Source organism: Manis javanica, chromosome 17 (assembly GCF_040802235.1).
Source record: "Manis javanica isolate MJ-LG chromosome 17, MJ_LKY, whole genome shotgun sequence".
Classification (NCBI taxonomy): Eukaryota; Metazoa; Chordata; class Mammalia; order Pholidota; family Manidae; genus Manis; species Manis javanica.
The window spans coordinates 19,347,679-19,490,213 of NC_133172.1; the positions used below are offsets into that span (position 1 = coordinate 19,347,679).

Consider the following 142,535-nt stretch of genomic DNA (forward strand, 5'->3'; position numbering starts at 1 on the left):
TTTTACATTTTAATTATTAAATACTGAATATAACTGTGTACTTATTAAACTATATGGCTCATGAATTTTTCTATATTTGCTATTCACAAAAAGAATAAGAAATTATGAATGATATTTAGACATGGCAGGAACTGATATGAAAAATCTTTACACTAAATATGTTTTTAATATTTAAAATAACATACATGTACATCTATGATTGTGAATATATATACATATATATGATTTCTAAGCTCAAACACCAAATACCATCACTTTTAATTAATGCACTAGAGGTGCTAGGTAACTCAATAAGTCAAAAAAATAAAAGGCATCGGTATTGGAAAAGAGACCAAAAATGTTGCTTCCCACAAATACAATTTTCTACACAGAAATTCTAAAGAACTACCACCAAATTATTATAATCAAAATTTAATACTATTGGTGCATTTAACAGTTCACTTGAAAGAAAGCCATGTCTGCAAATCACAAAGAAATTTCATAAGAAAAGGATTACAATTATCTATCTCATCCTGTTAAGAAACGTAACAAATCTATGCATATCCTTTGTAGAGTATGTACTGTGTATCAGTCATCAGGATAAATATCAGAAGTTCAAAGTAAAAGGATGATCATGGTACTCATTCCTTGTGGAACTGTGTTTAAAACAGAATTGGTTAGCAAATTAACAGTGTTGGAGTTGAGAAATCAGAATTTGCTAGAGGGAGAGTAATCCCAGTTTACTGTGTTGCTGGCATAATTATAATAGCACCTCCTTGTACCCTCAGGTATGTCCAGATTTGGAAGATAAATTATATAGTCCTCATAATTATGGGAGCACCCTATTAGTCATATGTAAGTGGGATTTATATGCTAAATATATAACCTTAATTTAGAGGTTTCAAAAAAGATATCATTTAGGAAGTGGCATAATGCCTGGCTTGACCTGAGTTACAATTCAGATTCATTCAAGAGAAATTAGAATAGAGATGTGTATCGCACAGGCGCAACAATATAACAATACTCAGACAAAGTGGAGAACATACATTGGATAATAGTGGGAAAAAAAATCTGAATAACTGAAGCCCAGAGTACAAAGACTATGCAAGAGATGAAGATGGAAGTTTTAACGGGTGAGGTTGGGTCAGTAAGGGAGAGCCAGACGGTTGATGGCCCTGCAAGCCAGGTTAAGGAGGCCCAGGAAGCCATTAAAGACACTGCACGTATTTGTGAAGGTCGTGAGCAGAAGAGCAGAAATGTGACTGTATATTGGACTGACTTCAAAATCCATGCTCTTCCTTGTATGTATGCCTGGAATTTGGGGGGAAACTAACATTTATGGAGTGTATAGAGGAAGAGAGGAGAAAGATCAGAAGGGAATGATGCCATGCAAACTGAGGGCTGAAAAGCTTTAAAAGGTAAAATGTTCAACAGCATCATGTATGCTTGCTAGTATATATACATATATATGATTGCTATATCTATATGGTTTGGATATAGCATATGGTAAATGGACATGAAATTACTATTTGTGCTAGTTAGGAGTGAAAATAAAATCAAAATTATGGATGAGTCATGCATCTCTCAATTCTTTGCATCTATAATTACTTTTCAAGTAATTTTCCATTCATCTTTCTTAAAAGTTCAGAAAAGAGATAAGCAATGAAATAATACTGTTGCTGTTTGCTAATGAAAATTTTGTATAATTTTCATTATACAAAATTGTGTGAGAACAGTAAGCAAACAGCAACAGTATTACTCCTCATTTACCATACTCTTTCTAAAATTAGAGGTTCACAAACCTTTTTGACTTCTGCGATGTTTGTTATTTCAGGAAGATTTTTCAGAGGTACTTGATGACCATCTACCTGAATTATCAGGTGGTCTTGATTTATTTGTTTTTCTCCCTCTTCAATGTAAACAATTAGAATTGAAGTGTCATTTGGTGAGATACCAAATTTTTTCAATGCCTCTGAAATCTAAGTTAAAAAAGAACGCAATAAACAAGTAGTTTCTATATCTGAAACGTCTCCCCATCTGCCTTCTTCTCTGGTCAGGCTCTTATATTTCATATTCTAGTGGTCTCTCTGCCTGCAGCTTTTCCCTTCGAGAATCCCTTCCTAACACCCAGCAGCTGTGCCCAGGGGCGCTGTCTGCTCAGAGCTGCTCTTCCTGCTTATACTGTCAGGCCCAGACTTCTCGGCACCACACACAGACACCCTCCCTCTGGCACCAAGCGACCCTCTGGCCAAGCATGCCTGCTTTCTGACCATTTGAGGAACCCATCATTTCATACTTTTTTGCCTGGTCTCACATTTGTCCTCTGCCTGGAGTGCCACATCCTTCAAGGTCCAGTTCAAATGTCACTCCCCACTGTGCTCTCTTCCTTACAGAATGAATTGCTTCTTTGCTGTTCCCACAAATTGAGTTACTGTTCCCATTTTTTCAAGTGAATTTCTGTCTTCATCATCTGCCTTCCTCAGGAACATCCTTTCTGCTGCCCATAGAACTGGAACTGGGACAGGGACAAACCCAATGGTTATTTACTGAATGGCCAAGTTTCTTGAATTATTTGAAGTGATCTCAAAGAAACAATAATTACTTGGTAATTTGTACCCCAGGTAGTGGGGAATTCTATTACCATGCATTTTATAAACTTCACAGACATCTGTATTTTAAACCATGCCACAGGCTTTCTAATTTTCCTCTTGATGATATTAGTACCTTGTTGTATCATGAATAGCAGCAGTAGCACTAAAACTTTGACAGTGAAATTTCAGATTTTCTTTTAAATGTGCCACAGGTAGAATGTCTTCAGTTCAGTAACTTTGATTACTAACAGTATCTCAAACCACAAACTCTTCCTATGCATGAGGCCTGTAAGAGAGCATGTGTTACCCTGCTGACCTACCTCCTCTATGTAGCTGATGAAAAGTGGAAGCCTTTCCCACCCAACACACTTCCTCTATTATAAAAGAGCAAGCACCCAAAAAAAGTCTGTGGGAAGGAAAACTCTAGGTAGCAGACCCTCTCAGACTAATGGGTTCACATGAAAGATCTCTCAGCCATGCTGCTCTAGGCCAGCTGACAAATTTTCATGTTTTCTCTTATGCAGGAGGAACTGGCACATGTCAGTTGGCCACATGTCCCTAGGCTCTGTCTTACTCTCCTGCCCTGCCCCTCCCACCGACACTGTCATTACTTGAAGCTTCCACTTGTCCTATGGCTGCCAGTTGTGGCAAGTTCTTGAACGTGTGTTAGGGTTCTCCAGAGAAACAAAACCAACAGCATATGTATAGATATATAGGTACAGATATATAGATATGTAAGAGGAGATTTATTATGGTAGTGGATTCATGTGATAATAGAAGCTGAGAAGTCCTTTGATAGGCTGGCCACAAGCTGGAGAACCAGAAAAGCTGGGGATTCAGTCTGAGTCCAGAGGCCTGAGAACCCGAGGCCACTGGTGTGATCCCCAGAGTCAGGCCGGAGACCCTGGAGCTCCGATGCTGGGGAACAGGAGAAGATGGATGTTCCCGCTCGAAAATAGAGAACTTGCCCTTCCTACACCTTTTTTTCTTCAGGTCCTCAATTGATTGGGTGATGGATGATGCTCACTCACACTGGAGGGCAGCTCTTACTCAGTCTTCTGGAAATACTCTCATAGACAATCCCAGAAATAATGTTTTACCAGCCTTCTGGGCATGCCTTAGCCCAGTTAAGTTGACACAAAATTAACCATCACGTATAGATAGCTCTTCAGTATGAAACAGGTTTCAGTATCTTCATTCTGTACTTTCTCAAATGCAAACTATCACAATTTGATAATTTATCCAGTTTGTCAGGAGGTCCAAACCCTACAGAATCATGAATTCAGTCAGATACTTCAAGTTTGACACATGCAAGCACTTTTCCTGTTACACTCTTGAAAGGACTCCACAGTGTCACTATCTAGTTTGATATTAAACTGCCTCAAGAAATTCAGAATGTGGCAACAATTAACATCTTGAAAATTCATCTTAAGCAGTAAGCCTTCATGCTGTGACTATACTTTGATCAGAGGCTTTATATAACTAGTGTTATACAGATGACTGATGATGGAGAGAGCTTGGTCACCCTTGGAGGATGTCTCACTGTTAGTAAGAGTAATAATTTTGAAGTTTGTTTCTTCCTGCAGTAATTCAAAAATACATCCCTGGAAACATTAGCTAAAATAACAATTATCTGCCAAGTTATCCTGCCTCTTTGACTAGACCTGAAGTGAAGACCAAGGTCAAAGTTCACAGTGCCCTTGAAAGCTATCAGATTGGCAGAGATAGACCAGTAGGAAACTGGTTTCATTCCCCAGATCCCCACTGGGGCTGCAGCCAAACACAAGGCACATGTGTTCCCCTTTGAGATGTTGGTCCTTGGAAACATACATTTCCTTTGCACACTATGGTGTGAAGTCTGGAATAGTGCTTTGCAATATGCATTTTGTAAAAGGTTTATTGAGATGTAGTTTGCCTATGGTAAAATTCACCTCCCTGTGGGTTAGGGTACAGTTGTTTTGACAAATGTGTACAATCATGTCACTACCACAACTGAGATATACAGCATTTTCATCACCCCTCAACATTGCTGGCACTTGTTTTGGTCATTCTCTACCTCCTAAACCCAAACCCTGGAAAACATTGATCTAACTTCCTTAAAGTTCACCTTTTCCAAGAATGTGGTCTTTTATGTCTGGCTCTCTCATTTAACAGGATGTTTTTGAAATTCACCTTATGTTGCGCCACAGCAATTTTTAAAAACTTGATTATGTAAAATTTCAAACAACTCATAGCCGACCTTATTCCCCCATCCCACTCCCCAACCATTACGTTATTGCAAATCCCAGATTTATCTTTTCATCTATAAGCATTTATATGTATGTCTAAAAATTATAGACTTTCTTGTTTTTTTTTGTTAAGGATAATAGTGTTATCCCACTTATTTCAGCTAAAACTTTTTGGCAAGACTGCTTCACAGACAATGCGTACGTCCTCTCGCAGCGCATTAGAGGCACATAACGTCTGGGGCTCTGGGGCTTGGGTTTTGAGCGCATCACAGGAGCAGCAGCCACTCTGGTTCCGGAGCCCTTCGGAAAGATCTTAAGGGGGCGGGGCCGACTCGTCGATGCAGACGGTACGCGTGCGCAGAGATGCACACCATCTGGGCTGCCGTAGTTCGCCTTTCCACGTGGGCTCTCCGTCATGGCGGCTGTTCGGAAAACGGTGTTGCTTGGTTTTCGAGACGCGGAGGTGCCTGGTCATCCCAAGGGGCCTGGCGCCTGGGTTGCGAGCAAGCTGGGCGGCCTTCCGGTAGGTGGGGCGCCGGAGCTGGGGTCAGCGGGTGCTGGTGAGGGCGTAGGCAGGCCCCGGGATAGAGTGGGTGTCTGAACGCCTACCCTACCCTCAGGATGCTTTGCCCGCCGTAGCAGAACCGAGCCCAGTGTGTGAACGTTGTAGGCAGCCGCTTGCCCTGGTCGTGCAGGTGTACTGTCCGCTGGAAGGCTCCCCATTTCATCGGCTACTGCACGTGTTCGCCTGCCCCTACCCGCGGTGCCGCAGCGGCGGGGCGCGTAGGTAAACAGGGAATTTCTGGGGCTGTCGTGATTTTAGGCTGAGTGGGGGCCCCCGAGCGGGACTAGCCAGCATGCTGGCAGTCGCGGGTGGAGCCCTTACAGCCGTTTATCTTCATCGTGAAGCTGGAAGGTGTTCCGCTCCCAGTGCCTGCAGACGCGAGAGGAGGCGGCGCGGGACTCTCAGGTAAAGCGGTTTAACTAGCATATTATGATTTGCTGTAATTCGAGGGTATTTTCCAGAAGGTCGTTTAAGACAAACATTAAGCCGTGTTCTTTAAAGTACGTTGGAGTGGTTTTTGTTCTGAGCCATAAAATGCCGTTAACTTAAGGTTTTGTTAGTTGTTTACTTTAACATACACCGAAGGTCTCCGGACACACAGATAACCGATTTTTCTATTTGTGAAATAGTATGGTTGTATACATATACTGTTGACTCCCTGAGCTTTGCTCTCTCTGTCCATCTGCAGACCGGCCGACTCTTGCTTGGTGGTGTGTCTCTTTCCACTTCTCAGTGCGTTTTTCTTTAGCGGACCTCATTAGTAGACCCCTGATCTTATCAGGACCCTTAGCTGCTAAGGAGTCTGGGAAATGTAGTTCTTTCCTGTCCACTTCTGCAATACATGAAGCACAACTGAAAGAGTTTGGAACAGATGGTTGGAGAAACCACCATACTCTATCTGCCACACTGCCCCCCAAAAGAAAGACAATATTTGTAACCCCCAACATACTTTTGAGTAAATGGGGTCCAGGAAGTTGAATCAGAGTGTACCAGAGGGAAAGGAGCTGGTGTGAAGACTCCCTCAGGAAGGTGAAGGGATGAGTGGCTCAAGCCAAGGGAGTAGGTGAGATAACCTAAGTTGTGCTTGGACCTCATTCCCTCGATGTTCCTCCAGAAACAGGAAAATGGTCTTGCAGCTGAGGACTGGTGTGAAGGTGCAGATGACTGGGGAAGTGACAGTGAGGAGGCACCTCCACAGCTTACCTTGGATTTTGGAAATGATGCCAGCAGTGCCAAAGACAGAGACTGGACTGCCCAGCTCCAAGACCTCCACCTGCAGGATACTGTTCTGGGTGCTGCTCCTCCTGTGTCTCCTGGGAAGGGGGTGGCCTTGCCTTCTGTGGTGCCCCAGTTCCTACCCTACTATATCTCTGTCGTAGATGAGGATGATTATGGGGACTTTGTCAGTCTAGATCATGCTCATAGTCTTCTGAGGGACTATCAACAAAGAGAAGGAATTGATATGGAACAGCTGCTTTCCCAAAGGTGAGAATGTGTGCTGCTGAGGTTGGGAGGTGACTTGATCAGTAAGCTGCCACAGTAGGCACCCTTTGACTTTACCCTAGTACCTGGAGAAACTTTTTCAGACAGAACTTGTGTTGGACTCTCTGCTTCACTCCTCTTAGATGAAAAAGGGAGACAGACACAACGAGATCTAATCAGCCACCCTTGAGTTCGCTTGGAGACACTTTGCTCTATTTATAAGTGTTCTTAAGAAAATGAACAAACAAGTTAGGGATGCCAAGTATTTACAGAAGAAGACATATTCACTCTCTCCTTAATTTTCTTTTCTGTTTGTAAATGTATAGCTGACACAGGTAAGTTAGCATAATGTCATTTGTTGATTGATTTTTGGCTGTGGCTTAAGAACTGACCTGGGATCCCAGAGCCTCCCCTCTCACCTATGTAATGGGAGTGGTGTTGCTCTCTCTGTTCTCTGTGTGATCAGATGGTTTGAGAGTCAAGTGAGAAAACAGGTCTTGAAATGCTTTATAAACCAAAGCCCTCTAAAGAAGAATGTCATTTTTGCAATTACAGTAGAATTACAACAGGACATTTGGAGAAATCACCTGGTTCTTCACTGGAACTTCACTGTAAGCTTTTTCAGAATACTCTTGGAGTGCATGAAGACAGTGTTGATCCATAATGGATAAAGAAATAGAGAGAGTCAATGGGCATAATGATTTTTTAAATTACATATAATTATCCCAGAGTTGAAAATAACTAGGGAGTAGGGCTTGGGAAAAAGCAGGCAGAGGATTACTTTAATGTGTTACAAGGTACTAAGTTTATGATATTTAAGTTGTATGCATATATTACTTTAGTAAAAATTTTTTGATTATCTTCTTTACTTTTCTAAATACTGTAATTTTCTGGGTATAGATACTCTAAAGTGTTTTTTGCTTTTCTTTTTAGTCTTCCTAGTGATGTTGATGAAAAGTATGAGAAGACCATAACCAAAAGTGGAGATAAGGTATTTTACAAATTCATGAAGAGAATTGGTGTTTGTCAGGAGCAGATTTTGAGGTAAAGGCACATTTCTTGTGTTGTTTTTCTTTTTTTTTCTTTTGGTATCATTAATCTGCAATTACTTGAGTGACATGGTTGCTAGAATCCCACCATCATCAAGTCCCCACCACATAGCCCATTACAGTCACTGTCCATCAGTGTAGTAAGATGCTATAGAATCAATCACTGCTTATCTTCTCAGTGTTGTACAGCCCTCCCTGTGCCCCCCACCCCCTACATTATGCTTTTCTTGATTATAAAAGTAATATGTTAGTTTGGAAAACACAAGAAAGTACATATAATGAGAAAACCAAAACCCTCAATATTCCCCAAACCCAGAGGCTAAGATTTTAGAATCTTAGGTTCCCTTTTTTTCCCCTATGAATTTGGGTGCACGTATGTAGGTATGTGTATTTGTATATTAAAAAAAATAGTTTGGATAATAGACAATAATTTTTCTCTTTTTCAGAAAACATTGGTTTTAAGGGTTTTCCTATAATTAAAAATTTTTCGAAATTTTTTTCTGCTTTTTTGTAAAGTTAAATTATAAGTAGGTAATAGATTTTAAATAAATTTTAGGTAAACTTTTAATAGGTAATAAGGCTCAAAAATATAAAAGTATATATATGCATATGTGTATAAATACAGTGAAATAATTCCTTTCCCACATCCTTAATCTACTCAGGTAACCACGGTTGTTAGTTTTCTATGTGTGCTTACAAAGTTTCTTTATGTATGTATAAGGAAATACAAGCATATATTACTTTCCTTTTTTTTTTTACACAAAAGGAAGCATTCTAGATATATTCTGCATCCCACTTTTTTTTAACTCTTGTCTAGGAGTACTGTAGCTTTATAGTACTGTAGTCCCTTGTCTGTTTTCCTTGTTCATGGATATTCAATATTTCCAAACCTTTGGTATTACAAATTATGCTAACGAGTAGTCCTGCACCTATGTTATTTTGCATGTGTGCAAGTTTATCTGTAGGATACATTCCCTGGACTGGCATAGTCAAGCAAAAGGGTATATGCGGTTGTAATTTTCATTGATAGTCCCAAAGTGACTCCTATAGGACTTTATTTCCTACTGACAATATAAAAGTGCCTGTTTTCCCATAGCATTACCGATAGCTTGAGCTTCATGCTTGTGAATTTCTGTCAATTCAAGGTGAAAAGGGGCATCTTGGTATACTTATATTTTGCTTCACTCCTCTTAGATGAAAAAGGAACATTTTCTTCTGTGTTTTCGAAATGTTTCTGTCCATATCCTTTACCCTTTTTCCATAAGGTCTTGGTCCTTTTGATTTTTAGGAACTCTATATTAGGGAGATTAGTCCTTTATTGTGATAAATTTTCTTGATTTGTTTTTTGACTTTGCTTATGAGTGTATCATTGGGTGTTTAATTGTTCCCATCTAGTTTGTTTCAGTTTTGTATAGTTTTTGTGCTGCCTTTCACATCCCCTTCATAAATCTTAGAATTTTTATGATGTCCCCATGATCTAGTTCTAGAAGTAAAATTCAGGATCAAAGGTTTGAAGGTCAAAGGTTCTTCTTATATATCATTTGACTAGTTTTTTACTACTTAGTACAAAGTCAGATTTTACCCTTGATTCCTAATCTTATTGATGAAAATGCAATTTATTTGTTTCTCCTTTTTTAATTAGGTATAGCAAGTAGAGATCTCGTAAGACACATGCCCTCATAAAAACATACCCATATTATGATACCTTCAATAGAATTTTCAGGTTACACAAGTATTTTAAGTGCGTGCCATCTCAGTAGTGGCAGTGACACTCAGCTGGAGACTGTCCTCTGGGAAGAACTACTTCACCAGTAACACTGCCCACAGTGAGCCCCTGCTACTGAAGGGCTGAGTTAGGGTGAACTGGGGTAGAAGAGGGCCAAGTACCACTGTCTTTGGTGCTGGCCACAAAAATACCCAGTTTGGTCAGGAGGCAGACAACACAAGTACACTAAAATCCTAGGAATTGTGAGTAATAATTGTGACTCTAGAAAGAAGCAAACAGGAGGAGAATCTGTCCTTCTGATGTGGGGCATAGTGGAACTTACTGTTGACCGAAGAGCTGGGTGTGGTAAGGGAATTAGGAATTACCTCTCAGGAGCAAACTTTCTAGGCTCCATAATGAGTTAGAACAATAATAGGGAAGTCAAGGGCAATTTCCTCCCCAACCTCTTTCCCTTTGGTAACCACTGGTCAATTCTTGGCTTCTGTGAGTCTGCTGCTGTTTTGTTCCTTCCGTTTTTGCTTTGTCATACTCCACAGATGAGTGAAATCATTTGGTACTTGTCTTTCTCCACCTGGCTTATTTCACTGAGCATAACACCCTCTAGCTCCATCCATGTCATTGCAAATGGTACAATTTGTTTTCTTCTTATGGCTGAATAATATTCCATTGTGTATATGTACCACATCTTCTTTATCCGTTCATCTACTGATGGACACTTAGGTTGCTTCCATTTCATGGCTATTGTAAACACTGCTGCAGTAAACATAGGCATGCATATGTCTTTTTGAATCTGGGATCCTGTATTCTTAGGGTAAATTCCTAGAAGTAGAATTACTGGGTAAAATAGAATTTCTATTTTGAGTTTTTTGAGGAACCTCCATACTGCTTTGCACAATGGTTGAACTAATTTACATTCCCACCAGCAGTGTAGGAGGGTTCCCCTTTCTCTGCATCCTCACCAGCATCTGTTGTTGTTTGTCTTTTGGATATTGGCCATCCTAACTCGTGTGAGGTGATAACTGATTGTGGTTTTAATTTGCATTTCTCTGATGATTAGCAATGTGGAGCATCTTTTCATGTGCATGTTGGCCACCTGAATTTCTTCTTTGGAGAAGTACCTGTTCAGATCCTCTACCCATTTTTTAATTGGGTCATTTCCTTTTGATGTGTTGATGCCTCTGAGCTCTTTATATATTTTGGATGTTAACCTCTTGTCGGATATGTCGTTTGCAAATATATTCTTCCATACTGTAGGATGCCTTTTTGTTTTACTGATGCTGTCCTTTGCTGGACAAAAGCTTTTTAGCTTGATGTAGTTCCATTTGTTCATTTTTGCTTTTGTTTCCCTTCCCCAAGGTAATGTGTTCAGGGAAAAGTTGCTCATGTTTATATTCAAGAGATTTTTGCATGTGTTTTCTTCAGACAGTTTTATGGTTTCATGACATACATTCAGGTATTTGATCCATTTTGAGTTTACTTTTGTGTATGGGGTTAGACAATAATCTGGTTTCATTCTCTTACACATAGCTGTCCACTTTAGCCAGCACTGTTTATTGATGAAGCTGTCATTTCCCCATTGTATGTCCATGGCTCCTTTATCGTATATTAATTGACCAAATATGCTTTTGTTTATATCTTGGCTCTCTAGTCTGTTCCATTGGTTTGTGGGTATGTTCTTGTGCCAGTAGCAAATTGTCTTACTGTGGCTTTGTAGTAGAGCTTGAAGTCGGGAAACCTAATCCCCCCAGCTTTATTCTTCCTTCTCAGGATTGCTTTGGCTATTCTGGGTCTTTCATGGTTCCATATGAATTATAGAACTATGTGCTCTAGTTCATAGAAGAATGCTGTTGGTATTTTGATAGGTATTCCATTGAATCTGTAGAGTGCTTTAGTCAGAATGTATTAATTCTCCTATCCATGAGCAGGAGATTGTTTCGATTTATTGGTATCTTCTTTAATTTCTCTCATGAGTGTCTTGTAGTTTTCAGGATGTAAGTCTTTCACTCCCTTGGTTAGGTTTATTCCTAGGTATTTTATTCTTTTTGATGATTTTTTTTATTCCCTATCTTAAAGGAAAAGCTTTCAGCTTCTTGCTGTCAAGTGTGATGTTGGCTATAGGTTTCTCATATATGCCCTTTATTATGTTGAGGTACCTGCCCTCTATACCCATTTTGTGGAGAGTTTTTATCATGAATTGGATGTTGAATTTTGTCAAGTGCTTTTTCAGCATCTGTGGAGATGATGTGTAGTTTTTGTCCTTTTTGTTGATGTGGTGGATGATGTTGATGGATTTTTGAATATTGTACCATCTTGCTTCCCTGGAATAAATCCTACTTAATCATGATGGATGATCTTTTTGATATATTTTTGAATTCAGTTTGTTAATAATTTGTTGAGTATTTTTGCATCTATGTTCATAGGGATATTGGTCTGTAATTTTGTGTGTGTGGTGTCTGCCTGATTTTGGTACTAGAGTGATGCCTCAAAATGAGTTTGGAAGTATTCCTTCTCCTTTTTGGAAAACTTTAAGGAGGATGGGTATTAGGTCTTCACTAAATGTTTGATCAAAGGGGTTTTGTTCTTAGGTAGTTTTTTTAATTACCAGTTCAATTTCTTTGGTGTAATTGGTCTGTTCAGATTTTCTGTTTCTTCCTGGGTCAGCCTTTGAAGGGTGTATTTTTCTAAGTTCTCCATTTCTTCTAGATTATCCAGTTTGTCAGCATGTAATTTTTCATAGTATTCTCTAATAAGTCTTTGTATTCTGTGGTGTCCATAGTGATTTTACTTTCTCGTGTTTATTTTTGAAGACTCTTTTTCCTTGATAAGTCTGCCTAGGGGTTCATCTATTTTTTTTTAATTCATTTTAATATCATTAATCTACAATTACATGAGGAACATTATGGTTACTAGACTCCCACCTTCACCAAGTCCCCCCCCACAAACCCCATTACAGTCACTGTCCATCAGCATAGTAAGATGCTGTAGACTCACTACTTGTCTTCTCTGTGTTGCACATCCCTCCCTATACCCCACCCCCCACATTATACATGCTAATCATAAGGCCCCCTTTCTTTTTCCCTGCTCTTATCCCTCCCTTCCCACCCCTCCTGCCCAGTCCCTTTCCCTTTGACCACTGAATTTCTTCTTTGGAGAACTGTCTGTTCAGCTCCTCTGCCCATTTTTTAATTGGATTATTTGCTTTTTGTTTGTTGAGGTGCGTGAGCTCTTTATATATTTTGGATATCAACCCCTTTATCGGATCTGTCATTTATGAATATATTCTCCCATTACTGTAGGGTACATTTTTGTTTTATTGATGGTGTCCTTTGCTGTACAGAAGCTTTTCAGCTTGATATAGTCCCACTTGTTCATTTTTGCTTTTGTTTCCCTTGCCTGGGGAGATATGTTCATGAAGAAGTCACTCATGTTTATGTCCAAGAGATTTTTGCCTATGATTTTTTCTAAGAGTTTTATGGTTTCATGACTTACATTCAGGTCTTTGATCCATTTTGAATTTACTTTTGTGTATGCGGTTAGACAGTGATCCAGTTTCATGCTCTTACGTGTAGCTGTCCAGTTTTGCCAGCACCATCTGTTGAAGAGACTGTCATTTCCCCATTGTATGTCCATGGCTCCTTTATCGTATATTAATTGACCGCATATGTTTGGGTTAATGTCTGGAGTCTCTAATCTGTTCCACTGGTCTGTGGCTCTGTTTTTGTGCCAGTACCAAACTATCTTGATTAGTGTGGCTTTCTAGTAGAGCTTGACGTTGGGGAGCGAGATCCCTCCCACTTTATTCTTCTTTCTCAGGATTGCTTTGGCTATTCAGGGTCTTTGGTGTTTCCATATGAATTTTTGAACTATTTGTTCTAGTTCATTGAAGAATGTTGCTGGTAATTTGATAGGGATTACACCAAATCTGTATATTGCTTTGGGCAGGATGGCCATTTTGATGCTATTAATTCTTCCTAACCAAGAGCATGGGATGAGTTTCCATTTGTTAGTGTCCTCTTTAATTTCTCTTAAGAGTGTCTTACAGTTTTCAGGGTGTAGGTCTTTCACTTCCTTCGTAAGGTTTATTCCTAGGTATTTTATTCTTTTTGATGCAATTGTGAATGAAATTGATTTCCTGATTTCTCTTTCTATTAGTTCATTGTTAGTGTATAGGAAAGCCACAGATTTCTGTGTGTTAATTTTGTATCCTGCAACTTTGCTGTATTCCGATATCAGTTCTAGTAGTTTCGGAGTGGAGTCTTTAGGGATTTTTATGTGCAATATCATGTCATCCGCAAATAGTGACAGTTTAACTTTTTCTTTACCAATTTGGGTTCCTTGTGTTTCTTTGTTTTGTCTAATTGCCATGGCTACGACCTCCAGTACTATGTTGAATAACAGTGGGGAGAGTGGGCATCCCTGTCTAGTTCCCGATCTCAGAGGAAAAGCTTTCAGCTTTTCACTGTTCGGTGTGGTGTTGGCTGTGGATTTATCATATATGGCCTTTATTATGTTGAGGTATCTGCCCTCTATACCCATTTTGTTGAGAGTTTTTATCATGAATGGATTTTTGTCGAATGCTTTTTCAGCATCTATGGAGATGATCATGTGGTTTTTGTCCTTCTTTTTGTTTATGTGGTGGATGATGTTGATAAGATTTTTGAATGTTGTACCATCCTTGCATCCCTGGGATGAATCCCCCTTGGTCATGGTGTATGATCCTTTGGATGTATTTTTGTATTGGGTTTGCTAATATATTGTTGAGTATTTTTGCATCTACGTTCATCAGGGATATTGGTCTGTAATTTTCTTTTTTGGTGGGGGGTCTTTGCCTGGTTTTGGTATTAGGGTCATGTTGGCTTCATAGAATGAGTTTGGGAGTATTTCCTCCTCTTCTATTTTTTGCAAAACTTTAAGAAGAATGGGTATTATGTCTTCTCTGCATGTCTGATAAAATTCCGAGGTAAATCCATCAGGCCCAGGGTTTTTTTTCTTGGGTAGTTTTTTGATTACCGCTTCAATTTCTTTGCTGGTAATTGGTTTGTTGAGATTTTGTGTTTCTTCCTCGGTCAATCTTGGAAGGTTGTATTTTTCTAGGAAGTTGTCCATTTCTCCTAAGTTTACCAGCTTCTTAGCATATAGGTTTTGATAGTAGTCTCTAATAATTCTTTGTATTTCTGTTGGGTCCGTCATGATGTTTCCTTTCTCATTTCTGATTCTGTTGATGTGTGTTGACTCTCTTTTTCTCTTAATAAGTCTGGCTAGAGGCTTATCTATTTTGTTTATTTTCTCGAAGAACCAGCTCTTGGTTTCACTGATTTTTTTCTATTGTTTTATTCTTCTCAATTTTGTTTATTTCTTCTCTGATCTTTGTTATGTCTCTCCTTCTGCTGACTTTAGGCCTCATTTGTTCTTCTTTTTCCAATTTTGATAATTGTGACCTTAGACTATTCATTTGGGTTTGTTCTTCCTTCTTTAAATATGCCTGGATCACTATATACTTTCCTCTTAAGACTGCTTTCACTGCGTCCCATAGAAGTTGGGGCTTTGTGTTGTTGTTGTCATTTATTTCCATATATTGCTGGATCTCCATTTTAATTTGGTCGTTGATCCATTGACTATTTAGGAGCACGTTGTTAAGCCTCCATGTGTTTGTGAGCCTTTTTGCTTTCTTGGTACAATTTATTTCTAGTTTTATACCTTTGTGTTCTGAAAAGTTGGTTGGTAGAATTTCAATCTTTTTTAATTTACTGAGGCTCTTTTTATTTCCTAGTATGTGGTCCATTCTGGAAAATGTTCCATGTGCACTTGAGAAGAATGTTTATCATGTTCCTTCTGGGTTTAGAGTTCTATAGATGTCTATTAGGTCCATCCGTTCTAGTGTGTTGTTCAGTGCCTCTGTGCCCTTACTTATTTTCTGTCTGGTGGATCTGTCCTTTGGAGTGAATGGTGTGTTGAAGTCTCCTAAAATGAATGCATTGCATTCTATTTCCTCCTTTAGTTCTATTAGTATTTGTTTCACATATGCTGGTGCCTCCTGTGTTGGGTGCATATATATTTATAATGGTTATATCCCCTTGTTGGACTGAGCCCTTTATCATTATGTAATGTCCTTTATCTCTTGTTACTTTCTTTGTTTTGAAATCTATTTTGTCTGAAAGTAGTACTGCGACACTTGCTGTTTTTCCCTATTGTTTGCATGAAATATCTTTTTCCATCCGTTGACTTGGTCTGTGCATGTCTTTGGGTTTGAGGTGAGTCTGTTGTAAGCAGCATATAGATGGGTCTTGTATTTTTATCCATTCAGTGACTCTGTGTTTTTTGATTGGTGCATTCAGTCCATTTACATTTAGGGTAATTACTGATAGGTATGTACTTATTGCCATTTCAGGCTTGAGATTTGTGGTTACCAATGGTTCCAGGTTACTTTCCTTATTATCTAAGATTCTAACTTAACTCAGTATGCTGTTACAAACACAATCTAAAGGTTCTTTTCTATTTTTCCTCCTTTTTCTTCCTCCTCCATACTTTATATACTAGGTATCAAATTATGTACTTTTTGTCTATCCCTTGATTGACTTTGGGAATAGTTAATTTAATTTTGTATTTGCTTCGTAATTAGCTGTTCTACTTTCTTTACTGTGGTTTTATTACCTCTGGTGACAGCTATTCAACCTTCCATCTATAGCAGTCCCTCCAAAATAGCCTGTAGAGATGGTTTGTGGGAGGTAAATTCTCTGTTTTTGCTTATCCGGAAATTGCTTAATCCCTCCTTCATATTTAAATCCCTCCTTCATATTTACTTTATCTTGCCAGATAAAGTAATCTTGGTTCTAGGCCCTTCTGCTTCATTGCATTAAATATATCATGCCACTCCCTTCTGGCCTGTAAGGTTTCTGCTGAGAAGTCTGATGTTAGCTTGATGGGCTTTCCTTTGTATGTGATCTTATTTCTGTCTCTGGCTGCTTTTAACAGTCTGTCCTTATCCTTGATCTTTCCCATTTTAATTACTATGTGTCTTGCTGTTGTCTTCTTTGGGTCCCTTGTGTTGGCAGATCTGTGGATCTCCACGGCCTGAGAGACTGTCTCCTTCCCCAGATTAGGGAAGTTTTCAGCAACGACCTCCTCAAAGACACTTTCTATCCCTTTCTCTCTCTTCTTCTTCTGTTATCCCTATAATGCGAATATTGTTCTGCTTGCATTGGTCACACATTTCTCTCAATATTCTTTCATTCTTAGAGATCCTTTTTTTCTCTCTGTGCCTCACCTTCTTTGTATTCCTCTTCTCTAATTTCTATTTCGTTTATTGTCTCCTCCACTGTATCCAGCCTGCTTTTAATACCCTCCATCATGCTGTTCAATGATTGGATCTCCAACCGGAATTCATTCCTGAGTTCTTGGATATCTTTCCGTACCTCCATTAGAATGTTGATGATTTTTATTTTGAACTCCCTTTCAGGAAGAGTCACGAGGTCCATATCATTTAAATTATTCTTGGGAGTTATATTAATTAATATTTTACTCTGGACAAGTTTCCTTTGGCGGTTCATTTTTGTATGTGGCGCCCTCTAGTGTCCAGAAGCTGTACTGTCTTGAGCTGCTCAGCTGGTGAAGCAATATCGGGGGTGGCAGGAAAATGGTACTGGTGCCTGTGGGGAGGAAAGAGCTGTTCCCTGCCTCCCGGCTGCTGTGCCTGTCTCCACTGCCTGAGCCAGTGGGCCAGTCACACAGGTATAAGTTTTTGTCCCAGAGCAGCTGGATATGGATCCCTGCTTTCACAAGCGGCCGGATTCCCAGTCTCCCCAGGAACTCTGCCTGTATTAACTTTCCAACCTGGTAGTCACACGAGTCTTATGAAAGCACCGTGAAATGTAGCTTTGTGCTCCCAGCACAGATCTCCGGAGCTAGGTATTCAGCAGTCCCAAGCCTTCCTCTCCCTCCCTGCTCCATTTCTCTTCCTCCCACTGGTGAGCTGGGGTGGGGGAGGGGCTCGGATCCGGCAGAGCCACAGCTCTGGTACGTTACCCCATTCAGTGAGGTTTCCTCTTTTCTCCAGGTGTGTGCAGTCTGACGCCATCCTCTTTCCTGTTGCTCTCTCAGGATTAGTTGCACCAACTGTATTTTCTAATTGTATCCAGTTTTAGGAGGGAAGCCTCTGTCTCCCCTCTCACGCCGCCATCTTTAATCTTCTGATGGGTTCATCTGTTTCGTTTATTTTCTCAAAGAACCAGCTTTATTGGTTCTTTCTATTGTTTTTTTCTTCTCAATTTTATTTATTTTTGCATGTCCCTCCTTCTGTTTTTGTGCCTCATTTGTTCTTCTTTTTTCTAGTTTTGTTAATTGTGATTTTAGACTGCTCATATGGGATTTTTCCTCTTTCCTGAGGTAGGCCTGTATTGCAATGTACTTCCCTCTTAGCAAGGCCTTCACTGCGTCCCACAGATTTTGCGGTGTTGAATTTTTGTTGTCATTTGTCTCCATGAATTGCTTCATCTCTGTTTTTATTTGGTCACTGATGTATTGATTATTTAGGAGCATGTTGTTAAGCCTCCATGTGTTTGTGGGCTTTTTTGTTTTCTTTGCATAATTTATTTCTAGTTTCATACGTTTGGTCTGAGAAGCTGGTTGGTACAATTTCAGTCTTTTTAGATTTACTGAGGCTGTTCTTGGAGCTTAGTATATGGTCTGTTCTTGAAAATATTCCATATGCACTTGAAAAGAACGTGTATCCTGCTGCTTTTGTGTGGAATGGTCTGTAGATGTCTGTTAGGTCCATCTGTTCAAATGTATTGTTCAGTACCTCTTTCTCCTTGCTTATTTTCTGTCTGATTGATCTGTCCTTTGGTTTGAGTGGTGTGATGAAGTCTCCTAAAATGAATGAATTGCATTGTTTCCCCAATTCTGTTAGTATTTGTTTCACATATGTAGGTGCTCCTGTGTTGGGTGCATAGATATTTATAATGGTTATATCCTCTTGATGGACTGACCCTTTTATTGTTATGTAATGTCCTTCTTTGTCTCTTGTGTGTCTGATACAAGTACTACAACTCCTGCTCTTTTCTCCCTATTAGTTGCATGAAATATCTTTTTCAATCCCTTCACTTTTAGTCTTTGGGTTTGAAGTGTGTCTCTTCTAGGCAGCATATAGATGGGTCCTGTTGTTTTATCCATTCATTGAGTCTGTGTCTTTTGACTGGTGCATTCAGACCATTTACATTTAGGGTGGTTATCGATAGGTATGTACTTATTGCCATTGCAGCCTTTAGATTTGTGGTTACCAAAGTTCAAGGGTAACTTCCTTACTATATAACAGTCTAATTTAACTCACTTAGTATGCTATTACAGACACAATCTGAAGGTTGTTGTTTTTTTCCTCCTCCTCCATTCTTTATATATAAGGTATCATATTCTGTACTCTTTGTCTGTCCCTTCACTGACTTTGGGGGTAGTTGATTTGATTTTGCATCTGCTTAGTAATTAATTGTTTTACTTTCTTTACTGTGATTTTATTTCCTCTGGTGACAGTTATTTAGCCTTAGGAGCACTTCCTTTCCTAGCAGTCCCTCCAAAATTCACTGTAGAGACGGTTTGTAGGAGGTAAATTCCCTCAGATTTTGCTTATCTATAAATTGTTTAATCCCTCCTTCAAATTTAAATGATAATCTTGCTGGGTTGTGTATTCTTGGTTCAAGGCTCATCTCTTTCATTGCATTAAATATATCATGCTGCCCCCTTCTGGCCTTTAATTTTTCTGTTGAGAAGTCTGATGATAGCCTTATGGGTTTTCCTTTGTACGTGATCTTTTTTCTCTCTCTGGCTGCTGTTACCCTCTAATCTTATCCTGCTCTTTGCCATTTTAATTATTCTATGTCTTGGCATTGTCTTCCTTGCGTCCCTTCTATTGGGAGATCTGTGCACCTCCATGGCCTGAGAGACTATCTCCTTCCCCTGATTGGGGTAGTTTTCAGCAGTTATTTCCTCAAAGACACTTTCTATCCCTTTTTGTCTGTTCTTCTCCTGGTACCCCTGTAATGTGAATATTGTTCGTTCTCTCAATATTCTTTCATTCCTAGGAATCCTTTTTCCTCTCTATGCCTCAGCTTCTTTGTATTCCTCTTCTCTAGTTTCTATTTCATTTACTGTCTCCTCTACTTCCATCTAATCTGCTTTTAAATCCTTCCATTGTATGTTTCATTTCAGATACTGAATTCTTCAATGTTTGTATCTCATTCCTGAATTCCTCCCTGAGTTCTTGAATGTTTTTCTGTAGTTCTGTGAGCATGTGTATGATTTTTATTTTGAAATCTCTTTCAGGAAGATTGATGGGCTCAGTTTCACTGCTCCTCTTTCTACCCCCAATACATTATTATTTTTGGTCAAAATAATCAATTGTTTTTAAGGAAAAGCTAAATACATAAAGTGAAGTAAATATAATTATCAGAAGGACTTTATGTTTATTCACCTGTTTACATTTTGGTGCTGCACATATTTCATGTATATTTGTGCTTCCATCTGGTATTTCCCTTCAGTCTGAAGAATATTTAAAATTTTTGGAGTGTTAGAATCACTCAGGTTTTGTCTGTGTAAAAATGTATTAATATTTCTTTAAATGGACATTTTCTTTGGATTTAAAATTTATTTTTTACTTTTTTCACTGAAAAGATTTTGTGCCCTTGTCATCTTGCTTTTATTGTTTCTATTTGAAATTAGCTGTTGTTCTAATTCTCCTGTTGTTTAATATATGCATATTTTTAAGTTACTATATACTTTATTTTGTTTTAATTCATCCTGGTTGGGATTTGCTGAGGTTTCTGGATTTGTGAGTTGATGTCTTTCCATTAATTTTGGATAAATTCTGTCTCCTTCTTCTAGGATGCCAGTTGCTTGCATGTTAGACTGTTTGAAATTTTCCCATGGTTTTAATGCTCCGTTTACTTGTCTCATTTTAGATATTTCCATTTCCCTCAAATTTACAGTGTTTTCATTGTTTTTTCCAGTTTGCTGTTAACTTTTATTGAATGAAGTTCTTTATTTTTAATAGTATTTTTCGTTTCTAGTATTTGTGTTTTGATTGCTTTTAGTTTACATTTCTGTGCTAAATTTCATCTGTTTATGCATCTCCATTTTTTCCACTAGATTATTTTACATGCTTCTTACTGGTATTTTGAAGTCTTTGTGATAATTCTGTCATCTAGACTATGGGTCCTCCTTATCTGTCTTTATGGGTTAAAATTTTCTTTCTTCTTTGCGTATCTAATAACTTTATAAAAATTGTTTACCAGAAATTATATGTTGAGGAAATATGACACTGAAGTTAATATGTACTCCTTAGAAGAGCATTTCCTTTCTGCTGTAAGGCCAAAAGTATGGAAGTCTAAGTCTGTTTAATCTGCAGTTGAGCCGAGTCTGGGCTTTGTTGTAGTTTTTGTTAGATTCAGTTCAACATTGGCTTTAGGGCCTTCATCCAGACTTTGAATCAAGCATTGATAAGACTTGAGATGTCTTGTTGTGTAAAGCTTGCTGCTAGTTTTATTAGGCCTTCACATTTTTCAGCATGGTATCGAATGTTGGAATATGGCTTGTCTGTGGCCCTGGTTCAGGGTTCTTTGTTTCCTTGCCCTAGGTATTCCTGGAGTGGAGAACCCATTTTTTTGACCTGCCTTATATCAGAAGTCACAGAACTGGTCCCAACCTGCAGCTACTGTGGAGGCCAAAGAATATTTGAGTTTCAGCTTATGCCAGCCCTGGTCAGCATGCTCAAAAGTGCCAATTTAGGTAATAAACCTTTTATTAAATTGAGTTTGTAGATTTGGGCACTAATTTGAAATTATTTTAAAATGAAAGACTGTTTTTTTTTCTTTACTTATAAAATACAAACATATTACATAATCCAACCAATCTAAGACAAAGATTGATATCATTTTGATTGATTTAAGATGAAGCTATTTTCTGCCTTAAAAATTATTTTCAGCACATCTTTATATAATCAAAATTAATGTTTTTTTAAAAGTGGCTCTTACATGACTATAATGATGATCCTATAATCATTATGTAGTCTTTGTTTTTAGGATTTTTTAAGGAAAAATTAAACATTTTATAAAGTAATACATGTTATAATGCAGAATTCAGGCAATAAGAAGTAAAGGCCTTCCTAATGTCAATTATTGGAGCTATTTCTATGATGAGTGTATTTTTCTATACTTTCCTCTAAATATATTTTATGTATACATGCACAGATATATATGTGAAACATTTTTTTAGACAAGAATATGCATATTATTTTATAGCCTTTTTTCCTTTTCTCATAATTGGGGAATATTTCCTATACTAATATATTAGAATTTTTTTGCAAACAGCTTTATTAAGATATAGTCGACACGTAATGAACTATGTATATGTTTAAAGTGCATAGTCTGCAAGGTGTTAAAATATATCTGCTTGTGTCCATCACTTTCAGAAGTTTCCTCAAGTCCTTTTGTGCTTCCTAGCTTCTGCCAGTCCCTTATTCTGTCATTACAGATTAGTGTGCGTTTTCTGAAATTTTATAAATAGAAGTATACCCTATATGCTTTTTGTTTGCTTTTTTTCACAATAATTATTGTAAATACGTCCAAGTTTGTGTGTATCAGTAGTTCATGCTTTATTATTGCTGAGTTGTACTCCATTTTATGAGTACATCATAATTTGTTTAATCATTGGACTTTCTGCTGGACATTATATGTTATTTCCATTTGGGGCTATGAACTTAAAAGTTGTCAACACTTGTGTACAAGTTTTAGTGTGGACACAAGCTTTTATTATTCTTCGGTAAATATCTAGGAGTGAAATAATTGGATCATATGGCAGGTTTGTATTTAACTTAAGACACAGCCAAACTGTACTCCAGAGTGTCTGTGCCTTTTGCATTCTGACCAGCAATAGATGAGATTTGCTATCCTTGCCAACACTTGGTATGGTGTTTCCTTTTAATTTCAGCCAGTCTCGTGTGTGCTGATGTCTCATGGTTTTAATTACATTTCTCTAATGACTAATCTTTTTATGGGCTTATTTACCACTGTATGTTTTCTTTGGCGAAGTGTGTGTTCTGATCATTGCTCTTTTTAAAAATTGGGTTTTTTCTTATTACTGAATTTTGGGAGTTTTGTATACATTCTGGATACAAGTCCTTCATCTGATACACAATTTACAGATATTTTCTCAAAGTCTTTGGCTTGTCTTTTTATATTTCTGTCTTTTGGTGTCAGTTTTATTCTTTAGAAACATTAGATTTACAGAAAAATTGAGTGGATAGGATGGGAAGTTCCCTTATACCTCATATCCAGTTTCCTCTTTGTTAACATTTTATATTAGTATGGTACTTATGTTATAATTAATGAAACAATATTAATACATTGTTACTAAAGTCCATAGTTTATTTAGATTTCCTCAGTTTTTACTTAATGTCCAAGATCTCATCCTACATTACATTTAGTCATCATGTGTCTTGCCTATGATGAATTTATTAACTTTCCTCATTTTTGGTGACCTTTGACAATTTTGAAAAGTGCTGATTGTGTACCTTATAGGATGCCCCTCCACTGGAATTTGTCTTAATATTTTTTCTTGTGATTAGAATGAATTATTAGGACAGCTTATTAAGTGGAAGATCACAGAAGTAAGGTGCCTTTCTTCAAGTCACCATCATGTTGAAGGTGTGTGCTGTAAACATGATTTATGACTATTGATACTGACTTTGATGACCTGGCTGAGGTAGTGTTTGTCCACTGTAAAGTTACTTCTTTTTCTTCCCCTTCCAAATTACTTGATTGTCTTTTCATTTTCTAAACAGTCTCCTTTCAAAAAGCAGAAATTAAGCCCTTTAATTTTGAAGACCAGTTCATTTAATTTTTTTCTTGCATGGATCATGCTTTTGATGTTTCATCTAAGAAATATTTGCCTACCTCAAGGGCACAAAGATTTTCTCCCAGGTTTTCTTCCAGTTTTATAGCTCTAAGTTTTACATTTAGATTTATAGCAATTTTGAGTTAATTTATATATGGTGTGGGATATGGATCAAAGTTCATTCTTTTCCATATGAATATCCAGTTGTTTCAGTACTTTATTGATAAGGATATCCTCTGCTGGATTATCTTGTCACCTCTCTTGAAAATTGGTTGTGCATATATGTGTAAACTGATTTCTGTACTCTATCTGTATTTTGTTCCATTAATCTATTTTTCTATCCTGATATCACTGCCATACTTTCTAAATTACCATAGCTTTGTAAGACTTATAACCTGGTAGGTAGTCTTCCAGCTCTACTCTTCCTTTTCAAAGATGTTTGGCCATTCCAGATCCCTTGTGTTTTTATATGTGTTTGAGCATCAGCTTGTCAATTTACTTAAAGGTAAGATTTTCTGGGATTTTTTTAATGTAAGCATCGTTGATACACAGTCTTACATTGGTTGCAAGCATATAGCACAGTGGCTCAACAGTTACCCATATTATTAAATCCTCACCCCGACTAGTACAGTTACTATCTGGCAACATAGGAAGATGTTACAGAATCACTGGCTATGTTCTTCATACTGTACTACTATCCCTGTGACCAGCCTATATTATGATTGAGAATTTTTCTACCCTTTTATCCCCTTCACCTTCTTCACTCACCTCTCTCAACTCCTCCCCCATGGTAACCCCCAGTCACTTCCAGTGTCTATGAGTCTACTGCTATTTTGTTCATTTTATTTTGTTTTTACATTACCCAAGTAAGTGAAATCATAATGGTATTTGTCTTTCTCTACCTGACTTACTTCACTGAGCATAATACCCTGTAGATCTTTCCATGTTGCTGCAAATGTCAAGATTTCTTTTTTTGTGTGCCTGAATGATGTCGCATTGTGCATATGTGCCACATCTTTATCCATTCATCTATTGATGGACACTTAGGTTGCTTTCATATCTTGGCTATTGTTAATAATGCGGCAGTAAACATAGGGGGTGCATATATCTTTTCAAATCAGAGATTTTGTTTTCTTCAGGTAAATTCCTAGAAGTGGAATTGCTGGGTCATATGATATTTCTATTTTTAGTTTTTTGAGGAACCTACATACAGCTTTCCACAGTGGCTGCACCAATTTACATTCCACCCAGTGCATGAGGGTTCCCTTTTCTCCACATCCTTGGCAGCACTTGTTATTTCTTGTATTTTGTATAGTGCACTTTCTGGGATTTTGATCGGGATTGCATTCTCTGGATCAGTTTGAGGAGAACTGATACTTTAACAATGTTGAGTCTTTCAGCTTATGTGCATAATGTATATCTCCACTTATTTAGATTGTCTTTAATTTCTTTCATCAACATCTTGTAGTTTTCAATTTATACAGTGTTGAACATCTTTTTTCAGTTTTGTCCCTATTTAATGCTTTTTCTTGTTACTATAAATGGCATTTAAAAATTTTCAATTTCTGGTGTTTGCTGCTAGCATGTTCAAATGCAATTGATTTTTTAAAACTTTGTGGTAAAATTTACGTAATATAAAATTTGCCATTTAAACGATTTCTTCAAGTATACCATTCAGTGGCATTAAGTATATTTGCAGTTTTGTGTAACCATCACAACTACTTACTTCAAGAACATTTTCATCATCCCAAACAGAAAATCTTTACCCATTAAGAATTAACTACTGCCAGGTCTTTACAGAGAACAAACTTGGTTTTGTAGATGTCTATTGTTCTATAGTCTACATTTAAAAGATCTCTACTCTAACCTTTCTTTCTTTCTTTAGCTAGTTTTTGTTGGATGGCCTTCTAGTTCCTTAGGTACATAGTTAGGTCATCAATTTGATATATTTTCTTTGTTTTTAATATATATGATCACAGTTCTACTTTTCCTCTTAGCAGTGCTGTCACTGCATTTCATAAAGTTGGGTATGTTGTATTTTCATTTTCATTTGTCTCAAGGCATTGTCTAATTTCCCTATGATTTCTTCTTTGACTTGTTGTTTAAAAGCATCATGTTCAATTTCCACATATTTGTGAATTTTCCAGTTTTCCTTCTGTTACTGATTTCTACTTGTATTTTGTTATGATTGGATAAGATACTTGAAACTTACTTTTTTCAAGTTTATTGAAACTTTCTTTGTGGCCTAACATACGGTCTGTCTATCCTAGAGAATGTTCCATGTGCACTTGAAAAGACTGTATATTGCTGTTGTTTAAGTGTTCTGTGCTGTTGTATGTGTCTGTAGTTCTAATTGATTTACAGCATGTCAAACCCTCTGTTTCCTTATTGGTCTTATGTCTGGCTGGTTTATTCAATATTATCTGTGGGGTGTTAAAAGTCAACTATCATTATAGCACTGTCTATTTCTCCCTTCATTTCTGTGCAGTGTGCTTCATATATATGGATCTCTGCAGATAGAAGCATATATGTTTATTATTGTTTTATCTTCTTGCCCTGTTGAACCTTTTAGAAACAAATAATGTCCCTCTTTGTCTGTTCTATTTTTTGACTTGAAGTGTTCTTTGTCTAATGATAACATAGCCACCTCATCTCTTCTTCATTACTGTTTGCTTGGAATATCTTTTACTGCCCTTTTGCTTTCAAATTCTTTGTGTCCCTATATATACAGTGTCTTTAACAGATGATGGATAGATGGATTTGGGGGGCTTTCTTGTTTTTTGTTTTTTAAAATAATCCAGTCTACCAATGCCTTTTTAAAAATGGGAATTTTATCAATTTACTTTTAATGTCAGTACTGATAAAGGTTTTACTTCTGCCATTTAGTTATTTTCTATAGGTCTTATAATATTTTTACTCCTCAATTCCTCCACTATTGCCCTTTTTTTGATAATTGGATGATTTCTTTTTTGTAATACTGTTTAAATTCTCCTTCATTTTATTTACTTTGGGGATTACAATTAACATCTTAAAAATTTTAATAATCTAGTTTGAGTAACACCAACTTTGTTTCATTTGTGTGTACAAACCCTTTGCTTCTATATATATCTCCATTCCCCTTCCTTTATATTTGTTTATAAATATTTATATTTATTCTGTTGTCCCAAAATGATATATTGATATCCTCTATGTTCATTAATTTAGATTTATAATAGTCATTTTATGTATTTGTCTTTTAAATCATACAAAAAAAAAGAGAAAAGTTAAAAACTAAACCAAAAGTACAGTAAAACAAATCTGGCTGGTATGAAGTTACCTTTAGAGGAGTTCCTTATTTTTTCTTGTCTTTGAGTTAATGTCTAGTGCTCTTGAATTTCAACCTGAAGAACTCCTTTCAGCATTTCTTGTAGGGCAAATCTACTGTAGTAAATTCCCATAGCTTTTTAAAAATCTGGCAATGCCTTAATACATATTAATTTTTGAAGGATAATTTTGCCAGATATATAATTCTTAATTTAGTCTTTCTTTCAGGACTTTAAGTATGTCTCCCATTGCTTCCTGGCTTTCATAGTTCCTAAAAAATCAGCTGTTAAATCTTAATAGGATGTCTTATATGTAACCAGTTACTTTTATCTTGCTGTTTTCAAAATAATCTCTTTGTTCTGAGTTTTCACAGTTTGACTATAATGTGTCTGGTGTGGATCTCTTTTGAGTTTTTCCTCCTTGAAGTTTGTTGGGTTTATTGAATGTATAACAGTACATAGCTGCTAAAGGAAACCAGGAAAATCTCTGAAATTTACCAGCCTCTTAATCAAGTTCTCCTGGGGCCAGTGAAATATTTGGCTAGACTCCACAGTTCTGAAAGAGTCATTTCAGATAGTTCTGCCTGCTCAATAGTGCTTTAGCAGAGGGTGAGATGCCTGGAGCTTCTTAGTCATCTTCTTTCACATTATTCCCACAGTTGATTTTCATATATTGCAACGGTTCTATTGACTTTTTTGTTGATTATATCAGGTTTTGAACATAGGTAATCACGTCCTTTGGGAATGAAAACAGTTTTACTTCTTACTTAGCTAGGTGTCTTTTTTTTTTTTTCTTTTGCCTGTTACACTGACTCGAACCGCCAGTAATATGTTGAATATAAAGGTGAGAACAGACATCCTTATTGTATTTCTGACCATAGCAGTAAAGCAGTCTTTAATCATGAAGTTACCCATTAACTGTAGGTTTTTTGTAAATGCTCTCTATCAGGTTGAAGAAGTTCCTGTCTGTGCCTATTTTTTTGCATTCTTTTTAAGAGCTGTGTATTTAGGTATTATCTAAGTCATGTTAGCAAATGACTGCTTAATAGGTCTGTACTGTTTTATCCCGCTATCAGCCACATATGAGAGTGTTGATTTCTCAGCATCTTTGGCAGCACCTGGTACAAAATTCTGTTTATGTTTTGCAAATATATTTTTGAAAATATTACTTTTTAACCTAGGAGTTCTCCTCCTAGGTATAGACCCAAAAGACTTGAAAACATAAGTCTGCACAAACACCTGTACATGACTGCTTGTATCAGCATCATTCATAAAAGCCAAAACTCGAAGTCCATCAACTAATCGATGCATTAACAAAATACATGTCTGTAGAATATTATTCTGCCATAAAAAGAAATGAAGTACTACAAGGTACATGCTACAACATAGTTGTACCTTGAAAACATTATGCTAAGTAAAAGAAACCAGACATAAAAAGTTAAATTGTGATTCTATTTATGTAAAGTGTCCAAAATAAGGGTATCTGTTTAAACAGAAAGTAGTTTAGTGGCTTCCAGGAGCTGGGGGCAGTAGAGACTGGGGAATGACTGCTAATGGGTATGGGCATAGGGTATATTTTTGGGGTGATGGAAATGCTCTGGAAATAGGTAGGGGAGATTATGTATAACTGTGAATATATTAAAAAACGTCAAATTGACAGAGGAAGGCAAATACCATGTGATTTTGCTTATATATGAAATCTAAGAAATAAAGCTAATGAATGAAAAAGCAAGACTGCAATAGACTCATAAACACAGAACAGACTGGTGGTTGCCATAGGAGGGATGGGTAAAATAGATGACGGAGATAAGGAGGTACAAACATCCAATTATAGAATAAATTAGTCATGGGGCTGAAAGTACACCCTATGAAATACAGTTAATATTGGAATATCTTTGTATGTTGACAGATGGCAACAACACTTAGCATTAGGTGGTAAGCATTAGGAATTCATGTAATTGACATATCACTATGTTGTACACCTGAAATCAAAATAATATTGTTTAGCAACTGTATCTCAGTTAAAAAAATGAAAGCAATACATTTCATTTTCATATGAAATGTTTAAGCCAAACTAGAAGTTCATTTTAAAAATTAAATTAAAAAGTAAATAAGAACACTGAACTATACATTTTAAAATGGTGAGTTTTATGGCGTGTGAATTATATTTCAATTAAGAAAATCACCATGTAAGCATCTGTACAAAGCCATAACGCCTTTGGTAATCCTCATAAATACAACAGGAAGAAAATTATGACAGTAAAGCAATAACTATAGCAATTAGGTTTAATGGAGGTAATTAAGCCAACCTAAGTAAATAAATATTCATTCTTTAGAAAAAACTGCTATTTAGTTTTATTTTACCCTTTCATATATTGACCAAATATAGTTGAAAATTTTCCAGTTACATATATTTTTAGGCAGTATTTCTATTAGTGTATTACTGACGTCAATCCTCTGAGCTCTTATTTTTTGAAATCTTCGTATTTTTCTTGCTGATGTGTTTATTCTACATTTTCCTCCTTTGTTGAAAATCCTCCCTGTTGCCTTACTATTTTTGTTTTGTGTTAGGTTTTTACAATTTAAAACTTTATGGGGTTCCTTCGGTCTTTTGTTTTGTTTTGTTTTGTTTTTAATTTTTATTTTGTTATCATTAATCTACAATTACATGAGGAACGTTACCTTTACTAGACTCCCCCCATCACCAAGTCCCCTACACCTACCCCATTACAGTCACTATCCATCAGCATACTAAGATGCTGTAGAATCACTACTTGTCTTCTCTGTGTTGTACAGCCCTTCCTGTGCCACCCAACCTACATTAAATTCCAATAACTTTTTTTTTGGTATCATTAACTACAATTACAAGAAGGACATTATGTTTACTAGGCTCCCCCCTTCACCAAGTCCCCCCCACATACCCCTTTGCAGTCACTGTCCATCAGTGTAGTAAGATGCTGTAAAATTGCTACTTGTCTTCTCTGTGTTGCACAGCCCTCCCCATGCCCCCCAAACACTATACATGCTAATCGTAATGCCCCCTTTCTTTTTCCCCACCCTTATCCCTCCCTGCCCACCCGTCCTCCCCAGTCCCTTTCCCTTTGGTAACTGTTAGTCCATTCTTGGGTTCTGTGATTCTGCTGCTGTTTTGTTCCTTCAGTTTTCCTTTGTTCTTATACTCCACATATGAGTGAAATCATTTGGTACTTGTCTTTCTCCGCCTGGTTTATTTCACTGAGCATAATACGCTCTAGCTCCATCCATGTTGTTGCAAATGGTGGGATCTGTTTTCTTCTTATGGCTGAGTAATATTCCATTCTGTATATGTACCACATCTTCTTTATCCATTCATCTACTGATGGACATTTAGATTGCTTCCATATCCTGGCTATTGTAAATAGTGCAGCAGTAAACATAGGGGTGCATCTGTCTTTTTCAAACTGGGCTGCTGCATTCTTAGGGTAAATTCCTAGAAGTGGAATTCCTGAGTCAAATGGTATTTCTATTATGAGCATTTTGAGGAACCTCCATACTGCTTTCCACAATGGTTGAACAAATTTGCATTCCCATCAGCAGTGTAGGAGGGTTCCCTTTTCTCCACAGCCTTGCCAACATTTGTTGTTGTTTGTCTTTTGGATGGTAGCCATCCTTACTGGTGTGAGGTGATAGCTCATTGTGGTTTTAAAATGCATTTCTCTGATGACAAGCAATGTGGAGCATCTTTCATGTGTCTGTTGGCCATCTGAATTTCTTCTTTAGAGAACTGTCTATTCAGTTCCTCTGCCCATTTTTTAATTGGATTGTTTACTTTTTGTTTGTTGACTTGTGTGAGATCCTTATATATTTTGGATGTCAACCCTTTATCGGATCTGTCATTTATGAATATATTCTCCCATACTGTAGGGTACGTTTTTGTTTTATTGATGGTGTCCTTTGCTGTACAGAAGCTTTTCAGCTTGATATAGTCCCACTTGTTCATTTTTGCTTTTGTTTCCCTTGCCCGGTGAGATATGTTCAAGAAGAGATCACTCATGTTTATGTCTAAGAGATTTTTGCCTATGCTTTTTGTAAGAGTTTTATGGCTTCATGACTTACGTTCAGGTCTTTGATCCATTTCTAATTTACTTTTGTATATGGGGATAGACAGTAATCCAGTTTCATTCTCTTACATGTAGCTGTCCAGATTTGCCAGCACCATCTGTTTGAAGAGACTGTCATTTCCCCATTGTATGTCCATGGCTCCTTTATCGAATATTAATGGACCATATATGTTTGGGTTATGTTTGGAGTCTCTGTTCTGTTCCACTGGTCTGTGGCTCTGTTCTTGTGCCAGTACCAAATTGTCTTGATCACGATGGCTTTGTAGTAGAGCTTGAAGTTGGGGAGTGAGATCACCCCCACTTTATTCTTCCATCTCAGGATTTATTTAGCTATTCAGGGTCTTTGGTGTTTCCATAGAATTTTTTAACTATTTGTTCCAGTTCATTGAAGAATGCTGTTGGTAATTCGATAGGGATTGCATCGAATCTGTATATTGTTTTGGGCAGGATGGCCATTTTGACGATATTAATTCTTCCTAGCCAGGAGCATGGGATGAGTTTCCATTTCTTAGTGACCTCTTTAATTTCTCTTAAGAGTGTCTTATAGTTTTCAGGGTATAGGTCTTTCACTTCCTTGGTTAGGTTTATTCCTAGGTATTTTATTCTTTTTGATGCAACTGTGAATGGAATTGTTTTCCTGATTTCTCTTTCTGCTAGTTCGTTGTTAGTGTGTAGGAATACCACAGATTTCTGTGTGTTAATTTTGTATCCTGCAACTTTGCTGAATTCCGATATTAGTTCTAGTAGTTTTGGAGTGGAGTCTTTAGGGTTTTTTTATATACAATATCATGTCATCTGCAAAAAGTGACAGTTTGACTTCTTCTTTACCAATCTGGATGCCTTGTATTTCTTTGTTTTGTCTAATTGCCGTGGCTAGGACCTCCAGTACAATATTGAATAAAAGCAGGGACAGTGGGTATCCCTGTCTTGTTCCCGATCTCAGAGGAAAAGCTTTCAGCCTCTCGCTGTTCAATATGATGTTAGCTGTGGGTTTATCATATATGGCCTTTATTATGTTGAGGTACTTGCCCTCTATGCCCATTTTGTTGAGAGTTTTTATTGTGAATGGATGTTGAATTTTGTTGAATGCTTTTTCAGTGTCTATGGAGATGATAGCATATCCTTTTATCTGCTAAATAAGCAGTGTGCTCTGAGCACACAAAGTACATAAATACTAAAGATATGTTTTTTGTTGATAACAATGAGTACTTTTATGAAGTACCAGTGTCCTCTCTATTTATTGAATCAAACTTTATTTTTATAAATAAAATTTGTGCAGCTTTTAAAAGCTGCATCCATAGTACTGAAAGGTTCTCCATAGTACTGAAAGGTTCAAAATAAAACACTGTGGCCCTTTTTCTACCCCTTACTGCCTCCTGTTGTTCTCAAGGGAAACACTGACAGCACTTTATTTCTTCTAGGATTAATTTAGAATAAATATATTTATTTCTAAATAACACATACTCTTTTTCAGTGGTCTCTCTTAGACATGTCTGGTGAATCATTAATTGGCATAGGGGGTTCTAGATCTCTTATAGCACCCTTCCCAGTCTTCTCACCTGCTCCTGCCAATAGTCTTACCATTTTCACTTCAGTCTGTAGTTAATACAGCAGCATGGTATGATAAAATGTTCTCTCTTGGAGCTACTAAATATCCATTTCATTCTTAGGCCCAGTTCTCCCACCCTTGTGGAGGTTCTCAGTATTATTTTCCTCACCAATGGAACTCCAGATAATCTACTTGCTCTGTTTTCTGTTCTCTGAACACATCCCGTCCAGTGCCCTTGTTCTCCTCTTCTCGTCTGAACTCTTGGCCTTCCACATCTCTACCACTGATGTCATCCTGGGTCACCCCTGCCTTTTCTGTGATATCCCTTTGGCCCCCCTCCAACTAGGTTCCCGTTTCCTAGAACTCATCCTCTTCTTTCTGAGTTTATTCTTTCAGTTTTTTTTTTTTTTTGAGAGGGCTTCTCTCATATTTATTGATCAAATGGTTGTTAACAACAATAAAATTCTGTATAGGGGAGTCAATGCTCAATGCACAATCATTAATCCACCCTAAGCCTAATTCTCGTCAGTCTCCGATCTTCTGAAGCACAATGAACAAGTTCTTACATGGTGAACAAATTCTTACATAGTGAATAAGTTCTTACATGGTGAATAGTACAAGGGCAGTCATCACAAAAACTTTCAGTTTTGATCACGCATTATGAACTATAAACAGTCAGGTCAAATATGAATATTTGTTTGATTTTTATACTTGATTTATATGTGGATCCCACATTTCTCCCTTTATTATTATTATTATTATTTTTAATAAAATACTGAAGTGGTAGGTAGATGCAAGATAAAGGTAGAAAACATAGTTTAGTGTTGTATATTCTTTCAGTTTTGATAGAGTACTTTCTCCAGTAGTTTCCTAAGGGATCATAAGATATATGTATATACATATATGTAAATTCCATATCGGTCTTAAAATACACTTATTCTCTTTATGTTCAATTCATAATATAGTCAGCTATGTAATCCTAAGCCATTAGTTGTTTTTGGTTTTTTTCAGAATTTTAAAGAATTCTTTTAGCATTCCTGTGTTGGTCTTGAGCACAGTGCCATTCTAACTATCAGACCTTTGTATGTCTAACTAACTATCAGACCTTTGTATGTGAACTCTTGCTTCCAGGTCACTTTTAGAATTTTTACTTTATCCTTTATATTCTGAAATTATATGTGTTGGGCTGGGTACTTGGTGGGTGTTACAGTTTAGGAACTGTGTCCTTTAATTTCTTTAATGATTTTCTTCCATTGTTCTTGTTCTGCTTTTACTAGAACTTCTGTTAGTCCAATGTTTGAATTACTATTTTGACTCTTACTTTCTTATCTCATTTGTTGCCTGATTGCTTTCTGGGATTTTTCCTCAATTTTGTACTTTTTTTTTTTTAATTGTGGGAAAAACATGACATAAAATGTACCATCTTAATCATTTCTAATAGTTCAATTCAGTAATGTTAGGTTTATTCACGTTTTACAACTGATTTCCAGAACTTTTTCCTTTTGTAAAACTGAAACTTATACCCTTTAACAACTCTCCATTTCCCCTCCCAGCAGCCCCTGGCAACCACACTTCTACTTTATGTTTTCTTAGAATTTCTTCCTTTTAAGGCTGAATAATATTCTATTTTATGAATATACCACATTCGTTTGTCAACAGACACTTGGGTTACTTCTACCTCTTGGCTATTGTGAGGGTGCTGCTGTGAATGTGGGTGTAGAAGTATCTCTGAGATCCTGCGTTCAAGCCTTTAGGGTATATAGCCGGAAGTACAATTGCTGGATCATATGGTAATTCTGTTTTTAGTGTTTTGAAGAACCACCATACTGTTTTCTATAGTGACTGTACCATTTTATATTCCCAACAACAATGCACAAGGTTTCCAATTTCTCTACATCTTCTCCAACACTTAGCTTCTGTTTTTTTTATAGTAACCATCCTCGTAAGTGTGAGGTGATATCTCATTGTGGTTTTGGTTGCATTTTCCTAATGATTGGTGAACTTGAGCATCTTTTCACATAAATGGATTATTAGCCATTTACATATCACTTTAGGAGAAATGTCTACTCAAGTCCTTTGTCCATTTTTGATCTGGTTATTTGTTTTTTGTTGTTGAGTTGTGGAAGTTCTTGATGTTCTAGATGTTAATCCCTTATCAGATATGATTTGCAAATATCTTCTACCATTTCATAGATTGCCTTTTTACTGGCAGTTGTGTCCTTTGATGCATGTAGCTTTTTAATTTTGATACAGTCCAGTTTGTCTGTATTTAGTCACCTGTTCTTTTGAGTATCTGGGATATCCTTGCTGTGTACTTATTTTTTTCTATAAAGAAAGCACACCAAAATTGGTGAACTGCACCAATTTGAAGTGTAACAACTTGATGATTTTTATGTATATACACATCTGTAATCACCTCCCAGATAAAGATGCTTCTCTTGTTCCAGAGGCCCGTCAGTAAGTTGCTCCCTGTATAAGGTCATCACTCTCCTTATCTCTGTTACCATATGGATTTTGCTTGTTCTGGAACTTAACATAGATGGGATCATGTAGCGTATCCCAGCTTCTGGTTATCATTGTGTGTTTGTTAATGTTATCTTCTAACCCTTCTCTCTAAAGAGGCTACCCTTGAACCTTCGGTAACCACAAATCTAAAGCCTGCAATGGCAATAAGTACATATCTTTCAATAATCACCCTAAATGTAAATGGACTGAATGCACCAATCAAAAGACACAGAGTAATAGAACAAATAAATAACCAAGACCCATCTGTATGCTGCTTACAAGAGACCCACCTCAAACCCAAAGACATACACAGACTAAAAGTCAAGGGATGGAAAAAGATATTTCATGCAAACAATAGAGAGAGAAAAAGCAAGTGTTGCAGTACTAGTATCAGACAAAATAGACTTCAAAACAAAGAAAGTAACAAGAGATAAAGAAGGACATTACATAATGATAAAGGGCTCAGTCCAACAAGAGGATATAACCATTATAAATATATATGCACCCAATACAGGAGCACCAACATATCTGAAACAAATACTAACAGAATCAAAGGAGGAAATAATGCAATGCATTCATTTTAGGAGACTTCAACACACCACTCACTCCAAAGGATAGATCCACCGTGCAGAAAATAAGTAAGGACACAGAGGCACTGAACTGCACACTAGAACAGATGGACCTGATAGACATCTACAGAGCTCTACACCCAAAAGCAGCAGGATACACATTCTTCTCAAGTGCACATGGAACATTTTCCAGAATGGACCACATACTAGGCCACAAAAAGAGCCTCAGGAAATTAAAAAAGATTGAAATTCTACCAACCAACTTCTCTGACCACAAAGGTATAAAACTAGAAATGAATTGTACAAAGAAAACAAAACAGCTCACAAACACATGGAGGCTTAAGAACATGCTCTTAATAATCAATGGATCAATGACCAAATTAAAATAGAGAGCAAGCAATATATGGAGACAAATGACAACATAGCACAAAGCCCCAGCTTCTCTGAAACACAGCATTCTAAGAGGAATGTATATAGCAATCAAGGCCTATTTAAAGAAGGCAGAACAATCCCAAATGAGTAGTCTAAAGTAACAATTATTGAAATTGGAAAAAGAAGAACAAATGAGGCCCGAAGTCAGCAGAAGGAGGGACATAATAAAGATCAGAGAAGAAATAAATAAAATTGAGATGAATAAAACAATAGAAAAAGCAATAAAACCAAAAGCTGGTCTTTGAGAAAATAAACAAAATAGACCTATTTAAGAGAAAAAGAGAGTGAACACACATCAACAGAATCAGAAATGAGAACGGAAAAATCACAAGGCAGCCCACAGAAATACAAAGAATTATTAGAGAATACTACAAAAAACTATATGCTAACAAGCTGGAAAACCTAGGAAAAATGGACAACTTCCTAGAAAAATACAACCTTCCAAGACTGACCAAGGAAGAAACAGAAAATTAAACAGACCAATCAGCAGCTACTAATCAAAAAAAATACCCTAGAGCAAAACCCCCAGTCAGCTGGCTTTAACCGTGGAATTTTGTCAGACATACAGAGAAGGCATAATACCCATTCTCTTTAAAGTTTTCCAAAAAATAGAAGAGGAGGGAATACTTCCAAACTCATTATATGAAGCCAGCATCACTCTAATACCAAAACTAGGCAAAGACACCACAAAAAAAGAAAATTACAGACCAAAATCCCTGATGAATATAGATGCAAAAATACTCAACAAAATATTAGCAAACCGAATTGAAAAATACATCAAGAGGATCATACACCACGACCAAGTGGGATACATCCCAGGGATGCAAGGATGGTACAACATTTGAAAATCCATCAACATCATCCACTACATCAGAAAAAGAAGCATAAAATCCACATGATCATCTCCATAGATGCTGAAAAAGCATTCGACAAAATTCAACATCCATTCATGATAAAAACTCTCAACAAAATGGGCATAGAGGGCAAGTACCTCAACATAATAAAGGCCATATATGATAAACCCACAGCTAACATCATACTGAACAGCGAGAGGCTGAAAGCTTTTCCTCTGAGATCAGGAACAAGACAGGGATGCCCACTGTCCCTGCTTTTATTCAACATAGTACTGGAGGTCCTAGCCATGGCAATTAGACAAAACAAAGAAATACAAGGCATCCAGATTGGTAAAGAAGAAGTCAAACTGTCACTTTTTGCAGATGACATGATATTGTATATAAAAAACCCTAAAGACTCCACTCCAAAACTACTAGAACTAATATTGGAATTCAGCAAAGTTGCAGGATACAAAATTAACACACAGAAATCTGTGGTATTTCTATACACTAATGATGAACTAGCAGAAAGAGAAATCAGGAAACAATTCCATTCACAGATGCATCAAAAAGAATAAAATACCTAGGAATAAACCTAACCAAGGAAGTGAAAGACCTATACCCTGAAAACTACGGGACACTCTTAAGAGTAATTAAAGAGGACACTAACAAATGGAAACTTATCCCATGCTCTCAGCTAGGAAGAATTCATGTCATCAAAATGGCCATCCTGCCCAAAGCAATATACAGATTTGATGCAATCCCTATCAAATTACCAACAGGATTCTTCAACTAACTGGAACAAATAGTTCTGAAATTCATATGAAACCACCAAAGACCCTGAATAGTCAAAGCAATTCTGAGAATTAAGAATAAACTGGGGGGTATCTCACTTCCCAACTTCAAGCTCTACTACAAAGCCACAGTAATGAAGACAATTAGCTACTGGTACAAGAACAGACCCACAGACCAGTGGAACAGAATAGAAGAGCCCAGATATAAACCCAAACAAATATGGTCAATTAATGTACCATGAAGGAGCCATGGACATACAGTGGGGAAATGACAGCTTCTTCAACAGCTGGTGTTGGCAAAACTGGACAGCTACATGTAAGACAATGAAACTGGATCACTGTCTAACCCCATATACAGAAGTAAACTCAAAATGGATCAAAGACCTGAATGTAAGTCATAAAACCATAAAACTCTTAGAAAAAATATAGGCAAAAATCTCTTGAACATAAATATGAGCAACTTCTTCATGTACATATCTCCCTGGGGAAGGGAAACAAAAGCAAAAATCAACAAGTAGAATTATATTAAACTAAAAAGCTTCTGTACAGCAAAGGGCACCATCGGTATAACAAAAAGACATCCTAAAGTATGGGAGAATATATTCATAAATGACATATCCGATAAGGGGTTGACATCCAAATTATATAAAGAGCTCATGCACCTCAACAAACAAAATGCAAATAAGCCAAGTAAAAAATGGGCAGGGGATCTGAACAGACACTTCCACAAAGAAGAAATTTAGATGGCCAACAGGGACGTGAAAAGATGCTCCACATCCCTAATCATCAGAGAAATGGAAATTATAACCACAAGGAGATTTCACCTCACAGCAGTTAAGATGGCCACCATCCAAAAGACAGACAAGAACAAATGTTGATGAGGATGTGGAGAAAGGGGAACCCTTCCTACACTGCTGCTGGGAATGTAAATTAGTTTAGCCATTGTGGAAAGCAGTATGGAGGTTCCTCAGAAAACTCAAAATAGAAATGCCATTTGACCCAGGAATTCCACTCATAGGAATTTACCCTAAGAATGCAGCATCCCAGTTTGAAAAAGACATATGCACCCCTATGTTTATCACAGCACTATTTACAATAGCCAGGAAGTGGAAGCAACCTAAGTGACTATCAGTAGATGAATGGATAAAGAAGATGTGGTACATATACACAATGGAATATTATTCAGCTAGAAGAAGAAAAGAAATCCTAGCATTTGCAACAACATGGATGGAGCTAGAGGGTATTATGCTCAGTGAAATAAGCCAGATGGAGAAAGACAAGAATCAAATGATTTCACTCATCTGTAGAGTATAGCAACAAAGAAAAAAGTGAAGGAACAAAACAGTAGCAGAATCACAGAACCCAAGAATGGACTAGCAGTTACCAAGGGAGAGGGACTGGGTAGGATGGGTGGAAAAGGAGGGATAAGGGGAAAAGGGGGCATTACAATTAGCACACATAATGTAGCAGGGGGATACATGAAAAAGGCAGTATATACAGAGAAGACAATTACTGATTCTATAGCATCTTACTACACTGATGGACAGTGACTGTAATGGAGTATGTGAGTGGGGGGTTGATAATAGGGAGAGCCTAGTAACCATAATGTTGTTCAAGTAATTGTACACTAATGATATCAAAAAAATAAAAAAATAATAACAAAACCAACAACAAAAATTAAATCGATTAAATTTGTATTTTTAAAAAGATGTTGGTAGATTGGATATTTTTAAAAAGCCAAAAAACAAAACCCCCCAAATCCATCTATCCACCATCTGTTAGAGATACTTTACATATAGGGACAAAGAATTTCAATGCAGAAGGGCAGTAAAAGATATTCCAAGCAAACAGTAATGTAGAAGAGCCGATGTGTCTATGTTATCATTAGACAAAATGCACTTCAAGTCAGAAAATAGTTAGAGACAAAGATGGACATTATTTGTTGATAAAAGGCTCAATAGGGCAATAAGATAAAACAATAATAAACATAAACTTATATGCTTCTATCTGCAGAGATCCATATATATGAAGCACCAACTGCACAGACATTAAGGGAGAAAAAGTGCTACAATGATAACTGACTGTAACACCCCACTGATGATAAATAAATGAGTCATACATAAGACCAATAGGGAAACAGAGGGTTTGACACTGTAAATCAACTAGGACTACAGACACATACAGCACAGAACACTTAAACAGCAGCAGTGTACACATTCTTTTCAAGTGCACATGGAACATCCTCTAGGATATACCGTACGTTAGGCCACAAAGTAAGTTTCAATAATCTTGAAAAAAGTAAGTTTTAAGTATCTTATCCAATCATAACAAAATAGAAGTAGAAATCACTAACAGAAGGGAAACTGGAAAATTCACAGATATGTAGAAAATCAACATGATGCTTTTAAACAAGTCATGAAGAAATCACAGGGAAATGAGACGCCTTGAGACAAATACCCAACTTTATGAGATGCAGTGGCAGCACTGCTAAGAGTAAAAGTAGAACTGTAAATATATATATTAAAAACAAATTATCTAAAATTGCTGAGCAGCAGTGCTTATTGCTCATGTTTCTTGGTGCCATTCTTCATTGCTCCATCCTTTGATAAATTTCTATAGACTCTTAGGATTTGTTTTCTGTATTTTGCCTGAATCTTTTCTTGGAGGCAGTGTTGTTTTAGTATGACATATTTTTAAATGATTTTCAATGCCAGACAGTGTAAACCATTCTAATGAAAACTTGTATTTTCCTGTTTAATCTCCTTTTCATCACCAGTGGTCACTTACTATAGGAAAGAGTGTGACTGTCTTATGACTGAAGGCTAGCTAGTGAGCTGTGTTTTTGCTTTACCTAATTATTTTTTCAGTTTGTAAGATAAAATCATTCCTTGTAGTAATACCAGTTTTTGTGACATTGAGCCACCTTTGCCTGTTCCCCTTTCTTATTTCCCAATTGCTTAATTTCTTCATTTTACAATGAATACTTAAGATGTGCCAGGATGAGTTCTAAGTGTCTTACATGTATTAGCTTATTTAATCTGCCTCACAACATTCTTAGCATCATGATAAATCCAGTCATTATTACAGTGGATTGAAGTCACTTGGTCAAGGTGGTAGAGCTGGGATTGAACCAAGAAGTTTTGCTCCAGGCGTGGGCTCTCTCCACCAAGCAAACATTCAGATATTGAGTGTATTTTCTAACACTTTCTCTTTGCTGAAATCCTGAATTTGTTGTATTTTTCAGGTCTTTCTGTGGAATTTGGGACAATTCTAATTTACACATGTGAGAAGAGTTGCTGGCCTCAGAATCATCAGACTCCCATGGAAGAATTTTGTATTGTACAAGAAGACCCAGATGCATTATTATTTAAGTAGAGCATTATTTTATTTATATAAATTAAAATAAATTTAATGTCCAAATTTGCTTTTACTTCATTTTGACTCACAAGTTATTAACTCTTATTTTTAAGTTTTGCCCTTTTTGCTTTTTGCCACTTGTGCTGGAGCTAAAGTGAGATTAAGAATCCCTGTCTGGTCTACCCTTCCAGGCCTGTCTGTACAGTGGCAGCTTGGGATGTGGCTCCTCTCCACCCAGAGGGCAGCTGTTACCTGCACTGGCAGCCTGGTGGGCATTCTAGGAGGGAGAGCAATTGAAGAGCAAGGAACAGCAGTCAGCCTCTGATTAACCCTGCTGCCTCTGTACTTCTCTCCTTTCTGGTGCTGTCCCTAGGTGCTGATGGATCAAACCACTCAACCTCCTCCAGCTGCTTGAGGCTCCCACCCTGTGACACCAGCTGTTTATACCTGCCCCATGTTCCCACTCCCCAGGACCCTCACCCTCACCCATTCGCACCTTCTGCCCCTACAGCATCAAGGAAAGGGGCCCTCCATTCGGCTATTTGCTTTCCCAATCTCCCCTTTCTCTTTCTTTTCAGTGTTTATGTTATCAACCCCTTCTGTTCTGGTACCTTGACAGCAGTATGAAAACATTCCCACCAACTATGTACAGACCTCTTTGCCTGCATAAATAAACAAACTGGGTATAAACAATTTGATTTGCTGCTCTGGTAAATAATGCATTAGGCCCAGATTATCATACGGTAGGATTCTCCTGGGCGGAATGTGACTGATGAGAACCCCATCTGATTCTGCCCTGCACAGCACCTGATGGAGAGTGGCTGGCAGTGTGCAAACTGAAGGTGCTGGTCAGTGAGGCTTCAAACATGCTGGGTTTTATAGGGGAAGAAGAATTTTCCCTTTACTCTTCTAGGTTCTTAGTGAGAACCCACTGTAATAACAGACAACATAAGAAAAACAAGTTTACAACATGTATACTTCTATATACATGGAAGATAACCAGGGAAACAGTAACTCCCTGAGATGGGCCAAGCCATCACCTTAAATATCTTTTCAGCTAAAGACAAAAGATGGGGGAGGGGAGACAGGGTGTAGGTAGTTATAAGAGGTTATCAGGCAAAGCATGGTAAACAAGGGTAGGGTACGGTTGTTATATATTAAGTAAGAAAGATAGGAGAAAGTAAGTCCAGTGTGGATATATCTAAATGTAAAACTCATTGCTGTGTAAGAGATCTAGAGCTAGAAAGAGAAAGGGCCCTGAGGAATAGGATTAGGCATGAGTGGCACTTTTTCTCACTTCCTGCAATTGTATTCAGTTGGAATTTGTCAAGGTAGGCAAGCATTTTACACTTGATGCACACACACAAATCCACAAAGAATAGCAAAGATCCTCACGTGTTCAGCCCAGTCTAGGCCAAGGAGAACAGCCAAGGTAGGTGGCTTCCATTCACTTTGTCTAGAGGGAAAGGTAAGGTTACGGTCAGCATCCTGCAGCAAGCCTCTTGTGTCAGCTGCTTGTGTGGGGTTATCTGCGGGAAGAGGGTGGGATCAAGGAAGTTAAAGGAGTGAATTATTTCAAGCAAGGTTACCTTCCCTTAGAGGAAAGCAAGGGCTCTTACCGGGCAGATTACCTCACTAGTGCTGACCAAGGAATTCCATAGACTAACAAGTTTAATATTGTACTCCTGGGAGAGGCTGAAACTACAGTCAGGTTAGGTGCCAAGTGTTGGTTTGCTGGTGTGAGGCTTAGCAGAAGTGACTCCATTTTGAGCCTGTTGTTTCTTTTTTAACAAGCACTTGTATCACATAATTGTCCTTTTTCGTGGTTGGGAAAATTTATTCTTCCTGATTTTAAAATTAGCATTTTCTTTGAGGAGCATGAGCATTTTGGATATACAGAAAATTATAAAGAATAAAAATTATCCTCAATTCTACTACAACCGAGATTCACAACATTAACTGTGGTTTTCTTCCTGTTTTTTAATGTATTTTTCGTTTTTACAAAATTTAGTCATACCAATGGTTTTATATTTTTTTCATTTAATATTGTGAGCATTTCCCCCATCAATAGTTGCTCATGAGATAATTGTAGTTGCTGCCGAGTATCCCCCCCCCGCCCCCACTAACCCTGCATTTTTAACATGCATCAAAAATCTAACACCAGTTTTGGCCATTTGTTTTTTTCCATTTTTTGTTGTCATGATAACATGCCTATGGCTATTTTTTTTTTCTTTTTAAAATCAGTGAAGACTGCTGAAGGACAAATTCTTAGATTAGGAATGAGTAAGTCAAATGCCATGCACAATTTTAGTTTTTTTATAATCATATTTTCAAATTACCCTTGTTAAAAAAAAAAAGACAACAGGCTGAAAATGGAGTTATGCTAAGTCCCATATCACCAAACAGACTTTACAGATTCCCAGAAATGGAATCTTAAACCAGTCAATCAGGAATCACTTGATCAGCACTAGTTAGGTAATCTGCCTAATAGATTCCTGCCATTACCTAAAGGAAAGTAACCTTGCAATAACCAACCTACTTTTTTGCCAAGTATAATTTCCTTATTCCCATTCCCTTCTAGCTATGAATGTCTTTCATTTCATACAGCTCCTCCAAGCCCCTTTCTGCTAATTTGAATGCTGCCTGATTCAAATTGACTTTTGGTCAAATAAACTACTTTTTTATTATGCCTGTTGATCCTTTAACCCCTTCTAGAAAAGCTTTTAGAATCCTTACCTGAGGATGCAGGAATGCTTGTCTTCCTTTCTCTTGACAACACAGGGTTACACTTTTACTTTTTCCCAGTTTAATAGGTAAAAATAATTTAAACCTTATTTTGCATGTATTTGATTAAATTTTAATATGCTTATTGATTATATTGTCCACTTTGTGAGTGCTGTTCTTGCCTATATTTTTTGTTTGGGTGACATTTGATTTCTTGTTAATTTGTAAGAGTTGTTTACATACAAGGGCATCGGTTCTCAAACCTGTAAGTAAACCTCGGCTGGGAGTTCACACCCCAGGGTAAAATGTGACTCTTAGGCTTTTAAGCCGTTTGGCGTTTCTGGCTACGATTGTGAAAAACACGACCAGGTTGGATTAACGCCGGTGGTGCATAAAGTCTTGCTCAGAGCCCAACCCTAACAGCGGCCCACCGACGCCGCCTCGCCGGCGCCAACGGGCGGCCGCAGTGCGCAGGAGCGGAAGCTGGGTCGCCCTTCCCCCACCCGCTTCCGGCCGCGGCTCAGTTCTCCCGCCTCCGCCTCCGCCGCGGCTCGTGGTTGTCCCGCCATGGCACTGTCGCGGGGACTGCCCCGGGAGCTGGCTGAGGCTGTGGCAGGGGGACGGGTGCTGGTGGTGGGCGCGGGCGGCATCGGCTGCGAGCTCCTCAAGAACCTCGTGCTCACCGGCTTCTCCCACATCGACCTGGTGAGGGCCAAGCGTGCGCGCGGGCTGAATGGCGGGCCGTCGGGCCGGGGACTCTGGGCCCGGAGGTCCGGACCGGTGTTGGGGGCGGCGGCAGGCCAAGAGCCCTGGGGTTGTGGCCGCCCACGGAGAGGGAGCTCCTCGGCGGGGACGGAGCGGGTCTCACCGCACGCCGGGCCCTGCGGCCTCTTTTGGGGTCTGGAGCGGGCCCGGGTCTTCCGGGCGTCGCGCGGCGGGCCTGCCCCCACCTTCGGGGCAGCGCTGGTTTGTGGCGGCACAGCTGTGGGAGCGGCCTCGTGTCTTTTTTCTTATGAGCAGTTCCTCAGCAGGAGGCGATTGAGTCCCTCGTGGATGTTGAGACTGTTCAATTCGGAGATCCCCCGTAACTCAGAAGTAATGATCCAGAGCAGAGAGGGTGGCGCTAAATAGCAACCAAAACATGCTAGCTCTGGTCCCGAGCACGAAGCGGTCCAACGAGATTTGGCATTAAAGCTTTTTATTTTCCTTACCACAGTAAGATTGCAAACGCTGTTTTCATCCTCCACCTCTTTTTTTTTTAAGTTGGGAGTAAAAGTGAAATGCAGCGAGGTTTAGTAACTTAACCTTGGGTTACGAAGCAGGTGACAGAACTCCTTTGGGGCTCACGATCCTCTGTTCTGAGAATCTGCGTGATACGTTGGCACCATAGATAATACGCTCGCTTATTTCATTAAAGGTGTTGGTTGGGATTTTAACTTGCATTGGTACACAGTGACTAATTTTAAATCAAGTTGTTTCTGTTAATATAAACTTTTTAGAGATTGGAGATGTTGCCTGGAACTGGGATGATGTGAGTTAAAGTCTTAAGATGTAGTGGATACACGGAATGAAAAAAGTAAAGGAGGCCTACTGAACGAATAAATGAGTTGGCTGGGGGCTTGCTTTATTTTTTATAGTTATTCTATCCAGTTTTGTACCACAAACCCGTGATTGTGCCTTAACTGGTAACTACTAGTACTTGTTCAGAAGAATCTTTTTGTAATAGACGTGACAGTGAATTTGGACACCTCAAAGTACAAATAAAAAATGATGTTCAGGTGGTTAGATGTCTTGATGTTTTTTACCAGGTATAACCAGACCCATTAAGATGTTTCACTATTAGAACATCTGCTTACTCTAAATATAAATTTATTGAAATGGAATGAAAATGGCATTAGTTATTATTTTCTTATATTTGCTTTTAAGCCGCAATTAGATAATACTTAAAATGTGGCACTTTTTTAACCTTGTGTGGAAGTTCACCTTCACAGCCGTTAGGTAGTAATCGTAAATGAAATTGTGTGTGATTGAAAAAATTCAATTCTTTTTAATTCAAAAAGAAGACTCTTGAATTAAAGTGGCAAAAACTCAGCAAGTCTGCTGAGTACCATTTAAGAAAAACAGCACAATTAAATCTAATTATATTGGATTTGACAGAGTAAGTACATTGATAAACAAATTATATAATACATTTTCAATAAAATCACACATGATTTTATGTCATCTACAGAATATCCTAACATACTTGCCAGGATGATTAAACAAGAAAAATGCATCCATTCTTTGTTTAATATACACTCAACTATATTTAACAATTTTCTATTATTGGTTGAAAAGCATTTTCTCCACTAATGTAGCAAATATCCAAAGTTTTGGGTTGTGGATGCTGAGGATAGTGATAGTGCTCAAATGTATCAGGGTATTTGTGATTTATCTGGTATTTATGTATTTACAGATTGATCTGGACACTATTGATGTCAGCAACCTCAACAGGCAGTTTTTGTTTCAAAAGAAACATGTTGGAAGATCAAAGGCTCAGGTAGCTTTATTTTGCTCATACCATTTCTATTTATCCATTTATATTTCTACCCTCTGATGGATCTTATATTGTAACATTAATATGGGCTCTCCAGTAGGAGGGACAGTTTGGGGGGAAGCCATCTCTTTTTATTTATTTATTTATTTAAATTTTTATGAAGGTATTATTGATATACACTCTTATGAAGGTTTCACATGAAAAAACAATGTGGTTACTGTATTTACCCATATTATCAAGTCCCCACCCATACCCCAGTGCAGGCACTGTCCATCAGTGCAGCAAGATGCCACAGATCTGCTATTTGCCTTCTCTGTGCTGTACTGTTTTCCCTGTGATCCCCCACACCTTGTGTACTAAACATAATACCCCTCAATCCCCTTCCCCCTCCCTCCCCACCCACTCTCCCACACCCCTCCCCTTTGGTAACCACTAGTTCCTTCTTGGAGTCTCTTGAGTCTGCTGCTATTTTGTTCCTTCAGTTTTGGGAAGCCATCTCTTTTTAACTGAGGGGTTGTAAAGAATAAAGATACAGGAGTAAAGACTGACCTCTTTTGATTCTATTGAGGAAGTAGAAGTCCTCCACCCTGTCCTGTAAATGGTGTCCTCTTTGTATTTAAATATCTGATTGTTTATCTAGGATGAGCCTTGTGTTCCTACAGTCCTTAGAAGTTGACTGTTACTTTCCTGTGTTTGGGGGCAGAGAAGTTACAGCCTATGCTGTTGTCCCTTTTGGAAAAAGAGCTTCCCCTTGAGGTTACAGCCACCCTGACCTTTCTTTCTTTAGTCCTTAAAATCTTGATTCAGCTTTTTAAAACATATTTTCCCTTTGCTTTGTCCCAGCCATTTACAGAAAGTCCCATTCTTTTCACCTTTTCATTTTTCAAATTTTGGCTCCCTTCTCTAGGGGTAGTTTCCTAAATCTCTTAGACCAAATCAGATCATCCTCTCATAACAGCCTCTACCTTTTCTGTGTATCATCATAATTTATAGTTACATTTAATTAGATGGTTATTTGATTGATGTCACTTAGGTTCACCAAGTGCCTCATAGATTCTGCTACTGGGTACATTGAAGATGCTCAGTAAATATTTATTGAATGAATGACACTTGGTTACTGCAGTTTTATTGTTGCTGAAGCTTGATGTACATGTAGATGTGTATATGGGAGGGGCAACTCCTATTATTTTATAAATATGCATATATAGTATAATCTTACTGAAATTTGTCACGTTTTTTGTATTTAGCTTTTAATATAAATAAGATATTATGTAAGTAGGTGAAACAGTATTATCTGCTATAATTTCAAGTACAGGTGGAAATCTTGTAGTAAATTGGTAATTCAGTGTTGTTTTTCCAGGTCGCCAAAGAAAGTGTATTGCAGTTTTACCCAAAAGCTAATATCATAGCCTACCATGACAGCATCATGAAGTATGTTCTAATTATTATATTACAAAGTTGTGTTGGTTGTGAATTTCTAATTAAACTTTTAAACTATAAGGTGTTTTTATTAGCCAAATACATGAGTTCACAGTCATTCTGCTTTTAAAGATGATTTTTCTAGAATAATTAGAATGTAATAGTTTGTGCCCACATGAGTGGCATTGTTTCAGCAGTTTATATATATATATATATATGATTTGAATGATTTAGATTAAAGGTGATAGACATTGAATAAATAAATTACTTGGAAACACATAAAAGACCTTATATTCTTATTTTTAAATAAAAAGATATTCTGAACTATGAAAAATCCTTGTATGTGATGGATGCATCAGACTTTTCTAAATATATTGCTCTCATTTTGATTGATTTCAGCTCTTGTCTCTTTTAAAAGGTTCCTTCCCGAAATAATTTATTAGGACTGTGACTTCTGTAATATAACACTAGGAATTGTGATGGGGCAGTAGTTTTGACGGTACATAAATACACTCTGATCTCAGTAAAGATAGAGTAAATATATAATTTTGGAGGTGTTGGGGCAAAGGAACCCTGGGCCTAAGTCATCCTTTATTTGTAGTTGTTGTCTAGCTCACAAGTAAATGGTATTAAAAATAATGAGTTCTTGTTTGGGTCTGTAATTAGAGATTCTTGTACTTTCTCAGGGGAATTTTTCTCCCCAGCTTCTTTTTTATTCTCTGGATGTTTGCTCTTCAGGCCTGCCTATAGCCCTATAACCAACCCCCTTACCCTGTACTGCTTTCCCAGTGCTGCTAAAAGCAGGGACCCTAGAGGCCTGAACCCTGCCTGATCCTGACCATGTGAGGTGAAGCCAGAGGACAGGCACATCCTGGGAATGTGTTTTTTGTATGTTCCCAGGCACTTGCTGCCCAGAGAAAGCCTGGTGGGACTGGTAAACGCTTGCCATCTTTCAGCCAGTTTGAGATCCTGCTCTTGTGCCCTAAGTAGCTAGCCAAAAAGGATGTATAGGTATGCATAGAAATTGGGAATGATTTCTCTAAAATATGCTTACGGTCTTTAGAAAAAGTCAAACTTATATGGCAGAACCCCTAATATCATTTACTTTTGCAATATTATTAGTTTAGTAGCTTTTTAGGACCCTGTATTACACTGTGAAGATCGTGTGTAAGGCCAGCTGTTTTAGTGACCTTTTTTTGTTTTGCTTTGTAGCCCTGACTATAATGTGGAATTTTTTCGGCAATTTATATTGGTTATGAATGCTTTAGATAACAGAGGTGAGATTATTTTAATACTTCTGGTTTCTAAGTATTTTCTTTACCCCATCACAAGGCTATTTACACGTTTAGTATTAATTAAGATATTTCCTTACAAGTTAGAATTTAAAGATCTATAGGGAAGTAAGATGAAGTGTAAGGTTGCCACTTGATTATAATTTTAACCAGAACTGATCCAGGCAGGAATTTAGTTATCTCATATTCTGCAATTCTACCAAGAAGTGTAAGTACAAGGGAAGGTGAAATCACTGAAGAAGGTGACTGCATAGGGTATGTGCATGTCGGGTTGTTTCAGATTATCCCAGCACTTAAGCACATTCATTTGTTTAGGGGTTTAAAGAATAGCAATGCCCAGACCTTGCCCCAAGACCAATTAAATCAGACTCTGAAAGGGGCCTGAATATATTTTTCAAAAATGCCTAGATAAATATAAAGTGTAGTCAGGGCTAGAAAAAAAACCTGCTGTTACTGAGAATGAGGCAACAGATGCCAAAGTTAGTATGGAAGCCATGGTTCTTCAGTTATTTTAGGTATATCTGGTACCATAAGATAACCGTGTACATGGTTTTCTAGATCATTAACCTTTTCACAGTTTGGGGTGATGTTTCATATAATCAAGTATTATATACCCAGTTATTGCTAACAAATCTGTGGGGGTGAAAATATTTAGTAATATTCCTTTCCTATAATTATTCCAACATGTAAAAGTACATTGGTTTGTAAAAACTTGGGGCCATAAATACCTAAAGAAAAAACATACAAATGAGAAAGGCTCAGAATGGCTAGTTTAACTGAACTCATCTTTTTTCCCCTACCCTTAAACTGCCTTAATAGTTCCAAGTTGATAATATTCTCCATTCACTTTGATATATTACCTGATAATTATATGAGAATAATAAGTTAAGGAATCAGAACACATTGAAACTGTTTTAGTCAAGGTTAATAGAGTAGGCACAACAAAAAAAAGATGGCACTTTGGAATTTAAAAATTATACATAGGTGCTTTTCCTATGGTAAATTTGTGATAAAAGTTTCTTAAGTTTGAAATTTTGCTAGTGAATGTCTCTTAAATGTATGTTATAGTTGTGTTAACTCTGATTATAGCTATAAGGAAATTGCGTGAAAAAATAATTTGGGTAAGTTAAAGAAGGTACATTTCACTTTGTTTCCCACAAATTTCTGCTAACTAGTATTTTTCTTCTAGCTGCCCGAAACCATGTTAATAGGATGTGTCTAGCAGCTGACATCCCTCTTATTGAGAGTGGCACTGCTGGTTATCTTGGGCAAGTAACTACCATCAAAAAGGTAAAGAAAGTTTTGTTTGTTTTACTTCCCAAATATTTATTCAGGGCCTTAAGGAAGAGGAAGTATATTTTGGATTTATACTGTAAAGGTACCTAAAAAGAATATAGGCCTGGATCTTGTAGCTCTGTGCTACTTTGTTTCATTTAGCTTAAGTATTAAAATCCTTAAGCTGGTAAGTATAATAAACTTGCCTTTTTAAATTCTTTGTAGCCATGAGACTAGATGTCAAGATGTCTTTGATATATGATAGTAAAAAAATTACTTTTTGTCTAAAAGAAATCTTGATTTATAGATCTAAAGAGTAATTTGAAAAAAATTTTCAGTGGCTTTGTGAAATATTTCAACATTTAGGCAAAACTAGAGGATAATAGAGCAAATACCTCTGTATTCATAATCCAATATTAAAAAATCTCAGAATTGTGACAAATTTCTTTTTTCAGACCTTTTTTCTCTATTAGTTCTTTCAAAAAATTAAACATAGAAACATTTGAATAATCTTGCAGGTCTTGAAACTAAAAGCAGTTATACTCTACTAATGTGCCATCTTGTCCTTTACTTGGCATTTTACCCATGTTGAAAATTGTGTGGCCCTCCTTCATTTGCTTTAACTGTTAAATGATAACTCTTGAAAGTTTACTTAGTATCATTCTAAAAGGACAATTGTAAATACCAATGTGTATTAACTCAGTGGAGATCTTCAGAATCTATTGATAGGGAAGGCAGTAGGTTTTTTTTTTCCCTACTGTGATCTGAGGGATGACTGCTGTGTGCCTGCCCCCAAGAAAGCATATTGGAAGGATACCAGGAATGATGTTATGAAGAAAACCCTGGATCTGCTGTTATTTATATTAAACAAATGCAGGTTTTGGTTCTTTAACCATTAATAAAAACACATTGCTGATTACCCTTAGATACTAATACATATTAATATTGAGGTTGAGAATTGCTAAGATGAAGAATATTCATTCCTATGATGGTTTTGAAAACTTATCCCAGATGGCATAGATTCTTCCCAGGATTCCTTACAGTGTAACTTAAAATGTAACCCTGTATCAACAAAACAGTTTGGTTTGGTAACACCTAGGATTTTTCCTTGTGTCTAGATAGCTCTTGAAAAATTACTTTCAGTTCATTTAGTCTTTAGGAGGTAATAAGGTAAGGCTGTGAATAATTAAGTTAACAGTTTCACAACTTTGAGAGATAATTGGAAAGCTGTTTGTCTTTCTAGTAGTTTTTCTTTTTGTTCAGTGTGAACAAGATGAATCTCATATTTGATACCAGGTGCATTAATTTGTATTTAGCTTGTTGTAAATGGTGTTCATTGGGCTGGGAAGCAGAGGAATCCTGGCTTAGCATTATCTGTGACAGGTCGATTCACTTAGCTTATATGTTACACTTCCTTATCTGGAAAGTAAGGGTGTTGGAGTCACTAATATTTTTTAATTCCTTGACGTATAAAACCCAGTTGAACTGTAGATAAATGAATGAAATGTTTATATTACCTTACGATGTTGAGAAATCACTATCTTGGATTAAATACTTTTCTCATATCCTGACTTTGCAGGGTGTGACTGAGTGTTATGAATGTCATCCCAAACCAACCCAGAGAACTTTTCCTGGCTGTACAATTCGTAACACACCTTCAGAACCTATTCATTGCATCGTTTGGGCAAAGTATTTGTTTAAGTAAGAGTATATATATTTCTGGGCATATTTTCAGTACTGAAGATGGAAAATGGGATTATTTTTATTTAAATATCCTGGAGAGATTGTACTTACAAATGTTATTTCAAATGTGGTGAGAGGGCACTTTAGCAGCTTTCTTAGGATATTTCTTGGGTTAAATTAAATATAGCCAGCATTCATTGAATGCCTATTGTATGCCGTGAAGTGTTGAGGAAGTTTAGTCTGATACTGGAGATAAGCATGTAACTAAGTCAGTACAAACCTATATATTTGGAATATAAAAACAACTCATTGGTTAAAAGAATCATAATGGAAGTTTTAAAAAATTTGTAGTAATACTGTAAATACTACATGTCAAACTTGAAGAATGCATTGAATATGGTAGTTGGAAGAAAAGTTAACAGACTTACACATAAAGAAAGGTGAACATTAATGATCTAATGACCTAACATATATTAGACAAGAATCACAGAATAAATTCAAGAGTTAGAAGGAAAGATATAATCGAGATAAAAGCAAACAAAAAATTGGGCAAGTTTGATCATGAGAAGGTGAGGAGATATAAGTAACTAAGTGGGGAATGTAACCTCAGCACAGATTAAAGTTGTAAGGGGGAAAAAAAGGGATAACTAAAGACCGGGCCAGTATACTTAAAATTTTAATGATCTGGATAAATACACTAAAAAAAAAAAACTCAAAGAACTGAATCAGAAGACATAGGCAGGTAAGTACTATGCCTTAGGGAAACAATGTAATTGTTTAAATTCTTCTTAACAGTGCACCAAACCTATGTGAATTTACAGGTCATTTCCACTAAACTTGCAAGGAATGTATCATTCTAATCTTTTATGAGCTTTCCAAGAGAATTTTCTTTTTTCCTTAGAGAAATTTCTTAAAAATATGAATACTTCTTAGTTTGTGTTACTGGGACTCATTAAGGTAAGACCAATTAAGGACAATAGGGGATAAAAGGAACGTTACAAGACAATTTCATTCATTAAGTGAATGCAAAAATCCTAACCAAAATATTAACACACATGTTTAGAATTGCACAAAACAAAAATATACAATGACCAAGTTGTGTTTACTCCAGGAATGCAAGCATGGTTTAACACTAAGACAAATCTGTAAATGTCATTCACTTACGAAATTAAAGAGAAACACATACAGTATTCATACATAGAGAAAAAACATTTGGTAAAATTTAGCAAACACCTTCTTATGACAAAAATTCTTAGCAAAATAGGAAGAGAATTTCAGCAACCTGATAAAAGATAACTTCTAGAAACCTACAGCAGACATTGACTTTATTTTTTGGTTAAGGAATATCTATGGACTCCAAGTAAGTACACATATAACAGTATAATGATGAAATTTCACAAAAACACTTGTGAGCTTTACTTGGCAAATGTGTTTTTTACTTTTCAACAGACTTGACTGTTTAGAACAGTTTTAGATTTACAGAAAAATTGAGAAGATAGTACAGACTTCCCACCCTCAACTTCCTCTTACTAACATACTGGTATGATACATATCTAACAATCAATGAACCAGTATTGATGTATTATTTATTGAACTCCATAGTTGATTTACATTTCCTTAGTTTTATTTATCTATTTACTTATATTTTGGTATCATTAATATACAATTACATGAGCAACGTTATGGTTACTAGACTCCCCCCATTATTAAATCCATACCCAGTACAGTCACTGTCCATCAGCGTAGTAAGATGTTGTAGAATCATTAGGGGTTTTTATGTACAATATCATATCATCTGCAGACACTGACAGTTTGACTTCTTCCTTACCAATCTGGATGCCTTTTATTTCTTTGTATTGTCTGATTGCTGTGGCTAGGACCTCCAGTAATATGTTGAATAAAAGCAGGGAGAGTGGGCATCCTTGTCTTGTTCCTGATCTTAGGGGAAAAACTGAGCTTCTTGCTGTTAAGTATAATGTTGGCTGTGGGTTTGTCGTATATGACCTTTATTATGTTGAGGTACTTGCCCTCTATGCCCTTTTTGTTGAGAGTTTTTATCATGAATGCATCTTGAGTTTTGTCATGCTTTATCAGCATCTCTGGAGATGATCATGTGGTTTTTGCCCTAATGTTTGTTGATGTGGTGGCTGATGATGGATTTTTGAATACTGTATCATCCTTGCATCCCTGAGATGAATCCCACTTGATCATGGTGTATGATCCTTGATGTATTTTTTAATTCAGTTTGCTAATACTTTGTTGAGTATTTTTCATCTGTGTTTATCGGGGATATTGGTCTGTAGTTTTTTTGTGGTGTGTTTGCCTGGTTTTCATACTAGAGTGATGCTGGCTTCATAGAAAGAGTTTGCGAGTATTCCCTCCTCTTCTTTTTTTGGAAAAGTTTAAGGAGGATGGCTATTATGTCTTCTCTAAATGTCTGATAAAATTCTGCTGTGAATTCATCTGATTTGGGGGTTTTGTTCCTGGGCACTTTTTGGATTACCGATTCAATCTCGTTGCTGTTAATTGGTCTGTTTAGATTTTCTGTTTCTTCCTTGGTCAGTCTTGGGAGGTTGTATTTTTCTAGAAAGTTGTCCATTTCTTCTAGGTTATCCAGTTTGTTAGCATATAGATTTTCATGGTATTCTCTAATAATTCCTTGTACTTCTGTGGTCTCTGTAGTGATTTTTCCTCTCATTTCTGGATCTGTTTATGTGTGCAGATTCTCTTTTTCTCTTAATAAGTCTGGCTAGGGGTTTATCTACTTTGTTTATTTTCTCAAAGAACCAGCTCTTGGTTTCATTAATTTTTTCTACTGTTTTATTCTTCTCAATTTTATTTATTTTTTCTCTGATCTTTTTATGTCCCTCCTGCTGACTTTGGGCCTCATTTGTTCTTTTTCCAGTTGTAATAATTGGGACTTTAGACTAGTCACTTGGGATTGTTCTTCCTTCTTTAAATAGGCCTGGATTGCTACATAGTTTCCTCTTAGAACTGCCTTTGCTATGTGCCACAGAAGTTGGGGCATTGTGCAGTTCTTTTCATTTGTCTCCATATATTGCTTGATTTGTGTTTTTTTGTTTTTGTTTTTATTTTGATATCATTAATGTACAATTACTTGAACAACGTTATGGTTACTAGACGCCCCCTATTATCAAGTACCTCCCACATAACCCATTACAGTCACTGTCCATCAGCATAGTAAGATGCTGTAGAAGCCTTACTTGTCTTCTTTGTATATGCTGCTTTTCTTATGTCCCCCACCACTACATTATGTGTGTTAACCGTGATGCCCTGTTTTCCCCCTTATCCCACTCTTCCCACACATCCTCCCCAGTCCCTTTGCCTTTGGTAACTGTTAGTTCATTCTTGGGTTCTGTGAGTCTGCTGGTGTTTTGTTCCTTCAGTTTTTTCATTGTTCTTATACTCCACAGATGAGTGAAATCATTTGATACTTGTCTTTCTCTTCCTGGCTTATTTCCCTGAGCGTAATACTCTCTAGCTCCATCCATGTTGTTGCAAATGGTAGAATTTGTTTTCTTCTTCTGACTAATATTCCATTGTATATATGTACCACATCTTCTTTATCCATTCATCCACTGATGGACACTTAGGTTGCTTCCATTTTCTTGGCTATTGTAAATAGTGCTGCAATAAACACAGGAATGCATATGTCTTTTTCAGCTGGGCTGCTGCATTCTTAGGGTAAATTCCTAAGAGTGGAATTCCTGGGTCAAATGGTATTTCTGTTTTGAGTTTTTTGAAGAACCTCTATATGCTTTCCACAATGGTTGAACTAGTTTATATTCCCACCAGCAGTGTAGGAGGGTTCCCCTTTCTCCACATCTTTACCCAACATTTGTTCTTGTTTGCCTTTTGGATGTTGGCCATCCTAACTGGTGTGAGGTGATAGCTCATTGTGGTTTTAATTTGCATTTCTCTGATGATTTAACCATGTGGAGCATCTTTTCATGTCTGTTGGCCATTTTTTCTATAGAGAAGTGTCTGTTCAGATCCTGTACCCAGTTTTTTATTGGATTATTTGCTTTCTGTTTGTTGAAGTGTGTGAGCTCTTTATATATTTTGGATGTCAGCCCTTTTTCGGAAATGTCATTTATGAATATATTCTCCCAATTCTGTAGGGTACATTTTTGTTTTATTGATGGTATCCTTTGCTGTACAGAAGCTTTTTAGTTTGATATAGTTCCACTTGTTCACTTTTTGCTTTTGTTTCCATTGCCTGGGGAGATATGTTCATGAAGAAGTTGCTCATGTTTATGTCCAAGAGATTTTTGCCTATATTTTTTTCTAAGAGTTTTACGGTTTCATGACTTACATTCAGGTATTTGATCCATTTTGAGTTTACTTTTGTGTACACGGTTAGACAGTAATCCAGTTTCATTGTCTTACATGTAGCTGTCCAGTTTTGCCAACACCAGCTGTTGAAGAGGCTGTCATTTCCCCATTGTTTGTATCCATGGCTCCTTTATCATATATTAATTGACCATATATGGTTGGGTTTATATCTGGACTCTCTAGTCTGTTCCACTGGTCTGTGGGTCTGTTCTTATGCCAGTGCCAAATTGTCTTGAATACTGTGGCTTTGTAGTATAGCTGAAGTCAGGGAATGCAATTCCCTGTGCTTCATTCTTCCTTAGGATTGCTTTGGCTATTCAGGGTCTTTTGTGATTCCATATTAATTTTAGAACTATTTGCTCTAGTTCATTGAAGAATGCTGTAGGTATTTTGGTAGAGATTGCATTGAATCTGTAGATTGCTTTAGGCAGGGTGGCCATTTTGACAATATTAATTCTTCCTAGCAAAGAGCATGGGATGAATTTCCATTTATTAGTGTCCTGTTTAATTTCCTTTAAGAGTGTCCCGTGGTTTTCAGGGTATAGATCTTTCACTTCCTTGGTTAGGTTTATTCCTAGGTATTTTGTTCTTTTTGATGCAATTGTGAATGTAATTGTTTTCCTGATTTCTCTTTCTGCTAGCTTGTCGTTAGTGTATTGGAAAGCAACAGATTTCTGTGTATTAATTTTGTATCCTGCAACTTTGCTGAAGTTACATATTAGATATAATAATTTTGGAGTGGATTCTTTAGGGCTTTTTATGTACAATATCATGTCATCTGCAAACAGGGACAGTTTGACTTCTTCCTTACCATTCTGGATGCCTTTTATTTCTTTGTGTTGTCTGTATGCCATGGCTAGGACCTCCAGAACTATGTTGAATAAAAATGGGTAGAGTGGGCATTCTTGTCTTGTTCCCAATCTTAAAGGAAAAGCTTTCAACTTCTCACTATTAAGTATAATGTTGACTGTGGGTTTGTCATATATCATGTTTGTTTAGTTGAGGTGTTGATCTCTGTTTTAATTTTGTCATTGATCCATTGATTATTTAGGACCATGTTGTTAAGCCTCCATGTGTTGGTGAGCCTTTGTTTTCTTTTATTTCTAGTTTTATACTTTTATGATCTGAGAAGTTGGTTGGTACACTTTCAGTCTTTTTGAATTGACTGAGTCTTTTTGTGGCCTAGTATGTGGTCTATTCTGGAAAATGAATCATGTACAGTTGAGAAGTATGTGTATCCTGCTGCTTTTGGGTGTAGAGTTCTGTAGATGTCTGTTAGGTCCATGTGTTCTAGTGTGTTGTTCAGTCCCTCTTTGTCCTTATGTATTTTCTGTCTGGTGGATCTGTCCTTTGAAGTGAGTGGTGTGTTGAAGTCTCCTAAAATGAATGTATTAACATTATTTCCCCCTTTAATTCTGTTAGTATTTTTTTCACATAAGTTAGTATTTTTTTCACATATGTAGGTGCTCCTGTAATTTGTGCATATATATTTATAATGGTTATATCATCTTGTTATACTGATCCCTTTATTGTTCTCTGATGTCCTTCTTTGTCTCTTGTGACTTTCTTAGTTTTGGAGTCTATTTAGTCTGATACAAGTAATGCAACGCCTGCTTTTTTCTCCCTATTGTTTGCATGAAGAATCTCTTTCCATCCCTTCACTTTTAGTCTGTGCATGTAGTTTGGTTTGAGGTGAGTCTCTTGTAGGCAGCATATAGATGGGTGTTGTTTTTTTCCTCCATTCTTTTCCTCTGTGTCTTTTGATTGGTGCATTCAGTCCATTTTACATTTAGGGTGTGTATCAATAGATATGTACTTACTTACTGCAATTGCAGTCTTTGGCTTCATGGTTGCCAGAGATTCAAGGATAGCTTCTTTACTATCTAACTGTCTACCTTAACTCACTTATTGCACTAATATAGACACAGTCTGTTGATTTTATTTTTCTCCCTTTGCTTTCTCCTTTCTGCACTCTTTATATGTTAAGTGTTTTATTCTGTACTCTTTTGTGTTTCCTTTGACTGATTTTGTGGATAGCTGATTTTATTTACTATTTGGTTGGCCTTCTTTCTTTGCTGTGATTTTTCTCTGGTGACATCTGTTTAGCCTTAGGAGCACTTCCATCTATAGCAGTCCCTTTAAAATACACTGTAGAGATGGTTTGTGGGAGGTAAATTCCCTCAACTTTTGCTTATCTGTAAATTGTTTAATCCCTCCTTCAAATTTAAATGATAATCTTCCTCTATACAGTATTCTTGGTTTGAGGCCCTTCTGTTTCATTGCATTGGATATATGCATTCTCTTCTGGCCTGTAAGGTTTCTGTTAAGTATGATGATAGCCTGATGGGTTTTCCTTTGTAGGTCATCTTTTTTCTCTCTAGCTGCTTTTAATACTCTGTCCTTGTCTTTGATCTTTCCCATTTTAATTACTATATGTCTTGGTGTTGTCCTCCTTGGGTCCCTTGTGTTGGGAGATTTGTGGGCCTCTATGGTTTGAGAGACTGTTTCCTTCCCATCTTAGGGAAGTTTTCAGCAATTATTTCTTCACAGACACTTTCAATCCCTTTTTCTCTCTCTTCTTCTTCTGGTACCCCTATAATGCGAATATTGTTCTGTTTGGATTGGTCACACTGTACTCTTAATATTCCTTCATTCCTAGATCCTTTTATCTCTTTCTGCCTCAGCTTCTCTGTATTTCTGTTCTCTGACTTCTATTCCAGTGACAGTCTTCCACTTAATCCATTCTGTGCTTAAATCTTTCATTGTTTGTTTAATTTCTGTTATCTCCCTCTGGAATTCATTCCTTAACTCTAGCGTATTTCTGTGTATCTCTATCAGCATGCTTATGACTTTTATTTTGAAATATTTTTCAGGAAGATTTGTGATTTCGGTCTCACCAGGCTCTCTCTCTTGGTTTTGAGGGATTTTGGACTGAACAAGGTTCTTCTGCCTTTTCATAGCGATGGATGTGATTGCTGGCAAGTGGCATGTGTCAACTGGGACAAAAAATCCCTTCCTGCTTGCTGGTCGCCTGGCCCATTCTGCTACCTGTGCCAGTCAACCACACACAGGGAACAGCCTCTGGGTTAATCCCCTGAGGTGCTGTGGACTGGGCACCCCTCGGGATGGCCTAGGGCACTGGCATGGGTTGCAGACCAGCAGTGTGTGTTCTTCCGTGAGAATGGCATCACTTTGTGCTTTGGGGACTCCATTCCAGTCTCCGCTGCCTGTGGTGGGCAACTGCACACATGAAGCAACATCTGGGTTGATACCCTGAGCCGCCGTGGATGGGGCAGCCCTCAGGATAGTCTAGGCCACTAGCAGTGGTTGCAGGTGATAAGCACGTGTTCACTGCGAGAACAGAGCCCCTTTGTGCTTTGTGGCTCCACGCTGGTTTCCTCTGCCTATGCATTCTGGTCAGCCACAGGAGGGGGGCAGCCTCTGGGTTAATCCCCTGAGCTGCTGTGGCTGGGGCGGCCCTTGGGATGGCCTAGGGCACTGGCAGTGGTTGCAGGGGATCAGCACATGTTCATTGCGAGAGCAAGAGCTCCTGCGTGCTTTCTGGTCCCTGTGCTGGCTTCCTCTGCCTGTGCTGGTCTCCTGCATACAGGGGGCAGCCTCTGGGTTGATCCCCTGAGGTGCCATGGGTGGGGCAGCACTCAGGATGGCCTAGGGCACTGGTAGGAGTTACAGGCAAGCATTGTGTGTTCAGTACTGTAATAAAGCCCCTTTGTGCCTTCTGGACTCTGCACTGGTCTCCGCTGTCTATATCAGTCGACTGCGGGCAAGGGGCAGCCTCTGGGTCTGGCCCAGTTAGCCGCGTGCTGGGAGAAGCCTCTGTGTGATTGCTGTGGGTGAGGCTGCCCCCCAGTTGCTCAGCAGCAATGGCAGATCAACCGGTTCTCTTGCAGTGCCAGTGAGGGGGAATGAGCAGCAGGCTGCTTATCTCTGTGAGGCGCTTCGGTGCTATGTTGCCATCCAGGGAGTTAGGGCACCTGAAGTTCCTTAAAGTTTCCAGCCTGCTGGCCTGAGTGTGCCAGGACAATTTTGTCCTCCTGTTAAACCCTTGTTCCTTTAAGGCTTTTAAAGTGCCCGCTTTTCTTTTGTCCCAGAGCAGCCGTCTGTAGGAACCTCTTCGCAGTCTCAGTCTCAGATTTTGCTTTTCCATTCCTCTGATATCCAGTACTTCATGCAACGTGTGTCTGTGCTCCCGGTGCAGATTACTAGGGCTGGTTATTCAGCAGTCCTGTGCTTCCGCTCCCTCCCCGCTCTGATTCTTTTCCTCCTGCCTGTGAGCTGGGGTAGGGGGAGTGCTCAGGTCCCGCCGGGTCACGGCTTTGTATCTTACCCTTTTCGTGAGATGCTGAGTTCTTGCAGATTTAGATATATCCTGGCTGGTATAATGTATCTTCTGGTCAGTCTTTTAGGAATAATTGTATTTGCTATATTTTCAAAGTTTTGGGAGGAGATTTCCACCACCCTACTCACGCCGCCATTTTGAGAATCCCCTTTGCCCATATTGCCTTAGTTTTTATCTACTCCTTTTTCTGTTCTAGGATACCACATTACAATTAGTTGTCATGTTGCTTTGGCCTCCCTTGGCAGGGACAAGTTTTCAACCTTTCCTTGTTCTTGATGACTTCGATAGTTTTGAGGAGTTCTGGTCAGGTATTTTGTAGGATGCCTCACTATTGGAATTTGTCTGATATTTTTGTCATGATAATAGTGTGATTATGGGTTACTGTGAGGAAGATCAAAGAGGTAAATTGCAGTTTTTATCACAGTGAAAGGAACATGTTATTGACATGATTTATGACCATCAGTGTTGGTCTTTATCACTTAACTAAGGTAGTGTTTCTCAGGTTTCTCCACTGGTAAGTTACTCTCCCCTCTTTCTTAACTGTACTGTACACTTTTGAAGGAATTCACTGTGCAGCCCATACCTAACAAGTGAAGTACTGTGTTCCACCTCCATGACAGCATAGTGTCTACGTAAGTTATTTGGAGTTCTTATCTGGATGGTTTGTCTCTTTTCTTCCTTTTATTTATTAAGCCGTTTATTTGCATCAATATGGACTAACGGATACTGTATTTTATACCTTGGGTTTAAAATGCTACTTTGTTCTGTTGCTCAGATTGTCCCAGCTTTGGCCATTAGAGGCTCTTAGTTGGCTCTGTGCTCTTTGATATACTGCCATAGTATGTATTTTCTTGGGAGCAGTTCTTTACTTTCTGATACTACAAGATGCTCCATACTCATCTTGTATGTTTCTTGCCTCAACATTCCTCCAAGGAGTCTTCTTTCTATGAAGAATTGTATTAGAAACCAAGATCTGAGTGCTTAAGCACACTATTGTATTGCTTTTATGCCCTCTTAACTAACAGCAAAAAATATATTTATATTACTAACCTGTGTATATATGCAAATCTGCAAACATTTCTGCATATTAATATCTATATATTAAGCTAAACATAAATTCATACTAGTGTTTCAAACTGTAATCCATTACTGTGTGGACCATTCTAGCTTGTTTCCCCTTCTCTGTAAACTATTCCAACACTCAAACTCCCCCTATTTGCCATCCATATACTTAGTATAAGTAGTATTTTTAATAATAAAAATTTTGAGACATCCCCATTGAAGTTGGGAACAGCACGAGGAAGCTTGTTACAGCTGCTGCTTTTTGGTGTTGTAATGAAGTTCCTAGGTAGCACAGTAAGACAAGAAAAAGAAAATACAGGATTAGGATTTGGGAAAGGAGGAAACAAAACTTGTTTGCATATAATACAGTTAATCTACATTAAAACCTCCAAAGAATTTATTGACATTGTTAGAAATAATAACAGCAACATTGGCCAACTAAAAAAAGATTTTTAATTAATTGCATTTTGACATATAGCATCAGGTAATTAGAAAATATAAATTAAAAATTGATAACGCAGTATAAAAGCATACAACTAGGACATAAACACTAGTGACTTCTTCATGAACATATCTCTCCAGGCAAGGAAAACAAAAGCAAAAATGAACAAGTGGGACTATATCAAGTTGAAAAGCTTCTGTACAGCAAAGGACACCGTCAATAGAACAAAAAGGTACCCTACAGTATGGGAGAATATATTCGTAAATGTCAGATCCGATAAAGGCTTGACATCCAAAATATATAAAGAGCTCACGCACCTCAACAAACAAAAAGCAAATAATCTAGTTAAAAAATGGGCAGAGGAGCTGAATAGACAGTTCTCCAAAGAAGAAATTCAAATGGCCAACAGACACATGAAAAGATGCTCCACATCGCTAGTTATCAGAGAAATGCAAATTAAAACCACAATGAGATATTTCACCTTACACCAGTAAGGATGGCTACCATCCAAAAGACAAACAACAAATGTTGGCGAGGTTGTGGAGAAAGGGGAACCCTCCTACACTGCTGGTGGGAATGTAAATTAGTTCAACCATTGTGGAAAGCAGTATGGAGGTTCCTCAAAATAGAAATACCATTTGACCCAGGAATTCCACTTCTAAGAATTTACCCTAAGAATGCAGCACTCCAGTTTGAAAAAGACAGATGCACCCCTATGTTTATCGCTGCACTATTTACAATAGCCAAGATATGGAAGCAACCTAAGTGTCCATCAGTAGATGAATGGATAAAGAAGATGTGGTACATATACACAATGGAATATTATTCAGCCATAAGAAGAAAACAGATCCTACCATTTGCAACAACATGGTGGATGGAGCTAGAGGGTATTAAGCTCAGTGAAATAAGCCAAGTGGAGAAAGACAAATACCAAATGATTTCACTCATCTGTGGAGTATAAGAACAAACGGAAAACTGAAGGAACAAAACAGCAGCAGAATCACAGAACCCAAGAATGGACTAGCAGTTACCAAAGGGAAAGAGACTGGGGGAGAATGGGAGGGTAGGGAGGGATAAGGGCAGGGAGGAGAAGAAAGAGGGTATTATTGATTAGCATGTATAATATGGGGGATGGGGTAAAGGGGAGGGCTTTGCAACACAGAGAAGACAAGTAGTGATTCTACAACATCTTACTATGCTGATGGACAGTGACTGTAATGGGGTTTTGTGGGGGGGACTTGGGGTAGGGGAGAGCCTAGTAAACATGATGTTCTTCATGTAATTGTAGATTAATGATAACAAAATAAAAAAATTTAATTTAAAAAAATCAAACAGAAAAAAAAAAAGCATACAACTAACTGTAAAAGATAAATATAAAACACCAAAAAAAGAAGTACCTGAAAATAAATCTTAAGATATACAAGACCCAATATAGAAAATCAGTGACTCTTGGATCATTAAAAGAAATACTAAATAAAACTGTGTGTTTGTGGATTGAAGTCCTAATATTATCAGTATGTCATTTGTCTCCAGATCTGTAGATTCAGTGCAGTTCCAATTAAAATTCCATTGGGGATATTAGTGGAACTCACTCAGGTTCTAAAATGTTTAATACAGAAAATAAAGCCTAAGAGACACCAAAACATTCCTGGAGAAGAATAAGTTGAAGTGACTTGTTCTAACAGATGTCAAGATCTAATATAAGCTAAAAATAATTAGTATCTTGCTGGTGCAGGGATGGAAACAGACTACTGGGACAGTACAGATTTCATGATTACAGGTGCATAGTAGATCCCAGATGAAAGAAGGAGTTATATAAAAGGACAATTCATTGTCACTGTGGGAAAAAATCATTCTTCAAAACAAATATGTAAGAAGTCTAGATGGATTAGGTATTTAGAAATGAAAGGCAAAACTTTAAATCTGGCATAGGAGGGAATTATCCTTCCAAGGTTAGGGAAGAATTTCTCAACACAAGATGTCCTAACCATAAAAGAATGTATTAGGACATCCAAGTTGATTAAATATCTCGTTATCAAAAGACATCAAATAAAGTATAAATAATAAGCTATTACAAAGTAAGAAGGCATTTGCAACATGTAATCAACTAAAAATTGTGATCTAGAATATATTCCTGTAATTCATAAGAAAAGGACAATCCGACAAAATAATACTACAAACAGGCGTTTTTTGGTTTTTTTTTTTCACTTAAATAAGGAAAGCCATATAGTCTACAGGCAAATGAAGATAATGTTGAAATTATGACCAAGTTGCAAAATTAAGAATAAAGCCACAATAAGATACTTATTTTCAGTCACTAGTTCGTCAAAACAAGTTTGGGAAGGAAGTGAATCAATAAACCAGTAGGAATTCTTAAATGCTATTTATTGGGGGTGAAAATTGATACGACTTGGGGAAACAGATGGGTGTTTTCTTATAAAGTGTTTCAGGAGCTTTGAGAGTACAACTTTTGTAGGTTTTTTGTTTTGTTTAGGAAGGATTCCTTTAAAATAACTTTCTTCTAAGTTATGTGCTTGAGAAAAGGCTAGAAAATTATATTCCTCTAAGTTTTCTTAAATGGTTTTTAGGTTAACTTGATAAACAAAAGAATTCTGCTTAATTACCTTCGTGTTGTTTTTAAGGCTCTTCAGTAGTAAAGGTAAATATGCCACAAAAATGTCTTACTCATTGCTAAGTTTCCTGTCCCTAGAGCAGCTCCAGCACACAGTGTCTGTCAACAGCTAGCTGTAGGTGTGCTTCACAGAAGTTGTTCTGGCATTAGAATGTTGTCCAAGTTGGAATGTAAAAGCTGCTCACCTGTTCCTTGATAAAATATTTTGTCTTGGGAATTTGCAGAGTAGCTCAAAGGACTAAGTAGAAGTCTACTAAAAATTTAAGCTTCCTTATGTTGTGGTTGAAATTAGGGTGCAAGCTGTCTCTTCAGATAGTTTTAATACTTCTGAATGTATGGAATATAATTTACCAATTGTTCTTTATTCCTGCAAAAGATTTGGATCTAAATTAGTTGTTTGTGAGCAAAGTAGGAAAAGTAAATGTTCGTTGAGAATATTTTGTTGTATATAAATATTTACTTTTCTTAAATTATAGCCAGTTGTTTGGGGAAGAAGATGCTGATCAGGAAGTTTCCCCTGACAGAGCTGACCCTGAAGCTTCCTGTGAGTAATGGGATGTATTCCTTTATTAGTGAGCATATTTTGCTGATTTAATATTGATAGCTTAAGAAAGGGGAAATTGCTGTTATACACTAGGTAATATATTATGCACTTAAGGTATGTTATTTCATCTTTAAAACACTGTTTTAAAAAATGGATATCCCCATTTTACTGGTGAAGAAATCAAGGTGCAGATAAATTTCACAAATTTAGTCAATAGTTGTTTCCAGATCTGATTACAGGTCTATACTTTGAACTGTTCTACATGTGGCTTTTCAGAAACTGAGGTAGAAAAAGATGCTGATGGTCATGGTATTTTCCATTTGAATTCGGAATCTGGTCACATGCAGGTGACTTCCATGAGGGACTCTCCCCACACCCCTCCAAAGGTAGATGAAAGCTTAGTTACGCATTTATTACAGTTGAAAATAAAATGATGTTTGTTTTGTAGGGGAACCAATGGAAGCTGAAGCCAGAGCCAGAGCATCTAATGAAGATGGTGACATTAAACGTATTTCCACTAAGGAATGGGCTAAATCAACTGGATATGATCCAGTTAAACTTTTCACCAAGGTTAGATTTACTTTATAATTGTGGATATATTTTTTTATTCCGTTTGTTTTAAAATAGTACATGAAATGAATTACCTTTTTATGCCTAATGCTATCTTAATATAGTTTATGGATATAGTTGGGATAAGCAGGTTTTGAAATTCTAGTGTTTACACCAAATTAGTACATCTTTTTAGGAAGTAAAATAAAGACATTCTCAGTTGTCTTTCCTTCCCTTGCTTTCATTGAACTTCTTGGTTTTCCTTTTAACCGACTTTTGACTCCTACTGTTTCTCTCATATCCCTTTCCTGCTCAAATGTTCGGGCAGTTTGTGTGACTAAATAGCTCTTGAATCCATAAGCCTTTCTGTTCTTGGCTGAATCACTCTTCACTGAGAATATGTTGTTTCTTCGCCAATAGTATATATGGTTTACCTGCTGAAATCTACAAGATTGTTTTAATTGGGTCTACCTAAGTATAGCTGAGCTAGGACCTGTGTTTTAACATCTTTTTATTTCCTCTGCCTTCACTCCATAGCAAGTTTATCAAAATAGACACTTGAGGCTTCCTCAGCTCTTGAACCACTTAATCCATTTCTGCCACCCTCACTGAGCAGATGACCTTAAGGATATATTAACAGATTGAAGCCACTGGACCTTTACTTGTTAAGAGAATGTCCCACTTCACTGCAAACTCTTTTCTTTCCCCTTTTACCATATTCATCAGACAGTATTCTGTTTCTTCCCTGCATCTTGGATCTCTTCTGGCTCTTCTTGTCTGATGTCCAGCATGCGTAGTTCCCACTTTCCTAAGCAAATAGCCTGCTGTTCTCTTCAGCTTAAGTTTCATCTCTTTTCCTCAGTGGCAACAGATGTGAGATATTGACTCTCTTAAACCTGTAGCATTTATTTATTCTCCACAGCCTTTTCCTTTCAAAATGGTTTTTGTTTTGACTATACTTAAAATACACTTAACTCTGTTATAGAGTGTGATAGTATTTCCAAGCCAGTGTCCATATGGCTATTTCCCTTTCAGTTTGAGCAACAGTTGGGTGACAGAATAATCTGAAGTACATCTCAATCTGTTGTTCAGCAGGTAGATAAGCATTTGCTGTGTGCTAGGCTCAACTTTTGAAGGACAGGAGATTTAATGGTGAACAAGACAGAAAATAGGGTACCAGCTCCCTGCTCTCTAGGGAACTCAGTCAAGCGGGGAAGTCAAACATTGAACAAGCAATTTCAGATTCAGAGCATTGTGATATGTTCAGATACATTGGAACCCTATAATAATAATTAGACTTACCCTACTTATTAATACTGGACCTGCTATGAAGGTTCAAAGAGGCTTTCCAAAGGAGGTGACATTTTTAACCAAAGACTTTGAGGTATAAGAGTGGTGTGAGAATGCAACGTATACAAAGAAAACCTCAGGTTGAAGAACTGAAATAATTCTCATTGAAGCAGAGGTTGGGGGGATGGAAAGAGGATTACGAAGGTACACTGAGGCTAGATCAGGCAGGACTTTCTAGGTCCTGATGATAGGGATATTAATACCAAGACAGTGGGAGTCCGTTAAAAGGTATTGTACAGGATCACTCTAAGAGAATAGAGGTATGAAGTGCACCACTCCAGGACTGATATTCCTGTTGTAACCAATGTGGAACAGTGCCTTCTGGAGTTGTGCAGTGCCATGCATCTGAAGCACACCCTGTCTGCATTCCCAGTGGAGCATGGAGAAAAAGTAGACTCAGCAGGACTTAAGATGGTTAAGGTGAGGAATCAGGATTGATAGCAGCTGGTTTCCTGCTTAGAACCAGGATGAACAATGGTACCATTCTCTGATAGGTGACGTGGGAAGCAGATGTGTCATGTAGCGGTTGGAGAGTAGGGAAGGGTAATTTTGAGATTCCTATGGAATATTAAGATAAGTGGTTCTCCAGTTAAGTGGAGAGGTTTAGACTAGATTTGTGTTTGAGATTCATAAGTTATTTTTAAGAGAGAAGAGTGTGAATATAATTCGGTACAGAGCTCTCAGGGATTCCCAGTATTTAATAATTGGATAAAGAAGGATATGAAGCTTATTCTTGGAAAACCATGCTAATTCCCCATTGTCTGGTAGCCTGCTCAGCCAGGCACTGAATGTTCCTACAAAATGTGCCCAGCCACACTGTTACTCAAATCATACTGTACTCATTTCCTTGCCTGGGTACCCACTTCAGATATTATCATCTCCTTGAGCTCTTTCCTTACTCTTCAGATAGATAGGACAGAAATCCTGATAGTACTCAAAGCTACGTTTCACACTAATTTATATTCTAATTATTTGTGTATTTGGCTGGTTTCCCAAAGATTCAGGATACTTAATAAGTATTGATTGAATTGAATGTATTTTGATAGTAATAATCCAACTTTTTTCATTAAGCCCAAATCAAAATTCATGCCTGATACATAGAATAAATGTGTTGAGTAAATCAGTCAGTCAACCAATAGAAAACACAGCTAAGGAAAAGGTAAAATAATAAAACCACCCAAAATTCTGCCACATAGGATAGTGTGATTCATATGATAGTCTGTCAGTCAACATGTAATAATGTTTGTGTTTCAGTTTTTGAAACATTGTTTTGTTTTAGGAAGGTGGGGGCACATTTCAGAGACACGACAGATGGTTAGGAAATTCTGCTTTTGAGCACTTTTAAAATGTGTATGCTTCTCGGTATGTATCCACAAACTTGAAGATGCTGTTAACCTGTACCTCTAGGCTTAATTGTATTCAGTTCTTGTGGAGTGGTGTTTTTTTATGTCATCCTTGACTGTTGTGACTACTGTGCTGCAGACTGACCTCTAGAGCTTTAGGGGAGCTTTTGGAGAGGTGACGTGGGAGGGCAGGGGCAAGTCAGCACAGTTGAGAGTTCCCTTACTCTGCTTTTCTCACAGCATCTCTGCTTTTAACTTGCAAATGCAGGGGTTCTGTGTAAAATTAAAAACAAAAGATTTAAGCTTTTTTCTTTTTTTCTTGAAAATCATTAAACTATTGATATATGACATGTGTCTTTAAATCAGGAGATTTTATAATGTAACATTTATAATCAGCAATGATACTTTGTTATATTTTGTCAGTATAGGGTTGTAGGATTTGTAGACTTCATCTTTGCTTCTTTTTTTTTTTTAAGCTTTTTAAAGATGATATCAGGTATCTGTTGACAATGGACAAACTGTGGCGGAAAAGGAAACCTCCAGTTCCATTGGACTGGGGTGACGTACAAAGTCAAGGTAAAGCATACATTTTAGTCTTTGGGACTATTTTCAAAACAAAATTAGATTTTATGACTTCTGGTAACAAAAGGATTCATAAAATCCTAAATTAGAAAGACACCTAAAGTCTTTAAAAAGCCCTGTTGTTTCTTGACAATGGTATAGGTTCATGGTAAGAAAACACACAATTCAGAGAAGTAGGAAGTATGATAAAAGGTAAGAAAAAGTTATGAAAATTACTGGACGTCTTACCACTTAGAGAATAGTTACTGTTAAAGTTTTAAGGACTGTCTTGGTAGTCAGCTCTGCACATAGCAGTTGTGTGTGCACTTTACTAAATGGAATCATTTATATACTCTGACTTGCTCTTTTCAGGCAGTATGATTTAGTCCCTTATCAGTTAACATTTAGTTGTTTCATATTTTCTCTGAAAGTGTTGTAATGAATGTAAATGTACATTCATCTTTTACCTTTGCATGATTATCTCTTTAAGATTTAGTTTAGGAACATACTTAGAATTTTAAATGTGAGAAAAACTATTGTAGTGGTAATACTCCCTTATCCCACTCCCCCTCAACACACTGTTTTGTCTGCATTGTATTGCAGGTAGTTTATGCACAAAATGGTCAGCATATTAGAAACCTAAAGGGTTCTAGGAGATTTGGGATTTCATTTTGGAGTTTTCTATATTACTGGATACTTTATGGACTAATAGCTCAAGTCTGGGTCTAATAGCTTCCACTGATTGAGTGCTAACTGCTTGCTGAACATAATGCTGATCATCTTATCTACCCTATGAAATTCTGAAACAGTCTTATACCTTTCCCATCTCATCATTAGCAATTCTCTTGTACAAATATTTGTATCATGTTAATTATTTTAACGTAATTTGTTTCATGTTACTTGATTTTCTTACTGGTCAAGCACTGAGTTGTTCTATAAAACCGAGTAGAGGAATTGTTTTTAATAGTGAAATTTCTAACATTTTTTCCCTTAGGAGAAGAAACCAATGCATCAGATCAACAAAATGAACCCCATTTAGGTCTGAAAGACCAGCAGGTTCTAGATGTAAAGAGCTATGCACGTCTTTTTTCAAAGAGCATTGAAACTTTGAGAGTTAATTTAGCAGAAAAAGGGGATGGAGCTGAGCTCATATGGGACAAGGTTTGTTTTGAAAATGTGCTGCAGTTATTTTTATATCACCTGTATTTTAGTTCTTGAATATTAGCCAGAAACTATAAGATTTCTGATAACGTTTATTCTACCAGATTTTGAGGGCATAGTGTTGATTTTGTTCAGATGTTTTAATTTCTAATTACTACATTGAGTTACGAATTTCCTATATATTGATTCAGAATCAAATATCAAAATCAAAGTGAGTTTTTAAAACTCATTTTAGATTCTGCCAGTGTGTTCATGATTTGTAATTACGTTGACTGGAAAAAATGTGAATTCATTGCATTAGAATATTTCACTGACTTAAGAAAACTTGTGTAATACAGATTTGTTACCAGAAGTCATAAAAGCCTTCTGGAGATAGTAGTTCATGAAACTACTTTGACCTTGAAAGTAATAAAATTGCTTTCCAATTGAAATAGTTAAACTATTTTAGGGGTCTGAGAGACCTCAGTACAAAACTATATTCTTAGAAGTTACAATGTTTAGTGGTAGTCTGCAGTTAGGTGTCATATTTTGAGATGTGCTGAGTTAGTTTTATGTATTTTCAATTGTCAGTATTTTCTACAGCTAAAATGATTTATCTGATAAAGTTTGTGTATTCCTGTGATAGTAAAGATTTGCCATGAATTTGAAAGTAAGTGATAAAGTTTGGTCAGTTGTTTAGCAAACTAATATAACTTTGTGTGCAGATTTTGGAACTAGTTGAATCAGACATCTAAAATAAAGCTAATTTAGATTTCAGGGATTCTTGTAAACATTAGTTTTTTGGGTTTATGTGGTATAAGGAGTAGTAACAGTGATTTGGTAGGTTTTCATCCATACACAGGTGCTAGATAATAAAACCCTGGGAATGGTTAACCCTTTGTGAGTAAAATCTACCCCTAATTGGTTTGGTAAGCCAGGGAAGTACCCAGTGGACACTGTGCCTGGGTACTGTTAAATATTCATACTTACTTCTCATCACATCCTTACAAGATGTTTATATAATTTCTCCTATTTAACAGATCAAGGAATTTTAGGTTAGGGAGGTTGATTTGCCTGAGGTTACTCAACCAGTCAATAAGTATATAAATAACTCACATCCTTTCAATGCTTTTTACTTTAATACTTTGGAAAAGCCAGAAGGAGTAGTCCAGGTGTTTCTGAGGCTTTAATGAAACAGCTTTTTCAGAAAAGCCTCTATCTCTTTGTCTGGGCTTGTCAAATTCAAACAGCCTTCTCATTACTGACTGGTGGACCCTGGAAAGGCTTGTCATCCACAGTAAATGGAATTGGTGTTCTGTTCTCACTTAGTCTCCAGTGCATTTGTTTAAGCAGGAGTGAGTTCTGGAATCCTGGTGGCTCTGGGTATTGTTGTCAGACTGTATTCCTGGATCAGAGTTGGTGGTGGTGAGACCTGCCCTCTACTCATCCAGACTCCATGCTACTATGAGGCTTTACCTGACTAGCCTCTCCCTTGAGTCCCTCTCTTGTTCTGGTTGACTGTCTGCAATGTTATAAACATGCGGAAGTACTTGTTCTGAAAGTAATACTAGTCAAATCAGTGAATTTAGGGAGAGACCTGTTAAATTGTTTTAATTATTGGCAGGATGACCCATCTGCAATGGATTTTGTCACCTCTGCTGCAAACCTCAGGATGCACATTTTCAGTATGAGTATGAAGAGCAGATTTGATATAAAATGTAAGTTGTTTTGTACTTCAGTTTTATCATCTAAAATTCTAGTTATTCTTTTCTTTGTAACAGCTGAACATACTCCTCTCCTTTTTCAGCAATGGCAGGGAACATTATTCCTGCTATCGCTACTACCAATGCAGTGATTGCTGGATTGATAGTATTGGAAGGATTGAAGATTTTATCAGGGAAAGTAGACCAGTGTAGAACAGTGAGTATTTCTATTTGCATCTTTTATTCAGTGTCTTTTTAAAAGTAATTTATAAAATGCACATATAACAGACAAATTTAAAAATTAATATCATTGGTTGAAAGCAATGGAAAAATAATTGTTCCTGAACCTTGTGAGTACATGTTTAAGTAAGCTTCCTGGAAATTAAAACAAGAAGAAAAACATCTTTGTTTCTCTTACTTTTGTCTAAAATGGAAGCAAGAAGCTAGTTTGCTTCTGACACTTACAGTTTTCCTGAATTCTTAGAGGAAATCATTGTATGTGTCCTTACACTAAGTTATGACAAATGTTCTTTCAATTCTAAGAGTTCTCTTTGGCTTTAAAATTTTATTTTGGTTGGTTCAGAGTCTGCTGTTGTTCATTTTTTCAGTCTTTTTTGTTAAACCTGAAATCTTTATGGATGAGTCTACTGTCATTTCTGCTAGATTTTATAGTGTTTTGTTTGCTTGTGTGGCATATGGTTTGTCTAATTGAAAGAGTTTTTAAAACTAGCGGTGATAATTCTTCAAAGACCCATTGAAGGTATATTTCTTCAAAGAGGATTTGTGTTTGTTTATATCTAGGTGCTACCAATGAAGGACCACTATTAAATTCTCAGCTTTAGTTTTTCAACACACATAATATTCAGACAGCAAATCTGCTGTGTCCTATCTTATTTTAATGAGTTAGGATGCTATCCCCCTTCCTCCAAGGTAAAGACAGTTTTTCTTGCTATTTCTGTGGGAAAGATATTTTCCTTCTCTTCTTTATTCTTCCCCCTTCTAGGTCCTAGCTTGATGTAAGGGTCTTCTAGAGTTCCTACATTAGTGAGGGATGGGCTAGGTTTATCTCTTAAGAATCAAGCCTCTTAGGTATTCTCTTTGGATTCCTGCTTTCATTTGTATTAAATTTCTGTGTCTGAAGATGCTTTGCTTTCTTATCAGTTTAACAATTCAAAAAACTTCCTTAAAAACACTGTAGCCAAGATTTTTGCTATTGTTTAGGTTCTCCTTTTTTTTATGATGTTGAAATAAAAGGAATTGACTTTTGGGAATTTCTAAAAAATACCTCGTCTCTTTTCCAGTGCCATTTTGGTGTACTCTTAAAAAATCTTTTCTTGTTTTCATGAAATTTCAGGGTTAAAGAATATAGGATCATATTGCCAGTCTGCCATTGTGTTTCAGTTTTCTATTTGTTTTGCGGGTGGGGGGGGGGGGGGTGGTTGCGATCATTTTTTTTATTTCTATCTTTTCATAGCAGCTTGAATTTGTCCTGTTGCTGTAGTGTCCTTTTGTACTCATAAGCAATGTTAACTGTTGAATTTATTAAAATATCTACACTTCCTGTAACATCCTTGTTCCTTTGCCTGCTCAGCTCTGTTCCTCTCTCAGGTTAATGATACTTATATCTGGATTTCATTTATTCACATTTACAAATGAATTTCAAGATGGATTGTGTTAGCCCAGGTATTAGTAGTGTCAGTAGTTGTTTTTCGTTACTGTCCTGACCCTCAGCAGAGTGACCAACTCAGTGAAGCCCAAGAGCAAACAGAGTTGTTGTCCCATATACCCTACTTCCAGCCCTGCCAATATAACGAGCACTACTAGTAATACTATTACTACAGGAGGTCACTTCCTAGCACTGACTGCCTCTTGGGGTATTTACTTCTTTAAGCTTGGGATAATCCACAGGATTTCTTTTTAGAATTAATTCACTTTAGTAAGTACCACACTGCATGGTAGTCATGAGATGAGAGTTTGTAGTTATCACTATTCAGTGTTTGGACATTTGTTTGTATTGAATCTTGCTAGTGGTCTCCGAACTTTGTAGTACTGTGAGATTGGGGCCTTTTAAAAATTTCAGTGCAATTTTAAAAATTATCCTTGGTTCGTATTTTTTTACTTGGGTATTATGGAAATGGTAAATAGATGCTCACAGTGCCAGGAGAACTTTCTTTTTCTCTTTTTTACATTTTTAGTATCATAGTCATCATAGAAAACTTGAAAAGAAAGGCAGCATACTGGTTCCATACATTGTGAAAACACTGTCATTGGAGAAAGGAGTGTGTTGGTCTTGTTGAGAAGTTGGCTTAAAATGGGTAAGAATAATCACTAGGAAAGTACACAAGAGTTCATTCAATAATACCAGTGATGAGTATGGTTAGGCCCTTACTCTTGGTAGATTAGTTGGCAGAACAGTCTAGAATATTCTAGACATGGAACTTTCTTTTCATAAAGTGCAGCCTTTCACATGGTAACTGATTTGAAAAGGTTGGAGCGTTGGGCTTTTTAAGATGGCCATGATTTTCCTTAACTCTTTTTGCCACCCAGAAGGGAATATTTAAGTCATTAATTTATTGGCTGTACAATAAGTAAGGCAGTAACCTTCAGATTATATAGTGTATAGAACTGTAACTCGAATTTCTGATTTCTGCTTGTGTTTTTTCCTTCTCAAAAGATTTTTTTGAATAAACAACCAAACCCAAGAAAGAAGTTGCTTGTGCCTTGTGCACTGGATCCTCCCAACCCTAATTGTTATGTATGTGCCAGCAAGCCAGAGGTGACTGTGCGGCTAAACGTCCATAAAGTGACTGTTCTCACTTTACAAGATAAGGTAAGTGCAGGGGCTGGTTCTTTTCCATAAGTTTGTTTTCCTTTACCTATTGAGTTCCCTTTTGCCCTTTGCAGTGTTAACTGCAGTAGCAAATAAAAGCCAGATGATTACTCTGAGAGACTTGGGCCACTGATGTGTATTGCTCTGATCCTCTGGGTTGCTTTGCCATCTGGCTTCCTGCTGGCTTTTCTGTCTGTGATTCCAGAATATGTGCCTTACATCCCAGAAAGAAATATGTGTACTTGGCTGGCATATGCATTATAGGTACAGAGGTGACAGTGTCTTGGCGAGCAGGAAAGTGTTTGCTCTTTTTTTCCTCCAGGAAGTGTGTGAAGTCTGTGTTTTACAGCAGACAGGAGGTAAACCGTAAATGGTCTGATGATGGTTCTGATTCTGGTGTGTTGAATTAGTTCCTGAGGAGATGCAGCATTTGTGTGTGTGAACTCACTTATAGACCTCTGGACTAAGGGAAATGTGTATGTATAGGATGTGGCCTGGCTCTTAAGTTCCTCCTAAATTATCTGGATTTAAGGAAGTGTCTTCATTAGGGAAGATTTCAAAAATGGCCTATTGGGTTCCACTTTCCACTTTGGGGCTCCATTCAGATAATTCATGTTACGTATTTATATACCTCCCTACACAAGGGGAACAGATCTTCTTGGCCCCAAGGGTGCTTAAAAGGGAATGACTTTTCTTCCAGAACTGACTATACAGATAGGATGTTTTGGATGGGGAAACAACAGGACGTGGTACACTAGCCAACAGAGGGTGGTCACCCTGCTGCCTTTATTGGGAAATAATAATAGTTGGCATCTACATACTCCTGAGCTTCTCCATTTGCAGGGTAATTGAAACTTTAGAGAGTTTCCTCTTATTTTTTTTTAGGAGCATGTGGGATTTGACAGGATATTACCACTCCTAATCCATCTGGAAATTTAAAAAGAGGTGGTAACAGGAAGCAGAAATTATCTGAAAATCAGGATAATGAAAAATCTATAAAGCATCTTCAGTACAGGGTTAGCACAGAGACTAACATAAAATAGGGTGAGTGTCTAGCTCAGTACCTAATCTTGAGGGAAGGAATAAACAGTAAGGAGTTCTCAGTCCCTCATCTGGAGTAAGTTTGATCTGATCTTTATCAGTGGTCAAACATGGAGATGGAATGTGGATGTGAAATGATTTGGTGCATTCCCACTGTTCTGCTGCTTGCCCTAAGGAATCTTAAAGAACAAATTGGTCCTTATTGAATGGAAGGGAAGAAAGAAGGGCCTTTATGGGGTAAAAGTTTAGGTTTTTTAGTTACATGTGTTGATGTTTTCAATCTTTTTCCTTATAGATTGTGAAAGAAAAATTTGCTATGGTAGCTCCTGATGTCCAAATTGAAGATGGGAAAGGAACAATCCTAATATCTTCAGAAGAGGGGGAGACAGAAGGTATTATACATTGCATTTATTTACTCCCCTAATTTGGGTCAAGACAGTCTAAATGAAGGAGTGCACAGTAGTTTATACATTCACTGTATGTGTTTGTTACTCAGAACTCTAGCTGCAAAGGATAGTATTTGGTCATGGAGATTCTCCCAAGGTGGCATTACCTTGGTGGCATCACCATAGTTCCATGTTGGGGGACTTATTATTATCAGTATGTCTCAGGAACTATTTCTCAGTAGCCCAGTGCACTGTTCCCATCAACAGTGACCAAAATGCTCCTGTCCACCTCCAAGGAACCACCTTGGTTGTATCATGGATGCTGGGAGCTAGTTAGTGATGAGAAGGTTGCTCTGGCTGTTAGCTCAGAACAGGAAGAATAATCTAAGACTGTTAGGTGTTCTGTCCAAGAGTGGAGAAACCTTGGTAGCCTGCTCCTACAGTGGAGCAGAAAGTATTGTTGAAAGTCAGTGCCTACCTGTGGCTTTTTTGGCTTTCCTTTTCACAAGCTCAAGCAGGGCATCCCTTTTGTTAATGCTTTTGTTATACAATAAATAATGCATTTATTATACATTCATTTATATGTTCATTTATTATACATTTATTATTTGTTAATGCATTATTATACAGTGCATTTGATTCTACAGACCACTTGTCAGTCTGATTGGACTTAGAAGTTCCCACACCTCTTCTGTCACTTCCGCAGCTCATCTCCTTGGTTACTATTTTAGTGAATTTTCTGTGTGTACCAAATCTGCCAGTGTACCATTACTTTAAAAATTAGGGGCATTATTTTCCCCCTGTATTGACTTGTTTATTAACCTGTTTGTTCACTGGTCATTTATTTAATACACTTTGCCAGGTCTTGATGATTCAGATGTTAAGTCTTCTTTCAATTAAAACTTAGTGTTAGGATTCTTGGCTGTAGTTCCTTGTCAAGAAATTGTTTGGGGTATTAGGTCATGAGTAATTGAAGGCCACGTTTTGGCTGGGTAATAGTCTATTTTAAGAGTCTCGTTGAATTTTAAAGCCCCATCCTAGCCAGCTGTCTCAACACACGCATGCACACACGCAGTTTGTCCTTGATTGTATGCTCTTCCTTTGTTTTTAGCCAGCTCTTTCAAATGCTGGGATCTTAAAAATGGAAACTGGTCAAGAATTTCAGTGACTAAAGTATGAACCTTCTCCACAAAACCCATGTGCTACCGAGGGGGAGACAGCATTTATTCAGAGTTTAGAGTCATTCTGTGTCATAGGCATGGCCACAGTTACTCATAATTCAGGGATGAATAAGACGGCGCTTTACAGCCTGGAAGGAGAGGAGAGATGATGAATACGTGGATTTAGTACAGTCTGAAAAGAGAGTATGAGAGAAAGAGTATACAAGACAAGAATTGAGGCTTTGTGAAGGGAGGATTAAGGAGAGGTCACAGGAGAAAGAGGAGTCCTGGGCTAGTTCTTGAAGTATAAGGACCCTCTGGTCAGGAGAGTCTGCTTGGGCAAACCCAACAGCATCTACAAAGGCATGACCTTGTAAAGCAACATAAAAGGCTTTAGGAATGACCAGTTAGTTTTGTTTCAGTGGAAGGAGGGGAGGGGTGCTATGGGATTGGTGGTGGTGGTGCGGCGGAGGACTTTCTGTGGCATATGTGTGATGTGTGTGTTTTCTCCTCCCACCAGGGCTTTAAAAAGGAGTAATGTAGTTACCTTCTGATATAACCAGGGCAAGTTAGGGGTGTGAGAGTGGTAGCAGGAAGCCAGTGAGGAAGGAAAAAAATAAGGATTATGAGGGATTTTTACTAAGGCAGAAGAAAATGACACATTTAGGATGTTTAAGGTTAGAATTTAGGACTTAGGTGAGGTTGAGTAGCACTGTGAAGCCTGCACAGGACTGTTGCCAGAACTCTGGCTTTAGAGATGATGCCAATTGACCAAGATAGAGTGCAGTGACTGTTTCCTTTTCGACGTTGGGTCTGAGGAGTTTGTAGTGAGGGGAATGTGTGGAAAGGCTTGGGTATTGAAGTTTAGGTTCAAACCATCGTTCTATGAAGATACTCCAGATAGATTAAAAACCTAAAATTAAGGAAAGAATCTGTAAAATAACTGGTAACCATCAGTAGTTTCTTGATTTTAAGGTCAAGGTAGAGAGGTCTTTTTAGGCATTTTTCCCTCTAAGCACTGAAAGAAATAATAAAACCAAGAAAGAAAAAGGTTGCTAGATTATGTAGAAAATCATATTAATTTAAACATAACTAGAATTTAAAATATAGTTGACTTAGTATATGCCAGGCACTATTGACATAGGTCAACAGGTTCTATACAGTCTGTGCTCCTCACTGAACAATTACTCAATAAATGAACTGAATGTTACAAGGTGGGAGTGTAAATTGGGGGCAGAATGAGGAAGTGTTTTATAGATGAGATTTCAGTACTTTCACAGGTCAGGAGAGAGGAGCATTTGAACAGCAGGAGAGAAAGAAGATAGTTAAGGCAGAAAGGCCCTAGAATAGGTAGGGGGAGGTGGTGAATCAAAAGTTTGCTTAGAGGATTGTTCTTCATGGGAATATTTATAACCCAGGTGGCAAACGTTTGTTGAGTGCTGGTGGGTACTGAGCATTGGATGTTGCACATGGGAATATTCAGATGAAGCAGAAATGACAAGTGGAAGGTAGAGCTAGGCTGGGGTGATTATTTTTTGAGAGACCACAGATGTCTTCCTTGAGAAATATTGAAATTTTATGTTGAAAAATAAAAAATCCATTCAAGTAAACAAAGTTTCCTCATTTTCCTGGATTATAAAATTTGCCAAAAAATAGGTTGTTAAATTTGTGAATAACCTTTGCAAGTAGAATCTATTTGACAACTCTCAAAGTTGTCTTTGACTTTTCTAGGATTCCACATGAATTTAGTTTGAATGGGAGGATGTTCTCAGAACTTCTCAGAGTTTGGTTCCCCTGAAGTAGTTTAATAGCTGAATATTCAGGGCTGAATTCCTAAGTGCCTAAAATTTTAGTGGATTAGTTTGCTAGGGCTGCCATACACAAACAGGGCAGCTTAGGTAACCGAAATTTATTTTCTCATAGTTCAGAGAGCTGGAGGTCTTAAGATCCAAGGGTCAACAGGGTCTTTCTCCTGAGGTCTCTCTACTTGGCTCCTTACAAGGATACCAGTTAGATGGATTAGGGCCCACCCGAACAGTCTCTTTTTAACTCAAAGCCTTTTTTAAAAGCACTGTCTCCAAATACAGTCACATTCATAGGTACTGGGGTTAGGGACTCAACATACGAATTTGGGGTGAGGGGCACAGTTCAGTATACTAGGGTATTAACCTTTTTTCAAACTAATGTGACTGCCCCATGGGGGTAATAAAAACTAAAGTCCAAATTTCTTACAAATTTTCTAGCTAATAATCACAAGAAGTTGTCAGAATTTGGAATTAGAAATGGTAGCCGGCTTCAAGCAGATGACTTCCTTCAGGACTACACTTTATTGATCAACATCCTTCATAGGTAAGAACTATTAATATTTTAAGTACAAGAACTATTTAAATACACAGATTTAAGATAAAGTGGAGAAAAAAATGTTTTCTTACTCTTAAACCCTACTGTTCATTTAAAACTGCACCATATATATTTGTTGAGTTGGCCACCAAGTTCCCTGAGGTTTGATCTACAGAAGAATTTGGGAATATAGAAATATCAAAGAGATGGGCAAGAAATGTTTATGGGTAACTATCTTCAAGGTGGCTGGTCAGAAAGACCTAGAAAAGGTGGAAATCCAGGCATTTGCATAGTTAAAATCAGAGGTGAGTTCATTTTGATAATTGAACTAGAATAAAAATTTCAGTTATTTTTGAAGATTCGTTAAAGAAGTGTTTCCCTTCTAAGACAAATATTTCATTTGTGATTTGCAACAATAAAGAGAACATTAAGAATTATATAAATGCCTGAATCAAGTTTTTCTTTTTATTTGTTTGTACATTCTGCCCCCTTTATTAAAAGTATTCAAAGTGCTTGCATTACAGAATATTTTCATACATAACAGTTAAAATGCAGATGGTCCTCGGCTTTGGTATGTTTCCCTGTTGGACAAGGCACATTTTTTGTGCATGCTTGTTAATATCCCTGAACTGTACCCCGACTTAGGAATTTGGGGTACCATCTAACAAAGGGTTGCCCCTTTATATATTATATATATATATATATATATATATATATATATATATATATAGTTAGTTAGTTAGTTAGTTAAAAAATGACAGGAAAAGCTGGATGTGGGTGATTAGAAATAGGTATCACAAAGTTAGTTGAATCAAAAATACCGTTTAGTGTGTGATCTCTAGCCTCAATTAGACGCCAGTTGGATGTAAGTGGTATGCTTGTGTTCAGCTGTGAGAGAGACAATGAAAGGACATATACAATAAAATGGAAATATATCAGATGGTATCTAAAAGAGGAGGCATAATTAGGGTTTTTTTTTATCATATTTTTTAGCTCTCTGGGAACAGAACCCCTTATTACATGTAAGTCTTCTGTTTGACTTTCATGCATTAAACTTTCATACATGTTTTGGGGAACTCATTACAAGAGCAGGGTGCTGCCTGTAGCCCTACTTCTAAACCACCAAGTTACTGTGGTCAACTCAGAATCTTTTCACATAGTAGCTAAAGAAATGCCTAGGAGCTACATTTGTTTGGCCACAGAGTTTCAAACTCTTCTGCTTTAGCAGTAAGTTACTTAATTTTTAAAACCCTTTCCCTGTCGAGAAGTTTCAGTGATATTAACCATTTGAATGAGAGTTTTCAGTTATCACAAAGATCTGTTATATAGCCTTTTTGATTTTAGTTCTTTGAAAATCAAAGTACAAATATTTGATGTGTACATAATAAACACAGTTGATCCTTGAAGAACGTGGGTTTGAACATTCATATACAAGTGGATCCACTTGCACATTTTTTCTTTTTTTTTTTTTAATTTGATAGTGCAGTAAAGAGTTCAATTTCATTTTTTGATGTTTGCTCATAGCTTTTTTTTATTAAGGTATTACTGATATACACTCTTATGAAGGTTTCACATGAAAGAGCAATGTGGTTACTCCATTCACCCATGTTATTGTGTCCCCACACATAGCCCATTGCAGTCACTGCTCAACAGTATAGTATAGTGTGCCACAGAGTCACTATTTGCTGCCTTTGTGCTACAGTCTTCTCCATGATCCCCCCTACACCATGTGTTCCAATCATAATACCCTTCAGTCCCCTTTTCCCTCCCCTTTGGTAGCTGCTAGTCCCTTGGAGTCTACACAGATTTTTTTCAATAAATATATTGCAAATTTTTTGGAGACTTGCAGTAATTTGCAAAAACATTTTGTTTTCTAGCATTCTTGTGAAAATGCAGTGTGTAATGCATATACAAAATATGTTTATGTTTTTTGGTATGACTTCTGGTCAACAGTAGGCTATTAATAGTTAAATTTTGGGGAGTCAAAAGTTACACGTGTATTTTTGACTGCATGGTGGGTTGGCAACTCTGACCCCCACATTGTTCAAGAGGCAACTGTATGCACTTCAAGCTTTAAGGAGTAGTCTCTCTAGTGTGCCTTTGCCTTTGTAAATGTTAAGAGTGGTCCAGTTTTATAGTGTGTGGTTCTCTTACAGTGAAGACCTAGGAAAGGATGTTGAATTTGAAGTTGTCGGTGATGCCCCAGAAAAAGTGGGGCCCAAACAAGCTGAAGATGCTGCCAAAAGCATAACCAATGGCAGTGACGACGGAGCTCAGCCATCCACATCCACTGGTGAGTCAGGGCTCGTCAGCAGGTAGTACCCACCAAGCAAGACTACATGGAATCAAGCTGGGATTATCTTATGAACATTGACCACAAAATAGAAATCCATAGGACTATTTGAGGGGTGTGCATTAGTAGTTTTAAATGTATGGACCATTGAAGAATTCTTATAGACAATAGAAACTTTTTTTTGTTAATGGATTTTTACAACTGGAAATGTCAGTTTACCAGTACTTAAAGACAGTTCATTCTTAGTAGTAGTCACTTTGGATTTTGTTTACCTGTTTTAGTTAGGGGCAACAAATCAGTCCATCTAAATATTTTGAATGAACAAATGCTTGGTAAGTACAAGATTTTAGCATTTCAGTTTTCTCAGAACCAATATCATTTTGGTAAATTGCATCAGAGGTGGTTTCCCTGGGTTTTATGTGCTGGCTCTTTACTGTGCTCAGATTTGGATGTTTACACTCCCACTCCACCCCATTCTTTAGGAAACTAAAAGTTACTGATGTTTTACTTCTCTGTTCGCTTTTTTTTTTTTTTGACTCTGTGTCTTTGGTGTTCTTTGGAATATGGTTGTTCTTGGTTCTGATATTCTCTGAGAGTTGAAACTATGGACTTTGAGACTATCTACAGAGTCTGGCCCACCTGTGGGCTCATCACCGTTTTTCCCCTCTGAAAATAGAAAGACCCATCATTCTCCTTTGAGGAAAGGACTATGGTAGTTTTTCAAGAATCACAATTTCAAATGTGTATCTATTGATCCCCTACTACAGGTTTCAGAGACTGTAGCCATGAGTAAGATAGGTACTCTGCCTTTGAATTGGTGGGGGTGGGGGGCTGGGGGTGAGTGGGCACAAAACCAAATGTAGCATAAGCTTTAAAGCCTACCCACTGTAGAGCCCCATTGCATAGGTTTGAATCCTGACCTCATCCTCTGCTGCTGTGTGACCTTGGGCAAGTCAGTCTCTGTACCTCAGTTTCCTTTTCTGGAAAATGGATAATAATGTTATCTTCTTTATAGGGTTGTATCTGTGATGATTAAATGAGTTGTTATATGCAAAGTGCTCAGAACAGTTCCTGGCACATTGTAAGTGCTATATATGTTGTTTATCATGCCACCCTCTTATCAGTATTAGGAAATACACCCTCCCCTTTTCTGTTAAAGAGACAAGTAATGGTAGTAATTCCCTTTGGGTGATATAATGCTTGTTACCAGTTTTCTGTTTTGATTAAAAAAGAAATAGGTGCTTGTTACAGAAAAAAAGCAGTGCAGAAATACATAATGTGTCAAGTGAAGGTTCCCTAAGGGTAGCCACTCTTACATTTAGTGTAAATCAGAAGAATAGCTTTTCATTTATATAAAATATTAGTGAGCTCCTAGTAATTCCCACACTTTTAACCAAGTTTTCCTTTTTCCTGAAATAAGCACAAGAGCAAGATGATGTGCTCATAGTTGATTCAGATGAAGAAGGCCCTTCAAATAATGCTGACATCAGTGAAGAAGAGAGAAGTCGCAAGAGGAAATTAGATGAGAAAGAGAACATCAGTGCAAAGAGGTCACGCACAGAACAGACAGAAGAGCTTGATGATGTTATAGCATTAGATTGAGCGGAAATGCCTCTGAAGAAAACCCTCCTACTGCATCAGGCCCTCTGGGAAGAACCAGGTTACTTGTTACATCCTTTGTTCCAAAGGGAAAAAATTGACACCAGTGACTTGAAGATGATTCTGCTCCCTTTGAAAGCATTCATTTTGCTAGAACTGTTAGAAACATTGCGGTATGCTGTATTGAATATAGAAATAGAGTTTTAAAACCCTTTGAACAAAGTGTGTGCATAACCATCATGAGATGAAACAACCCAATGCATGTTGCCTTTTCAATGTAAATACCCTTAGGGATCATTTGACAGTTTTAAAATATTGTGGTTTAGTAAAGTTGATACCTAGTTATAAATATTATGCCTTTATTTTTGGTTAGAAGAAGAATTATTTTTAGCCTAGATCTAACCATTTTCATACTCTTAACTGACTGAAACAGATTCAAAGAAGTATCAAGTGCTATGCATTGAAACTTGTTTTTAAATGTTAACTGGCACTATGTATATTAATGTAAAACAATGTTAATTTACTCAAGTTTTCAGCTTGTACTGCCTGGTATGTCTGTAAGAAGCCAATTTTTGTGTATTGTTACAGTTTCTGGTTATTTATATTTGATGTTTTGTAAAACCCAAAAAAATACAACTCTACTGTACTTATGGACCAAATAAATGGTATCTGCATACTTGTTACACATGCCTGCCCAGTTCACGTTTCTGCTGCCTTATTGGGTTTATACATTGTATTTACTTCAGGCATGCTAAACTCTTTCCTTTTTAAAAATTAACTCCTAAAGGACATGATGGTTAAAAAATCTGTTTGCCATAGATGAATACTTTCTAAAATGAAGTTTTTAATGACAATGTTGCTTTTTAAATTTGGGTTGTAAACAATTGGCCTTTTGTCGAGACAGTTTAAGTGATTTTTGCCTAGCCCCAGTAACTTGGAGTCTTGGATTTGAAATTCCAGAGAGGAAGTCTTCTGTCCTCCAGCCTTCTCTGGGTTGTCCCCGGTTCATCCAGAGTCCAGAGTCCCTTTTGAATGTACTGTTGAGAGCCCGACTCCAGCCTACAGATGGCACCCGACCAGCTTGATGGATCAGCACTCCCAGGTCTGTCCTGGATCTCAGGGCCTTGGCCCTTAGGGCGCCTCACTGCACTCGGATGTGCCTGGAGTTTTCAGATAACAGAAACCCATGAAGCTCTTGTCCTACTCTATACTTCTGCTTTTGGTATTTTTGTCCTCAGTGACTAAATTTCAAATTGATAATTCACTATATTCTACTTTATATAGTTCTTACTCTCCCATCCAGCTTATTAGCTCTTAGTCCTCATTTTATCTGCAAATGCAGCATATAATCAGCTTTCAGAAAAATTATGTCGAAGAAGACTCGGCCCGCCCTCAGGAGCATGCAGTTTGATGTCCCCAGGATTGAATTCCAGCCTTCAGATACAGCAGCTACAGGCAAACTAGATCTTCACCCACAGCACGACTTTTTGAGCCTGTGGGGTTCTCTTTGCTTTTAGATTTTTAGGAGGTGTTTCATTTTCCTCCAGGAAAAAAATTCCAAAATTATAGAACTATACAACATAAAAGTGAAATATCTTGGAATACCACCTCTCAGAAATAAGTTTTGGTTAGCTGATTGGTCACTCATGATCATTTTCAATTCTGAAAAGCTCTCTAGAAATTTCAATATTGAAATTCTGTCCAGGCCTTAAAGCCTCACCCTGCCCTTTTTTAGACACAATTGTCAGCAGTGTGTGGCTGGCATTTTGTATATGTTCTTTTGTTCTTTTCTTTTCCCATTTGAATGTACCTGGCAGTAAAAGCCAGTCTGATCTGTAGAGGTGTGTTTATTTTGGCAGACCTGTTGTTTCCATTTTTGCAACAACTCTACTACTATGTTTTTCCTGTGTTTGTTGTCCATTTTCTGCCTGTTTCTATAAAATCAAATGATGAGCAAGGCAGGTTTGACTACAATAGTATGTAAATTAATTAGACTAAACAGATCCAAGCTGACTCCACTTCCCTGGAGTGGGGAGACACTTTAGACCTGGCCTTATATTCATGGTTTTCCATGTGATTTGTCTTAGGGAGCCAAGAGCCATCTCCTCAAGGGTATTTTCCCCAGCAGCTCTAGCCTGAGATAAAGCAGACAAACCACTTCCCAGCCTCACTGAAGCTGTCTGGCAACTCAAGTTTACTGAGAGCCCTTTGTCCCAAAGATCAGTCTTAACGTAGTCTTCACGTATCAGGAGGGGATTCAGTGTTAGGAGCCTGAGACCTTAATGGAATAACTGATGAGGCAAAGATCATCAGTGGGTGCCAAAACCTTTAGTAAAAGGCTGCTGAGGAACAGAATCCAAAAGCAGGGCTCAAATGTTTGGGTACAGATAGCTTGAGCAGAAGGAAAATAATCAGCCTTGACAATGGACTGATCTGTCATCACCTTAAAATAAACCTGCTTTGATAATGGCACAACCCGATAAATGCTTCCTAATGATATGATACTAAGAATACAGCAGCACCTAGGCAAAAAAAAAATTAACCTGTATCTAATCCAGCATCTAGTATTAACTTCGAGCTGACAGGAATGAGAAGCTAAACATTAGCGGGCAAACAAGTAGGGATCTGGGATGTTCTGGAGCTCAAGTGCAAGATAAATCATTCTTGTGACAACTGGAAATTTGAAAATGTAATTATTTTCTTAGGTATGATAACATTCTTGTGTTATGCAGGCCACTTGTCATTGGAATATTAAGGATGAAACATAATACCTACAAATTTTAAATGGATCAGTAAAAGCACAGGAAAAAGCAAACTTTAATATTTATTGAATCTAGGTAGAGCCTGTGTATGTTGGTTGGTATTACCCAACTTTTCTCTGAAAACTTTTATAGAAGTGGGGAGAGAAATACCTGATATACAGACCATACATAGATGGTCTGTATTTTTCTTTTGTGCCTATGTGACTTTCAAGTTTTGTATTGAGTATATCCTATGATTGAATTCAGAAAGGAAATAAGGATTATTAAAAATACAAGTTGGCATGAGAAAGTTACAGTGATTCCTGGGTCTAACATTGGTTGTAGCTTTGCTCATCTTGCTGCTAGGCTGTGATATGAGAACTCTCTCATTGGAGCCTCCAGAGAACTAAGGAGAGCACAAAGTTGTTCCCAGTAGATTATGGTCCACTTCAGAAGCTGCCAGAAAGTATTTGGTTTGTAATAGATGTTCCTATTCCTGAAAATTGCTCATTGGTGGCACACATGTCTGAAGTGGAGTTGCTCTGGCCAAGAATCATGGGCACATTTAATCTTCCTACTAGCCTTTTGTAATATACAAACAATAAAAACCATAAGTAAAAGAAAATGCAAATAAATGAGGGAAGAAAAACTGGCAGATATTCTAGTCATTGTGACTTGCAGAGGTGGTAAAGGCCTCCCATTTTGCATTAGTGTTCCTGAGGTCTGGAATCTTTGACTATTTTGCAGGAGGATATATTTAGAGAAGTATTTTTGTATACACTTTCATGCCAGAAACACATTATTTGCATTCTGCACACAGGGGGACCTTTTTTCCCCCCTGCATCTAACTTAAAACTCCCAGCCAAAAGCTTTGAGAAATTTTTTAGCTGTTCTCACTAACTAAAAAATCAACTAAGTTGAACTGTAGGACTCTGATGCCAGATGCCACTGTGTGTTCTATTTTGAAGGCAAATATCTCCTGGTAAAATAACATTCCTTGAAAGTTTTGCTATATGTGACTCATTACAGCTTTACATTTTATTAAATTAAGGTATTGATACGCAATCTACAAAAGTTTTCACATGAGCAACATTATAGTTTCAACATTCACCCATATTATCAAGTCCCCTCCCACCCCACTGTAGTCATTGTCAATCAGCATAGTAAGATGCTATAGAATCATTTCTTGTCATCAACGTGCTGTACTGCCTTCCCCGTGACCTACCTATACTGTGAGTGTACAGCTTTACATTTTTTAAAATCTTGGAACAAATGACTTACTACATAGGGAAAGCCTCTGAGCAAAAAAAGAAGGTCCTCAAGACCTTAACTTTAGAAACCTTCCAACAATTCATGTTGGTTCTCAGAAGATTAATCCAAGAAAAAGGTAGGCATTGTGCACACTCAAATCATTCATTCTGTAAACATGTATTGCATGCTTATTCTGCAGCCTTTCTTGGAAAACCTTGCCAGCTTGGGTAGAAACCTTTGAAAGCAGTAAGACAGTAGGGCTGGCATACACAGGTGCCTAACGTCTCATATTACAGCAGTATTAGGTGGTTGAATGGAGACCTGAGGACCCACACCCTGTGAGCTGCTGAGCTTCCCAGTTGGTTCCAGCATCACCGGAAGCCATACACATGCCCAAAAATGGGATGCCAAAATCTATAGGAATCCGGAAATCCCCAAATAGCTCCTCCGCATGGAGCTGCAGACTAGATGTGGGCTTGTCCACACAAAGTTTGTGCATAAATTTCCATTCCTGAGTGCAGGATTAGGTTTCAGGCAAGAAAGTGAAGGTCCTTGCAAGATGGCCACTTGCTTCTTGATAAAGGAAAACAAGCTGTAATCGTGATACCCTAACCCCAATTCTTACACGGGGGAGGGGGAGCCAACCTGGCCGTGGCTTTAGCTGCCAATGCTTTGAAACTTCTGTGCCTCCCGAGGGACCTAAGGGGACACCAGGACCAGAGGAAGCTGGAGGATCCAATTTGGTTGAAAGATCTAGGCCTCAGAAAAGGGGATGGAAAAATCCAAACTGACACACCTCGCAGTGGACAGGCTCCCAGTGGATCAGACAGACATGCACCTCAGGTCTAGGGCTATGTGTGTAAGGGAGGGCTGGCCTCTAGGAGTTGAGCTGGGAAAGGTACTAGTGTGCTTCTGATGAAAGGTTCCTGCTTGCTCTCCTCAGGAAAAATTATTTTATAAAGCTAAAGTGCTGCAGGCTGAGGGGAGAGAAAGATACGTGGATTTCAGCAATTCCTCCATGAATTGGACTGCTTGCCATCCCCCTTCCCTTGTAACCCAAATTATACAGCCACATTTGATTGACATCTGAGTGTGTCCTAGGACTGTGGGAAAACCACTAAATTATGTCCATAACTGGGGTCCAGACAATCTAGACACTTAAGACAAAGGGGTCGGATGGAAGCTAGAGTGTAAGGAGAGACAATAGGGGAATCTCTAAGTCACCATGAGTGTGGGCATAGTCTGGAAGTATCAGCCTCTGGAGCTTAGGAAGGAAAAATGGTGGTTCAGGACTTGGTGTGAGACTTGATTTAATATGTCCTGTTCCAGCCTCCTGAGTGCGTCTCTATGCGTAAACAGAGGGAAGATTAATTGGTTAACTTGAACTAGAGGCCCAGCAATTCTGTTGTGAAACTTCTCTCTCCAACCTCCAACAGTGGGACCCAGACAGCCTAGTGGTAGTTGGAGCCAGCGCATACTCACTTGTGAGAGCTGATTACTTCTTCCCAACTCTATTCAGTGACAGTATATTAGTAGTTTGAAATTGACAATGGTGATACTGGTAAATGCTATAAATCAAGGCTCCTGTTTATACAAGTCTCCCCCAGGGTGCTGGTTTTTAAACATTAACCAAACACACCACTGGACCCAGGAAGAAGGTCCAGAGACAGAAGCCATCAGGGAAGGTGGTGCAGTGAGTCCGTGGACAAATGCTTCAAATCCCATGAGTCAGCTTCTGTCCCTTTCCTTCTCCCCATTGTGCTACTCAGACTGAAAGCATCAGGAAACTGAAACTCCAAATGCCTTTGGTGAGGATACAAACGATAGGCTCTGGGACACATTCAGGCAGGGTATATAGATGAGATCCCATGATTCTGAATACTACTTTGTGTCCACCTAGCATTACAATGGTATGATTCCTCACATCACTAAATATTTTTATAAATAAATATATAATTATAATTATATAAATACATACAAATAATAAATATATACAAATATATATTTCCTTAATGTATTTCCCACTTCATGGAAATACTTTATTCTACTGTTAAACATAGAACATTTATTAAAACAAGTTCTGACCAATTTATTAAAGAAAAGTTTTGCATGATTTACGTTTCACCAGTCTGTTCTGGCATGCATCTAACAGTATCAGAATCACCTGGATCAATGATAGCCAACGTGCATATGTCATAGTATTGTCTACACACCATGACCAATTCAATATTATTACCACTGTAGAGATGGACTCCAGTTTTGGCCAACATGACATAATACTATATTTCAGATTTCCTCAAGAGTGGGCAGATGTTGTCAAGGACGACCTGTTTTGCTTTGCCTTGTATTAGTTTCAGACTCTGCTTGTACCTCAGCAGTACTTCCCACGTTTCACAACAAGCTAAAGCCTAGAGTTGATCGACTCTAGTAACTTTTTCATCTTCTTTGTGACCATCATCTTCCTGTCTTAGGTGTGGGACAGCCCCCAAGTAAGAAAAGTTGCCAAGTTGGCCAGGGAGTGAGAAAGCAAAACATTTTAGGTTGTTTCTGTTTGTGGGTCTTTGTTGTTATTTATTACCATTAGAGTAAGTAATGCATTTTAGCTAACTCCTGGTCTTCAATATATTGAAGGCTCTGTGTGGGCAGGTAGGTATGGAAGTTACTTAGGAACTAACTTTGAGGCCTGGGAGTTCCTTTTCAGAGGGCTGGTGACCCTAGGACTGTACAGATTACATAAAATAATGTGATAAACACTTCTGTGCTTACATTAGTGTCTGCATTTTTTAGTACTTCCCTAGAATGGGTTCTTGGAGCATTACTGCGTATTATAAAAGCATTTTTGTTTGTGTGGATGTTAATACCTCCAAATTGCTCTTCCCAACAGGACGTACCAACTTACACTCATACCAGTAAAATATATGCAAGTTTCACCACAATCTTGCCAATATTTTCTTATTTGAATGGTAGATAATGTGATCAGTGAAATATGGTATCTCATTGATTTATTTTCCTTCCTCAGAGTGGAAGAGGAAGATTTTCATGAGATGGCTCCTCTGGATATTTGCTCCCCAAAGCTCTTGCTTCCACCTGTGCCTGTCCCCCACCCATTTGGATGGGTCGGGGGCGAGAGGCGGTACAGGGCGAGGTGGGGTAGAATTCTGCAAGCTCTGACGGACTGAGGAGCCTGAGTCCCTGGGTCAGACACTGCCCCCAAGCAGGCTCCTCAGCAGTGTTGAGGCCAGAGGCCCCAGTCAGTCTGCACCAGGACAATGACCTCCCAGGCTCCCTGCTCCCTAAGACACTATGGGTCCCTTCCTGGAATACTTTGAGCAGGGTGTGCCTGGGAGAGAGAGAACTCTTCCATTCAAGGCTGTTTTACTGGACCCACCAGGCCCTGACAGATAGTTGGTGGCTTTTCTTCCCAAAAACTGTTTGACATATATGACAAGGGTTTTGTACCTTGCATTTTTGGAGACAAAGCTTTAGTCAACTCTTGTCTCTCCCCCACCACCATGTGGTCCCCAAGGCCCCACCCTGTCCCAGACCTGTGGCACACATGGGCTTCCAGGAGCACCCCTTTGGCGTCCCACCCAAGACCCTGAACGCAGATGCTGCAAAAAAGAATCTTGCCATCTCTTGGTGACTGCTTGTGGCGGTGGCAGCTGAGGCTCACCCACCCACGGGCTTAGCCTGAGGCCTGCTTCCGGCCTGGTCTGCCTGCGCACAGTGACCAGGCACAAGGACCACTCCCCAACCAGCCCTGGCTTCTGGCACTAGGCGCCTTCTCCACCAGCCAGGTGGGGGCCCGTGAAACCGGCGCTCAGCCACATCCCCTGAGTGGGCTGGAAATCGTGGGGTCACGCAAGGTCCTGGGGCCGCATCTGCGTGAGACGCCCAAGGCTGAACTCGTCCGGCCCAGCGTCTGAAACGGTGGCGGTGCTGGGAAGTAAGATGGGGCAGGATGTGGGAAGCATTTGTCAACTGCTCCTGTATCTGCAGTCGGGACTTGGCGAGTCGCCTGCAGCGCAACCCGCGGGAAACCAGGAGCAGCCCGACGGTCCGGCCGCACAGCGGAGCCGGGGCTCTCTCTGCCGCGCCGCTGCGGGCCGCTCCTGCCGCGCCGCTGCGGGCCGCTCCGTCCACGGGGCCCGTTCCAAGCTGCGCGCCCGCAATCCCGGCCCAGCCTCCGCGGCCCTCCAGGCTCCCGGCGAAGCGCGGACACCGCGGATCCGCCGCCGCCACTCCCCCCACATTCCAGAGGCCGCAGCGCCGTCTCCTTCCTCGCATTCCTGCCCCCACAAAGGAGTCCCTCCGTCCCCCGCGCGGCTGCGGGGAGGAGGGGGCGCGGCCCGGCGCCTCCGAGCGCACATTCCTCCGCCGCGCGCGCCACCGACCGGAGCGCCACGGCCCCCGGACCGCGCGTAGCCGGCGGAGCGACCCCGGCCCGGCGCCGGCCCCGCCCCGCCCCGCGCCCAGGGGTCCCGGGGCGGGCTCCGGGCTTCGGGCGGACGATGCGGCGGCGCGGCCGGAGCGGCGGCGGGAAGCGGAGGCGGAGGTGACGCGCCAGGGCCGGCGGGCCCGGCCATGCAGCGCTCCCGGGCGGCCGCGGACGAGGCGGCCCTGCTCCTGGCCGGGCTGGCCCTGCGGGAGCTGGAGCCGGACGGCGACTCTCTGGGCCGGGGTCGGCGGGTGCCGCGGCCCGGGCTCGGAGACGAGGCGGCGCAAGCGCTGGGCCGCAGAGGGAAGGGCGGCGGCGGCCCCGAGGCCGGGGCGGACGGACTGAGCCGTGGGGAGCGAGGCCCTCGGCGCGCGGCGGCCCCCGAGCTCAGCGCGCAGCCTGCGGGCAGCCCGCGGGCCAGCCTGGCGGGCTCCGACGGCGGCGGCGGCGGCGGCAGCGCCCGTTCCAGCGGCATCAGTCTGGGCTACGACCAGCGCCACGGCAGCCCGCGCTCCGGCCGCTCGGACCCGCGTCCCGGCCCCGGGCCGCCGTCGGTGGGCAGCGCCCGCTCCAGCGTGTCCAGTCTCGGCTCCCGCGGCTCGGCCGGCGCCTATGGCGACCTGCTCCTGCCCGGCGCCTGCCCCGCGCCGGCGCGCTCCCCGGAGCCTGCCGGGCCGGCCCCCTTCCCTCTGCCTTCGCTGCAGCTGCCCCCGGGCCGGGAGGGCAGCCCGAGCGCGGCCGAGCGGCGGCTGGAGGCGCTCACCCGAGAGCTGGAGCGGGCGCTGGAGGCGCGCACGGCGCGGGACTACTTCGGTGAGCAGCTCGCCGCGCCCTCCGCGCCCGGCCCCCCGCCTCCCGTCAGCCTCGTCCCGGGTCGGGGTCGGCACCGGGGGGAGAAAAGCGTGTCTCCCGTGGGGCTGGGAAGCCGACGACGTTTGTCTCGCGGAGGGTGTGTGAGTGAGAACCGCCAGGTTTGGGTTTTATTCGGAACAGCGGCTTCGCTTCTGCTTCCCGGCCGAAGAATGGGTTCTGGCAGAGAGTTGCCGCACTGTTCTTAACTTAGGAAGAAAGCCCTGTTACAGGCAGAATAAACCATTTTCGGAGAATTTCTTAGCCCTTGGCCCTTGTCTCTGCTCACCAGACTCGATGCTTTGTGATGAGCCTGTCAGCCGAAGCTGCGGTAGGGGCCGCGGCATCCCGGTGTTCTCCCCAGCAGTGTGGGAAGTGAGCCGTGTACCACCGGACCCCTCTTGACCTCAGGCTTTGGTAATGCTAGTGGCTGGAGGTGCGGTGTGAGAGAGGCAAAGGCCACCCTGACGGGAAGGGGACCCAGCTGGTCACACTGGGCTGCCTTCACTCTGGGCTGGGCTGTGTGTGTATTTGGATGTTCCCAAAGGGGATCCTGCTGCCCAGCATTTGCAAAGCCCACCAGTCTCTGATAACCTCCGTTTCCCAATCTGCTCCTGGCCCCCTGATCCCCAGGCTCCTGGATAGTTAACTCCTAGGACTGACGTTCTGAGGGGTGGCTTGAGGAGGGGCTTCCCTCACTTCCTTAACTGATAACCAGGAAGGCCGAGGCACCTGGCTTGGTGGGTGGGGTGGTGGTGGTTATCATGCTTGGGAGGGAGGCTACCTTTCATGCGTTCATTCCAGCTGGCAGCTCAGGACCTCCCCAAACTGGCTCTTGAGAGAGGTGGAGGCTGTATGTGACATACAAATGGGGGCATTGCAGGCAGAGGGAAGAATGTGGGCCAAAGGAGGCAAGTAAGGATGTTCTGTCCCACTTTGCTTCCAGGGGTTACAGCTCAGGAGGGGTCAGGTGGTCCGAGTGTTGGGGCCAGAGGGTGGGCTTGCCTTTTCGAGGGAGCACACTGGAGGATTTCTGGCTCATCAGGGTGAGATTGTGTGGTTTGCTAGAGCTTGTTTGCTGTCACAAGAGGCAGGAGACAAGTTAGGAAGCTGTTGCCTCTTGTGCTAGGCAGGTGCCAGGAGCAGAAGCTGGGGCTGTCTTCTGAAGAGAACGACTTTCAATGCTCTGTCCCGGAAGACAGCCCCCTTTCCCCAGCCCCCCACACTGTAGGGCCTGGGCAGGGGTGTATTCTGTGGGCCACCACAGCTACTCATGAATCTGTGTGTGAGGCAGAGGTGGCCACACCTACAAGTGAAGGGACTGATGCTATGAGACTACAGGGGACAGTGGGTCATCCCTTCCCAAGGGAGCTGCCACTCAGCTCTGGCCCCCTGAAGTCATGTGGAGGTGGGAGGTGAGTAGTGATAGATCTTCGTTTTTTTCCAAGAGAAACCAGATCTAGATAAACATTTCCTGATTTTTAAGAATATAGGCAGCTATTTAAATGAATTAATATCTTACTGCTGATATTTGACCTATTGGAGCTATAAGAGTGGCAATTTCATACAATTCAACCTGAATAATACAAAATTTTGCAAATGGAAGCCTGCAGGTAGCATGAGCTCAAGTGATTTCTGATAAGCCTCATCTCAGAATGTGTTTCCTCCTCTCTGTGCCGCCTCTTCTTCGACTTGGCCCAGGCACCAGCTGACTCCCTGGCCCCTCTCTGCCATTCATTGACATCTTTGGAACTTTCCTGTCTCTCCTCACCAAGTTCCGCAGCCATTAGCCAGCCAACAGCCTCAGGCTTCCGGAACCTCTTTAACTTCGGTGACCCCTCAGCCTTCTCTTCAGCCACCCACTCCCAGGGCCACACCCTGCTTTTGCTTCACTTCAGAAGTCTTCAGTTCTGACTGTGGCCAGTACCTCGGACTCTACTCACTGGCTGCTCTGCAGAACCCTGACTCCGAGCCGGGCCGCAGCCTCTCTTCTGCTTCTGCACCGGGTGGTGAGGGATGGCCTTCCATCTTGGTGGTCTTCGGGGCACCACCCGTCACCCTAAGCCTGGGTCAGTTCCCTCTGTTACTCCCCCAGTAACCTTCCTCTCTCCTTGGCCCCTGCCCTTGCCTTCTACTCGCCAAGAAGCCTGAGGTGGGCAGTTGCAGTCTGTCACCTTGGCTTCCTGCTCCTTGCTTGCAGGCTGGAAGTCCGTGTCCAGACCTGAGGATCAGGGTGCTTCCATCTTCAGTCCCCAACTCCTCCATCTTCAACTTTCCTTTTTCTACTGGCCCTTTTTCTTTGGTTATAAATATGCACAAGGGCCTTTCATTAAAAACAACAACACAGCCCCCAAACAAATCCAAACCCATGTGGCCACAGCGTCTCTTCAGCCCATTGATCTTATCCTCTCACTCAGTGCAGGGCTGGCGGGGTCCTAGCTCACCCGCCTTCCATCTCCCCTCAGCCATCTGCCTCCCCAGCTCTCACACAGGACCCCAGCAGCTCCCAGCCCCAGGCCTCAGTGGTCCAGATCTCAGCGCTCCATCCCCCAGGTAGAGGTGACTCCTCTAAATGTTCTACTTCCTGAATTTTGGGGGCACCTCATGTTCCTGGTCCTCCCTCTTCAGTGTATTTTTTTTTTGGTATCATTAATCTACAATTACATGAGGAACATTATGTTTACTAGGCTCGCCCCTTCACCAAGTCCCCCCCCCCGCAAACCCTGTTACAGTCACTGTCCATCAGCGTAGTAAGATGCTGTAGAATCACTACTTGTCTTCCCTGTGTTGCACAGCCCTCCCCGTGCCTCCCCCCACATTATACATGCTAATCGTAATGCTCTTTCAGTGTATTTTTATTAAAGTGACGCACGCACACATTTTTTAAAAAAGCAAACAGAACCAAAACGCTGATAGTGCAAAATCTTAACCTCCTCTCTTGCCTATCCTCCTGTCCTGCTTCCCACAGGCAGCCAACTTTTATTCTTTCCATCTTGTATTCGACTTAGGGAAAGTTCAAGGTCAGGTTTTGAAAGCTGATGTACAAGGAGTGGAGTGAACGTGTGAGGGTGGAACGTTTTTCACTTTAGAAAGATGTATCTGGCTGCAGTTTGGGGGATGGATTATTGGGAGTGGGCGATGAAACAGCCATTGGGATGAGAATTGATGACATTGCATCAGGCCAGTGAGAGTGAGCAGGAATGAAGTCAAGGTTAGGGAACAGAGGAGCCGAGATTCAGAGTGAAGGTGAAAGAGGGCAGACCTGGATGCTCCTGAAACCTGGCTGTGCAAAAGTGCCATTTCCTGAGCAGGAGCCCAGAGCCCTGTTCTGGACCTGCAGTGTTGTGGTGGCCATCTGGGAGATGGATCAGGGACCCAGAAGAGAGGTCAGGCTGGGGCAGCAGCCCTTAGCAGGAGTGAGCCATTGGGAGCCGGTGGAAGCCTGGGGAGATGGTGCAAAGCCACATGTGGAAATCTGCAGACATTGTGTGTTTGACTTCCGTATTTGCAAAATACTTAAGTTAGTAATTAATTTCAGAATGGAAAGGTTTCAAATACCAAGCTAGATTTCTAGCTTTTCTTGAAAAATTAGAATCTTTAGGCATGCTGGATCTGCTTTCCTACCCAGTAGCCAGCAACACCTGTGGCATGGCTGCGACCTCTGCTGGCCGTGGCACTCTCCTCCACTCACCTGGGTCACCACAACTCCTGCTACATTCCTGCCTGGTCTTGAGGGCACCTGAACTGGCCCTCCCTCCCCTGGGGAGACTCAGGCATGAGAAGCCCAGCATGGAGCAGGGGAATACCCAATAGAGCTGGTAATGGAGAAGAACCAGGAAGCCAGGTGTGGGTCATATCCTGGAAACCAAAGAGGAGGAGCTGGTCTCCCTCTAGCAAGATCAGAACAGGGTGTCTGTAGATCTTCCACAGCTAGGAGATGACTGAGTGTGGACCATGCGTTCTTGACTGAGGTAGAGGGGGCAGTGGGGTGGCTGATGGTGGGGAGGGTTTTTTCAAGATGGAGAGGCTCAACCATGGTTAAACGTTAAGAAGAAAGATCTGGTAGAAAGTATGAGGGAGAGGGTGAGGGCAGCCTGTCCTGAAGCAGCCAAAAGGTTTAAGGTCCAGAGGGCAGGTGGAGCCCATCTTCATGCCCTTTGGGGCATGGGAGACCCTGGGCAAGTCTGTGAAGGGGGCTTCTGATGTCTGGGCTGGCCCCCTGCAGTCTGGCTGCCAGGAGGGCTGGCCAGGGAGTCCTGTAGGGCTGCTACTGGGCTCTGCCCTGGCATTGTTGGGTGCCCCTCTCCTTCTACCCCTCTTCTGACTTCTGAGCACCCATCTGGTGCTGCTGGGGGTGGTCCCGGATTCCACCAGTAATCCCAGCTGTCTGCATAGTAACTTCCCTTCCTTATTTACTTTATACTTGCTCAAATGTCACTTTGTCACTGGGGGCTTCTCTGACCATCCTATTTAAGAATCACACACTCACACACATTCTTGGTCAGTCTTATTTTCCCCCTGAGTCTTGTTTCCCCCTGAGATTCTAGTCACCTGTTGTTGTCTGTCCCCCTGCACTGGACGCCAGGCTCCCTGAGAGGGGGATCTGACTGGCGCACTGCAGAGTCTCTGGCGTCTAAACTGTGGTCAGGAGTGCGCCTACATTCCTCCGTGGTGCAGGTGAGGGGAGTGTGGCTGGGAGGAAAGTGACTCTGTCTTGGTTGTGCTGTGTGGTCATCCTTCTTTCTGGTTCATAGACAGCAGAAAGGACTTTCCCTCAGTCCAAGAGCAGGTCATGGGCAAAGGGGTGCAGAAGGACTCTGGGTATAAATGTCATAATGATTTTGGTGGTGAGATTGGTGTTTGTTAGCTCTGACTCTATGCCAGGTGCTTTGCCAAACTTCTTGAATCCTCAAACAGCAACAACGAGTGCTAAGTAATGGGACCCTCACTGTCCCATGTCAGCAATGTGATGGAGACCGAGGGAAGTTCCCTGCCCAAGGTCAAGTGGGTGGGCAGCAGAACAGTAGCTGGATACAAGTCTGTCTGGCACCAGGCCATGGTGCTAACCGTTGCTCTCTCCCACCTCTCCTCCCCTAGGCATTTGCATCAAGTGCGGGCTTGGCATCTACGGGGCAAGGCAGGCATGCCAGGCCATGGGAAGCTTGTATCACACCGATTGCTTCATCTGTGACTCCTGTGGTAGGTAACCTCTTTCTCGTCCCTCTTGCCTCATGGACCACCTTGCACCTAAGTTCTAGGCAGATGGAGCTCCTGCCCAGGCTCCTGCCCAGGCTAGAGAGCAGAGGAGGCTGTGTTATGGCCCTTTTCTCTCTGGGCCTGGCCTGTTTGAGAGGCCCAGGCCCCTGAGGAGGGAGGCATGGCACCAGGGAGGGGCCTTTGCTGGCTGTAGGGAAAGGCTGCCCCTGTGGCCCTCGGCTTTGGAGCCTCTTGTCCCGCGCAGGGTACTCAGGTTTCCCAGCTCTCTGCCTCAGACACATGCAGGCAGTAATGAGCTTCTGTCTGCTTGGACCTGGGGCTAATATCTCTTTTCCCTGTAATTTATTTTCTGTCCACTTTACACACAACATAAACTATAAATGTTGCAATTTAACCTAGACAAAGTTATAAGAAGAACAAAGTAATTATAATTGAGCCAACCTAATAAATCTGCACTCTTGATTTCCTTGTCTGCTTTCAGGCTTTGCTCCTAAGCAGACATCTTTTTATTTACACTAATCATTTTAATATTTTATTTTATAAAGTATAATATATACACACTATTAAGTCAAATAGTCCTGAGAAGCTAGTTTTGTAATAGCAAAAAACAAACAAACAAAGAAAAACCCCCCACTTATCTTTCCATTCCTAGCCCCATTCCCCAGGGACATTGCAGCCATTTCTCCTACCGGACACCTCCGTCTCCAACAAGCATACACTACTGTTTCTTGATGTATCAGTTTAGACAAGATTTACTTATTTTTGCTGTGATAGCTGAGGATTTGCGTCTTAGGCCTTGTCCTCCTGTCTTTCCTGCCAGCTTGTCACTGTAGTCATATCATAAGTTGTGGTTCAGTCAGATAACCAGGTTCACATCACTATGACTATATAAATATTATTCCCTGCAGAGCCAAGAATTATACTGTGATTACATCTCCTTTTTTCCTGGAGGCTTTTCTTTTTTAACCTTTTTCCCCTGTATTTGTGGTGCTTTATCGTATCTTTGGCTTTTCCCCCCACCAAGTGCTGTATTATATCCAGCATTCTGTTGAGCTCCCGCTGGGAGCCCCTGGCCTTTTGTCTGTCTGAGCCAGTTGCTCTCTAGACCCCTGTGAAGTGCTTATTCTGTGCCTTCCCATGTATACTCCCTGGATTGAATCCACTATTTCCTGGAAGCTTTCAGCTGCAGATAACAGGCCACTGAGGAGGCTTAAACTCTAAGACTATCTCTTGGTTTAGTGAACTGGGAACCCACAGTTAGGGCTGGCTTCAGGCTGGGATTGATCTAGTGGCTCAGACCCTATGAATAGCTTGGTTTCCCTGGGTTTGGCTTTATCCTTAGGATAACTTCTCCTATGATGGTAAAATGTCTGAGGCAACTTGAGACTTCCATTGGCATACCACTGGTCTGGAGGAAGAGGGAGCATCTCTTCTGGTCACATTTGGGAAACTTCTTTTCCAGAAAACACCTGCAGACATCTCCATGTATGTCCTTGGCCAGATCATCTCACATTGTTCCTGAACCAATCCCAGTGGCTGGGGGGAGTGCTATGATGTAGTTGACTGATTTGCCTGAGTTCTGTGAACCAATATTGTAGTAAGGCAAGAAGAATTATCTTTATACTAAGCAAGCCCACCCATGGATAATTGGAGTATACTCAGGTGTCCCTTCAACACATCAGGCTGTCTGAGTAAGAGTTGGATACTGAACACACTTTGGAGAACAAGGAAGGAATCGATGCTGTGAAGCAAACAGAAATGTCTCCAACATTTTTTTACAGTTCTCTAAAGGCATATGAGGTAAATTTTCTGAATTCTGGTATGTGTAAAATGCCTTTTTTCTACCCTCACACTAATTTATAGTTTAGGAATACATTTCCAAATTGGAAATAATTATCACTCAGCATTTTGAAGTCACAGTTTATCCTCCAGCAACCACTGTTGCCACTAAATTCTGGTGCCCTTCTGATTCTCATTTGTATGTGGGTGTGACCATTTTTCCTCTTGGGAGCTCTCATGAAAAGGACTGTCATGTTGCACAAACCCGAGCTCTAGTGGCCTTTGGAGATGGCTGCATGCTCCACAATGTTGTATCTGTGTAAATGGTGCTCCTGAAGTTGGGCAATGCAACAGCCTGGCTTAGGATGTTTTAGGTTTGGTGTAGGCTGTTTGCTTTCCATTGGTTGTGCTGGGCATGCACAGAGCTCTGTTAGATTGGAGACTTGCCCCTCAGTTCTGGGAATTTTTCTTGTACTATTTTACTTATTCCCCTCTTTTTTTTCCTCTGGGACTGAATTCAGCAGTGTATAATCAAGATAATACATTATGACCAAGTTTAGTTTATCTGAAGAATACTAGGGTGGATTCCCATTAGAAAATTCATTGGTGCAATTTACCCAATAACAGATCAAAGAAGAAAAACTACATAATCATCTCAATAGCTGTAAAACAGCAGTCAAAATTCAACATTCATTCATGATGAAAATTTTTAGCAAACTAGGAATAAAAGGGAACTTTCTAGACCTGATGAAAGTTTTTTACTAAAAATCTATGCAAACATCATACTCATTGGTGAATTATGAGAAAAAATAAACTTTAAAGGAGGAAAAGACAATGATGCCTGCAATCAGGTCTTCAATTCAGCATTTTACTGAATGAAAGTAGTCATTGAAGTAAGACAAGAAAAATAAATATACCATATTCATATATGGGTACATTCAGTAGTGCAGAGATGTCAGTTTTTTCCAAATTAATCTATAATGCATTACAATTCCAATTAAGCAGGTTTTCATGAACTTGCCAGGCCAATTCTAAACTTTAAATGGAAGAGCAGAAGGCTAACAAAAAGGTCAAAATGATCTTGAAGAAGAGCAAGTTGGGGAAACTTCCACTATCAAACAAATACTAGATTATTTAAATTTAGTATTCAAATAATAAAATAATGAATTTAATTATTTAATCAATCAGATATTTAATTATTTAAATTAAATAGTTGCATTAATTAATTTCATGTGGTATTGGTGCAAGAGTAGGCAGATAGACCAATGGAACAGAATGGAGAATCCAGAAACAGACCCAGGTCTATGTGAGGACCTGTTAGGTGACAGAGATGGCATTGCAGATGATTCTGGAAAAATTGGTTATTCATATAAAAAAAATGAAATCAAATCTAGGTGGATCAAAGACTTAAACATGTAAAGAAAAATGACAATTTTAGGAGTAAATACAGAAGCATATCTTTACCAATGTTGAGAAAGGGTTTTTTTTTCCTACACAAAAAGTGTCAAACATAAAAGAAGAGATTTACAGATTTGGCTATACTCCAAACTATTCATTAAAGCACATGATAAAACAAACCATATATGGCTACACACATAGTTTCTAAGGTTAATTTCTAGAATATTCAAAATACTTGGACCTATCAATATTAGAAAAAAAAGTACAGTTAATTTAAAGTGTTCTATTATCATTTGTCTCTGATGTGGGTTTTCTTTTTTAATTTGTCCTGCTTGCGATTCAATTTGACTCCTGAATCTGAAGATTTCAGATTTGGGGAAAAATGGCAGCTATTTTATTTTAAAAATTTGCTTCTTTCCTATTATTCTGTTGTTCACCTCTAGCATTCATGTTAGAAATATCAGGCTTTCTCATGCTATTCTGTTAGTCTCTTAACCTCTCCATATTATCTGTTTCTCTGTCTTCCTTTGCTGCATTCTAATTTCTTCAGATCTATCTTCCAGAAGCTGGAAGCCAGATCACTGATTTTTTCTGCAGCTAGTTTAATCTCCTACTGAACTCTGTTTCATTGAGTTTTAATTTCAATGATTGGATTTTTTTCCTAGAAGTTCTTTTTTAAAATGTGCCTCAACATTTTTGATAGCCTCTTGCTTTTTGTCAATATTTAAAATACATAAAGAGTGTTAATGAACCATGCTATTGTTAAGTATTACATCTTGATACATTTTTACATATCTACATGCCCATGTAATCACCACCCAGACCAAGGTGTAGAATATTCCCATCACCCCAGAAGATTCCCTTATGCCCCTTACCTGTCATCTCTGTGTGGACTTTTGCACTGTTTCCATAATTAGGTGATTATAAGTAAAACAGTTATGAATATTTGTGTACCTGTCTGTTGATGGACATTTATACTTATCTCTTTAGCAGTTGAGTTGCTGAATCATGGTGGGACATTTGTGTAGCTTTAATTTATGCTGTGAAACACTTTACCAGAGTAGCCAAACCGATTTACAGTCCCATTGGCAAGATATGAGAGTGCCAGTTTTACCTCGTGCCTGCCAACCCTGCATTGTCAGTTTTTTAGCCATTCGGCTGGTGGTGGAGTGGTATCTTAATGTTATTTTAATTTGAATTTCCCTGGTGAGTAGTGGTGACTCATTCACCTTTTCATTTGTTTGTTGACCATTTGAATACCATTGTTTATAAAATGCCTGTTGAAGTCTTTGCCCGTTTTTAAATTGGGTTGTTTGACTTTTTCTTATTGATTTGTAGTTCTTCATGCATCTTGGATAAAAGTTCTTTGTTGGACATGTGTTGTAAATTCCTTTCCTAACCTTTTCTTGCTTCATTATTTAATGATGTCTTCTGATGAAAAGAGATTCTTAATAATTAAGTCCAATTTATCTTCTTCTGTTTGCCTACTGCTTTTAATGTCCTAAGAAATCTTTGTAGTCTCATGTTTTGGACATCTCTTTATTTTGTAAGCTTATTAGCATACCCATTCTCTATTCAGTATCTAATAATTCCAATATCTGATAATTTTTGAAGTTCTGCTTCTGATGCTTTTTGCTTCTCCTCAATCATGATCATACCTTGTTTCCTTCTGTGTTTTGTAATTTCTGATAATGGGAGTCTGTTTGTGGGAATTTGTTGAGGTCTGTGTTGAAGGTGCATCTCCCTAGGGAATGTTTCAAAACTTTTTAAGCAGGAAAGTTCTAAACTTGAATGGGGGGCAATATATTTTTTTCTTTTGTGTGTATTCTTACATATTCATGGACTTTTACTCATGCAGCATATTGCAATACAGACTCAAATTGATATACAGATTGTCTTTTTGATGCATAAATTGTCTCAAATTTGGCCAGAGAATTCCCTTCAAGTTGGCTTCTGTGTCCTTTTGATGTGTCCCCATCATTCTTTGAGCACTCTTTAGTCTGGTACAAGATGTTTCAGGTTTATTTTTGTTTCTGTTTTAAATTGAGTTCCATTTACAGATACTAGAGCAAACAGATCTTAAATATATAGTTCAAAGATTTTGGATAAGTGTATTTATTTATTTAACTCATACCCTTAACAAAGGTACAAAAAAATTTAAACACTCCAGAAACTTCCATCTTGCCCTTTTACAGTTGATCCCATTTTTCCCGTCACATCTGCCCAGTGTTCTACTTTCTACACCATAGATTAGTTTTGTCTGTTCTAGAACTTCATATAAATGAAGTCCTATAAGATGTACTATTTTGTGGGTGTTTTTTCTGAGCATGATTTTTAGTCCATGTTGTTGTATATAACAGTAGCTCAGTCTTTTTTCTTGTTGAGTGGGAGTCTATTGTATGACTATACCACAATTTGTTGATCTGTTGAACTGTTGATGGATATTAGATTGTGCTGTGAACATTCTCATACAGGTCATTTGTGAGCAAATGTTTTCATTTCTCTTGGGTAAATTCCAGGGAGTGGAATGTCTAGGTCATAGGCTAAGTGTATGTTTGACTTCATGAGACCGCCAAACGGTTTTCCAGAGGGGCTGTACCATTTCATACTCCCACTCAAAATCTCAGAGAGTTGGGTTATTCTACATATTTGCCAACAATTGCTATTTAGTCTCTTTCAGTTTAAATCAATCTAAACTTAGAAGTTTAGCCATTCTAATGGGTGTGAAGTAGTATCTCATTGTGGTTTTAATTTGTACTAAAGGTCGAGCATCTTTTTGTTTGCTTCTCGGCCACTTAAATCTTCTTTTGCTAAACCTGTCGGGGCTTTTGCCCGGTTTTTGAATTGGGTGTTGTCTTTTTGTTATTTAGTTGTAGGAGTGTATGTGTGAACATATGTATTCTGAGTATAAATTCTGTTTATATGTGTTCTTAGTCAATATTTTCTCTTAGTGTGGTTGTTAAATGTTTTAAATGGTATCTTTTTTAAGATGAATTTTAAATTTGGATAAAGTCCAATTGCCAATTTTTTTTTTTGTTTTATGGTCATGGTTTTTGTGACTTAAAAATTTTTTCCCCCTTTAAGTCATGAAGATAGTCTCCTATGTCTTCTAGAAGCTGTGGGTTTCTCATTATGTTTTGATCAATATACTCATATCACATTAATTTTTGTGTGTGGTATGAAGTTAGGAATTGAGTTTCTTTTTTTTTCTATGTGGATATCTAGTTTGCTTTCCCACTTGTGTGTTTGTTGAAATATTTCTGGGTCTATTTTTGGAGACTCTCATATTCTACTAATCTTTTTGTTTCTCCTTACCCCAGTATTACACTGTTTTTATTACTTTACGTCTGAAAATAGGTATTGCAAGGCTTCCAGCTTTGTTGATCTTTTTCAAGATCATTTTGGCTCTTCTAGTTTATTTGTATTTGTATATACATTTTAGAATTGGCACAACAGTTTTTTTATAGTACTATACCATTTATTTATTCAATTATAGTATCATTGATAATATAATCTTATGTTGGTTGCAAATATACAAAACAGTGGTTCAATAGCTACCAGTAAATCCTTACCTTTTCTAGTGTGGTTACTATCTGTCAAGTAGTAAGATGTTACAGAATCATTGACTACATTCTCCATTCTGCACTACCATCCCCGGGTCCAGCTTATATTGTGATTGCATATTATAGGCACAACAGTTTTCACATAAAAATAAGATCGTGGGGATCTTGATCAAGTGCCATTGAATGTGTACATCAGTTTAGGGAGAAATGCTGTCAGAACATTTGAAGCCATGAAGATGATTGTCAAGAACTGGGAAAGGTCTGAGATTTTTTCCCTTGGTTGCAAGCTGACAAGTTAACCTCCTACCATTTCACGGATGCCGACTGAAGACGGGAGCCTCCTGGGGCAGACACCAGCAGCACTGCAAGTAGCATGCACGTCATGTTCCCACGGGCTCTGCAAGCCTTCTCGAGTCACACAGGGGTGAAGTGGGGTGGCCCAGGGACCTGCTGTACATGCATTGGGTGTATGTCAGAGCCAACAAACTATGAGCTTAGGGAACCTCAGTATTTTGTAATGGGCTGCCAGCAAAGGTATCTGACCCTTGTCTTAGAGGAACACATTGTTATACTAAACAGCAAATAAACCTGCCCTCTGCTTCACACAGAGATGCTAACTCCTCTAAGCGTGTGCTCCACCAGCATCCTTGGGAAGATAGTCCAGAATGAAAGCTGCCAGCCTCTAATTGTAAGATGTGCAGAAATGTGAGAGACCCAGTGGAGAACTGTCTCCCAGCAACAATCTCTCTCTCTATTTATGTAGGTCTTTAAATATTTCTCTCAGCAGAGTTTGGCTTTGCAGTATAAAGGGAGATCTGTCTTTCAGTGAGTTCATCTTTAGTATTCTATGGATTTTGGGGGATGCTGTTATAAATGCAGCTTTATATTTTTTAACTTCATTTCCAATCAATTCTTGTTAGAAAATAAAATTATATTTGGTTTTCATCTGCTGACCACCTCTCCCACAACCTTGCTAAACTTATTTTTAGTTTTTGCAGTTTTTAGAGATTTCTTATGATTTTCTACACAATACAATCATGTATCTTGATTAAAAGATTAACTTGATTAATTTCTTTCCAATCTGTTGTTTTTTCCCCTCACGTGTCTTACCACATTGCCCAGGACCTCTAGTACCATGTCAAATCCAAAGGGGAAAAGCACTGACTGTTACACGGCTAAGTCTGATGTCGGCTGAGGGTTTTTCATCGATGCCGTTCATCAGTTCAGGAGGCTCCCTTTGTTCCTTGTCAGGCATCATCTTTCCCCCGACTGCAGCGGGAATGCCTCTAACAGGTGCTGCCAGGGCTGCTGGGGCTGTGGCTTTGACAAGGACATCTGTTTTGCCGGGGCTCCTTCACCGGTCAAAGTTGTATTTCTGATGTTCACGGATGAAGAAAATTCATTCAGAAAAGTCTGCTCAGAGTTCAGTTTAAACAAATGCATTAAAAAAAATCAGAACATCAATTTGCATTTGAAAAGCAGTTCTTCCTGTATTTGCTGTGATAGCCTCTTAGAATAGTTCTGTTGACGGCATGTTCTGCTTAATTTTTAAAAATATTAGTATAATATTAACAACATTAAAGGGAAATTTAAAAATTCATCCTTAATCCACTTCACATCTCTTGGAAGTGGGTGCTGAGAAATGGAAGCAGAGTCCCCATCCCTGGTGTCCAGGGACCCAGGGACCCTTGCTCGGCCCTTGTTGTTGCAGGGAGACGACTCCGCGGGAAGGCGTTCTACCATGTGGGCGAGAAGGTGTACTGCCAGGAGGACTTCCTGGTGAGTCAGCTGTGCCCTGCCTGGCGCCAGGGATGCCGAGCAGGGGGCTGGGGCCTCCTCCTGATCATGGGGGGTCCTGAGGCCAGGAGGCAGGCGCTGGCCGGGCAGCAAGTGCCCCTTGTCACATAACATCCTGGACTCTGTGTCCCTTCTCAGTACTCCGGGTTCCAGCAAACGGCTGACAAGTGTAGCGTGTGTGGACACCTCATCATGGAGATGGTGAGAACCTCCCCCAGCCTCCTGGAGTCCCTCCGGTGTGGGCAGACTTAGGACCCCACCCTTTGCCTGTTGCAGACCTGCTGGGGCTTCAGAGCCAAAGCCTCTTCCAGGGGCTGTGCTGAGCCTTCCGCCTGCACTCACCGTTCAGTGCCTCCCACCCCCAGATCCTGCAGGCCCTTGGCAAGTCCTACCACCCAGGCTGCTTCCGGTGCTCCGTGTGCAACGAGTGCCTAGATGGGGTACCCTTCACGGTGGACGTGGAGAACAATATCTACTGTGTCAGAGACTACCACACGTGAGTAGCCAGCGCTGCGGCACCAGTGTGACTCCCTGTTACTTCTGCTTGCCCTGGACGCGTTTTGTGGCCTGCCTACCTGCGCTCTCCAGTCCTGGCCTGTTTGCTGCCAGCTTCCCCTTGTTTGCCCAGCAGCTGGAGCAAAGCTCAGATCTCTGCCTTGAGCCCTGTTCCTTGAGTGGTTTGGCCACTAGCCAGCCATCTCTTTCCTCTCTCTGCCTTTACTTGACAGCTCCCTTACTCCTAGTGCTGAGGCCTCTCCGGCTGCCCCACCCACCACCTATCCCTCTGCTCCAAAGGACAGGGCAGGCCTCTTCTGCCCGGGATGGGGGCTAGGGGGTTCTGCGGAGTGTTTTTCCTGCCTGTCCAGTACCCATTGAGCAGCCAGTCCAGTCTCCCTTCCTGTGACTCCAGGCAGAGCCCTTGAAGCTGTGGTCCTGTGTGGCTGCCTTTCATGGGGCTGGCATCTGGCAAAGATCCCTGGTGCCCAACATGGAGCCAGGTTTCACAGGGATCTCAGCTAGAGGTGGCCCAAACGTGGATACTAGGGGTCAGGGAACTTGCAGGAAGCATGCAGGAGAGGGCAGGCAGAACCTGAAGCCATCCTGGGGGAGGTGATGGGATGTAGGGGACTTGGGGAGCCAGATAAAAGGCCAGTGTCAAGAAGGCATAGCAGAGGCAGCTGCCACCCCAAAATCTACACAAGGAAGGGGGCCTCATGCTTGGGCCACATCTTGGGGCCACTGTGGGTGGGTCTCCTCAGTGTACTTGGCCTCTCATCACTCAGCTGGTCATTTCTCATTTCCTTCATTCCTCCAGGGTTTTTGCACCAAAATGTGCCTCCTGTGCCCGTCCCATCCTCCCTGCACAGGTAGGAACCACATGCCTGGAGATGACCAGATGCCTGGCCTTAGCCAGGTTGCTGCAGGCCTTGGGCCCCCATGGGAGGGATGAGAAGCCTCTCCTGCCCCATACTCCTTAGGGCTGAGGGGCATGTGGTGCCCATGCACGAAGGGTGCAGATGTCCCCGAAAGAGAGAGGGAAATGATGACCCCTGCTGCTTGGCTGCCCCACCTCCACCCTCAGCACCATTGCCCATCAGCATAAGGACTGCTCCCTGGGCCTGTTTAGCTCTGCAGGCTGAGGGGGCGGGGCGGGGGAGCGGCCAAGAGGACGCGGTCTGTGCGGGAGACGTCCTTGGGTAGTGTGCTTCTCAGGCGTTGGGTCTTCTCCACATGCTGGTTCTGCCCCAAGCTGGTGTGCCTGAGGAAGCAGGGCCGGCGCTGCCGCAGCCATGGGAGCATGCCTGAGGCTCACAAGCACCTGCCAGTGCCTGTCCCAGCACCGCGGGAGCACTGGTGACAGTGCTCCCACGGGCACGGAGGCATGTCTGCCCTGCCAGGAGCACGCGGCGTAGGTGTGTGTCCCCCCACACACACTGTTCACCTCAAAGCCCAGCTTGCTTATTGTGCATGAACCCCATCTCTTCCTCCAGGGCTGTGAGACAACCATCCGTGTGGTGTCCATGGACAGAGACTACCACGTGGAATGCTATCACTGTGAGGTGAGCATGGGCCCTCTGGGAAGGTTGGCAGCTGGCAGTCCCCCTCCACCTGGGTCTCCTCCTCTCCACGAGTCCTGTAGGACTATCTCCCCCTTCATGGTTCTGTCCCATTCTACCCATTCTCCCCCAGTGAGTCCTTTTCTTTCTCCCAGGGTATGTTCTCTCTTAGGTACTGTTTCTCATTCAGTTAAACATCTACTGAGGATGAAGAAGTGCTGGCACTGCTCAGAGAATAAAGACAGTTCCTGTTGCCATGGGAGAGACAAGTACTCAGGCAGTGTGGACTCAGGGTCACTGTTGCTATCAAGGGGAGTTGTCAGATAGAGGAGGTGTTGGAAAATCAGGGAAGGCTTTCTGGAGGAGGTGATGCCCAAGCGAAGATTTGAAAGATGAAAGAGTTAGCCAAGGAGGCAGTGAGAAGGGTATCTCTGAGAAATGGAAGCAGGATGTGCTTCGGTGCGGAGGTGAATGTATTGTGTTTTGTCACTGAAGTTGGCAGGAACTGGGGACAGAAGGCCACATAAGCTGAGTGCAGACTTATCCTGAGGGCAATGGAGAATGATGGAAAAGGAATGACACAATGGCATGTGGATTTCCGAAAGGACAGAGAGTGAATGCGGGAAGAGGGAGTGGGGGCTGGGGTTTCCTGAGGAGTCTGGTGGAGTCGAGGTTGAGGTCCTGGGCCCTGGGGGAGGTGAGTGAGTTAAGTGATAGGTAGGCAGTAAAAGGGTCTGGATTTGGTCAGTGACTGGACGTGGGAGTTCAGGGTTTGGAAGGTGTCCATTAGGACCCCAGAAGAGAGTGAGGGCGAGCGGCGGGCAGGATAAGGGGCTCTCATTTTTGGTCACTGGAGATGCCTGAATGGAGATGTCCAGGTAACAGCTAGATGTGCTGGAGTTCAAAAGTCACTGGCCACAGGTGTAGGGGTTCAGGAAGCACTGGCATATAGCGGTCTCTCCTCTTTTCTAGGTAGGAGTTCCGCACCTGATGCATGATGGCATGACATTGGGGTGGAGGGCACAGGAAGGCAGAAGCTGTCCAGCTGGTCTTGTCTTGTGCTGCACCATCTCTGACAGTACAACCTCCATGCCACCCCTTCATACTTCCTGTCAGTTATTTACAGAGGTCAAATCTGAATCCCCTAACTTGTTAGAGAAAATTAGTCTATAAAGTGTCCCACAAAGGTAAAATGGTGAGACAAGGGACTAAAGCAAAACTCCTTGTATACTTGATGTCTCCAATTGTTCTCTTCTGTTATCTCTGTAAGGCCACTGGGGTCAGGCATGTGAACCCTCCCGCCTTACTAAGGTCACCAGCGACCCCCATGTGGTGGAATCTGGGAGACACTTCAGCTAGCTGTCGCGTTCTAACCTCGCAGCAGCTTGCGACACACTGACCTCTCCCTCCTTGACTCTCTTCGCTGTGCCCTTAGGACCACCCATTTTCGGCTTTCCCCATGTGTTGCCCTTCAGATCTCCTTGGCTCAGGTCCCTTTCTTTCTGCTTCTTAATGTTGGAGCCCCAGGCTCAGCTGTTTGTCCTCTCCTTTTTTCTAGTTCTCTGCATTTCGTTGGGGATGTAATCTACGGTTTTGTTAAAAGCCATCACATTTTTATGCTGATGCCCTCAGTTACTACCCTGCCCTCTCCCAGACTCGAGGCTTGTGTCCACCAGGCTTCCTCCTCGCCATCTCCTTTCGATGTCTAAGAGGCACCTCCGATTCGCTGTGTCCAGCACAGGACTCCTGATCCTCGCCTGCCCCAAGTGTACAAGCCAAAGTGCTCTGGAAGTTGTACAGAGCCCTATGGGTCTGCCCCACGGGCATGTCCTAATATGCGCCTCCGCGCTTACTCTCCGGTTGGGGCTGTGTTCTTCCCTAGGACTGCGGGCTGCAGCTGAGCGGGGAGGATGGACGCCGCTGCTACCCCCTGGAGGGCCACCTGCTGTGCCGTCGCTGCCACCTGCGGCGCCTGCGGCCAGGCCCACTTCCCTCTCCTGCAGTGCACGTCACCGAGCTCTGAGCAGGGGCTGGGAGCCTGACCCCGGGGCCGTGTGTGTGCGTGTGTGTGTGCAAGGGAGAGAGAGGGCGCTGTGGGTGACCCGGGCCAGTGTCGGAGCATTGTGCCAGGGTGGGTGCGGCTGCCACCCCATCCCACCCCCACTGGCCACCGAGCTGCTGTCCGAGGGGCCGGCCCCGCGGCGAAGCTGCTTCTATTTATTCACCGTCTGTGCCTCCTCAGGCCGCTTCCTTCCTTCCGGGTTCTGCCGCTTCCCACGCCCCGCCATCCCGGCCTTGTGTTCCGGGACCCCTGCGCCCCCGGCCTCGGGGGAGGGCCGCCACCGTGGGTCACGGGGCTGAGGACGGCCACTCACGTGCGGGGCGCGGGGCACGCCGCCCTCCGACTGGCCTCAGGGGCAGCCAGCCTCCCTGTTCAGAGGGGGCCTGGAACCCCCTCCAAGCCCGCGCCGCGGGGCAGGGTGTGGGCGGAGGGCGCGGCGCGTCTACTAAGCGCCTGGCCCGCTGGCGGGCAGGAAGGGTGCCTTGTTTGCGAGGGGGCGAAGAAGGACACTCCTGGGGAGTGGGGACCCCACGGGGGCTCTGCCCTTGGCCATTATGGTCACTGATATTTGGCCACAATCCCGCCGGTCTCTTCATCCCTGGCTTCTGGGACTGTCCCCCGCATCCCTCAGCCTCGGGGAAGGAACCTTCCCTCGCGAATAACAGCAGCGGGTCTGGGTCGAGAGACACCGCGAGGGGGCGCCCTGGCCACGCGGCGGCAGACCACCTGTGGCAGGAAAGCGCCGCGTATCAGGCCTCACGACAAAAGCCTATGACTTGACTTAAATTAAGTTCTTCCTTTGAGAATATTTTCATTTTCTTTAAAAGAATATAATTTTCTCCTAAAAACATGGCCCAAGGTTGTTATTTCTTAGGGAAACTACAAGAAACTAGCAAATGTCCAATTTGTGTATCATATGGCTGATTTTCAGGTAGTAAAAACATTGTAGTTTTTTATTATTTTTGTATAAATTCCTAAAATCTCAAAATATGTGTCTGCCTTTCAGACTTTAGAATACTAGCGTGGGGTTTTGTTTGTGTCAAGGGTCTCAAGAGCGGTGACCTAAATGGGATGTGGTCTGGGGAAATGTGGGTTACCATTTTTCTCTGAAAGACACGTCGGCACTGGGAATCTTGGACTTCTCACCGATGGCTTATGTTGGATTTGCACTAGTGGGTGGCCCGTGCGTCAAGAGACGCCTAATCAAGATAAACCAACGCGGTGGTTTTCACAGAACGTCTTGACTTAGATCCATTTGTTCGCGCGAGACCCTGAACCTCTGCCTCTTGTCCGCTGCCGTTGCCCTCTCTTCCCCCACTATTAGGCATGAAGTCTTCTGCCTGCGGGATCATTCACCCGGGGTAGCCAGGAGGTAGGAACCCAGAATGCAGCCTGGAAGTGTCCATTGGGATTCCTAGGAGGGGAAGTGGCAGCCAGAGGGGAGCAGTTGGACCGAAGCCTGGAGCTGGGAGGCCCCCTGGTGGCTGAGGAAGCAAGTTCATGGAGAGCTTACCGAGTATGTAAATACGTGTTGTCCTGAGGATAGGTAGGGGTAGGGGTGTGTGTGGTGTGTGTGTGTGTGTGTGTGTGAGAGAGAGACACACACAGCTGTAGGGGTGTGTGTGTGTGACAGCTGTAGTGTGTGTGTGTGTGACAGCTGTAAGGGTGTGTGTGTGTGTGACAGCTGTAGGGGTGTGTGTGTGTGTGTGTGACAGCTGTGAGGCCACCCTTGTCCTCCCCACCTGCTCCATCCCAGCTGGCATATTTCCCTTACTCAGCTGAACTGAGTCATCACTGCATGAGTAACCCCCTTCAAGTTCATGTGCCATACTCTGTCAAAAGTCAGGGTCAAGGGAACGCATGACCCTGCGAGACAGTGGCCTCATCTCTGGCCACACTGCCCTTTCTGGGTTCCAGGGCCCTGAGTGACCACTACTATCCTTCTTGCCGCAGAATCTTTGCACATGCAGGTCCCTCCTCCTGAGCCCACTCCCTGCCCACCACCTGGTAAGATCCTTCAAATGCCAGCTACAGGAAGAAGCCAGGCTCCTAGTTACTACACCTCACTGAACATCCAATATTTTGGACCCCTGCTTTTCCAAAAGTGGCATCTTCTGGCCCATTTTCAGGAGTCATGATGACCTGATGGTTGTTGAGACTGAGGAAGCAGTGTAAGAGTCAGACTCCAAGGCGGGTAGATTGCCCAGGACGCTCCAATGCCAGGTGCCAAACCCACCTGCCCTGGGATAGCGCCCCTGATGTTGGTAACACCTGGGACACCTCTAACTGTGCCTTTGGTGACTCTGTACTTCTTTTTAATTGAAGTATAGTTAACATACAATATTATATTGGTTTCAGGTGTACAACATAGTGATTTGACTATTATGTACGTTACAAAATGCTGACCACAATAAGTGTAGTTACCATCTGTCACCATACAAAGTTTTTACAATATGATCGACTATATTCCCTATGCTGTACTCTTTGTCCCTGTGATTCATTAATTTTATAATTGGAACTTTGTCCCTCTTTAGTCTCTTCACCTATTTCACCCATCCTCTCTGCACTGCTGTACTTCCATGTGTCAAGAGAACAAGACCGTTTACTCTGCTGACATGTGTCTCCTCACTAGGTGGTGAGCTCTCCAGGCCGGGGTCTGGGTTGTTCTCTCTCGTCTCCATAGTGCCTGGCATACGGTTGGTGATACAGCCTGAGCCAGACCTTGCACTGGCCTTTAGGGTCTCGACTTAGGACTGCCCCCCCCCCATTGGTTTGCAAGTTCAGCGCAGCCTGAGTTGCCTAATGAAGAGGTGGATAAAAGGTCCAAGAACAGGAGTTTACACAGATGATGCCCACACACACTCAGTGTGCGTGTACCCCGGGCAGTGTGCTTACAGGGGTGCATTGGTGCCAGGGCCTGCCTTCCGTACTCATGCCTGGAGGCACAGACCCTTGAGAGCTGGGCCCCCGGCTGTGTGTATGCGCACACATGTGTGTGTGGTGGGCAGGAATGGTAGGCTCTTGGAGGGTGCTGGGGTGGGTCTTGGGCCTGGGGTCCCCTCACAGCCCTTAGGTAGAAAGGGAGGGTGCTGAGCCCTCCTGGCCAGTGCTCCCTGCCCCTCTGGGCAACAGGCACAGATGAGAGCTTGCTGAACTGCAGGTAAATTTGAGTGCCCCGAGGGCTTGTTCAGGAGGGAGCCAGAGGGGTTGGGCAGTTGGGACAGTGGTTTATAGGACCTGGGAGGGCTGGGTGTGGGAATCCACAGCAGCAGAACTCAGGAGAGCAATGTGGGCCAAGGAATGAATGACTTGGGGTGAGTGGGTGGCTATGGAATGTGTGGGGCTGTGCTCACCTCCAGCTCCTCCCACCTCAGCCCACATCCCTGAGGCTGGTCTCCAGCTCTGCTTTTAGGTAGCAGATGCCCCCTGCGGCAGCCACCAGCGTGGGAGTAGGCTCAGCCTTGGGGTGCTGCAGAAGGGCTGTGGGCTGGAATGTGAGGACAGGTCTGGGATTTTGGAGGAGTGCCCAGGTTGTTGGGGGCCTACCCAGCACATTTCTGTAAGACCTGCTCCCACACGGCCTACAGGCATCAGGTCTGTGTGCACCCTGAGTGGGTGTGGTGTGTACATATGCTCTGGGGACTGGGGGACTGCTCAGTCAGGCCTGGGTGGGGGACTCACAGATGGGAGGGGCCGTAGGTGTGGGGTAGAGATGGGAGGATCTCTGTGTGTCTGTGGGGTAGCAGGACCAGCCTGAGGCAGCAGACACTCACCGGTTCCCTGGTTTCTAAAGGCAGCCCGGGAAGTGTCTGGAGTCCTGGGGAACCTGGAGAAGCCAGTGGGTGGGGCCCGGCTGGAACAGGAGGGTGCTTTCTGCCCTTCCAGCTTCCTTCTCTTGTCCTGAGCACACTGCTGAGCTGCCCTCCCTAAGCCACGGGAGGGGGGCGGTGGTGTCACAGAGCCACCCTTTCCTGTCCTGCAAGGAGGGTTACTCTGGAGAGCAATGGGGCTCTGGGAGGCTCCCAAGGACACCATCTGGGCTCCCTGGGCTGGGGGGACTGTGCCCTGAGACATGTGTCGTTCAGGAGGGGAGTGCTCAACAGGGGTGTTGGTGTGCCTGTCACAGAGCCCTGTCTGCGCCCATCCCCACCCATCAGTCCCATTGTCCCAGACCAACGCACACTTTCTCACATCTGTGCAGCATACCTGTCCATGTCACACCCGCCCTCCCACTTCTTACATGGCTGTCCCACACACTCGACAGTACCTGCCCAAGGTTACCTGCCACACACATGTGTCACAGCCCCCTGTTTGACGAGATGGCTCACTCCCTCCTGACAGGACCTGGGCCATCAGTGCCTGTCCACTCTTAGCCTGAGGGCACTGGGGGTGGACTTGAGCCCAGGGGGAGGCACATCACTGGCTTGGTGTTGGCTCACCCTCTTTCAATCCCAAATTGTTTTGGGAACCCCTCTTACACCTGAGGCAATGGTGCTAAGGAGGAGCTCCAGCCCTCTTCGGCTGGGCCTTCTCCCATCACCCTGCCCAGTGTGACTCAGCTCTCCCCTTCCACCCCCAAAAACCTGGTGTGCTCTGACCCCAGCGATGGGGAGAACCGCAGACCCTGAGGAAACGCATTCCCTCCAGCACAGGAGATGGCTGACGGGGAGTGAGGGAGTCCTCTTGGTGGGAGGGTCCTTGGAGAGGCAGAGGGCAGCGTCTGCGATGAAGGTCAGGCGGGCCAGGCCTGAGCTGTGTGCATGGGGAGGCAGAGGTTTCTGGCCCTCTTCGTGTGTGGGGTTCAGGAGCCCCGCATGCAGCGAGGGGCCACAGAGCCCTAAGGGAGGACCACGGGGGCCCAGGTGGGGCTGGGATCTCAGGAGTGGGGGTCCATGAGGAGATACTGCGTTTAGCTGTGACAAGCTCACAACTCCCATTCTCTTCTTCTCTTTTTAAAGAAATGTGTTTAAGGACTTTATTATACTTGGCCTGATTGGAAAAAAAAAACACTGGCTTTTGGACTGAGCAAACAGGTGGCTGTGTTACCACTTCCCTGGGGCAGAAAGACGTGTGGGAGTGCAGTCACAGAGTGTGTTTTGCCAAGTGGAGACGTCTGTCTGGTGGAGCAGGCACCGGAATGTATCCGTGTGGAGTTCAGGGGAGAAGTCGGCCCTGGAGATGCAGATTTTGGAGCCATCATTTATAGAAGGATTTGAAGTCATGAATGAGAACAGGGAAGAGAAGGGAAGGTGCCGCAGCCAGAGGCCTGAGGTTCTCTTCTTTATCCCTGGGCTGAGGGAGTGGAATGGGGTGGCCAGGAGGCAGGCGAAGAGGGGTGGGTAGGGTGCATCGGAGAAGCCTTGGTGGAAAAGGGCTGAGAGGAGGGTAGGGGCTGCAACCGGGGTTCTTTCTGGAAAGATGAAGATCACTGGTGACCTTGAATAACACTGTTTCTTGCAGTAGTGGGAAAAGAGAGTCCATTGAGATGAGGGGAGGAGAGGAGGGGGGCGTGAAGAGTACTTCACTACTTCAAGTGTACTGGGGAGAGGCACAGCAGGTGAAGGGGGCTTGAGTCAGTGGAAATTCTTTTAGGGAGCTAATGCCTGTCTGAGGCTCCTGGCCCATGTCTGCAGGAGCATGTATGACCGACGTGGCTCCCCAGGGCTGTCCAGCACACCAGACCCCACTGTCCATGAGTCAGGGTCTCTGACCACAGTGGTCACAGCTGGATCCAGCCCCTTCCCCAGCATCTGGCTCCTAACGTGCTGGTTAAGCAAAAGGGTAAATATGTGTAAAGCATTTAGTGAACAGGGAAGTAGCTGCACAGTGGACAGTGGCAGTTTGGGGGGCCTTCTGTGGGGCCATACTGATGCCATGGTGCCCCCATTGAAACTGGACTAGGTTAGTGGCTCCAGGTCCCAGGGGATGGTGGGGTGGAAGACGCCCAGCAGCACCACACAGGTGTGCCAGCGCTGCAGCCAGGCCCTGACACTGGACTGTATCACCATGTAGGAGTTCACTGCTCCATAACTTGCCCCAGCCCAGGTGAAGCCCAGAGAGCCCCAGGAAGAAGAGGAGAGGCTTACTCAGGAGAGGAGCCATTTACTGAACCTCACCAAGAGGGCGTCCGGCAGATTCATCTCCCCGGCCAGGATCGTGTCCACAGAAAGTGCCAACAGCTTCCCTCTGTTGGGGAGGCATCCGGTGGAGGCACCATGGAGGACATTAGCCAAAGACTGAAGTTGGCCCGGGCCTCCTGTTGCACCAGACGGATGTGGCCCACCACTGCGTGAGGAGCGCACAGATTCTTAGACCAGCTGGGTGGATGCTCAGCTCAGTGTCACGGAAAAGGAGTGTCAGAACTGCAGACATGGTCTGGAGACTTTAGAGCAAATGGATGAGGACCGTGAGCAGCTACAGATGGAGTTGCAGGAGCTGCCGTCAGAGAAGGAGAGGCCGATCCAGGCTCTGGAAGATGTGGAAAAGAACCACTAGACAGTGGCAGCAAATCTCAGGAATGCCCAGGCCTAGGCTGAGAGCTTGCACCAGGAAGCTCAGTGCAGAGGGAATACGGTGAACATAGTGACAGACCTGGATGACAGGCTGGCGTGTAGGACCCCAGACTCCTATGCCCAGATGCAGCTGAGTGTGTTGAAGGAAACCAGCATCTTAATGGGACCTTTCACCTCTGGCAGAGTGGGCAGTTTGGCACGATCAGAATCGGGGTTGCCTGGCCAGAGTTCCCATGGAATGGAATGAGGTTGACCCTGCACAGGCCCAGCAGTGCTGCTGCACATGCCCCGGCCAGTAAGAAGACAGGTGTGAAGTTCCAGAGTTGTGGACTGTTCCCTAGGAAACCGTTTGCATCTGGAGACTCTGACAGACAAATCGAAGGCGCTGCCATTGCCTGCTCTGGGGGGTTGCGATTTTCCTGGGACACATTTGACTGTGCGATGGTGGCTTTTCTGGGTAGTGCGCAGTGGGTCGAAGAGGCTGAGAGATGAGACACATTTCTCTTTCCTCCCAGGATGGGTGTGGAGAAAGGCCTGACTGACAGACACAGGAGGCAGTGGCAGCTCCTAGTCCATCAAAACCCAGCTGTGCTCTGAGAAACAGTGGACAAAGCTCGAAAGTTCATAAGCTTTGATTGGTCACCACGTGATGTGACCAGAAGCTTGACAGGGTGACCAAGATATGAAAGAGTGCTTGGTACTGTTTGAGACATTATGGATACCACGTGGGCCTTGCTTGGGTATCCTGAAAGTTTCATAACAAATGACTTCCTTTTTTCCTTAGATGCTTGCCTTAAAGACTTTCAATTTGGTTTGTTCACAAAAAACAAGTAAGTTTTCAATTAAATTCAGGTAACATCGAACAGCACATGTTTAAATACCAAAACCGAAAAAATCCACAAACGCCACTGTATGTTCAAATATATGATAGTTTCTGGAGGTACAGCGTGCCAAATACAGCTACCAGCCTTTGTCATAGCTCTGAGTCCCTGCCTCCAGTTCTCTCTCTCCCTTCAAAACAACTGATTTGTTTGCTTTTTTTTTTTTCTTTTACTCAATGGAATTGAAGTCAATGTGTTTTCGCTGGGTTTTATCTCTTTCAATTTCCTGCACTTACCATATGAAAGAGAAACTTTGTCTCCACTGAGAGACCCACGGGGTGTGTGGGACACAGTGGGATAATGTGAGAAAAATGGCACATTAGCTTTGATTGGTCACCATGTGATGTGACCAGAAGCTTGAAATATATTTTCTTAATTAAGGTTTCATTGATATACAATTTTAAGAAGGTTTCGCTTGGGCAACATTGTGGTTTCAACATTCACCCAAGTCACCCCCCCACACTGCTGTCATAGTCCGTCAGCGTAGTAAGATGCTATAGAGTCATTACTTGTCAGAAGTTTGAAATGTAACACATCTCCCCCCAGTTCTAGTACTAAATGCCTGCCCTGCTCTGCGTTATAGATATGAAAGGGTGCTTGGCACTGTTTAAGACATTATGGATAGATTTAATTATTTGTAATAAAAGATTTGCTGCTGTCTGAAAAAAAGTGAGTCACTGTTGTCATTTAGGTGAGTGAAGGTAGAATAAGGCATTTCTGGTCTTTGTTCATGGGCTCCTCCTTGGGACAATGTCTGTGTCACTTCGGCAATGCTGTGTGTGACTCCTCTGATTGTGTGGTCAACCCTGTGTCTGTGAGACCTGCCACTGCATGTCTGGGACCACCTGCTGAGGGACACATGACCCAGAGATGGGCACGGTGTGTGAGGGCCACCTGGTTCCTGCGTTCATGGTCCCAGTCAGACATTAGTGTGGCTTCGAGGTCACAGCAGTGTCCCTGACTCAGGTCAGCTCCCTCCTGAGAAGGGACCACTAAGCCAGCTGCGGCCCCTCTGCATATTGCCCCCAGGGCCACATCCATGTTGGAGGTGAACTCCCAGCGCCAGGGACCTCCATACAGCGTGCTCTACGGGTCCTACCTGGGTCACCCGGCCTGTGTGCCTCTCTTGCCCTCCTCTGTGTGTTGCAAGGGCTCCTCCCGCCCCTTGGTGCTGCTCTGAACCTCCTCTGCCTGGTTCTGGTTGTCCCCCTTGTCCACCCTGTGCGAGGCTGGGGCAGGACCTTTCCCTGTGTCTTCATCAAGAGGAATGTGGGCTCGGTTCCTCTCTCCTTCTCACACAAACTCACTGGCCTGCAGCAGTCCAGGCCTCTGTGCTGTCCCAGGGAGAGAAGCTCGTAAGCATGTTCAATCTTTCCCCATCCTAAACGTGCTCCCTGGACCCAGAACCCTGTCCTGTGCCTGCCTTGCTCTCAGGGTTCAACCTGGGAGTCCTGGTTTTCCTTTTCTTTTTCAGTTTTGTATTGAGAAATATGTCTGCTGGGGATAGAAAACATATATGTGCACTTTAAAGAAAAGAAAAACATGCACCAGTGTATCTATTTCCTAGCTCAAAAAATAGAACATAACCAGTATCCCACATGTGTCCTGCTCCAAGCACATCCCCCATGGCTACCCTCTCAGCTGTAGCCACCAGGCTGAACCCTGTGCTGATCACTCCTTTATGTCTCTATATAGTGTTACCACCTGTGTATGTGTCCTTAAATGATTTATGGTTTAGAATTGAATACTTTGGGACTATATTACATTAATTGAATCACCCTATATGTTTTCTTCTACTCAGCCTTACATTTTAGAGACTGACCCGTGGTCATGTGCTGGTGTAATCATTCATCTTGGTTGCTGGGTTATAGTCCAGTGCTGAATACAGCACAGTGATCTAACCATCATACTGTGGATGGCTGTTTGGGTTTTTCTGGCTTATAGCTTTTATAAAGAGCATATCTATGTGCATTCTTATCTTGATATTTCTCTAAGATACATATCAGTGAGTTATAGGGGATGTGTAATATTTCACTTTTCTAAATGTTGTGAATTGCTTTCCAAAGTGGTGGTAAAAATTTACATTTAATTAAAATTTGAAACCACAACAGTTTTTACTTCTATATTACATCTAATCTATAGTATATATGATTCATCTATATCACATATCTTTAATGATAAAATACATCATGAGTTTATGCTGATACAGAACTACAACCTTTTTACTTAACCTCTTAAGTTACACACCAAATGCTCTGTAACATCTATGTTAACATCCATCACCACACATAGTTGCAAACTTTTTTTTCTTGTGATGAGAACTTTTATGATCTACTCTCAACAACTTTCAAATACACAATATAGTACTGTCACCGAGAGCCACCATGCTGTCATCCCAAGACTTACTTATCTTACAGTTGGAAGTTTGTACTTTTTCACTACATTCACGCATTTTGCTTATCTTCCAACCCCTAAGCCGTCTGGCAATCACCAATCTATTCCTGTATCTTTAAGTCTTTTTTTCTAATTTAATTAACATTTTTTTGATTTGTAGAATATGTTCAAAGGAGTTGATTACTTTATAAAAATTGAAATATAGTTGATAAACAATATTGTATTGGTTTCAGGTATGTGACATAGTGATTTGACAATTTCACACATTACCAAATGTTCACCCCAGTAAGTGTAGTTACCACCTGTCTACCTACAAAGAGATTACAATAGTGTTGACTATATTCCCTAAGCTGAACTTTTATCCCTGTGATTATTTTATAATTGGAATTTTATACCTCTTTATTCCCTTCATCTATTTCACCCATTCCCCCCCTTCTGTAGGATTTTTTTAGACCACACTTATAAGTGTGATCATATAGTATTTATCATTCTCTCTTCTTTCACTTAGCATAAAGCCCTCAAGGTCAATCCATGCTGTCACAAATGGCAGGACTTCCTTCTTTCTTATGTCTGAATAATATACCAGGGTGTGTGTGTGTGTGTGTGTGTTTGTATACCATATTTTCTTTATCCATTCATCTGTCTATGGACACTTAAGTTGTTTCCATTTCTTGGCTATTCTAAATAATGCTGCAATGGACATAGAGAAGAAGATACTATTCTGACATAGTGATTTTCTTTTCTATCGATAAATACCTAGATATGGAATTTCTGGATCATGTGATGATTTTTGAGGAACCTCCTTACTGTTTTCCATAGTGGCTGCACCAATTTACATTCCAGCCAGCAGTGCACAAGCCTTTCCCTTTCTCTGCATCCTTGCCAACTCTTGTTATTTACTTTTTTTATGATAGCCATTCTAACAGGTGTAAGAATATCTCATTGTGATATTGATTTGCATTTCCCTGATGACTAGTGATGTTGATTGAGCACATTTTCAGGTACCTGTTGGCCATTTTATGCCTTCCTTGGTCTTTTTTTTTTTTTTGCTATTGAGTTGTATGAGCTCTTTATATATTTTGGATATTAAACCCTTATAATTTATTAGAGAAATAACTTGCAAATATTTTCATGTATTATGCCTTTTCATGCTGTGGAGGTTTCCTTTGCTATAAGAAGTTTTTTGGTTTGTTATAGTCCCACTTGTTTATTTTTGCTTTTGCTGCCTTCATTCTGCTCTTCTTAACATGGACTTCCCTCAAGAGAAGCTATTTTATTAGAGTCTTATCTACTGGTGTTTTATTAGAACCTTACCAACCCGGGGGAAGGGAAACATCCAACTAACCCTATGATTGGCATGTTAGTGCTGGCTTTTGGCAGGGGCCTCAGTTTCTTGTCACGTGGACTCCACTCTGTAGAGGACTCCACGAGGACTTCTCTGTAGAGTATCTTTGCAACATAGTGACTGACTTCCCCAGCCACTTGTGAGTAATTAAAAAACACAAGGCAGACGCTTCAATATTTTTTATAATCTAGGGAAGTTAATCACCATCATTTCACAATATGCTATTATTTACACGGATCAGCTCTGCTCATTGTGGTAGGAATGAATCCCAGGTGTAAATACTAGGAGATGAGAATTATCTCAGCTGTAAAAAGGAATAAAGGAAGGTTATACACTGTAGTGTGAATGAACCTTGAAAATATTATGCTAACTGAAAGAAGCTGGGCACAAAGGTTCATATACTGTTTGATTCCATTTGTATGAAATGCCCAGAAGAGGTAAATCCACAGAGTCAGAGGAGAGTGGTGGTTGCCAGGTACTGTGAGGAGGAGGAATGGGGAGTGACTGCTTACGGGGAGTCAGATTATTTTTGGGGTGATGAAAGGCTTTGGAACTAGTTAGAAGTGGTGTGTTGGGCAACTGAATTGCACAATTTAAAACAGTTAATTTTATGTTATTTGAATTTCAATTTGAGAAAAAAAATACAGAATGAGGCTGAAAAGTTGGGCACATCGGGAGAGGAGAGTTTCCTGACACCTGGCTGCTGTCGGAGGCGTGCGTGCTGGAGGATGGAGGGGCAGGGGCAGCCGGGAGAGGCTTCCACTGGGGGCTGGTCCCAGAGTGGGAGTGACCACTGGTAGGTGAGCGGCACAGGGGTCAGTGTGAGGGCCAAGCAGGGAAACAGGCCTTTTCTGAGGACTGAGAAAGGGCTAGGGCTTTTCAGAGGCCAGGTCCCTAGAAATCCTAGACAGGGATTATGCAGTGACACACAGCACAACTCAGCACAACACAACCTGATGAGACACAATGGAGCAGCACGTGGTTCCACTCCGTTGTAGCAGAGCAGAAATGAGGGGCTGCAGGGGACAGCAGATGTCACTGGCACACTGACCAGCTTTGGGTCCCTCAGCCAAGCCCCTGGGTCTTGGGCTTGAGTCGCTCACTTCCGTGTGATTGCTGCAGAACCCGGATGCCCTCGGAGCTGCTGAGGGCAGGTACTGGGGCTGGAGTGCAGAGTGAGGCCTCACACTGACCCCCTTGCCTCTGAGCCCAACTTGTTTTGGGAACTTGATGATCTTCCTGCTGAGCCAATAGTGCTGATGGGTATTTCTGGGCCCTCGCAGCCCAGCCTGCTGCCTGCTTGGCCAGCCTGGCTCCCATGAGAATCCAGTCCAGCTCTCACTCTGGGCAAGGTGGCCTTTCCCTGCCACCCCAGAGCATGCTCACAGGGAGAGAAGCAGCTGCTCTGGATGACCTCTGGGGCCTCTCCTGAGCCTCTTCACCACGAGGGTCTTTGACATGCCCCTTCTGGGCAGAGGTCTGTGGTTCAGCCCAGTGGACTGTTTTCTAGGGGAACCTCCAGTCAGTTCTGAGGTGGTGGGGGGCAGGCCAAGAGGAGACAGACAGGGGTCAGCCGGGCTTGGGAAGCCTGCAGAATCATGGCCGTGGGGCACACCCAGGGAGGAGTCCTGGGGCCCCAGGACCCTGGACCTCTACTCTGAGCATCAAACACAACTCAGAGTTTGCTTACAATGAGGCGGTTGAATCTGTAACTGAGTGGTTGGCGTTTGGGTTACCTGAGGCACAAAAGGTGGTTTTCTGGTGCTGACCCTTTGTTCTTCTGTCCAGGACTTGGGACAGGGGCCCCTTTTCACCCATTAGTTTGCTTTGGCCTCACCAAAGAGGTACTGGGTAGGCGGGCTGCTCAGACACTCTGGCTGTCTAATTAGCATTGCTCCCCTCCCCTCACCTATTGAATTCAGGGGAGGAACAATATCTGACAGCAGCTGTAAGTCCCACAGTTTGTGCACCTCCCCAATTCCAGCCCCAGGAAGCCCAGTCTCCAAACAGTAAGCCCTTTGAATTGCAAAGCTTTTATTGCTGGAATCCTTTAGTCAGACACCTAGACATGGCAGGTCAGGTCGCTGAGGTTACCTAATGATCAGGTAAGTGGCTTCCTTGGGGCTTCTGGCAAGGATGGGTCCATTAACAAAAAGGGCTTGAGAATATTCTGTCCTGCAAAGAGAAGGTCAGGACACCTGGTGACGGGTGAAGGAGACATCAAGCGGCACTGGACACTCACTGACTGCTTCCTGGGGAGCCCTGAATGCTTGCCACTGAAGCAGTGGCTTGTTCCTCTACTTGGGTCAGCAGGCAGGGGTGTTGCCTTGATTCTCCCTGGGAGCATTCCAGGCTTGGGGCGTCAGGTGCAGGAGGGGACTTTCGGAAGCTACCTCTTCTCCTGCCAGGTGAGGCACAGAATGGCCCTCTGGGATCCAGGGAACAAGGCCTGGCAGAGCTGAGAAGCCAGGGCCTGCCCAAGAGTTCAAGGGCTAGACCATCTCTTCCTGGTCCTTCCCTGCATTGCTGGTGTTGGCTCCATTCTCTCTACCTCCTCATTCATGAGATTCTTTCTCCTCACTTATTCTAGGTAAGGGCCACGAGGGGATGAGAATGAGCTACCCCCACCCCCACTGCCCTGAGGGGACCCCTGACAGGCGTCAGAAGCAAGACACACATGGGTGGACCTACCAGGAAGCTGAGAACATGGGCCTTATCCTCTTTGGTCAAGCTGTGGTCAATGCAGATCTTCAGTGTCCTGGCATTGGCCAGCACGGCACTGTCGTTTCTGTATTGTGACACTGCTTCAACGTACTCATCAGCAGTTCCCTTCAGGAATGTGTGAACATCCCTGTCCACAGCTGGGCAAATGTCACAGTCTGGGACACAAAGACCAGCTGACACTCCCTTGATAGACACTCATCAGGACCCACTCTTCCCTTACCCCTCCCAGCATGCTCCGAACTGCCCCAGAAGGTGTCAGAACCCCTGGGAACATGTCCCCCAAGGCCCATGTCCCAGGCACGCACCTCCTCTGGAGAGCAGGAGCAGGGCCGCCCAGAGCAGCACCCAAGCAGCAGCCGGCTTCATGGTGCAGGCAGTGGGTGCTCCCTCCCCACCCAGGAGCCCTCTTATACCTGCCCTGGCCCCACAGAGGGCAGGCGGGGCCTGTGCCTGACATCTCCTCTTCCAGAAGGCCCCCAGAGGCCGCTCCCAGGCTGCAGCCTGGAGCTGCCTGAGGCTGGAGAGGGAGCGGGTGAGGGAGGAGGGAAGGGCAGGGGCCTAAGCCCCAGAGTCAACAAGGACACCGGCTTGGCCGCCCTTCCCACCCTGAGGTTTCCGTCCTAGTGTCAGCTGACATGGGAAGTTAACTGAAATGTCCTAGGTTGACTGGGGAAAGGGGCAAAAAGTCTCCTAAATCAGGTTTCCCGATTAATGGGCAAAGTCAGCCTGTTATTACACGTGACCTCTCAATTTTGTGGATTTTTCACATAACTCTGCTCAGCTAATGGTCTCACAGTTAGTAAGTACCAAGCGAGGCCAGAGCACGAGGCCAGACCCCTGGTCAGGCTGTCTCTCTCCCCGGTCAGGGCAGGGAGGCTCCTGCCCGGCCCTGTTTTCATCACAGTCCTTGTCCTTGAACTACTCAGTGGCCTCCCTTGAGTCTGTGCCTGGTCCAGAAGTTCTAATTTGTTGACCAAGTCCTACCACACAGTTACTTTGACCCCAATATGACACAGAAATATCATTTTTCACAAATCTGCTGCTTCTTTTGAGTTGCCCTGTACTGTTCACACCATCATCTCTGCAGAGCTACCATCCAAGGAAAAGCCAAGCCCCTTCTGTGGGCCACAACCCCTATGCAGTTTGTGAAGCTGCTGCCCCTCTGAGCTCATCTTGGCCATTCTCTGCTCCCTCACCGGCCTTCTGTCTGCTTCTTAACTATGCCAAGTGTGTTCCTGCAGCAGGGCCTTTGCACATGCTGCCCTCACTGCCTGGAATGTTCTTTCCACTGCCTGGAGACCTCCAAGTGGTTGCATGATCCACAACTAATTCCTCAGGTCTCTTCAAATGTCACTTTACCAGAGAGACTTCCTCACATCCTTGGCCCCTTATATCAAAGGGCGCTCCCCACCCTGCCCCCAGTACCCCCTCACCTCCCCCACTTCATAGCACTTCTTGCCATTTGGGATTGTCTTCCACTCCCTTTTAGATGTGTGACGAGCTCCAGAAGAATGAGGCTTTGCTGTCTGCACTGCTGTGTCTACAGGAGCAGAACAGGGCCCAACACACAGCAGGTGCTTCACGGGGTTCGTTAGCTGATAAAGGGAATTCCCCATTTTTCTGGACTTGATAAACAGAACATTTTTACTTATTCTGGCTGTATATGTGTTTATGAATACTGCCTAGGATTAAAGTTTTCATTGTTTTGGTAAGTCAGAATTAAGCAGTTTCTTGCTAGAGGCACCTGACTGGCCTGAGTCACCTGTGACTGAGTAAGGTTTGCTGAAGCCCAGAGCTGAAGGTAGGACACAAGTTTTCTGACCCCAGTCAGAACCCTCTGCCAAACAGGATCCACATCCGGTAACTGCCATTGGAAAGAGGCACCAAGTACTGAGCTCCAGCTGTCAGCTGGCCACCATGGAGCCAAGGATACTGATGCCCAGGGGCCAGGCCTCTGAGGGTCCCCAGGAGGGGCTCAGATCATTGTAGATGTCCTTCAGAGATTCCTGAGCACCTACCAGCCCAGGAAAGTGAACACCAAATGCCCAGACTGCACATGCTTCTCCTTCTGCACCCAGGACAGAATTTCAGTGTGGTGGGCACCTAAGCAAGGTGCCCACTGTCTTCGTAAGATACTCCCTGCGATCTTCTGCCCAGCTCTGTGGGATGGTGGAGCCGGGGCTTAGAGTGCTGCTGAAGTCACAGTCAGGGTGCTGATGTCAGTCCAGCCCTGGCATCCCGGCAACAGTGCCATAAGACCAAGGAGCCTCCAGATGGGGGACATCTGCTGAGGCCAGGGGGAATTGCTGGACAGGATAATGGATGAGATGCAGCATATGCAGCCCCTTTTTAATGTAAGTTTTCTTTTAAAATACTTTTAATTTTAGGATAATTTTAGATTTACAGAGAAGTTGCAGATTTGTCAAAATGAAGGAACTGACCTTGGTACATTACTCTGAACTGAACCCCAAAGTTTATTTGCATTTCACCAGTTTACCTGTTCACGTTCTTTGGGTTCCAGGATCCAATCCACATCGAAAACACACTGCAGTAATCGTCATATCTCCTCACTCTCCCCTGGTCTGTGACAGTTTCTCAGTCTTCCCCTGTTTCTCATGGGGCAAGGCACTTGCCAAGTGCTGTAGACTGTCCCCTAAGCTGAGTTTGTCTGCTGTTTTTCTGTCACTTAGACTGGGGAAGACACAACAGAAGTGAAAGGGCCTTCTGTCTTCCACTGGTCGTGTTAGCCCTGATCGCTTGGCTAATGCGTTTGCCCCTTTCTGCACTGTTTTTCCCTTTCCCTACTCTCTCTTTTTTCCTGGAAACGAATCATCAAGCCTGGCTCACTCCTGAGGGGGCTGGGCAGGAAGTTCCGCCTCCTGGAGCAGGATTACTATTACAAATAATATCATAATGTCCCCCATAGACGATACAGGTACTATTTGGAATGCTTCTGTAAGGAATATTTGTTTCTTCTCCCCATTTATTTACCTATTAAATCATTTATTTATATCAGTATGGACACATTATTTTATACTTTGGGTTATCATCCATTACTATGTTCTTTATTTGGTTGCTCAAATTGTTCTGGATTTAGCCGCTGGGCGCTTTCTCAGGCTTCCTTCTGGTAGTTTTCTCGGGCTTTCTCATCCTGTTCATGCCAACAAACCGCTTCCTGGAATAGAAGGTTGAGTTCAACTTTTGAGAGAGTTTAACCAGAGGGGTTGCCACATACGGTGGGGGCAGCACTCCATTCCCTAGAACTCCAGCCCACGTGGCCTGTAGGGCTGTGGACAGCTCAGGGCCTCTAACACCGGCGACAAACTGCACAGCACAACCGCTCGCTGATGTTCCTGGAGGGGCTATGCAGCCTAAGCCCCCCTAGGGGCCAGATTCACGGAGGAGCTGAGACAGCCCGGAGAACGGCCAAGGTTGGAGCCACCGAGTCAAAAAGATGCTCTGCAATTTGCTCCCTTAAGGGTGGCAGGGAAGCTGGGGGCGTGAGCCGCAAGCTGAGAACACCCACAGAGGCACAGTCCTCCGCTAGGGAGTGAGTCCGAGCCCGCGGATGGTGTGCCCGGGGCTGCAGCCAGTGAGGGCGGCCGGTGAGATGTTCAAGGGGCTCCCGTTAGGCCCGGCTCCCATACTTGTGTCCAGGACTAAAACTTGGCCAGAAGCAAGGTGTCTGGATGATCTTTTGTCTACTTAAAGCTGTCACAGACCTGCTTGACCCCTCTGTGATTTTCATCACCATGTTTGGTGAGAGTCCTGTGTTTGGAGCCAGGATAGGTTGGGGGAAGGATGAACAGGAAACGGAGGTGACGGTTGGGGCTGGGACAACAGAGCGTTTGGCTCCGGATGGAGTCACTTAGAACAGCTCCAGCTGGTCTCTGGCAAAGGTAAAGCCACCTCTCCAGGAGCTTGGCTTTCAGAGCAGCAGGGGTTTCCCACCTTAATACACTGAGGGCGAAGGGAGCCACGTGTGCCAGGTCCCTGCCCACAAGGCTTTGGAGCTCCTGAGAGGGTCTGAACTGGGCTCAGGGAGCTGGTAGCTTATATAAAGCAGCAGAAACTTCCCTGAGCAGAGCGACCAGCAGTTGGCACCATGAAGAGGACACTTCTTGTGCTGGCCTTGCTGGTGACGGGAGAGCTGAGCATCTGGAAGGGTGAGAGCAGGAAGGGGGGCGATCAGGAGAGGCCTTCCTGATCCTTGCCTTGCTCTGTGTCACTCCACCACCTCAGGGTGACCTCCGAGTAGCTGCTAATGACACATCTAGGGAGTGGCTGGGAGATGAGTGCCGAGGGGTCCTGCAGAAGCCCTGAGGTTCTCTCGGTCTTTGAATGGAGGGAGAGGCTTGGAGATGGAGGGGTCCTTAGCTGTGTACATGATAGGATATGGTTACTTGCGGTGGGTGGGGGGAGTGCATATGTGAAGGGCAGAAGCGGGCAGGCTGGTGTGCTTGGGGTAGTGATGAGGGCAGAGGGTCCTAGCCCCTCATAACGCTCCCTTCGCCCGGGGCGCCTCGCCAGTAAGCTTTTCTCTGTTCAGGGTGTAAGCAGCTGGGGGATGGGCAGGTCTCTGTGGAAGGTGAGTCAGGAGACCGTGAGATGCTTCCCAGCCAAGGGGAAACAGGAACTGCCTACCTGGGTGATCCCTTTGATGGGCTGCTTTCTGTCTTGTCTTCAGCGGAAGCGTGCCCTATTTTTTATGGAATCTTTGGTGCGATGGCCCTTGGAAGCCCCATGTTACTGGATCTCTCTCTTTTTCTGGCCAAGGCTACTGAACCCGAAAAAGCAGCCTTAAGAAAAATTCAGGATTGCTACAACGAGGGAGGATTCGTATCAAAAGTTCTGGATGCCATTGTCCTGGTAATTTATCTTCCCCACCCCACCTCCAAGAGATGACACACAGGCAGCATGTGGAGCAGCACTGTAGTGCCTGTTGTGCGTTTTTAAAAAGGGTCTGAGTAACTATGGGGTGAATATTCATGAATGGGGGTGGGTGGATAATTTGCCTTATGGGCTGGGTTGTATGTGCCTGGGGAGGGAAAGAGAAATGTTTTCTCTTAAGAGGAAACTGACTTGGTCAGGAGACCACAAGACTCTGTGTTTGCCAGGCTCCCCCACCCCACCCCACCATATTTTGCACCTTCTGTTTTGAACCCTGAGTATCCTGTTACTTTGTACTTCTTAAGCCTCCTGTTATCCCACACTTTCAGATTTGAACCCTGAGCCCGTTTCCTGTTCTAGCCCGCCTCATGCCCATCGTGCCAGTGAGCTCACACACTATTGGAAAATAAGGGTCTCATAACAAAGCAACAAGTGTGTGGGCTCCAGTGATTTTTTTTTTCTAGATTAGGGGAGCTGGCGTTGCAGGAGTAGAATTTTAACCTTTGGCAGGAAGGAAAGAGTCCTTGGTTCCACTCCCGCACACGTCAGACACTGTCAGCTTTATTTCAGGACTACTGCAAATGATCACTTACCCTTAAACCCTTCCCAGAAGGGACCCGCTGGCCTCCTAAGGCTCCCAGCTTTTGGACAGTTTCATTTCCTCTTATGTCCACCTTTATGGCTATTCCTTAGGCTCAGAGCCCCACTCTCTACAAGGCAGAATTACCTCTCTGTTGTGCCTGAAGCAGCTTCTAGCTACTCGCAGCTGCTCACTATGGCTCCTTAATGTACATTAAAAAAAAATTGTTACACAGTTCTGCAGATTTTGAATAGTCTGTCTCTTACTCTATTTTCCCCAAAGTGCTAATACTGCAAAATGAAAGGTTTGCAAGAAGCAGCATTTCTAACACTAACACGGGCATATGGGATTGTTTACACATGCATACACGTTCTGCATATCCAGGATACCTGGCAGACGAGTGTCAGGTACGGCAGACATCACATAAACCCAGACTCAGCCACCTTGCCCCTCGCTAGGGCCCAGCCCCCACCATGCCCACCAGAACCTTCTCGTCAACTTCCTGTCCTGGCTTGGCTGGTTGTTCAGACTCTCCTGTGTGTGGGTTAGAGGGCCCACCTTCATCCTGATCTGACTGATTGCAGCCCCTCTGTTGGTGGGCCAGACGTTCCTACCCGGGATGGAGCTGAATCACTGAGGATGAGGAGTGGGGTGATCCTGAGAACTGGGGTGGAACTGGGGAGATAGGCTAGCCCTGCTGAGGCTTATCCTTTGCCCCTCCTCATCTGGCTCTCCTAGGGTACCATTGCTACCAGCAAAGAATGCATTGCCAACACATTGGAAATGATGAAGAAGGACGTTCATGAAGCCTTGTCCATTCTGAACCCTGTGGAAACATGAATCTTTGCCACTGATGCCTGACCTTCGGTCTACCTCCCTGCTCTGTCTCCTTATCATCTGAAGCTGGAATCCAGACACCTGCCCCACCTGATTCTGTTTTTATCAGCCTGACTAATAAAATAACTGCAGCTCCGCATAGTGTCTGTGTGCTGTGTGCAGAGTCCGTGAGGCCTGGTGGGAGATCTTGGGAGATGATGAGTGACACATGTGGTTGTTGAGAGTGTGGCAACTGGGGTCAGGCAGAACCTGGATGAATCTAGGCCCTGCCGTTGATGAGCTGTAGGACCACAGGCGAGCTGTTTTCTCTTTCTGAGGCTATTCCCTCATCTGCAAAATGGGATTGTGTGCGAGGGCTAAACTAAATAACACCTATGAAACCTCAGACATCACCAGCCTGGAAGGATCACAGCATAGATAGCACACCCCTACCTATGGCCTTCTTCACAGTTGCAGGGCCTCTAGTTGCTTATGTCACTCCAGTGATTGAAGGGTGACTCAGGGGATGACCTGAGTGGGCTTATCACAAGTCCTCTCCATCCCTCAGTGGCATTCACCAGCTTTTATTCTTAGGTGGATGTCTTCTGAGGAGGCCACCTTTCCGCAGGGGCACCGAGTACCCCTGTTGTTCTTGGGCTCTGCCGGTAGGACAGCCTCCCACTCAGTCTCGGCCCAGGAGGAAGGGAGAGAGGGAGTGGATGGAAGAGTGACCCAGAGGGGACGTGCTGTCATGGAGAGAATCAGGCTCTGAAGTCCTACGTGCAGGATGTGCCCCCTGGGGCAAGTGTCATGAGCCCTTTGTACAGACTTCCAAAAGCATCAGATGGGGAATTGTATTTACCAGCAGGCTACTTGTGAAGCTACGAGGGGCAGGAAGCAGGGTATACATCTGGTTTCTAGAACCTAGAGCAGTGTCAGGCTCCAGTGAGTCTGGCCCACAAGAAAAGCGGCATAACCAGTAACACCTCTCTGCCTTCCTCTGCCTTCCGCATCAGGCCACCGACAGGGAGTTCAATTTGGCACTTGGGGCTAAAAGGCTGGGGGCTTGAGTTCTGGTTCTTCTCTGGCCCAGTGACTAAACTTAAGCATTTTAATTCACCTGTTTGCTCCTTCTACATCTTGATTTTACATCTGCCATTAGTCTGCTGGACTTAATATTTTTATTGAGAACTACAAAATAAAATTTGAACTTAAAATGGATAAGTCATACCTCGTATGGGATGCATCAACATTGTAGAAATGTCAACTATTACCAAATCCAGCTAATTTAATCTTCGTTGTAATGAAGATTGATCTAAAATGTATCCGAAAGACTAAATGCTTGAAATCAACCAAGAAAATTAAGAAAGAACAAGAACTACCAGCAGGATATGTCTCACTAGGTATTCAACATAAGTATAAATTTACTACTTATATATAGTTTATTTTTAGTAGAGAAATGATAGATGGTCATTATGACAGAGGAGAAAACACCCAAATAGACTCAAAGACAGTTTAAAATATAATGATGGCAGCTTAGTGAATTGTGGAGAAAGAATGGATTAATTTTGTCAATGGCATTGAGAAACATGGCCATTTTAAACATCAAGATGAACCTGCCAAACCTTTCCTTGTAGACGGAAGTGAATTAATGATTCAAGTGCCATAGTTCCAACGGTTAATTATTCGTTATGACTGATTTCTCTTTCTCTTACTCTCGGCTTTCATGTTAGAGTTTACTGGTTTTCCTCTACCTGAATTCCCAGTTTCTCTTCCTGCTGCTTGTGTCCTCTCTCAGGAAGCATTTTTTTTGCATCTCTTTTCTTGTCTCTATATGTTCACTTTCTTAGTGATGCCTACAACTTCCAAACTTAAGTCTCCAGCCCTAGCACTCAAACAATATGAGGCACAGAATAGGTATTTCTTAAATATTTGTTGCAATAGTGAATATTAAAAAAAACTCTAAAATCCTCACGAAGGACAAATGTACACAGAACTTAAATAAATGAAAAGACTTGAATGGGAATTCTCAATAGCATAAAAATGTCATTTCCCCTAAAAAGTTGCAACAGCAGTTTAATGTAATCCCAATGAAAACCAACAGAATTTTTTGTGAAGAAAAAATACTTCGTTTGCATAACATTGATCTTACATTTATTATCCAACCCAGAAAGCCGTCTCAAAGTATACACTCAAGAGAAATGAAAATTTAGGTTCACATAAAAACCTGCTCACCAACGTTTATAGCAGTTTTATTCAGCTTGCAGTATATCAAAGCTGTAAGCACCCTAAGTGTCCTTTAACTGATGAAGAGGTACACAAAAATTGTCACACTCACACAACTAAATACTACTCAGTAATAAAAAGGAACAAATTAACAACATGGATGAATCTCAAGTGTACCATGATGACAAACAGAAGCTGAGCGCAAACACTATAATTACATGGTTCGTTTATACGCCATTTACATTGTATTTGGGAAAATAAACTTGAATAGCTGAGAAAATGTAAAAAGTAATTAGGGGCAGTCAGTTCAAGCAAAAATATTAACACACACAAATACACATATCATAGGCAGATAAATGAGCTATCAATGGGAGGCCAGAAAAATTAGATCTAAACAGTCATGGATTTTATGACAAAGATAACTTGCAAACCAGTGAAGAAATGTGGATGATTTCATAAGTGAAATGGTGCTGGAACAACTGATTGAACATTTGAGAAATAAAACTGTTGAATCTCTCTCACATAAAGCTTTCTTTAAAATTAATTGCAGATAAGTCAAAGATTTATGTAGTTAAAGAGTAAGGCAGAAAAATTCCGTAAAAGTCTTCTAAAACTTATGGAAAAGTATTTTTTATAACCTCAAAGACCTTTCAAAGGTTATGTGTGTATATATATACATTATATATGAAATATATATAATATTTTTTCTTATATTAAATTCTATTTGTACTAGAATTGACTCTTTAAAACAAAAGAATAGAATAATAATGTATATTGGGATTTATGACAGAAATCAAATACATGACAGTGTGCACATGTCAGAGGAGGATATATGGAAGCATATTGTTCTTATGGTATACCTTTTATATTATACATGAAGGAATATAATATTACTTGAATGTAGACTGTGATAAGTTAAAGATATATCCTATAAATAAAACCACTTTAAAAAACACTAAAGAATTAGAGTTAATAAGTGAACATAGGACACAATACTACATCATAAAAATAAATTCAAAAGTAGGCAGATTAAAAGAAAAAAAGAATGGATGGGACAAACAGGAAATAAATAGCAAGGCTGTAGATTTTTATTTATTTGTTCATTTAATCAAATGTACATCACAGTGGTTCGACAGACCCCTTTCCCCTTCTCCTACCCCCTCCCCCACCCCTACCCATTACCCTTCCCCCACTCCCCTCTTCCACCCCACCCCCTCCCCCACCCCCACCCACTCCCCTTCCCCTTGGTAACCACTAGTCACTTCCCAGTATCTATGAGTCTAACGCTGTTTTGCCTTGTTTTTATATTCCACAAATAAGTGAAATCATATGGTATTTGTCTTCCTCTGGCAAGGCTGTAGATTTAAACCCAATCATATCAGTAACCACTTTAAATACAGTTTTAAAATTCTATTCGTAAGGCAGAGATTGTTAGAATGAATAAAAAGAGTTCAATATATGCTGCCTGTTAGAACCCTGCTTAAAGTATAAAGACAAATATAAGTTAAAAATAAAAAGGTGGAAAATGATATAACATGATAACGCTAATAAAAAGAAAGCCAGAATTGCTACATTTGTATCAGATAGAATAGATTTCAATGCAAAGAATAATACAAGGATTAAAAAGAGTTATTTCATAATGATAAAAATGTCAGTTCAACAAGAGGACATACCAATTGAAGGGTCCCCACCAGTAAGATGGCAAACTTCCGGCTTCTCTTCGGGGTCCTCAGTTCCCGCCGGCGCCACCTGAAGCCCAATCACCTCTCGCCCCCCTCCCAATCCCAGCACCTAGCCAACAGCCACCAGCCCCGTAGAAGTGACACCTCAATCAGTTCATGCCCCCTCCTATATAACCCAGCACCTTTCCCTAATATAGCGGAACTCTCCGGTGAATTGCTGCTATGTGTCGCTCCTTTCCTTTCACCAATCCTAAACATTTTTGCACTTAAGAGCAGAGCTTCAAATTAAATAAAGCAAAACCAATAGAAATGAAATGAGAAATGAACAAATCCAAAATTATACTTAGAGATTACATGTTTTCCCTATCAATTATTGATAGGACAAGTGACACAAAATCAATAGATTATAGAAAATTAGGATATCCTTCCAACAATCTTGACCATCATTATATTTACAAAACACTTCACCCAACAATACATTTAACACTGTTTAAATAAGTGCAGTTATATTTTCTGACCAAAATGAATTTAAATTAGAAATCAATAATCAAAAGTACTTAGGAAGTGTTCAAATATTAGGAAACTAAGTCACACACTCTTAAAGAATCCACAAGTGAAAGAGGAAATTATATGAAAAATTAGAAAGTACTTTGTTTTGAATGAAAATCAAAGAATAATTTATCAAGATTTGTGGGATGCTTTTAAAACCAGTACTTGGAGGCAAATTTATAGCACTAAATGCCAACATTAGAAAATAAAGATCTTAAACCAATAACTTTATCTTAAGAAACTAGAAAAAGAAGAGCAAACAATTAAAAATAAGCAGGAGAAAAGAAGTAACAGAGACCAGAGTGAAAACCAATGAACTAGATAATAAAACAATACAGAAAATTAATGAGACCCAGTATGGTTTTTCAATAAATTTGTAAATCTGTAGCCACATGGATCAGAATAAAAAGAGAGAAGATATAAATGACCAAATTAGGTTGACAATTATTTTTTTCTTTCAATATTTTATTTTATTAAAAAAATTTAAAAATTGAAATATCATTGATATACAATCTTATGTTGGTATGAAAGGTACAACACAGGGGTTCAACAGTTACCCATATTATTAAAACTTCACCCCCTCTAGTGCAGTTATTATCTATCAATGTAGAAAGATGTTACAGAATCACTGACTGTATTTTCCATGCTGTACTACCATCCCCGTGACCAACTTATATTGCGATTGTGAATTACTGTGCCCCTTAATCCCCCTCACCCTCCAGCCCGCATGTGCCCTATCCCACCCCTTGGAGCTTCTAGTTAGTTCCCAGTGTCTATGAGTCTATTGCTGCTGTTTTCCTTCTGTTTTGCTATGTTTTTATACTCTACAAAAAAGTGAAATCATATGGTATTTGTCTTTCTCCACCTGGCTTATTTCACTGAGCATAATACCATCTAGCTCCTTCCATGTTGTTGCAAATTACAGGATTTCTTTTCTTTTTTCCACTTGGTCATGATGGGTGATCTTTCTGATGTATTTTTGAACTGAGTTTGCTAATATTTTATTGAGGATATTTGCATCTATGTTCATCAGGGATATTAGTCTATAATTTTCTTTTTTTGTGATGTCTTTGGTTTTGGTATTAAGAGTGATGCTGGCCTCATAGAATGAGTTTGGAAGTATTCCCTCCTCTTGCATTTTTTTGGAATACTTTAAGAAGCATGGTTATTAGCTCTTCTTTAAATGTTTGGTAGAATTCAGCTGTGAAGCCATCTGGTTCTACACTTGTTTGTTGGGAGTTTTTTGATTACCATTTCAATTTCACTGCTGGCGATTGGTCTGTTCAGATTCTTTGTTTCTTCCTGGGTCAGTCTTGGAAGGCTGTATTTTTCTAGAAAGTTGTCCATTTCTTCTAGGTTGTCCAATTTATTGGCGAAGTTTTTTTATACTATTCTCTGGTAATTATTTGTATTTCTGTGGTACCCATTGTGTCTATTCATTCTTCATTTCTGATTTTGTTTATACTGTCTTTTTGTCTTGATATATCTGGCTATGGGTTTATCTGTTTTTTATTTTCTTAAGGAACCAGATCTTAGTTTCATTAATTTTTTTCTATTGTTTTACTCTTTTCTACTTTACTCATTTCTGCTCTGATCAATATTATATCCCTCCTTCTACTTACTTTGGATTTCATTTGTTCTTCATTTTCTAGGTTTTTAAATTTTGAGTTTAGACAATTTATTTGGGATTGTTCTTGTTTTTTGAAGTAGGCTTGTATTTCTATGTATTTCCCTCTTAGAACTGCTTTTGCATCATCCCACAAATTTTGGACTGTTGAATTTTTGTTGTCATTTGTCTCATTAATTGCTTGACTTCTGTTAACTTGTTCATTGATCCATTGATTGTTTAGAAGCATGTTCTTTAGCCTGCATATATTTGTAGGCTTTTTTGTTTTCTTTATATAATTCATTTCTAGTTTCACACCTTTGTGGTCTGAGAAGATGCTTGATACAATTTCAATCTTTTTGAATTTATTGAGGGTCTTTTTGTTGCCTGGTATGTGATCTATTCGAGAACATTCCATATGCACTTGAAAAAAATGTGTATCCTGCTGCTTTTGGGTGGAGTGTTCTGTAGATGTCTGTTAGGTCCATCTGTCCTAATGTGCTGCTCAGTGCCTCTGTCTCCTTACTTATTTTCTGTCTGGTTGATCTGTCCTTTGAGTGAGTGGTGTGTTGAAGTCTCCTAAAATGAGTGTATTGCATTCTGTTTCCCCCTTTCATTCTGTTAGTATTTGTTTCACATATGTAGGTGCTCCTGTGTTGGGTGCATAGATATTTATAATAGTAATATCCTCTTGTTGGACTGACCTGTTTGTCATTATGTAATGGCCTTCTTTGTCTCTTGTTACTTTCTTTGTTTTGAATTCAATTTTGTCTGATACAAGTTCTGTAACTCCTGTTTTTTTCTTCCTATCAGTTGCATGATTCACTTTTAGTCTGTATATGTCTTTGGGTTTGAAGTGAGTCTCTTGCAGGCAACATATAGATAGGTCTTGTTTTTTTATACATTCAGTGAGTCTATGTCTTTTGATTGGTGCATTCAGACCATTTACATTTAGGTGATTATTGATAGATATGTACTTATTGCCATTGCAGGCTTTAGATTTGTGGTTACCAAAGGTTCAAGGGTAACTTCTTTACTATATAACAGTCTAACTTTTTATTTATTTTTTATTAAGATATCATTGATATACACACTTATGAAGTTTCACATGAATAACATTGTGGTTACCACATTCACAGATATTATTAAGTCACCCTGATGCCCCATTGAAGTCACTGTCCTTCAGTGTAGTAAGATGCCAGAGAGTCAGTACTTGTCTTCACTGTGTTACACAGTCTTCCTTGTGACCCCCCCACACCATGTTAACTAATCATAATACCCCTCAATTCCCTTCTCCCTCCCTCTTCACCTACCTTCCCCCACCCCTCCCCTTTGGTAACTGCTAGTCCCTTCTTGGAGTCTGTTTCATCTAACAGTCCAACTTAACTCTGTTTGCTATTACAAACACAGTCTAAAGGTTCTTTTTTTCTCCCCTCTTTTTCTTCCTCCTCAATTCTTTATATATTAGGTTTCATATTCTGTACTCTTTGTGTATTTTCTGACTGACTTTGTGGGTATTTAATTTTGCACTTGGTTAGTAATTAATTGGTCTACTTCCTTTCCTGTGGTTTTTTTTTTCTCTAGTGACAGATATTTAGCCTTCTGAGGACTTAAATCTATAGCAGTCCTTCCAAAATACACTGTATAGACAGTTTCTGGGAGGTAAATTCTCTCAAGTTTTGTTTATCTGGAAATTGTTTAATCCCTGCTTCAAATTTAAATGACAGTCTTGCTGGGTAGAGTATTCTTAGTTGGAGGCCCTTCTGTTTCATTGCATTAAATATATCATGCCATTCCCTTCTGGCCTGTAAGGTTTCTGCTGAGAAGTCTAATGGTAGCCTCATGGGTTTTCCTCTGTATGCAATCTTTTTTCTCTCTCTGGCTGCTTTTAATACTCTGTCCTTATTCTTGATCTTTGCCATTTGAATTATTATGTCTTGGTGTTGTCTTCCTTGGATCCCTTGTGTTGGGAAATCTGTGCACCTCCATGGCCTGAGAGACTATTTCCTTCTCTAGATTGGGGAAGTTTTCAGCAGTTACATTCTCAAAGACACTTTCTATCCATTTTTCTCTCTCCTTCCTCTGGTCCTCCTATAATGTAAATATTGTTATGTTTGGATTGGCTGCACAGTTCTCTTAATATTCTTTCATTACTAGAGATCCTTTTTTCTCTCTGTGCCTCAGCTTCTTTGTATTCCTATTCTCTAATTTCTGTTTCATATACTGTCTCCTCTACTTCATCTAATCTGCTTTTAAATCCCTTTATTATATGTTTCATTTTGGATACTGTATTTTTCAAAGTTTCCCTCTCTTTCTTGAATGCCTCCCTGAGGTCTTGAATATTTTTCTGTAGCTCCATGAGCATGTTTATGATTTTTATTTTGAAATCTTTTTCAGGAAGATTGGTGAGTTCTGTTTCACTGGTCTTCTTTCTAGTGTTTGTAGCATTTTGGTTTGTACCAAGTTCCTTTGATGCTTCATATTTGTAATAATAACTTGGTGTAGGTGGTGCCCTCTAGTGCCCAGAAGCTCTACTCTCTGGAGCTGCTCAGCCCCTGGAGTGATGGCTGGGGTCTCAGGCGAGTGGCGCTGGTGCCTGTGGGGAGGAAAGAGCTCTTTCCTGCTTCCTGGCTGTAGTGCTTGGGTCCACTGCCAGGGCCAGTGGGATGAGCATGCAGGGAGGAGCCTCTATGCTATTCCCCTGTAATGCTGTAGGCAGGCCTGCCCTCTGGATGGTCTGGCACAGTGTCAGGGACAGCAACTTCTTGAGCTGGAGCCAGTCAGGAGGAAGGAGTGACAGGATGCGTATAATGGTGGGGGACCTTGGAGCCGTGCTGCTAGCCAGGAGGATGGAGTGCCTTAATCTCCTGAAAGTTCCAGAACTGCTGGGCTGAGTGCACCGGGACAATTTTGTCCACCTGTCCTTTCTCCTGAGCAGCAAGCTCTGTGTAATCTTTGCCCCTTTAGCTGCCCTCTCACTGTTCAGAAGTCTCTCAGAGTGCCCACCTTTCTTTTGTCGCAGAGTGCCCAGTTGTGGGAACCTGTTCTCCACAAGTGGCTGGAATCTCAGTCTCTCCAAGTATTCTGTGTGTCTTAGCTTTCCAACTCCACTAATCTCCAGAGCAAAATGTAGTGTAGATTTGTGCTCCCAGAGCAGATTTCCAGGGCTGGGTGTTGTGCAGTCCTAGGCCTCCACCCACTCCCCACTCCATTTCTCTTCCTCCCACCAGTGAGCTGTGGTGTGGAAGGGCTTGGGTCCTGCTGGATTGTGGCTTTGCTACTTTGCCCTTTTCCATGAGGTCTGTTCTTTTCTGCAGCTATAGGCAGTCTGTTGCAGCATTCTTTCCTATTGCTCTTTCAGGATTAGTTGTATTTGCTATATTTTCATACTATAAGTGGTTTTGGGAGGAGGTTTCTGTCTCACCTCTCACTCCGCCATCTTTAAACCAATCCAATGTTTATTATGAGACTTGAAAATTACATAACACACCAGAGGCTGCAAAGCAATATCATGGGAGGGAGAGAGAGCACACATGGGCCTGGGGTTCTGCTTTTATTGGGGTTGAGGGTGGAAGTCTAGGGTTTCCCAAGCTTACTCTGTATTGGTGAATTTAAAACATAAGAGCAAGAATTTACTGCATGGGAAGAGAAAAGACAAATAACCCAATTGATTGATAAAAATAAATCAAGATCTCTGAAACAAAGGTTCCTCAGTGGGGGGGGTGGCTTGGCTCTTTTTTTCAGTTGTGTGGCTGGCAATGCGCTTGTTTGAGCTAGCCATATTAGAAGTGCATGTCTCTTTGAAATGTATGCCTTGGCAGTCAAAGCTGAAGTCAGGCACTTGCATTATAAAAAAAAATGGTGAGGGTTTACACTGCAGTGTATCCCAAGATACCACAGCATCACAGTCAATGGCGAGGACATTAACTGCCTAGCTAGCTGATGTGCTAATATTAGGAATAGGGCATGTTGTGCCATAGAAATTGTACATCTAAATATGATTATAGTAACAAATTCTATAATAATTATATAAGCAAATCTCTGTAGCCATTGCCACACACTTGAAATTAAGCCAGTAATCTTGGGGGCCCTAGGAATCTGCTCCAAACTTGGGTAATATTGTGAAATATTGTAATATCTTAAGAGTATCTGGTGTAAGCAGTTTTGAACCTATCTTGAGTTACTAGATTGGTCAGTATTTCATCAAACTAGTCTCTTAGTTCTGTGAATAGTTCAGTTCAGTTAAAGATTGTGTCTTAGCCAACAGACACATGAAAAGATGCTCCACATCGCTTGTCATCAGAGAAATGCAAATTAAAACCACAATGAGATATCACCTCACACCAGTAAGGATGGCCATCATCACAAAGACAAACAACAAATGTTGGTGAGGTTGTGGAGAAAGGGGAACCATCCTACACTGCTGGTGGGAATGTAAATTAGTTCAACCATTGTGGAAAGCAGTATGGAGGTTCCTCAAAATGCTTAAAATAGAAATACCATTTGACCCAGGAATTCCACTTCTACGAATTTACCCTAAGAATGCAGCACTCCAGTTTGAAAAAGACAGATGCACCCCTATGTTTATTGCTGCACTATTTACAATAGCCAAGATATGGAAGCAACCTAAATGTCCGTCAGTAGATGAATGGATAAAGAAGATGTGGTACATATACACAATGGAATATTATTCAGCCATAAGAAAAAAACAGATCCTACCATTTGCAGCAACATGGATGGAGCTAGAGGGTATTATGCTCAGTGAAATAAGCCAGGCGGAGAAAGACAAGTACCAAATGATTTCACTCATATGTGGAGTATAAGAAAAAGGAAAACTGAAGGAACAAAACAGCAGCAGAATCACAGAACCCAAGAATGGACTACCAGTTACCAAAGGGAAAGGGACTGGAGAGAATGGGTGGGAAGGGAGGGATAAGGACAGGGAAAAAGAAAGGGGGCCTTACGATTAGCTTGTATAGCGTTGGGGGAGGCACGGGGAGGGCTGTGCAACACAGAGAAGACAAGAAGTGATTTTACAGCATCTTACTATGCTGATGGACAGTGACTGTGAACGGGGATGTGGGGGGGACTTGGTGAAGGGGGGAGCCTAGTAAACAATGTTCTTCATGTAATTGTAGATTAATGATACCAAAATTTAAAATAAAAAGATTGTGTCTTATTTCAGGAGGTGGTGATGCAGGTGGGCTCCCAAAGTCAGGCCTCTTTGGTGTAAATATTTGCATTAGGTTGTTACATTCATTTATATGGAAACACACACACATACACAAAGGTTAACGATTGGAGTAGATTATAATCCCAGTTTTTGAGTTCAGAAGACAGCCAGTTGAGATTTCTAAATGTTGGGATTAAAGTATCTTCGAGATGGAGTGAGGGCAGGCAATCTAATCTGGAAGAATTCCCTGGCTTGTGGTTTGAATGTCTCTGACGATCTGAGTGGACAACAGTAACAGGCACGAAGACTGCCCATACATGAGTTGTGTGGTGATTTCTCTGAAGTTTGTATCAAGTTGTCCCACTTTAACTTACACGTCTTTGTGAAAAAGGTAGTTGTTTTCAGTGATTCCAAGTCTGAAGAGGAAGAAAATTAGAAATGTTAGC

The 142,535-nt window shown here is 41.3% G+C and overlaps 5 protein-coding genes and 2 pseudogenes across 16 annotated transcripts; 5 read left to right on the forward strand and 2 right to left on the reverse strand.

Moving 5' to 3' along the window:
• Positions 1-5,121: 5,121 nt before the first annotated feature.
• Positions 5,122-41,605, forward strand: PDCD2L (programmed cell death 2 like). Of its 5 annotated transcripts, none has more exons than XM_073226306.1 (8): positions 5,122-5,321; positions 5,469-5,585; positions 5,708-5,768; positions 6,478-6,848; positions 7,779-7,889; positions 21,241-21,392; positions 40,827-40,953; positions 41,313-41,464. In XM_073226306.1, exons 1-8 carry the CDS (start codon positions 5,137-5,139, stop codon positions 41,317-41,319), a joined length of 1,131 nt encoding a protein of 376 aa, XP_073082407.1. In that variant the 5' UTR covers positions 5,122-5,136; the 3' UTR covers positions 41,320-41,464. The 5 variants fall into 5 exon arrangements, 4 of the variants coding, with proteins under 4 accessions (XP_073082407.1, XP_073082408.1, XP_036877425.1 ...); XM_037021530.2 differs by having other exon boundaries at positions 5,166-5,321; positions 5,419-5,585; positions 41,313-41,459; XR_012126809.1 differs by lacking the exon at positions 21,241-21,392 and having other exon boundaries at positions 41,313-41,605.
• Positions 41,606-44,160: 2,555 nt separating this feature from the next.
• Positions 44,161-84,242, forward strand: UBA2 (ubiquitin like modifier activating enzyme 2). 3 transcript variants are annotated; one of them, XM_017672389.3, is made up of 17 exons: positions 44,161-44,368; positions 46,119-46,202; positions 47,560-47,630; positions 48,831-48,895; positions 50,100-50,200; positions 51,765-51,886; positions 65,197-65,264; positions 65,713-65,834; positions 68,983-69,082; positions 70,062-70,228; positions 71,832-71,925; positions 72,015-72,127; positions 74,585-74,740; positions 76,077-76,173; positions 79,571-79,676; positions 81,824-81,960; positions 83,381-84,242. In XM_017672389.3, exons 1-17 carry the CDS (start codon positions 44,231-44,233, stop codon positions 83,560-83,562), a joined length of 1,923 nt encoding a protein of 640 aa, XP_017527878.2. In that variant the 5' UTR covers positions 44,161-44,230; the 3' UTR covers positions 83,563-84,242. The 3 variants fall into 3 exon arrangements, with proteins under 3 accessions (XP_017527878.2, XP_036877424.1, XP_017527879.3); XM_037021529.2 differs by lacking the exons at positions 44,161-44,368; positions 48,831-48,895; XM_017672390.3 differs by lacking the exons at positions 44,161-44,368; positions 47,560-47,630 and having other exon boundaries at positions 46,144-46,202.
• Positions 84,243-89,639: 5,397 nt separating this feature from the next.
• Positions 89,640-91,218, reverse strand: LOC108404675 (large ribosomal subunit protein eL30-like; annotated as a pseudogene).
• Positions 91,219-91,983: 765 nt separating this feature from the next.
• Positions 91,984-111,699, forward strand: WTIP (WT1 interacting protein). 5 transcript variants are annotated; one of them, XM_073225361.1, is made up of 8 exons: positions 91,984-92,802; positions 97,936-98,037; positions 106,507-106,574; positions 106,731-106,793; positions 106,958-107,088; positions 107,908-107,959; positions 108,584-108,652; positions 110,532-111,699. In XM_073225361.1, the coding sequence occupies exons 1-8, from the start codon at positions 92,136-92,138 to the stop codon at positions 110,670-110,672; spliced, it is 1,293 nt and encodes a 430-aa protein (XP_073081462.1). In that variant the 5' UTR covers positions 91,984-92,135; the 3' UTR covers positions 110,673-111,699. The 5 variants fall into 5 exon arrangements, 4 of the variants coding, with proteins under 4 accessions (XP_073081462.1, XP_073081463.1, XP_073081461.1 ...); XM_073225362.1 differs by lacking the exon at positions 110,532-111,699 and adding an exon at positions 110,208-110,522; XM_073225360.1 differs by lacking the exon at positions 110,532-111,699 and adding an exon at positions 109,622-109,868.
• Positions 111,700-116,019: 4,320 nt separating this feature from the next.
• Positions 116,020-118,752, forward strand: LOC108404674 (beclin-1 pseudogene; annotated as a pseudogene).
• A 5,111-nt stretch (positions 118,753-123,863) lies between these two features.
• On the reverse strand, positions 123,864-125,096 carry LOC108404676 (major allergen I polypeptide chain 1-like). Its single transcript, XM_017672388.3, has 3 exons — positions 124,873-125,096; positions 124,535-124,722; positions 123,864-124,018 (listed from the first exon to the last, which is right to left on the reverse strand). Exons 1-3 carry the CDS (start codon positions 124,931-124,933, stop codon positions 123,989-123,991), a joined length of 279 nt encoding a protein of 92 aa, XP_017527877.1. The 5' UTR covers positions 124,934-125,096; the 3' UTR covers positions 123,864-123,988.
• A 2,938-nt stretch (positions 125,097-128,034) lies between these two features.
• On the forward strand, positions 128,035-131,003 carry LOC108404673 (major allergen I polypeptide chain 2-like). 2 transcript variants are annotated; one of them, XM_073225801.1, is made up of 3 exons: positions 128,035-128,172; positions 129,255-129,436; positions 130,776-131,003. In XM_073225801.1, the coding sequence occupies exons 1-3, from the start codon at positions 128,136-128,138 to the stop codon at positions 130,875-130,877; spliced, it is 321 nt and encodes a 106-aa protein (XP_073081902.1). In that variant the 5' UTR covers positions 128,035-128,135; the 3' UTR covers positions 130,878-131,003. The 2 variants fall into 2 exon arrangements, with proteins under 2 accessions (XP_073081902.1, XP_017527875.2); XM_017672386.3 differs by lacking the exon at positions 128,035-128,172 and adding an exon at positions 128,475-128,733.
• The last annotated feature ends 11,532 nt before the right edge of the window (positions 131,004-142,535 follow it).

Excerpts from the sequence above, each read along its gene's own strand:
- PDCD2L (XM_073226306.1), top strand. The coding sequence starts at position 5,137 with ATGCAGACGGTACGCGTGCGCAGAGATGCACACCATCTGGGCTGCCGT. Across the intron at positions 6,849-7,778 it reads GAACAGCTGCTTTCCCAAAG|TCTTCCTAGTGATGTTGATG; the intron begins GTGAGAATGTGT and ends TTTTCTTTTTAG. Across the intron at positions 21,393-40,826 it reads GCTCAAAAGTGCCAATTTAG|GTCTTTCTGTGGAATTTGGG; the intron begins GTAATAAACCTT and ends TGTATTTTTCAG.
- UBA2 (XM_017672389.3), top strand. The coding sequence starts at position 44,231 with ATGGCACTGTCGCGGGGACTGCCCCGGGAGCTGGCTGAGGCTGTGGCA. Across the intron at positions 44,369-46,118 it reads GCTTCTCCCACATCGACCTG|ATTGATCTGGACACTATTGA; the intron begins GTGAGGGCCAAG and ends ATGTATTTACAG. Across the intron at positions 69,083-70,061 it reads GGGTGACGTACAAAGTCAAG|GAGAAGAAACCAATGCATCA; the intron begins GTAAAGCATACA and ends TTTTTCCCTTAG.
- LOC108404673 (XM_017672386.3), top strand. The coding sequence starts at position 128,673 with ATGAAGAGGACACTTCTTGTGCTGGCCTTGCTGGTGACGGGAGAGCTG. Across the intron at positions 128,734-129,254 it reads AGAGCTGAGCATCTGGAAGG|CGGAAGCGTGCCCTATTTTT; the intron begins GTGAGAGCAGGA and ends TCTTGTCTTCAG. Across the intron at positions 129,437-130,775 it reads TTCTGGATGCCATTGTCCTG|GGTACCATTGCTACCAGCAA; the intron begins GTAATTTATCTT and ends TGGCTCTCCTAG.
- WTIP (XM_073225360.1), top strand. The coding sequence starts at position 92,136 with ATGCAGCGCTCCCGGGCGGCCGCGGACGAGGCGGCCCTGCTCCTGGCC. Across the intron at positions 106,794-106,957 it reads GACACCTCATCATGGAGATG|ATCCTGCAGGCCCTTGGCAA; the intron begins GTGAGAACCTCC and ends TCCCACCCCCAG. Across the intron at positions 107,089-107,907 it reads TGTGTCAGAGACTACCACAC|GGTTTTTGCACCAAAATGTG; the intron begins GTGAGTAGCCAG and ends TCATTCCTCCAG.
- LOC108404676 (XM_017672388.3), bottom strand. The coding sequence starts at position 124,933 with ATGAAGCCGGCTGCTGCTTGGGTGCTGCTCTGGGCGGCCCTGCTCCTG. Across the intron at positions 124,723-124,872 it reads GCTCCTGCTCTCCAGAGGAG|ACTGTGACATTTGCCCAGCT; the intron begins GTGCGTGCCTGG and ends TTTGTGTCCCAG. Across the intron at positions 124,019-124,534 it reads CCCATGTTCTCAGCTTCCTG|GACAGAATATTCTCAAGCCC; the intron begins GTAGGTCCACCC and ends TTCTCTTTGCAG.